The sequence below is a fragment of the Nicotiana tomentosiformis genome, chromosome 6, assembly GCF_000390325.3.
Source record: "Nicotiana tomentosiformis chromosome 6, ASM39032v3, whole genome shotgun sequence".
NCBI classification, from domain to species: Eukaryota; Viridiplantae; Streptophyta; class Magnoliopsida; order Solanales; family Solanaceae; genus Nicotiana; species Nicotiana tomentosiformis.
Window position 1 is genome coordinate 128,442,523 of NC_090817.1, and position 144,179 is coordinate 128,586,701.

General features: G+C 38.9%; 6 protein-coding genes and 1 long non-coding RNA gene across 8 annotated transcripts; 2 read left to right on the forward strand and 5 right to left on the reverse strand.

The window, feature by feature from the left end:
* The first annotated feature begins 16,818 nt into the window (after positions 1-16,818).
* Positions 16,819-56,511, forward strand: LOC104114898 (beta-galactosidase 17). 2 transcript variants are annotated; one of them, XM_070177801.1, is made up of 19 exons: positions 16,819-17,035; positions 17,296-17,400; positions 18,010-18,205; positions 22,252-22,340; positions 27,790-27,870; positions 29,648-29,742; positions 30,058-30,128; positions 50,198-50,288; positions 50,367-50,484; positions 50,560-50,655; positions 50,730-50,778; positions 51,998-52,185; positions 52,286-52,357; positions 52,803-52,952; positions 54,347-54,397; positions 55,203-55,368; positions 55,478-55,611; positions 55,721-55,786; positions 56,247-56,511. In XM_070177801.1, the coding sequence occupies exons 1-19, from the start codon at positions 16,850-16,852 to the stop codon at positions 56,334-56,336; spliced, it is 2,094 nt and encodes a 697-aa protein (XP_070033902.1). In that variant the 5' UTR covers positions 16,819-16,849; the 3' UTR covers positions 56,337-56,511. The 2 variants fall into 2 exon arrangements, with proteins under 2 accessions (XP_070033902.1, XP_070033901.1); XM_070177800.1 differs by having other exon boundaries at positions 16,820-17,035; positions 56,058-56,511.
* Positions 44,984-46,346, reverse strand: LOC138893410 (uncharacterized). Its single transcript, XM_070177802.1, has 3 exons — positions 45,814-46,346; positions 45,607-45,726; positions 44,984-45,521 (listed from the first exon to the last, which is right to left on the reverse strand). Exons 1-2 carry the CDS (start codon positions 46,196-46,198, stop codon positions 45,611-45,613), a joined length of 501 nt encoding a protein of 166 aa, XP_070033903.1. The 5' UTR covers positions 46,199-46,346; the 3' UTR covers positions 44,984-45,521; positions 45,607-45,610.
* Positions 46,364-48,528, reverse strand: LOC138893454 (uncharacterized). Its single transcript, XM_070178062.1, has 3 exons — positions 48,212-48,528; positions 46,599-47,639; positions 46,364-46,518 (listed from the first exon to the last, which is right to left on the reverse strand). Exons 2-3 carry the CDS (start codon positions 47,038-47,040, stop codon positions 46,364-46,366), a joined length of 597 nt encoding a protein of 198 aa, XP_070034163.1. The 5' UTR covers positions 47,041-47,639; positions 48,212-48,528.
* Positions 56,512-56,656: 145 nt separating the features above from the next.
* Positions 56,657-57,631, reverse strand: LOC138893411 (uncharacterized). Its single transcript, XR_011408852.1, has 2 exons — positions 57,454-57,631; positions 56,657-57,072 (listed from the first exon to the last, which is right to left on the reverse strand). It is a non-coding gene; the product is annotated as an uncharacterized lncRNA (long non-coding RNA).
* A 1,627-nt stretch (positions 57,632-59,258) lies between these two features.
* Positions 59,259-63,916, forward strand: LOC104114894 (LOB domain-containing protein 22). The gene is made up of 2 exons (XM_009625440.4): positions 59,259-60,193; positions 60,731-63,916. Exons 1-2 carry the CDS (start codon positions 59,259-59,261, stop codon positions 60,771-60,773), a joined length of 978 nt encoding a protein of 325 aa, XP_009623735.1. The 3' UTR covers positions 60,774-63,916.
* Positions 60,687-64,457, reverse strand: LOC104114895 (putative pentatricopeptide repeat-containing protein At1g17630). Its single transcript, XM_033660956.2, has 2 exons — positions 61,907-64,457; positions 60,687-61,642 (listed from the first exon to the last, which is right to left on the reverse strand). Exon 1 carries the CDS (start codon positions 64,256-64,258, stop codon positions 62,078-62,080), a length of 2,181 nt encoding a protein of 726 aa, XP_033516847.1. The 5' UTR covers positions 64,259-64,457; the 3' UTR covers positions 60,687-61,642; positions 61,907-62,077.
* A 9,684-nt stretch (positions 64,458-74,141) lies between these two features.
* LOC104114893 (protein HOTHEAD-like) lies at positions 74,142-80,201 on the reverse strand. The gene is made up of 6 exons (XM_033660955.2): positions 79,978-80,201; positions 78,755-79,142; positions 76,109-76,419; positions 75,620-76,005; positions 74,729-75,297; positions 74,142-74,639 (listed from the first exon to the last, which is right to left on the reverse strand). Exons 1-6 carry the CDS (start codon positions 80,063-80,065, stop codon positions 74,585-74,587), a joined length of 1,797 nt encoding a protein of 598 aa, XP_033516846.1. The 5' UTR covers positions 80,066-80,201; the 3' UTR covers positions 74,142-74,584.
* Between the last annotated feature and the right edge of the window lie 63,978 nt (positions 80,202-144,179).

The following is a 144,179-nucleotide window of genomic DNA, read 5'->3' on the forward strand; positions in this document are numbered from 1 at the left end:
GGACAAAACCCACGATTTTGGAAATTATATTCTGCTGCCCAAGTAACATGAATCGCGATCGCGAAGATTTGTATGCGATCGCGAAGAAGAAAAATAAAAGCTGCCAAGAATGCACTACGCGATCGCGGATAAGTGGATGCGAATACGGTTCAAGACTGCCTCAGCGTATGCGATCACGAGCAAAGATCTGCGAACGCGAAGAACAAAGTGGGGCTCCCCAGCAAGGCCAACTCTACGCGAACGCGGAAGATCAAATGCGAACGCGATGCAGAAGAATTTACATGTTCGCAATGGCGAACTATACACTGTGAACGCGAATAAGGAAAATAGGTCACTCACCAAACAGCATATACGATCGCGTTTGTATCTTCGCGATCGCGTAGAAGGACATCATACACCAGAACTTCAGCATTCCAAAACATAAGAAAATGGCCCGTAGCCCATCCGAAACACACCCGAGGCCCCGGGACCCCGTTGAAACATGCCAACAAATTCCATACCATAACGCGAACCTGCTCGACGCATCAAATTCGAATCCTGAATTTTTAACTGGTGATACTCAGACCTCAAATCAATTTTAGAGAATACCCTCACTCCCTGAAGTTGGTCAAATAAATCATCAATATGCGGCAAAGGATATTTATTCTTGATTGTAACTTTGTTCAGCTGCCTGTAGTCGATGCACATCCGCATAGTACCATCTTTAATTTTCACAAACAGAACCGGTGCACCCCAAGGTGACACACTAGGCCTAATAAACCCCTTATCAAGAAATTCCTAAAGTTGCTCTTTTAATTCTTTCAACTCAGCTGACTCCATACGATACAGAGGAATAGAAATGGGCTGAGTGCCCGGCACCAAGTCAATACCGAAATCAATATCCCTGTCGGGTGGCATATCCGGTATGTCTGTAGGGAATACATCCGGAAAATCTTGCACTACCGGTACTGAATCAATAGTAGGAGTATCTGCCTTAACATCTCTCACAAAGGCCAAATATGACAAACACGCCTTGCCAACCATACGTTGAGCCTTCAAGTAAGAAATTACCCTGCTGAGAACATAATCTGGAGAACCTCTCCACTTGACATTCGGCAATCCTGGTGTCGCCAACGTCACCGTTTTTGCGTGACAGTCCAGAATAGCATGACATGGAGACAACCAATCCATACCCAATATAACATCGAAATCGACCATACTAAGCAATAAAAGATCAACTCTGGTCTCCAGTCCCCCAATAATTACTACACATGACCGATACACACGGTCCACAATCATAGTATCTCCTACCAGCGTAGATACATGAACATGTGAAACTAAGGACTCACAGGGCATATCTATATAATAAATAAAATATGATGAAACGTACGAATATATGGAACCAGGGTCAAATAATATAGAAGATTCCATGTGGCACACTAAGACAATACATTTGATCACTGCATCTGAAGCAACAACATCTGGCATGGCAGGAAAAGCATAAATTTGGGCCTGACCGCCACCTGATCGCCCCTCCCCCCCCCTTGGGCGACCCCTAAATGATTGAGCCCCATCCCCAGCTAGCTGGGCGGGTGGTGGAGCAACTGGTACAGGAGTCATAGCCTGACTCCTTTGCTCAACTGGACCTCGCGTAAGGCGGGGACAATATTTCCTCACATGACCCATCTCTCCACACTCATAGCAATCCCTTTCGAAAAATAGTGGCGAGTTCTGAGGCGGACCTCAAGAACCAGAATAACTACCAGAAGAACCTGGTTCAGATGAACCTTGAACTGATGGTGCACGAGATGAACTCTGAGCTGGAAGTGCACCAAGAGAAGACTGACTCTATCGAGCACTATATGAACTATGGCTAGCTGATGTGCCACGATGAGCTGAACGAGCCATCTAAGCGAGCCTATAAGGACGGCCCCTGCTGTGATAGGGCTGTCCCCCCAGAAGGAACACCGTTGGAATTACCGAACCACGATACCTCTTGGTCTCCCTCTCCTCACGCTCCTGAGTACGGACCATCTCTAGCCGTCGAGCACTAGCAACCACCTCATCGAATCTAGCACCTGCTACATTCCCTATAGTCATAACAAAACGAAACTACTGGTTGAGGCCACTAATAAACCTCCTGATCCTCTCTCTCTCTCTTAGTCAGAACCAACCAAACTGCATGACGGTCCAACTCTGAAAACCGCATCTCATACTGAGTCACGGACATGTCCTTCTGATGTAAATACTCGAACTGTCTGCGCAGTTCCTCTCTACGGGTCTGTGGCATAAACTTCTCCATAAATAATATGGAGAACTCATGCCATAAAAGTGGGGCTGCTCCAACTGGTCTGCTCCTCTCATAAGTCTCCCACCATCGGAAGGCAGGCCCAGAAAACTAAAAAGTAGTGAACGAGATCCAACTGGTCTCCAGAATACCCGCTGTTTGAAGCATCCGCTAGCATTTATCCAGAAAACCCTGAGCATCCTCTAACTCAGCATCGCTAAATGATAGAGGTCATAACCTCCCAAATTTCTCAAGTCTCCTATGCACATCATCGGCCATAACGGGGATCACCTGGGCCTGAGCAACTACAATCGGTTGGACTGGTAGTGCCCCCGGTATCTGAAGTCCCTGCACTACCTGCTCTGGAGTACGGGCAACAGAGGTATGAGTACCTCCCCCGGCCTAAGAAGTGGTAGGTGCGGCCTGAGCCGAAACCACTTGAGCAAGGCCAGTGCAAACTGTCAATATCTGGGCCAAAGTCTCCTGAAGGCCAGGAATCACAATTCACAATGGGCACAGCTGGTGTGTGAGTTGGTCCTGTCGGCTCAGCTATGTCTGGAATCTTCTCCTGGGATGGAGCAACTAGTGGTGCTGCTCCGACTGCTGTACGAGCTATACCTCGACTTCTACCTCGGCCTCGGCCTCGGCCTCTCGCGGCCCTAACTGGTGGCTGACCGTCTGATCCAGTAGTACGTGTCCTCACCATCTGTGAGAGAATAGAATAACAAAAATTTAGTTTCCGGAATCAACAATTTCGCACGATAGAATACAAGAAAGTGAGATTGTTTTTTCCTAAGGGTTCGACAGCCTCTCGAAGATAAGTACAGACGTCTCCGTACTGATCCGCAAGATTCTACTAAACTTGCTCATGATTCGTGAGACCTATGTAACCTAGGCTTTGATACCAACTTATCACGACTCAAAATCTCACCTGCCGTGATGGCTCCTATATCAGTACTAGGTAAGCCGACAACCTCAATGAACCACAATTTCTCTTAAGTTTGAAAACATAATATTTAAATCCAGTGAAAAATAAATCTCACAAATACATATATAAATACACTCCCAAAATCTGGTGTCACTGAGTACATAAGCATCTAAATGAATACAAAGTCCGACTGATAAAAATATTGTCCGAAAATATAGAACAGTACAATAACTGAAAGGAAGAGAGACAAGGTCAGCCGACGCCAAGCAGCTACCTTGATAGTCTCCAACTGGCAACACACTAAGGTCTAACAGTCGCCGTGTCCAGAAGCACCTAGATCTGCACACGAGGTGCAGAGTGTAGTATGAGTACAACCAACTCAATAAGTAACAAGACTAACCTTTGGGCTGAAAGTAGTGACAGGTTCAACAAGTACAGTCCGGTATAGAAATAACAGTACAGAAATGTAGACATGCTTTCAAGTTCAACAGTTAAACTCAGTATTGTATATAGCCAATCTAGCCCAATAAAGTTCCATCCTGTATATATATACATCAACTGAGAGTCAATCACTCAGTACCTTATAAGACCAATCCAGCCCTGGGTAATTTATCCCCAAATGTAAATGATTCGGACAAGATCCATGTCCAGGGAAATTCATCACAAATATAAATAAGTAAGGCAAGTCCATGCCCTGGAAGTCCATCCCGAATATAAATCATCTACGCTCAGTGTGGGGAGGGAGGGTGCAAACTCCGGAGGGGCTCCTTCAGCCCAAGTATGATATAGCCGATATGGCCTGCTGCAGGCGGGCATCCCCGATCCATATAATAATAAAGCCTATAAGGCCTAATGCAGGCGGGAAACCCCATTCAATATAATAATAATAATATATATAAAGTCGATATAGACTGCTGCATGCGGGCAGCCCCGATCCTATAAATATCCTCACATTTATGAACATGACTGAGTATGAAATATATATTTTTAAAACAATTAAATTTAACAGCGGCACGACCCTGTGGGTCCCAAAATATCAGGATGTAGCCTAATCATGATCTTTTATACGAGTCTCGGCTCAATTTCCTAACACGTGGAGAATATGCGAATAATAACATGATTCTTAAATTTTACAACTTTACATGATTTATTCAAGTTACAATTTCTCTGGTGCATGTCCACACACTCGTCACCTATCGTGTGCGTCACCTCCAAACAATTTATATAACACCAAATTCGGGAATTCATACCCTCATAACCAAGTTTAGAAGTGTTACTTATCTCAAACTGTCTAATTTTTTATTCCACTATACCCTTACCTCGCGAATCGGCCTTCGAACGCCTCGAATCTAGTCACAATTAATTTGATTTAGTCAATACAAATTATTGGAATTAATTCCATATGAAAATACTATTTTTTCAATAAAATCTGAAATTTAACTCAAAAATCGCCCATGGGACATACGTCTCGGAACCCGACAAAAGTTATAAAATATAAATGCTCATTCAACCACGAGTCCAACCATATAAATTTTACCAAATTTCGACATCAACTCGACCCTCAAATCTTCAAATTAAACCAAGAGGGTTTTCTAAATTTTCCAACTTAATTCACCAATTAAATGTTAAAAATAACCATGGATTCGGGTAATTTAACCAATATTGAGTTAAGAACACTTATTCCGTTGTTTTCCTTGAAAATCTCTCGAAAATCACCTCTTTCCGAGCTCCAATTTGTCAAAAATGGAAAATGGGAAGTCCCATTTTCAGAACTTAAAGTTTCTGTCCAGGCGTTTCTTCTTCGCGAACGTGAAAGCTCCCTCACGTTCGCGAAGAACATTTTTGTGCTGCCCAAATTTCCTCCTTCGCGAACGCGAGCCCGGTCTCGTGAATGCGAAGACCAAATTTCCCCCAAGCTGGCTTTCCCTTTCGCGAACGCGAGGCCTCGATCCCGAATGCATAGCCTTGCCCCTCGACCCTTCGCTAACGCGTTCCCCCGGTCGCGAACGCGAAGCACAAAATGGCCAGTCCAAATTTCTTCTTCGCGAACGCGAGACTCCCCTCGCGAACGCGATGAAGAAAACTAGATACAGGCATCAAAAAATTCCAACATTTGTTTAAGTCCAAATTTCGATCCGTTAACCATCCGAAACTCACCCGAGGCCCCCGGGACCTCAACCAAATATACCATCAAGTCCTAAAACATCATACGAACTTAGTCAAAATCTCAAATCACATCAAACAAAGCTAAAAATCATAAATCACACCACAATTCAAGCTTAACGAAATTAACGAATTCCAACTTCTACATTCGATGCCGAAACCTATCAATTCAATTCCGATTGACCTTAAATTTTGCACACAAGTCATAAATGACATAACGGAGTTATGAAAAGTTTTAGAACTGGATTCCAACTCCGATATCAAAAAGTCAACCCCCCGGTCAAACTTCTAAACTTAAATTTCTATTTTAGCCATTTCAAGCCTAATTTAGCTACGGACTTCCAAAAAATAATTTCGGACATGCTCCTAAGTCCAAAATCACCATACGGAGCTATTGAAATCATTAAAATTTTATTTCGGGGTCGTTTACACATAGGTCAACATCCAGATAACCTTTTTAACTTAAGTTTTCATATTGGAGGCTAAGTGTCTCAATTCATTTCAAAACCTCACCGGACCCGAACCAATTACTCCGGCAAATCACATAACCACTGTAAAATATAAATTGAGCAGTAAATGGGAAAACAGAGCTATAATACTCAAAACAACCGACCGGCTCGTTACAAGAAGTCATCACATAATTCAATAAAAAATAAGTTATCAATAAGCAATCAAAGAGTAATTATCTGCAAAACTTCAAGAAAGACACCATGTCAATCAAATAATCATTTAAGGTACAAATAGTAGATATATATATATATATATATATATATATATATATATATATATATATATATACACACACACACTAATCTAGCTATGATACCTCTGATTATAAAAAAAAATTGATCTCATAAATATATTGTGTAGTGAAACATTAATAACTAAAAATAAATTAGAATAATTAAAAGAAAGATAATAGACTTTTATAAATAAATTTAAAATAAATTTACTTTAATAATTTTGCATTAATTGAATTCAATAAAAAGTATTAGCCCTGATAGTACCTAAATAAAGTAATATATGTGGTAATTTTTATATATAATATTATGTATTTTCATCTAAATGAATTCTCATTTGAACAGAAAAATACACATTTGAAAGAAAAAAAAGAATGCAAAGAAGCTGGCACAAAGAAAGAAATTACAAAGCAATTAAAGGCATCTCGTTGTAACAGGACTTAAGTTGCAAGTGGAGCGAGAAAAGAAAATTAAGTTGCAAGTAGCCCGTTGCAACGTGAACTCTTTGGACAATTTGCAGATCTATAAATTAAAGATAATGTGCACAATTCAAGGACATCAGAAGAGGAAGCAAAAAGTTGTCAATATTACTCTCTTTCGCCATCTGTGTAACTTATGTATGAGTATTTTTATAAAGAAAGGGGTACCACTTGTCCTCTTCTTCAGTATGTGTAGCCATCTCATTGTGTTGTTGTGTGGTGAGAAGAGTGAAATAAGAATTGATTTGTTATAAGAAATATCAAATTATGGTGGATGTCTATTTTTCCTCCATAATCTTCATCTCAAATGCTTAATGACATATTCAATGACATATTTTCTATGTTTAATGACATATTCAATGACATATTTTTTATGTTTAATGACATAATAAAGGCGTTGTAATAGATAGAAAAATACACACAATTGAAGAAGAAATAAGAATCTCTTTTCTCTTTCTCCATATATTTCTTAGCTTATTTTTCCTTGTTCCATATTGTTACTTTGAGTTATATTTTATAATACGTTATCAGCACGAGACTCTACCGTCTCAAGAAGCTCTTTGAGAAGACTAAGGTATAACTTTTCTCCTCTTTTAATTATGACTGATATTATGAAAATAAAGTTCGTTGCCCTTAAAATTTCGGGCAAGAACTATATGATATGGGTGTTGGATGCTGAAATTCATTTAGATGCAATGGGTCTTGGAGACGCCATTAAAGACAAAAATAAAGCATCTACCCAAGAATGTGCTAAGGCCTTGATTTTCTTGTGCCATCACCTTGATGAAGGGTTGAAGATAGAATATCTCACAGTCAAAGATCCACTTGTTTTGTGAAATGGCTTAAAGGAAAGATATGACAACTTAAAGTTGATCACTCTTCCACAAGCACGATATGATTGGGCTCATCTGAGGCTCCAAGACTTTAAGTCTGTTTCTAAATATAATTCTGCGATGTTCAGAATTACTTCTAAATTAAAACTCTATGGAGATACTATCACTAACTATGATATGCTTGAAAAAACGTTCACAACGTTTCATGCCTCCAATATGGTCTTGCAACAGCAGTACCGAAAGAAAGATTTCAAGAAGTATTCTGAGTTGATTTCTCTTCTCATTGTGGCTGATTGAAACAATGACTTGCTCATGAGAAATTACGAAAATTGACCCACTGGATCTACACCATTGCCTGAAGTAAATGAGGTATATTCTCATTATTCTAAGTGTGGAAAAAAAGGTCATGGCCTTGTTCGTGGTCATGATCGTGGCCGTGGCCAAGGAAAAAATTTTACTGGTGTTAATCACTCCCCAAAGAAAAATAACCACCAAAAGTGGAAAGGACCAAGGGCAAATGATTCAGAAACTGAATGTTATCGTTGCGGTGGAAAAGGGCATTAGGCAAATATTTATCGCATACCAAAACATTTGGTTGAGCTTTATCAAGCATCTCTAAAGAATAAAGCCCCTGAAGCTAATTTTGTCTATAAAAATGAATTTGACATCACCACTTGGATGTGGCAGATTTTTTTGAGCACCCTGATGGAAAAATAAACCACTCGATCAGTGATGGATCTGTGGTTAAAGATGATTGAGCAGTTTGATTTTTATGTTTCCTATTTGTAGTATCTAATGAATAAACATCTTGTAATTTATATTGCACTTAATAATACTTCTTATGTAGTTTTTAAAAATATATGTATTTCTGAAATTTCATAAATATCACAAACAAGGAGTAATATCTAAGTAATTAGTGTCCTAGTCTCACTGATCTTTTAACGCTTTTTGATTTTCCTTTACGTTACTTTAATTCTCTTTAAGAAGGGGTTTAGAAGCACCCTGGAATAACTTTTGTTACTTCACCCTTAATTTTTTTCATGTATATGGATGAAATATTATTAATAAAGAAAAGAGAAGCATCTAAGTATGTTCTTTTCTTACACTGATCAATTGTTTTTCACAAAATGTGTAAGAAAATACAAATAACTTATACATGTAAATAAATTTGTTGTAGTTGTATTAGTCATATGTGTAATGTACTTATAATTGTATTATTTTTGCTGCGTAATTATTTGTATAATAATTAGAATTTGCCAGAAAATGCATTAAAAGGTCACTATTGAATTATTGGTTTAACTTTATTTCTTTTTCTTTTTTTCTAAAAATACTAATATTTATCCATATACATCTTTTGTATGTCAAATCATGGGAAGCAAATATGGATATCTCTCAAAGCAAACTTGGATCAAATTTCAATTGTAAAAATATTTGCTTAATTGATTCATGTACGACACATACAATATGCAAAGAGAATAAATATTTCTCTCATTTTGGTATGTGTAAGGCAGATGTTACTATAATTTCTGGTAGTAGTAATCTAATTGAAGGCTCTGGAAGAGCCACTATAACTCTGCCTAATGGAACAATACTTATCATAGAGAATGTAATGTTCTCCTCCAAGTCCAAGAGGAACTTGTTGAGTTTTAAAGATATCCGTCGAAGTGGATTTCATATTGAGATAATAGATGAGAATAATATCGAATATCTCATCGTTACCAAGAATGTCTCTGGCCAGAAAAGGGTTATTGAGAAGTTTCCATCTTTATCTTGTGGCCTGTATTGGACAAGAATTAGTGCAATTGAGGCACATTCTATCGTAAACCAAAAGGTTACTGATTCCAATACTTTTGTAATTTGACATAATCGATTGGGACATCTTGGATCAATTATGATAAGACGAATTATAGAAAACTCAAATGGGCATCCATTAAAGAATTTAAAGATTCTTTTAAATAATGAATTTTCTTGCACTTCTTGTTATAAAGACAAGTTAATTATTAGACCATCACCAACAAAAGTTGGGATTGAGTCCCATGCATTTTTGGAACGTATACAAAGGGATATTTGTGGACCTATTCACCCACCTAGTGGGTCGTTTAGGTATTTTAGGGTCTTAATAGACGCATCTTCTAGATGGTCTCATGTGTGCCTATTATCATCTCGCAACCTGGCGTTTGTAAAATTAATGGCACAAATAATTCGATTACGGGCACAGTTTTTCGATAATCCAATTAAGTCTATTCGACTTGATAATGCTGCTGAGTTTTCATCCCAAGTATTTAATGATTATTGCTTATCAATTGGGGTAAAAGTGGAACATCATGTAGCTCATGTTCATACTCAAAATGGCCTTGCAGAGTCTTTGATTAAACGTCTGCAATTGATAGCAAGACCGTTACTCATAAAAATGAAATTATCCACCTCTGTTTGGGGTCATGCCAATTTGCATGCAGCAATTCTAATTCGTCTCAGACCGACAAATTATCATAAATATTTTCCGTTGTAATTAGTTTTGGGTCATGAACCTAATATATCCCATCTAAAAAATTTTGGATGCGCTGTATATGTGCCTGTAGCACCACCATATCGCAATAAGATGGGTCCCCAAAGAAGGTTAGGAATATATGTTGGGTTTGAATCGCTCTCCATTATTTGCTACCTTGAAACATTAACGGGAGATTTGTTCACTGCTTGATTTGCAGATTGTCGATTCAATGAGGTATTTTTTCCAAAATTAGGGGGAGAAATTGGTGAAACCAAACGTGAAATTTTGTGAAAAAATACATCATTGTCTCATCTTGATCCACCTGCCTCTATTTGTGGAAAAAAAGGTATAAAAGATTATCCATTTGCTAAAAATAGCAAATCAAATGCCAGATGCATTTACGGATCTGAAAAGAATAACGAAATCACATATCCCTACAGAGAATGTTTCAATCCGTATTGATGTCCCTGTTGGACAATTTTCTAGTGTCATAACTAATGAGTCAAAAGCACGGCTAAAGCATGGCGGACCGTTAGGTTCTAAGGATCGAAATCCTAGAAAAAGGAAAATAAATGATCAAGATGACACTACGAATGAGTCTTATAAAGAAACCCATGATTTAACCAATCCTGAAATTCATGAGGAAATCAATGAGCCTGAGACTAAAGAAAATAAGGAACTATCAATAAACCCCAATCGATATTGAGACAGATTTGAATCGATTGAATATAGTTGTAGATTATGTATTTTCATATAATGTTGCATCTAGCATTATGCAAGATAATGAGGATCTTGAACCTCAATCCGTTGGAGAATGTCGACAAAGACGTGATTGACCAAAATGGCAAGAAGCAATCCAACCTGAGTTGGATTCACTTGCGAAACGTGAAGTTTTTGGGTCTGTAGTCCAAACACCTAATGGTGTTAAACCTGTTGGCTATAAATGGGTCTTTGTACGTAAAAGGAATGAGAAAAATGAGGTACAAAGATATAAGGCACGCCTTATTGCACAAGGATTTTCATAAAGGCCTGGTGTCGATTATGAAGAGACGTATTCTCCTGTTATGGATGCTATAACGTTCCGTTATCTCATTAGTCTTGTTGTCCATGAAAAGCTTGATATGCATTTAATGGATGTGGTTACAGCCTACCTTTACGGCTCATTTGATAATGAGATATACATGAAAATTCCAGATGGATTTAAAATGCCTGACGCACATAATTTAAAGTCCAGGGAAATATTTTCAATCAAATTGCAAAGATATTTGTATGGTCTAAAGCAATCAGGAAGAATGTGGTATAACCGCCTTAGTGAATATTTATTAAAGGAAGGTTATATAAATGATGTCATTTGTCCATGTGTTTTTATAAAGAAAACAACATCGGAGTTTGTTGTACTTGTCGTATATGTTGATGACATAAACCTTATTGGAACTCCTACATAACTCCAAAAGGCAATTGATTATTTAAAGAAGGAATTCGAGATGAAAGATCTCGAAAAGACAAAATTATGTCTCGATTTGCAAATTAAACATTTGACAAACGGGATTTTTGTTCATCAATATGCCTACATGGAAAAGGTATTGAAACGGTTTTACATGGATGGAGCACAACCATTAAGTACTCCGATGGTTGTTCGATAACTTGATATGAATAAGGACCCGTTCCGACCTTAAGAAAAGAATGAAGAGCTTCTTGGTCCTAAAGTACCATATCTTAGTGCAATTGGTACACTAATGTATATTGCTAACACTACAAGGCCTGGCATAACTTTTTTAGTTAATGTCTTAGCAAGATATAGTTCTGCTCTTACAACGAGACATTGGAATGGAATCAAACACATATTGCGGTATCTAAAAGGGACTACCGATATGGGCTTATTTTATAGCAATTATTGCAGTCCTGATCTTGTTGGTTATGCCGATGCTGGGTATTTATCTGACCTACATAAGACTCGATCTCAAACAGGCTATGTGTTTACATATGGAGGCACTGCAATATCTTGGTAATCGACTAAGAAATCAATCGTGGCTACTTCATCTAATCATGCTGAGATAATTGCTATTCATGAAGCAAGCCGAGAATGTGTATGGTTGAGGTCTGTAATACACCTTATTCGAGACAAATGTGGTTTGAAGTGTGACAAACTACCCACAATTTTGTATGAAGACAATGCAGCATGCATAGCTCAATTGAAGGGAGGATTCATAAAAAGGAGATATAACAAAGCACATTTCACCAAAGTTATTTTTCACACATGATCTTCAAAAGAATGGTGATATCAGTGTGCAACAGATCCGTTCAAGTGATAATATGGCTGATTTATTCACCAAATCTCTACCGACGTCAACCTTCAAGAAACTAGTATACAAGATTGGAATGCAAAGGCTTAAGGATGTAAATTGATGCTCTCATCAGGGGGAGTTAATATGCGGTGTACTCTTTTTCCCTTACAAGGTTTTGTCCCACTGGATTTTCCTTGCAAGGTTTTTAATGAGGCAACCAAAAAGCGTATTCCTAAACATGTGCTCTTTTTCCTTCACTAGGATTTTTTTTTCCTAATAAGGTTTTAACGAGACACATTATCTATGGACATCCAAAGGGGAGTGTTATAAGAAATATCAAATTATGGTGGATGTCTACTCTTCCTCCATGATCTTCATCTCAAATGCTTAATGACATATTTTCTATGTTTAATGACATATTCAATGACATATTTTCGTCACTTTTCATGCCTATATAAAAGCCTTGTAATATATAGGAAAATACACACAATTGAAGAAGAAATAAGAATCTCTTCTCTTTTTCTTCATATATCTCTTAGCTTGTTTTTCCTTATTTCATATTGTAACTTTGAGTTATATTTTATAAAATGATTGAAATTTTAAGAATTGTGATGTATGTGTACCGTGACTTCATATGGGAACAATATGAATGATTCTTTAATGGTAAATTCCCATTTCAAGTGCTTCTAATTGAACTATTGGTAAGTCTTGCAACATATGCACGTGGGTAGTACAAGACTTTTTCTGAAAAGTTATGTTGTAAGACTTATTTTTCTAAGATATTAGAAGAGTAGTGCATTTGGAGGCATTTTATTAATGGAGTTATCCATTATAATTACTTGCCTTATCTTTTAAATATTTATTGGGATAATTATGCTTAATGCTTGACTATTTTCTTACCCTCTGTTTAACTATTACAAGATGAACTAACTTTTTTTCTATGGTTGGAATTAGAACGGATCTTGTCACTTCCTTTGGGATTTAAACAGATACTTGCTCGTAATTCAATTTATTCATCTATGCTGGTTTATTATATTAATTTTTAGAAGAAAATTGATATAATATGTTATAGTAGAAAATTTGATATCTGAAAAGAGTCATATTTAATATAACAATCATAACAGTATATTATCCCCAATCATATTATGATTTATAAATTATTTATCCGAAGGGAATATAGTTTGTAAATTTATTAAAGAATTGACTGTATTCGAAAAAAGCAACTTAAATCAAATGAGCTTTATAAAAGGAGTTTTATATCAAGGAAGGAACAAGCGAAGTTACTATTTCCAATGTATAGTGATCAAGGTAATCACACTCTAAAAAAATTTCAATGTATATGGATCGACATCTTACTATACTATTATTTAACAAACCACAAGTTAAAATTTGCCTACACCATACACTTGTCAAACCCCTAATCAAGAAATATCAAAAAATCCTTTTTTATTTTGCCTTTGCTTTTGATTATTTACTCGTTGGTCTCCACAACTCCTCCAAGCCAATTGCCTTTGAAGTCAAAGTAGATTTAAATGCGCAATTACCTACTCTAAAATTTAAAGCTCCAAGGCCTCAGTTTTGTGCTTTGACAGAAAATCTAAAACCTAAGCTTGATATCAAAGGTGTTAAATGAAATAACCTAGACCTTAACATTTAAGCTCAACACTAATATAGATGAAATAAAGATAACTCAAGCACTGTTGGGTGTTGGAGGCATTATAAGGAATGATAGAGGTCATATGATATATTATGGTTTATGCTAAGGCTGTCCAACCGGACGGGACAAGACGGGACGGGACGATATTTAGTCGGGACGGTGGCGGGATGGAATAAACGGGACAAAACGGTAGGCCCATCCCATCCTGCTAACAAACAGGATGGGACGGGACGGGACGGTTTCGCAGGCCTTAAGTGGCCCATTTTTTTTTTTTAAATTAATTATTTAAGCATTAAGTTTGGCAACGACTAATTTTTTGATAATGACTAAGTTTTTAAAGTTTGCAACGGCTAGTTTTTTGACTTATTTAATAAACTTAAAACTTAATAAATTATAAGAAATTAGGAAACAAAGTAAAGAATTATAAAATATTAAAATAAAAGATTTGTAATGAAATATTTTAGTAATTATTATAGAGTTGTAATTTATTTAATATAATTTCAAGCCATTAAGTAACTAAGTAAGAGTGTAAGACAATTCATAAGAAAATTCAAGGCTTAGAGAATTTTATTTTATTAATAGAACTTTCAAATTTCACATACAAATATAATTCTTGTGAAGAACACCTAATTTATGCAGCCACCTTCTAGGAAGGGTTCTGTTTGAACTAGGCCTCTTAGTTGCCAATTACAAATTATCATACTAATATTTGTAAGCTCCTATATAGCTTCGTTATAACTTATCTATAATTTCTCTCGGCCATTGTTTTGGAATTGGCAGTGTTGATTGATGTTCCATGAGTTCCATGCCGTCATCGCTCCCAGTGCTAAGTATCTCATTGTATTCTTCTTCTTCCCTGTGGTTAATTTTTCAAAACCAAGATTTCTTCTTTCTGAATTAATTCAATCTTTAAATAAAATAGAAATCTCAAGGCTGTCCTCCACTAATGAATGTCTATGATCTCCGATTTGGAATCTTGCCGCGCTAAAAGCACTCTCCGATGCTACTGATGATGCTTGAATAGCCAGGATATATCGGGCCATTATTGAAAGTGTTGGAAAAGCCTTGCCACGCTCCCTCCACCATGCCAAAAGTTTTTTCTTGCCTTCTTCGTCTTTAATACTTTTCAATCCTTGATTAAGATAAGAATCAAGTTCATCATCAATAGAGGAATTAAAACCTGTGATATCATCCATACATTCCCATAGAACTTCTACTCTAGCCTTAGAAGTAGAAGGAGCAGTTTCACCGCATGTTGTTTTCATATATTTATATTTATCAAATATTGATCTAGCATAAGAATAGATGTTAGCTTGGCAGTCTTCAAGAGATGGAGGTATTTATAGTTAAAAATAGGACCAATGATTGATTTTTGTGGAAAAAAATGAAGAAGAATGGTGTATTTATAGTTAAAAAAGGGGCCAAAGTATAATTTAATAAACTTAGGGGTTATATTAAAAGATTGGGAGGGGTAGGGGGTGTTTTGGGGGGGAGGGGGCCAAATTTAGCCGTTTATAACCGTTGGGAATGACTAAATTTGCAATGGACGCCGTTGCCCAACGGCTATATTTCAAAAAAAAAAAAATTAAAAAACACGCGGAATAGACGGAACATGCGGGACAGGATAAACGGGACAAAATGGGCATCCCGTCCTATCCCGTATACCGTTTAACATGGCCCCATCCCGTTTAGATTTAAGTGGGCCGGGATACGGAATGGGCCGGGTCGGGATACGGGACGGGACGGCCCATCCCGTTGGACATCCTTAGTTTATGCTGCTTATTTTGATAACTGCAACAATAATGAAGCAGAAGCCAATGCTATCCTACAGAGATTAGAATGGTGCCAAAGAATTAACCTGTAAAGGAGGAGTTCTTCCAAGTTCCTGCATTACCCAATATTTTTGCTAATATGGTAGAGGATCACTTTTGTACAAAGATGAACTATTCATCCTTCATGTAACTCAACTAATAAATTGGACATACATCCAATTTATTATACAACTTTTTGAGATGAAACAGACGGGTCAGCCCCCACAAATTTTTTTGGTGATTTGTAATTAAAACAAATACATATTACATAAAGTTATAAATAAATTTATACAAATAAATACAACTACCCCATATGCAAGAATTAAAACTCTTTTTCACGGGTATACCAAAGGCAAGTTGAGGAAATGGTCTACTATATTTACTTACAATACATTGCAAAAATCACCTATATTCTTTTTACTTTTACAATTTTTACTTATCTCATGTGTAAACGATCATATAACTAAAATAACATATAATAAACTACAAAATCAATCATTCAAAGTTGGCAACAAAAATATCTTTGCCATTACGCTTTTATATTATAAGTATTTATTTTTTCCACTCCAATTCAGGAATCTCCATTAATTTTTACTATGGTCGATGTAAACTAACATATGAATGCTACTTGAATTCTTTAGTCATGATATCGAACACGTGAAAATAGAAAAACAAAAAATAAATATAAGAGCCACATCAACGAATAGGTGTGAAATTTTCCGATGACTCATTCTATTCTTGGCCGATATATAATGTTAGTGGAGGAACTTATTTATTTTGACTACTACCTCCGTCTTAAATCATATTTTATATTTCTTTTTTATACGCTTCTTAAGAAAATATTAAATATAAGAAGTTTTTGACTGTTTTATCAATATTTATGTCTTAAAATATAATATTTTTTATTTATATTTATTCATAATTGAGGTATTTGTAATCTTTAAGAATAATTAATATTAAAGGTAATTTTTTAAAAAATAATTAATTTAATCTTAAACTACTAAAATAATAAATAATTTAAAATAATTATTTTTGGAAACTAGACACATAATTTGAGACGAGTGAATAGTTAACAGTGCCGTTGATTGGGAGAAAAAAAAAAGGAGGACCGTGCCATTGACAGCAAAATTAAATGGAGAAAATTACAGTGGCATTCTTATTACCTAACAAAGGAACGAGTGAATTGACTCTTACTTTCAATGACTACAACAGTGAAGAAAAGCGGCATTTCCGGTCTCAGAGCAATGGCGAAAAAGCGACGCTTGGGAACGACGATCTTCATGCTCCTCTTAGCTCTCTTAGCTTTCGGATCTTTCGCACCTGCCTTTGCTCCTCTTCATTCTTTCTCTTCTTCTCATTCCGACCTCGCAACACTTAACTCTGTGGTACGAATTTGAAATTTTATGTTTTTTAATACCTAATTCAAGCTTTTTAAGAAAAAGTTGCACTTTATTTGAGTATTCAGTGTAACGGCAGGTTAAGGATCAGCATAAAAATAGTCTCATTATGATGAATTTCATAGAGTTGAATAAAATATAAGGTTTATACGGACTAGTTTGTGATTAGAGGTGTAGCTGATTGATCGATTGCACTTAATTCGTTCATATGTTTTCATTCAGAAGTTGTTTGATTCTTAAATTGGCAGGGAAATGAGAGAAAATTTGAGATTGCGGATGACATGTTCTGGAAAGATGGAAAGCCTTTTCAGATTATAGGCGGCGACGTCCACTACTTTCGGGTTCTTCCAGAGGTACTTTAGTCCCTGGGTTTCCTATGGATAGCTGAATACTTTTGATCATAGTATGTAATCTTGTTCAAACACACACAGTAAGGGTGCTCCTTTAAAGTGAAGCAAACTTGTTTGATAGTTAACTTCATATGCTCTTTGATGAACTCCGTGTTAGGAAAATGATGATTAAAAGGTAAAAGTAATGCTGAAGTAATCAGTCTAGCATAAAAACTTACATTTGGTGCAGATTCTGCATATATCATATGGATGTCACCCATACAGAATTTCTCCTACGTGAAATTTAAAAGGAGTTTTGTTTTTCCTTTAACTGTTCTTTGAATTCCGTTATAGTGTTGTACAAGTTACCTGTAAAATCATCATAAATGAATTTTTGAGTTGTTTTTGTTGTTGCTGTCAAACACGTCAAAATAAGTTAGTGATAGTTCACTTGCACACATTTAGTTGAATGTCAAACTTTCACTTTTAAGTCCTTCAAGGAGTGGTGAAGGCAGACATTTCTTTTTTGTTTTTGATTTGTTTCCTTTTACTGTAAATGGAGTTATTTTCTTCTTATGTTGTTTGGTAATACCAATTTGAATTGAGGTATTGATATATAAATACTCGCTTTAGTATTGGGAAGATAGACTGCTGAGAGCGAAGGCATTGGGCTTGAATACCATTCAAACATATGTCGCATGGAATTTGCATGAACCAAGAGAAGGCCAATTGGTTTTTGAAGGAATAGCAGATATTTTTTCTTTTCTTAATCTTTGTCAGAAATTGGATCTCCTGGTGATGCTTCGAGTTGGGCCTTATATTTGTGCAGGTCAGACATGAGCTTTCTCTTGTACAACTTCGCAGATTTCTAGTCATTCATGAAGTATAATTTTCCTCAAGTTCAATCCTCCTTCAATTGATTTAATAAAATCCCAATTGTGACTAATTGAATTGCCCGTGTGAAATGTTGGAGGAAGGACCAAGATCCATGAAGTTCATCGGGAAAAAATGAACTTCTCCTTTGACTAAGAGTGAATATATAAGTAAATCTAATAAATTCATAGAATGTCTCATTATTTTTAGTACTTACTTCCAAATTTGCTTATGCATCGAGGAAGTGTAAAATCTTCTCTATTTACTGCTGCAGTAGGTCTAGGGAGTTCTATCTACCATTTTCTATCTAATTGCGCAGGAAAAATGTAAAAATTATGGTGCAGCAAGTCCAACATATATTGCAATTATAGCTATGTGTGGCTCAAAGTTTGTGAGTATTCTGACCAAGTAGCAATATTGTTTAGTACGTCTATCTTTACAGCTTGAAAAATACCAAAACCTGGATGGACAAGAAAACGAAAGGATGAACTCTAGATCACCCGAAAGGATTCTCTAATCTGCCAAAGGGCCTCCAATTTCTTCAATTCATATAGACCTTAAAAGGCATTAAGTTTAGACTCCTTGTAGAAGGCTAAGGAGTAGGAGTGTCTGTTGTTACATTCCATATTGTAAATATGGGGACTTCACAGCTTTTGTGCAGTCTATATTTTACTCCCTCCGGTCCACAATAAATGACCAATTTGCCTTGGGCACACCCGTTAAGGAAATACTAAATTCTAGACAAAAATAGTTAGTGTGACTAAACTACCCTTAACTAAATGTTGCAGCATAATTTAATGTGAGGAGTAAAAGACTTTTTAGGGATACGTACATAAAGGGTAATTTTGGAAAAACAAATTGAATTTTTTCTTTATTATTAAATTGACACTTATTTTGAACCAAAATAAAAAGACAAATTGGTCACTTATTGTGGACCGGAGGGAGTAATATATAAATATGTTACCTTCTAAAAAAAAAGGCATTAAGATAGTCCTCCTTTGTATCGGTGTCCTACCTGCTTCACAAGGGCTAGAACAACAACAACATCGACTCAGTAGAATCCCACAAGTGGGGTTTGGGGAGGGTAGTGTGTACGCAGACCTTACCCCTACCCCGAAGGAGTAGAGAGGCTGTTTCTGAAAAACCCTCGGCTCAAGAAGACGGAAAAGACGAGAAGAGAAGGGAAGGGACAATATATTAGTACCATCAAACAGAAACCAAAGAAATAATAACAGCATCATAAGAACTAGAAAATAGTTTAAATGCAATAACAAAACCAGAAAATAAGCCCGATGCTATGAAAACGTAAGGATAGGGAGAACACAACATAAACCCCTAGCAGTCTAAGACCACCCTTATCGAACTAGCCTCACCCCTGGACTCGATTACGTCCTAACCTACAACCCTAATGCTCGACCTCCACACCCTCCTATCAAGGTCATGTCCTCGAAAATCAGCAGCAATGCCATGTCCTGTCTAATCACCTCTCCCCAAGCCCTCTACCTCTTCTCGTCCCCGCCAGGGCCAAACTCTCGCACCTCCTCACCGGAGCATCAGGACTCCTCCTCCGCACGTGCCCGAACCGTCCAAGCCTCGCTTCATACATCTTGTCATCCATAGGAGCCACGCCCACCTCCTGAATAACTTCATTCCTAATCTTATCCATCCTAGTATGCCCGCACATCCACCTCAACATCCTCATCTCTGCCACTTTCATCTTCTGGATATGAGAGTGCTTAGCCGGCCAACACTCTGCCCCATACAACATGACCGGTCTAACCACAACTCTATAAAACTTACCTTTGATTAACGGTGGCACTCTCTTGTCACACAGGACTCTGATGCCAACCTCCATTTTATCCACCCCACCCCTATACGGAGTGTGACGTCTTCATCAATCTCTCCGCCCCCTTGGGGATGATCTGTGCTCCAAGCCTCACGTCCACGCCCACTTCCCCGACTCGGCGCTGAACTTGCATTCCAGATATTCTGTCTTAGTCCTGCTCAACTTGAAACCCTTAGACTCAAGGGTGTGCCTCCAAACCTCCCGCCTGTCGTTAACACCGCCTTGCGTCTCATCAATCAGAACTATGTCATCAGCGAATAACCTACACCATGGCACCTCCCCTTGAATGTGGTGTGTCAGTGCGTCCATCACCAGGGCAAATGAGAACGGGCTGAGCGCAGATCCTTGATGTAACCCCATAACAACCAGGAAATGCTCCGAGTCGCCTCCCACTGTCCTAACCCGAGTCTTAGCTCCATCATACATGCCCTTGATCGCCCTAATGTAAGCTACCGGTACACCTTTTGCGTCCAGGCATCTCTAGAGAACCACTCTAGGAACCTTGTCATATGTTTTCTCCAGGTCAATAAACACCATGTACAGATCCTTCTCCCTGTCCCTGTAATGTTCCACCAACCTCCTAATAAGGTGGATAGCTTCCGTAGATGATCGACCCGGCATGAACCCGAACTGGTTGTCAGATATAGACACAGTCCTCCTCACCCTTACTTCCACCACCCTCTCCCAAACTTTCATGGTATGACTAAGTAACTTCTATAGTTATTACAACACTGAATATCACCTTTGTTCTTGTACAACGGTACCACCGTACTCCACCTTCCCTCATCCGGCATCCTATTCGTCCTGAAAATAACATTGAACAGCCCAGTCAGCCACTACAGACCTGCTCCACCCACACACCTCCAAAATTCGACCGGAATTTCGTCTGGCCTGGTTGCTCTACCCCTGCTCATCTTACGCATAACCCCCACGACCTCCTCGACCCTAATGCGTCTACAATACCCAAAGTCTCGGAGACTCTCTGAATGCCCCAAATCACCTAGCACAATATCCCAGTCCCCTTCTTCATTCAGAAGTCCATGAAAATAAGTCTGCCATCTCTACTTAATCTGAGCCTCCCCCATCAACACTCTACCGTCCTCGTCTTTGATGCACCTCACTTGGTCCAGGTCCCGAGCCTTCCTCTCTCTCGCCTTAGCCAGCCGAAATAACTTCTTATCCCCGCCTTTTTCCCCCAGTTCCTCGTACAGACGACCAAACGCTGCAGTCTTAGCCTATGTAACCACCAACTTCGCCTCCTTCCTCGCTACCTTATACCTCTCTCCGTTCGCTCTCCTCTCCTCCTCGCTTGTGCTCCCTACTAACTTCAGGTACGCTGCCTTCTTCGCTTCCACTCTGCCTTGGACCTCTCCATTTCACCACCACCCGAGAAACCCTTCGAGACCCCTAGCACCTCTCTCGCTCGCCGCCTCCCTTACAAGGGCCAGAACAACAAAATTAGTAAATGAAACCTCCTTTTATTGTAGAAACAAGAACAGCTAATCTGAGCATCATTGAAGCTGAATTTCCATATGCGTCAATCCAAAAGGAAATACGAGTTCCATTACCATCTCGATGCTGATGAACTTTGAAAAGATGAATATTCAAGATCGATTCTGGAGTTTTGTTCTGTAAAGAACCCTTTTATAGCCTCCACTACTTCTATCTTCCACAAATTCCATGGGACCTGTCGCATCAATCTGATTTACTGGAGGGACACAGGCAGCCAACACTTTTGAAACTATAGCCATCCACTATTACATCTAGTGTTCAAAGGGGTAAGTATATTGGTTAAGGGTGTCCCATCAGTTTCCAGACGAATGTTTTCAGGAAATGCTCTCTCAAGATCTGTTCATACTGAAACCCTTTCAATGCTAGGGCAACCATGGTTTACTCCAGCAGGACCTAATTCACTCTACAGGTGGATTGACCAAGCATCTTTCCTTTTATTAGTTATCACTAGCATCTCTTCTATACTTTCAAAGTCAAAATTTTGCATTTTTTCATGTATAAATTTCAGCTCCATTTGTACTTATATGAATATGCTAGGGAATGATTGAATCTTACTGTTTTATTTTGTCCATCTTTTGCTGTATAAGCTTATCAGCAAATGTTCTGGAAATGTTTATTGACGTTTTCTTTACTTCTTGCTGCAGAGTGGGATTTTGGGGGTTTCCCTGCTTGGTTACTTGCCATTGAACCTGCTGTAAGGCTTAGATCGTCAGATCGTGCTTTCATTGACTTGGTATGTATTCCAATTGTTCTAGTTACTTATGGTTTTCTTTGTGGTCGTAAATGCTGCACAAGACCTAGAACATCCCACGTCCACAAGTCAGTTGCTGACCAGATTAAGCTTGCATAGTAGTTCACAATCTTTTTGGGATGAACTAGGCATGGTCCAAGGGAATCCAAGTGTACAAATGGGTTACCAAGCAACTTTAAACTAGTCTGCGTGCTTGCATCTTACCTTTCTTAGAGAAAGAGAAGTAAAGAAAAAAGAGTAAACTAGGCCGTAACATGTTGTTCCTAGAGACCACGGGGTACCTGCTAGTCTGACTTGTTGACATTAGGAAGGTAGTCTATTTCTTTAGTTGTCAATATTAATGTGAGAAGGCACGGGAGAAAATATGTTATTGATATTGGATGATAAATACAAATACAAGAGGTCCCTATTTATAGCTATACACTACAAGGAGATATTACTCCTCTTCCAATGTGGGACAAGACTACCCTATACATATCTATAAACTAGCACTCCCCCTCAAGCTGGCGCATACACATCATATGTACCGAGCTTGTTACACATGTAACTAATACGAGAACCAGTAAGAGACTTAGTGAAAATATCTGCTAGTTGATCATTCGACTTTACAAACTTTGTAACGATATCTCCTGAAAGTATTTTTTCTCTGACAAAGTGACAGTCGATCTCAATGTGTTAGTCCTCTCATGGAACACCGGAATATGAAGAGCAGCTTGGTTATCACACACTAGTTCCATCTTGCTGATTTCTCCGAACTTTAACTCCTTGAGCAACTGCTTGACCCAAACTAACTCACACGTCGCCATAGTCATGGCCCGATATTCGGTTTCGGCGCTAGATCGAGCAACTACATTCTGTTTCTTGCTCTTCCACGAGACCAAATTACCTCCTACTAGAACACAATATCCAGGCGTAGAATGTCTATCAAAAGGTGATCCTGTCCAATCAGCATTTGTGTACCCAACAATCTGCTCGTGGCCTCGATCCTCGAATAGTAATCCTTTGCCTGGAGCTGACTTTATATACCGAAGAATGCGAACAACTGCATCCCAGTGACTATCACAGAGAGAATCCATAAACTGACTTACTATACTCACCGGAAAAGAAATGTCAGGTCTAGTCACTGTGAGGTAATTCAATTTGCCAACCTAACCTCCTATATCTCGTAGGGTCTCTAAGAGGCTCCCCCTGTCCAGGCAGAAGCTTAGCATCCGGATCCATAGGAGAGTCAATAGGTCTGCAACCCATCATTCCAGTCTCCTCAAGAATGTCTAAGGCATACTTCCGCTGTGAAATAACAATACCTGAGCTAGACTGAGCGACCTCAATACCTAGAAAATACTTTAATCTGCCCAGATCCTTAGTCTGGAAGTGCTGAAAGAGATGTTGCTTCAGATTAGTAATACCATCCTGATCATTACCAGTAATAACAATATCATCAACATAAACCACTAGATAAATACACAGATTAGGAGCAGAATGCCGATAAAACACAGAGTGATCAGCCTCACTACGAGTCATGCCGAACTCCTGAATAATTGTGCTGAACTTACCAAACCAAGCTCGAGGGGACTGTTTCAAACCATATAGTGACTTGCGCAATCTGCACACACAACCATTAAACTCCCCCTGAGCAACAAAACTAGGTGGTTGCTCCATATAAACTTCTTCCTCAAGATCACCGTGGAGAAAAGCATTCTTAATGTCTAACTGATAAAGAGGCCAATGACGTACAACAACCATGGACAAAAAGAGACGAACAGATGCTACTTTAGCCACGGGAGAGAAAGTATCACTATAATCAAGCCCAAAAATCTGAGTATATCCTTTTACAACAAGACGAGCCTTAAGCCGATCAACCTGGCCATCCGGGCTGACTTTGACTGCATAAACCCAACGACAACCAACAGTAGACTTACCTGCAGGAAGAGGAACAAGCTCCCAAGTATCACTCGCATGTAAAGCAGACATCTCGTCAATCATAGCATGTCGCCATCCTGGATGAGATAGTGCCTCACCTGTAGACTTAGTGATAAAAACAATGGACAAAGAAGATATAAAAGCATAATGTGGTGACGACAGACGATGATAACTTAAACCGACATAGTGAGAATTAGGATTAAGTGTGGATCGTACACCTTTGCGGAGTGCAATTGGTTGACTAAGAGGAGACAAGTCCGCAGTAGGTGCAGAATCTGATGCGGGGCATGAATCACCTAGGCTTGATGCTGGATGTGGACGACGATGATAAGTCAAGAGTGGTGGAGCTGCAGAAGGTTGAACTGGATTATGTGGAGGAACTGGAGCTATAAGTGGTGGAGCTACAACCGGAGCTGTAGGTGGTGGAACTGGAGCTATAGGTGGTAGAGTTACAACTGGAGCTATAGGTGGTGGAGCTACAATTGGAGCTGGAGTGACTGAATCTCCAAAAGATGAAACTGGTAGTACCTCAGAAATATCTAAGTGATGACCCGAACCTGCGAAGTATGATTGGGTTTCAAAGAAGGTAACATCAATGAACATAAGGTACCGCTGGAGGTCAGGAGAGTAGCATCGATACCCCTTTTGTGTTCTCGAGAAACCCAAAAATACGCACTTAAGAGCACGAGGAGCTAACTTATCTGTTCCTGGAGTAAGGTTATGGACAAAACAAGTGCTTCCAAAGATACGGGGTGGAAGAGAGAACAAAGGTAAATGGGGAAACATGACAGAGAATGGAACTTGGTTCTGGATAGCTGAAGATGGCATACGATTAATAAGATAGCAAGATGTAAGAACGGCATCCCCCCAAAAACGCAACGGAGCATGAGATTGTATGAGTAGGGTACGAGCAGTTTCAATAAGATGTCTATTCTTTCTTTCAGCTACCCCATTTTGTTGAGATGTGTACGGACAAGATGTTTGATGAATAATCCCATGAGATTTCATAAACTGCTGAAATGGGGAAGACAAATACTCTCGGGCATTATCAGTACGAAATGTGCGAATAGAAACTCCAAATTGATTTTGAATTTCAGCGTGGAAGGTCTGGAAAATAGAAAACAGCTCAGATCGATTTTTTATCAAAAATATCCAAGTGCACCTGGAATAATCATCAATGAAACTGACAAAGTAGCGGAATCCTAAGTTGGAACTGACCCGACTAGGACCCCAAACATCTGAATGGACTAAAGTAAAAGATGACTCTGCTCGATTATCAAGAAGCCGAGGGAAATGGGAGCGGGTATGCTTACCGAGCTGACATGACTCACACTCTAGAGCTGACAAGTGAGATAAACCAGATACCATTTTCTGAAGTTTTGACAAACTAGGATGTCCCAACCGTTTATGTAATAAATCTGGTGAATCAGTAACAGGACAAGTTGTAGAAGGAAGACAAGATGTGAGTCCATATGATTTAGCAAGGATAAGGTAATAAAGTCCGTTTGATTCACGCCCGGTACCAATGATCCGCCTCGTACTGCGTTCCTGTATAAAAACATGGTCATCAAGAAATAAAACAGCGCATTTAAGTGATTTGGCTAAGCGACTAACAGCTATGAGATTAAAAGGACTATTGGGAACATAAAGGACCGAATCTAAAGGTAAGGAAGGAAGTGGGCTTGCTTGACCTATTGCAGTTGCCATGGTTTGAGACCCATTGGCCATTGTGACTTTTGGAAGAGATTGAGAATACGAAATAGTAGTGAAAAGAGATTTGTTACCAGAAATATGATCTGATGCACCTGAATCAATGACCCAAGACTCAGAGGATGAAGATTGGGAGAAACAAGTCACGCTATTACCTGTTTGAACAACAGAAGCTATCTCAGAAGATGTCTGCTTACATGCTTTATACTGAAGGAACTCAATATACTCTGCTAAAGAAACCATCCGACTATTCAAAGCATCGGTTCCCATGTCGCTACAATTTGTAGTAGTAGGGTTAACTTGAAATAGTGGAAATAAGTAACTCCTGTGAGAAAACTGAAGAAATAGCTTGAAAACACTGTTTACAGCGGGAAAACAGAACACTGTTCTGTGCCGGAAACACTGTAGCTCGCCGGAAAATTCCAAACTTGTCGGAATTTATTGTAACCAGGATGGATAGACTCGGAATTCCTTTGCGAGCAAGCTGTCCTGAAGAAATATTTTCAAATAATGGCCAGAAAGGTCACTGTTCACACCGGAAAAATATAAAAGTGACCGAAATTTGATTTGAATTAGATGGGTAGGCCCGGAATTTTGAGGAGAGCACAATGTCCTGAAGAAGCTTCGCGAAAAAATGGTCGGAAAGTGGCCGGAACCCTCGCCGGAAAAGTTGTTGCCGGCGCGTGGCGGCTTTTCTGCCGGATAAAATTTCAGGAGTTGGTAGTCGGAGGGTGATTTACCTCGTGGTGGTGTTGGTTTTAGCACAACACCGACAGAAAGTGACCGGAAAAATTACACGATGACTAAGTTCTTTCTTCCCGGTTAACGCTGGAATGACGCACAACGATCTTTTCTCACTAATGCTCTGATACCGTGTGAGAAGGCACGGGAGAAAATATGTTATTGATATTGGATGATAAATACAATACAAGAGGTCCCTATTTATAGCTATACACTACAAGGAGATATTACTCCTCTTCCAATGTGGGACAAGACTACACTATACATATCTATAAACTAACAATTAAATATAGTGATTTCTCAATTGCTGGTAGAGATAATATGATTAATCTCCACCATAAGAAAAGGAAAGGAAAAAGAACATCAAACAAGATTGATATTCATTTTCAAGTAAACAATCACTCAACTAGATCCAGGACTGCACTGCAATCGTTTTATATAGGTTATCTTACACAAGCAACATGATGTGAATGACAAGAAGTTAGAAATAAATGTGAAGCCTACCTAGTAAAATTGCGGACTTAATTTCCTAAGTTAAGTAGGCCTAACTAAAGATGCATTCCACATGGATGTATTCTATATCGCTTCATTAAGAACTCCTCATATCCTGTCGATCACCATTGCAGATAATTGGGAATCTAATGTGCTCTTCTTGACTCTTTATGGGTTATAGTTATAACTTTTCAAGAGAAAGTGATGCCGAATGCCTGTCTTCTGGATTTCTGGTAGTCATCACATCAATTCTTTTTTTGCTGCGATGAGTAGAAAGTAGTGCCTCTCCTATGTGCAGGAGAGATAGGATTAAAATAGCAGTTTTAACAACGTATTTTCTTTCTATGAGTTTGTGACTGAAACTTTAAGAAATTGTCGATCGCACAACTGATCTCTGTTTTTCTGTTTCATCCTTTGTTTTTTTCTTTAGAGAAAAAGTTAATGGTAGTCTTGCGAGCCTAATCCACTCAACATCGATGGAGCAACTTTTTTTTTTTTTTTTTTTAGCATTTTTAGCATCATTTGCTTGATTTAGTGGTATTGTATGTAATCTTAAAAATGATTACAGGTTGAGAGATGGTGGGGAATTTTGCTGCCGAAGATAGTCTCTTATGCATACAAAAATGGCGGCCCTATAATGATGGTCCAGGTGAATTGAACTTACCAAAGCTGGCTTCATTAAAATAACATAGCTATTAATCCAGATAAATACAACTCCACATCTAGAATAATAGGTTATAGCAAAATGCAGCAGCAAAGCTAGGTGCTGTAAGTTCTGAACAAATATGATGTGTCACCTGCAAATTCTATGATCTGCGCAGGAAATACTTCACTAAAACTTTGATGAAGGATCATCAGAGCGTGGATATGTTAATACTCAAACCTTAACGGATATGGAATATCTATTGGAAGTGTGCTTCTTAGTTTCCTATAATGAAACTTTTGGTGTGCAGAGCTAAAGTATGAGTATGAGATGTCTTCTGGCAACTATCTGAAATCCTGTTGCTTGTCTTAGTAATGTGGTAGATTGATAACCCTTCGTAACATTGTACCTAAATTGTGAGTAACAGGATGAGTAATTGATAAGCTTAAGTTATATTTTATCCATCCCACAAAGGAGATATGAAGGGTATGTCTTTAATGTTCGCTGATACTTGATTCCAGTGTTTGGTTACAGAGATGCGATATTAGATGCAATTAAAGTCATGACATCTCTCATTGTTTTTTTTTTCTGAAACAAAAACAAATGGCAACATATCAAAAAATGGTACAAATTTAGGGTGACCTCCTATTTTACATATGTGAACGCTATATTTAATCAAGATAGTAATTCTTTTAGCTGTTATTGTGGTAAGTTTATATAAAATGCCTTCTTAAGGTTTATATGAAGTTCCATTTAATGCGCTAGAATAATCAGATAAACTTAAATGCCCTTTGCTTAAACTGCGAGCTCCTACTTATTACTCAAATGCTCGTGAAAACTTAGTAAGAATAGGAGTGTGCATTTACCCCTATTTACTTGATATCTTTTTCTCTGTCCCAAACCCTTTCTAATAAATTGCACTACATACTTTCTCCAAGATTTTAAGATTACTGCCTCATCTAAAAGCTTAATCTTTCAGATAAGATACATTCTTATTTACTTAATTGTGTTCCCAACTCGTCCGCCCTTCACATGGGGTTTGATTCTTTTCCTGCATGTGGAAATACTAGATAACTTTGAGACTTGAACTCAAGACTTTACCTGATCCGATCTTTTCAACTCAAACCTTAAGGTTATGTTTGGAGTGACCCGAGATCTTATAAACTCCTTTGGAAGACGATAGGCAACTGGCATCCTGTGTGGCAAGATAACATAACTCAACATCCTCTCTCACGTGTAACCCTTTGCAATTCCTACATGAACTTCAATGCAAACTTATGGGGTGCTAAAACGGGCTTGCCAAAGGTTGCCAAGATAACATAACTCAACATCCCCCCTCACGTGTAACCCTTTGCAATTCATACATGAACTTCAATGCAAACTTATGGGTGCTAAAACGGGCTTGTTAAAGGCTGGCTTTGATATCATGTTGAATTCTGTAACTACCTCGTCTGAAAGTTTAAGATTTTAGAGAGGCTATATTTTTATTTCCTTAATTATGTCTTCAACAGTAACATATATAGAACTTTACCTAATGTTATTTTTGGCTTTGAGATGACATCTTTTAAAAGACTTACTGCTGTTCCATTAAAATTAGAATTATCATCATAAATATCCACTCCATGGACTTTTTCATCTACCTGGAAGTCAAATACGATTATGACGGAAGTTCTATTTTATACATGATGAAATACTTGGCATTCCATGATTTTCTTTTTACCGTGTTTCAGCTTTTGTATAAGCCAATAGATGTAGATTACACTGAATGGTGAAAATGGGACAGATAGAAAATGAATTTGGTTCATATGGAGATGACAAGGCCTACCTGCATCATTTAGCAAGGATAGCCCGCAAACACCTTGGAGATGATGTTATTCTGTAAGTTGCTGTTATGATCTTGTTTGATCCTCTCGCTTGACTTAAACCTTCTCAAAAGTGTAATACGGTTGCTTGATTGCAGCCTTTCGATATTTTCTTCCGCGTGCGCGTGTCTGTGTGGCTGTATTTTCCCTGAATTAAATATCAAATATCTTTTAAGGTTGTCCAGCACAAGATGATTTTTTGAATATACTGGATACTTTACCTTCTCAAAAAAAATATCTTTTAAGGTTGGGTTTCAGTCTATTATGCTTTGCTCTGTTTTTCGTTTTGGAGTTTACTGTTATGTATCATTGACTACCTGATGGTTAACAGATATACTACAGATGGAGGTTCAAGAGAAAATCTTAACAAAGGGACTATTCCTGGGGATGCTGTCTTTTCAGGTTGTGAGAATTAATAACTCCAAAAATTATATTATTGATGTATTTACAATAATACAATGAGTCCTATATATATAATACATGTTCTACTCCAACTACATATGGGATTAGGGTTATTTACATATAACTATTTAACTAACAAACATGATCACTCTGTGTTTTATCGGCATTCTCCTTCAAGTCTCTGTATTTATCTGGTGGTCTATGTTGACAACAACAACAACCCAGTATAATCCCACTAGTGGGGTCTGGGGAGGGTAGTGTGTACGCAAACCTTACCCCTACCCTGGGGTAGAGAGGCTGTTTCCGATAGACCCTCGGCTCCCTCCCTCACTCCAACAACTCCCCTCCTTGCTCTTGGTGGTCTATGTTGACGATATTGTTATTACCGACAATGATCTGGATGGTATTACTCAATTGAAGCAACATCTCATTCAACACTTTCAGACTAAGGATTTAGGTAGACTAAAGTATTTTCTGGGTATTTAGGTCGCTCAGTCTAGCTCAGGTATTATGATCTCACAGCGGAAGTATGCCTTAGACATTCGTGAGTAGACAGGAATGACAGGCTGTAGACTTGTTGACACTCCGATAGGTCCGGATTCTAAACTTCTGCTAGGACAGGGGGAGCCGCTTAGCGATCCTACAAGATATAGGCGGCTGGTTGGTAAAATAAATTATCTCACAGTGACTAGACCTGCCATTTCCTTTCTTGTGAGTGTTGTAAGTTAGTTTATGAATTCTCCCTTTGATAGTCATTGGGATGCAGTTGTCCGCATTTTTCGGTATATAAAGTCGGCTCCAGGCAAAGGGTTATTGTTTGAGGATAGAGGTCATGAGCAGATCGTTGGACGCTCAAATACTGATTGGGCAGGATCACCTTATGATAGACGTTCTACGTCTGGATATTGTGTTTTATAGGAGGCAATTTGGTGTCTTGGAAGAGCAAGAAACAGAATGTAGTTGCTCGGTCTAGTGCAGAAGCAGAATATCGAGCAATGACTATGGCAACATGTGATCTAATTTGGATCAAACAATTGCTCAAGGAGTTGAAATTTGGTGAAATCAGTCAGATGGAACTTGTGTGCGATAACCAAGCTGCCCTTCATATTGCATCAAATCCGGTGTTCCACGAGAGGACTAAACACATTGAGATTGACTGTCACTTCGTCAGAGAAAAGAAACTCTCAGGATATATTGCTACAAAATTTGTGAAGTCGAATGATCAGCTTGCTGATATTTTCACCAAGTCCCTCACTGGTACTCGTATTAGTTATATATGTAACAAGCTCGGTACATATGATTTATATGTACCGGCTTGAGGGAGAGTGTTAGTATCACGACCCAAACTAACCTCTGTCGTGATGGCGCCTATCGTGGAACTAGGCAAGCCGACTCATTTCCAAAACAACCGATATTTTCATTTCAAAGATAATTTCAAGGTTATTTAACATAAAACCTCCATTTTAAGAGTTCAAATCAAAGAAAAACAGAAGTGAGGAAAAGAAAAGCCCGACATCGGGGTGTCACTAGTCATGAGCATCTTCTACAATCTGTCTAACAATATCAAGGCTAACTCAGCTTGGAAAATAGCTAAATACAACTAGAGGAAGATAAGAGGGAGAAGGGTAGGGGCTGCGATCGCCAAACAGCTACCTTGCTATCTCCAAGAAAAATCTGCAACCAGAACACTCAATAATCGCTACCGTATCCAGCTACACCTGAATCTGCACACAAGGTGCAGGGAGTAACGTGAGTACGCCAACTCAGTAAGTAACAACAATAAATAAAGACTGAGCAGTAGTGACGAGCAATAAAGCATATAACGTTCATATCAGGAAATCTCAGTAAAATACCACATGCTTTTAAAATCAGGATTTGAATCAAACATCTCGTTTAAACCCCGTTCCAGTAAAAAAAAATCATTTAAAGATATTTTTCCAACAAAGGCTCAATGCAAAGGTGAGCAAAAATGGTGAAATCATAAACAGCCCCTCGGGCAAAACATCAATCATATACAGCCCCTCGGGCAAACCTCACAGTCACTCGTGCCACTCAGGCATACCTCACAATCCCTCATGCCTCCCAGTCACTCAGCACTCGGCACCCGCACTCAGTAGGTACCTGCGCTCATTGGGGGGTGTGTACAGACTCCGGAGGGGCTCCTTCAGCCCAAGCGCTATAATCTGCACGGACAACTCACGTGCGATAATAATTAAGTATGCTGCAGGCGGGCAGCCCCGATCCACACTCATCCTCACCAATCAGGCCCCCGGCCTCACTCAGAGTATGCTGCAGGCGGGCAGCCCCGATCCACACTCATCCTCACAAATCAGGCCCTCGGCCTCTTTCAGTCATAAGTAACTCAAGCCTCGGGCATTTCAGTAAAACAGGGCATTCGGCCCAAAACATTTATATGCATCAAAATAGAGTCATAAAACTGAGTTATGCGGTAAACAAGTATAAACATGATTGAGTATAGATTTTCAATCGAAAACAATGAGAGGATGGTAAGAAACAGCCCCTAAGGGTCCAAACAACATTGGTGCAAGGCCCAAACATGGCATTCAGCCCAATTTACAGAAATGCTTTCTAAAACATATAAGTATCAAATGGTTTCAACAAAGTATGCAACTTTACAGTTGCTACGGGACGGACCAAGTCACAAATCCCCAACAGTGCACGCCCACACGCCCGTCACTTAGCATGTGCGTCACTAAAAATAGTAGAATGATACAAAATCCGGGGTTTCATACCCTCAGGACTAGATTTACAATCGTTACTTACCTTAAACCGGTCAAATCTCTAACCCGCAATGATCTTGCCTCTGGACTCGGCCTCCAAATGCTCCAAATCTATTCACAATCAGTATAATACCATCAATATACGTTAATGGAATGAATTCCACAAGAAAAGCTTCAAAATTAAACCCAACCCGAGATTGGCTCAAAAATTGCCTGTGGGGCCCACGTCTCGGAGCCCGACAAAAGTTACAAAATCCGAAAGCCCATTCAACCACGAGTCTACCCATACCAATTTTACCAAAATCCGACCTCAACTCGACCCTCAAATCTACAAATCTTATTTCCAAATTTCTAAGTTTCAATCTCCGATTTACACCTCAAAATCATGTAATCTAGTCGGATTATTCGATGATAATTCAATATTATGGAGTAGAAATGATCACAAGGGACTTATCTCAAGTTTTCCTTGAAAATATAACAAAAATCGCCTCTCCTCAAGCTCCAATTTGTCAAAAATGGCAAATGAGACGAAGTCCCTGTTCTTATAATTCTGCCCAGACATCCTCGGTTCTGCCTCGATCTTGGCCTTCGATCGAGGTCCTCGATCCTGGTCTTCGGTCCTGCCCCTCGATCCTGGTTCTCGATCCTGGTCGTCGATTATGTCTTCGACCCGGCCTACGACCGTGACCCTCGACCCTGGGCTCGATCATGCCTTCGATCGTGGCCCTCGACTCTGGGCTCGATCATGCCTTCGATCGTGGCCCTCGACCCTGAGCTCGATCTGGGCTTCGATCGTGGCCCTCGACCCTGAGCTCGATCTGGGCTCGATTTTTGGGCAGAAGCAATTTCCAACGGAAGGAAATTGTAGCAGCTGTTCTAGTTCAATTTTTGATCCGTTAACCATCCGAAACTCACCCGAGGCCTCGGGACCTCAACCAAATATACCAACAAGTCCTAAAATATCATACGAACTTAGTCGAATCCTCAAATCACCTCAAACAACGCTAAAACCATGAATTACACCCCAATTCAAGCCTAATGAACTTTGAAATTTCTTATTTCTACAAACAACTTCGGAACCTATCAAATCACGTCCGATTGACCTCAAATTTTGCACACAAGTCCTAAATGACATAACAGAGGTATTCCAATTTTTAGAATCGTATTCCGACCCCGATATCAAAAAGTCAACCCCCCCGTCAAACTTCTCAAAAATAAAACTTTCAGCATTTCAAGCCTAATTCCTCTACGGACTTCCAAATAATATTCCGGACACGCTTCTAAGCCCAAAATCACCATACGGAGCTATTGGAATCATCAAAATTCAAATCCGAGGTCGTTTACACATAGGTCCATATCCGGTCCACTTTTCTAACTTAAAATTTTTAATTATGAGACTAAGTGTCTCATTTCACTCCGAGTTCCTTCCGGACTCGAACCAACTAACCCGATATAACATAATATAGCTGAATAACACAAAAAGAAGTAGGAATGGGGAAAACGGGGTTATAACTCTCGAAACGTCCGGCCGGGTCGTTACATCCTCCCCCTCTTAAACATCCGTTCGTCCTCGAACGAGTCTAGAAACATACCTGGAGTCTCGAATAGGCGTGGATATCTGCTCCGCATCTCCCGCTCGGTCTCCCAGGTGGCCTCCTCCACAGGCTGACCTCTCCATTGCACCTTCACTGAAGCTATTTGACCTCAACCTTCGAACCTGTCGATCCAAAATAACCACCGGCTCCACATCATAAGTCATATCACCCTCCAACTGAACCGCGCTGAAATCCAGAACATGGGACGGATCTCCAATATACTTCCGGAGCATGGAAACATGAAACACTGGATGCACACTCGACAAGCTACGTGGCAAGGCAAGCTTATAAGCCACCTCTCCTATCCTCTGAAGCACCTCAAAAGGCCCAATGAACCGGGGGTTCAACTTGCCCCTCTTCCCAAACCTCATAACACCCTTCATGGGTGATACCTTCAGCAAAACCTTCTTCCCAACCATAAAAGACACATCACGGACCTTCCTATCCGCGTAGCTCTTCTGCTTGGACTGCGCCGTGCGAAGCCGCTCCTGAATCAATTTCACCTTATCTAATGTGTCCTGGACCAAGTCTGTACCTAAGAGCCTAGCCTCACCCGGCTCAAACCATCCAACCGGAGATCTACACCTCCTCCCATACAAAGCCTCGTACAGAGCCATCTGAATACTCGACTGATAACTGTTGTTATATGCAAACTCCGCGAGTGGCAGAAACTGGTCCCATGAACCCCCAAAGTAAATGACACAAGCACGCAACATGTCCTCCAATATCTGAATACTGCGCTCGGGCTGCCCGTCCGTCTGAGGGTGAAAAGCTGTGCTTAACTCAACCTGAGTACCCAACTCTCGCTGCACGACCCTCCAAAACTGTGATGTGAACTGAGTACCCCTATCTGAAATGACGGAAACTGGGACACCATGCAGGCGAACGATCTCTCGGATGTAAATTTCAGCCAACCGCTCTGAAGAGTAAGTAGTACCAACTGGAATGAAGTGCGCGGACTTGGTCAGCCGATCCACAATAACCCAAATAGCGTCGAACTTCCTCGAAGTCCGTGGAAGCCCAACTACAAAGTCCATAGTGATCCGCTCCCACTTCCACTCTGGGATCTCTAATCTCTGAAGCAAGCCACCCGGTCTCTGATGCTCATACTTAACCTGCTGATAGTTTAGACACCGAGCCACAAACCTAACTATATCCTTCTTCATCCGCCTCCACCAATAGTGCTGCCTCAAATCCTAGTACATCTTCGTGGCACCCGGATGGATGGAATACCGCGAGCTGTGAGCCTCCTCAAGAATCAGCTCTCGAAGCCCATCTACATTAGGCACACATATCCGGCCCTGCATTCTCAGCACGCCGTCATCACCAATAGTCACATCCCTAGCATCACCTTTTCGAACCCTGTCCTGAAGAACGAGCAAGCGAGGGTCATCATACTGACGCTCCCTGATACGGTCATAAAGAGAAGACCTGGAGACCACACAAGCCAATACCCGACTAGGCTCCGAAATATCCAATCTGACAAGCTGGCCTGCTAAGATCTGAACATCTAATGCCAAAGGTCTCTCTGCTGCTGGAAGATATGCTAAACTCCCCAAACTCTCTGCCCGGCGACTCAAAGCATCGGCCACCACATTGTCCTTCCCCGGATGGTACAAAATAGTGATATCATAGTCCTTAAGAAGCTCCAACCATCTCCGCTGATGCAAATTAAGATCCTTCTGCTTTACCAAATACTGCAGGCTCCGGTGATCAGTATAGATCTCACAATGAACCCCATACAAATAATGACGCCAAATCTTCAAGGCGTGAACAATGGCTGCTAGCTCAAGATCATGGACAGGATAGTTATTCTCGTGGGTCTTCAACTGGCGCGAGGCATAGGCAATCACCCTACCCTCCTGCATCAAAACACAACCAATGCCTATCCTCGAAGCATCACAATACACGGTGTAAGAACCTGAAGCTGATGGCAGAACTAACACTGGAGCTGTGGTCAAAGCAGTCTTGAGCTTCTAAAAGCTCTCCTCACATTCATCCGACCACCTGAATGGAGCACCTTTTTGGGTCAATTTGGTCAAGGGCGATGCAATAGATGAAAATCCCTCCACAAAGCGACGGTAGTAACCCGCTAAACCAAGAAAGCTCCTAATCTCCGTGGCTGAGGACGGTCTGGGCCAACTCTGCACCGCCTCTATCTTCTTCGGATCCACCTGAATACCCTCACTGGACACCACGTGCCCCAAGAATGCTACTGAACTGAGCCAAAACTCACATTTAGAGAACTTTGCATAAAGCTTCTCCTCCCTCAATCTCTGCAATACAACCCTCAAATGCTGGGCGTGTTCTTCCTGGCTACGAGAGTACACCAGGATGTCGTCAATGAATACAACGACGAATGAGTCCAAATAGGGCTGGAATACACTGTTCATCAGATGCATGAACGCTGCTGGGGCATTGGTCAGCCCAAAAGACATCACCAAGAACTCATAATGGCCATATCGGGTCCTAAAAGCTGTTTTGAGAATATCTGAATCCCGAATCTCCAGCTGGTGATAACCGGACCTCAAATCAATCTTGGAGAACACCCTCGCTCCCTAAAGCTGGTCGAATAAATCATCAATACGAGGCAAAGGATACTTGTTCTTGACTGTGACCTTGTTCAACTGCCTGTAATCAATACACATTCTCAATGGAACCATCCTTCTTTTTCACAAATAGAACCGGTGCACCCCAAGGTGACACACTAGGCCGAATAAACCCCTTATCAAGGAGTTCCTGAAGCTGTTCTTTCAATTCCTTCAACTCCACCGGTGCCATACGATACAGTGGAATAGAAATGGGCCGAGTGCCCGGCACCAAATCAATACCAAAGTCAGTATCCTTGTCAGGCGGCATGCCCGGCAGGTCTGCAGGAAACACATCCGGAAAATCACGTACCACCAGAACAGAATCAATGACAGGAGTCTCTGCACTAACATTCCTCACAAAAGCCAAATAAGATAGGCAACCCTTCTCAACCATGCGCTGCCTTCAAATATGAAATCACCCTACTTGGTACATAATCTACAGAACCGCTCCACTCAACCCTCGGAATTCCTGGCATAGCCAACGTCACTGTCTTAACGTGACAATCTAGAACAGCATGACATGGAGATAACCAATCCATACCCAATATCACATCAAAGTCAACCATATTGAGCAACAATAGATCTACTCGGGTCTCCAGACCCCCGATAGTCACCACATGACCGATATACGCGGTCCACAATAATAGTATCGCCCACAGGAGTAGATATATGTACAGATGAAACTAAGGACTCACGAGGCATATCCAGAAAATGGGCGAAATACGAGGAAACATATGAATACGTGGAACCAGGGTCAAATAATACTGAGGCATCTCTGTGGCAAACTGAGACAATACCTGTAATCACAGCATCTGAAGCAATAACATCTGGTCTTGCAGGGAGAGCATAGAAACGGGCCTGACCACCCCCTGATCTGCCTCCCCTCTAGGGCGACCCCTAGCTGACTGACCTCCACCCCGAGCTGACTGGGTGGGTGGTGAGGTAGCTGGTGCTGTAGTCGGAGGCTGACTCATCTGCTGAGATAGACCTCCATGACGACGAGGACACTGCTTCCACATATGCCCAAGCTCCGCACACTCAAAACAACTCCCTGGTGCTGGCGGCAGAAACTGAAGGGAACCCCTAGCACCGGGATGACTGGTAGAAGAACCTGGCATGGAAGAGCTCTGAACAGGTGGAGCACGGGACGAACTCTGAACTGGAAGGGCACTAAGTGATGAGTGGCCCTGATGAGAACTGTGAGAACTATGGCCAGATGATGCACCCCGATGAAATGGCCGAGCTGACTGAGTTTGTCTGAAATGACGACCTCTACCGTGCTGGATCTGACCCCCAAAAGGAGCACCGCTGAATCCACCCTGACCACGAGGCCTCTTGGCCTCCCGCTCAACCCTTTCCTGATCGCGAGCCATCTCAATCTGCCGAGCAATGTCGATAACCTCATCAAAGGTAGCACCCGAAACCCGCTCCCTGGTCATGGGCAACTGTAGCTGATAAGTGAGGCCATCAATAAACCTCATGATCCTTTCTCTGTCCGTGGGAACCAACCAGATAGCATGGCGGGCCAACTCGGAGAACCGCATCTAATACTGCGTCACGGACATATCACCCTGGCGGAGCCGCTCAAACTGTCTACGCAGCTCCTCTCTGCGAGATCGAGGCACGAACTTCTCCAAAAAGACCAAGGAGAACTGCTGCCAAGTAAGGGGTGTTGCGCCAACAGGTGTACGCCTCTCGTAAGTCTCCCACCATCTGAGTGCAGCCCCAAAAAACTGAAAGGTAGTGAATGAGACCTCACAAGTCTCCAAGATACCAGCAATACGGAGTATCCTCTAACACCTGCCCAAAAAGTCCTTAGCATCCTCTCTCTCTGTGCCACTGAAAGGTGGTGGCTGAAGTCTCCCAAACCTCTCCAACCTACGCTGATCATCCTCAGGCATAGCAGGAATCACATAATCCTAAGCAACAGCAACCGGCTGGGCTGGTGGTAGCTCTGGTGTCTGAAGTCCCTGAATAACCTGCTCGGGTGTGCGAGCGACGTGAGTCTGAGTGCCTCCCCTGGCCTAAGAAGTGGTTGCGGCCGTCGATATAGAGACCGCCTGAGCAAGGCCAGTACACGCTGTCAGAATCTGAGATAGGGCCTCCTGAAGGCCTGGAATCACAATAGGCATATGTGGTGCCTGAGCTGGCGCATCAACAACTGGAACTTGGTCCTGATCTGGGACAACTGGTGGATTTGTAGGTACTGCCCCAACTGCTGTACGGGCTGCACCTCTGCCCCTACCACGGCCTTGGCCTCTCGCTGCCCTGGCCGGTGGTACTGGTAGCTGGCCCTCCTGACCTGTAGTACGAGTCCTCACCATCTGTGAGAGAATGAAACAACAGATGTTTAATTACTAGAATCAACAAATTCGCACGACGAGAATCCAAGAATGTGAAGTTTCCTAAAGGTTCTGCAACCTCCTGAAGATAAGTACAAACATCTCCGTACCGATCCGCAAGACTCTACTAAACCCGCTCATGACTCGTGAGACTCATGTAACCTAGGCTCTAATACCAATCTATCACGACCCAAACTAGCCTCTGTCGTGATGGCGCCTATCGTGGAACTAGGCAAGCCGACTCATTTCCAAAACAACCGATATTTTCATTTCAAAGATAATTTCAAGGTTATTTAACATAAAACCTCCATTTTAAGAGTTCAAATCAAAGAAAAACAGAAGTGCGGAAAAGAAAAGCCCGACATCGGGGTGTCACTAGTCATGAGCATCTTCTACAATCTGTCTAATAATATCAAGGCTAACTCAGCCTGGAAAATAGATAAATACAACTAGAGGAAGATAAGAGGGAGAAGGGTAGGGGCTGCGATCGCCAAACAGCTACCTTGCTATCTCCAAGAAAAATCTGCAACCAGAACACTCAATAACCGCTACCCTATCCAGCTACACCTGAATCTGCATACAAGGTGCAGGGAGTAATGTGAGTACGCCAACTCAGTAAGTAACAACAATAAATAAAGACTGAGCAGTAGTGACGAGCAATAAAGCATATAACGTTCATATCAGGAAATCTCAGTAAAATACCACATGCTTTTAAAATCAGGATTTGAATCAAACATCTCGTTTAAACCCCGTTCCAGTAAAAAAAAATCATTTAAAGATATTTTTCCAACAAAGGCTCAATGCAAAGGTGAGCAAAAATGGTGAAATCATAAACAGCCCCTCGGACAAAACATCAATCATATACAGCCCCTCGGGCAAACCTCACAGTCACTCGTGCCACTCAGGCATACCTCACAATCACTCATGCCTCCCAGTCACTCAGCACTCGGCACTCGCACTCAGTAGGTACCTGCGCTCACTGGGGTGTGTACAGACTCCGGAGGGACTCCTTCAGCCCAAGCGCTATAATCTGCACGGACAACTCACGTGCGATAATAATAAAGTATGCTGCAGGCGGGCAGCCCCGATCCACACTCATCCTCACCAATCAGGCCCCCGGCCTCACTCAGTCATAAGTATGCTGCAGGCGGGCAGCCCCGATCCACACTCATCCTCAAAAATCAGGCCCTCGGCCTCACTCAGTCATAAGTAACTCAAGCCTCTCGGGCATTTCAATAAAACAGGGCATTCGGCCCAAAACATTTATATGCATCAAAATAGAGTCATAAAACTAAGTTATGCGGTAAACAAGTATAAACATGATTGAGTATAGATTTTCAATCGAAAACAATGAGAGGATGGTAAGAAACAGCCCCTAAGGGTCCAAACAACATTGGTGCAAGGCCCAAACATGGCATTCAGCCCAATTTACAGAAATGCTTTCTAAAACATATAAGTATCAAATGGTTTCAACAAAGTATGCAACTTTACAGTTGCTACGGGACGGACCAAGTCACAAATCCCCAACAGTGCACGCCCACACGCCCGTCACTTAGCATGTGCGTCACTAAAAATAGTAGAATGATACAAAATCCGGGGTTTCATACCCTCAGGACTAGATTTACAATCGTTACTTACCTTAAACCGGTCAAATCTCTAACCCGCAATGATCTTGCCTCTGGACTCGGCCTCCAAATGCTCCAAATCTATTCACAATCAGTATAATACCATCAATATACGTTAATGGAATGAATTCCACAAGAAAAGCTTCAAAATTAAACCCAACCCGAGATTGGCTCAAAAATTGCCTGTGGGGCCCACGTCTCGGAACCCGACAAAAGTTACAAAATCCGAAAGCCCATTCAACCACGAGTCTACCCATACCAATTTTACCAAAATCCGACCTCAACTCGACCCTCAAATCTACAAATCTTATTTCCAAATTTCTAAGTTCCAATCTCCGATTTACACCTCAAAATCATGTAATCTAGTCGGATTATTCGATGATAATTCAATATTATGGAGTAGAAATGATCACAAGGGACTTACCTCAAGTTTTCCTTGAAAATATAACAAAAATCGCCTCTCCTCAAGCTCCAATTTGTCAAAAATAGCAAATGGGACGAAGTCCCTGTTCTTATAATTCTGCCCAGACATCCTCGGTTCTGCCTCGATCTTGGCCTTCGATCGAGGTCCTCGATCCTGGTCCTTGGTCCTGCCCCTCGATCCTGGTTCTCGATCCTGGCCGTCGATTATGTCTTCGACCCGGCCTATGACCGTGACCCTCGACCCTGGGCTCGATCATGCCTTCGATCGTGGCCCTCGACTCTGGGCTCGATCATGCCTTCGATCGTGGCCCTCGACCCTGAGCTCGATCTGGGCTTCGATCGTGGCCCTCGACCCTGAGCTCGATCTGGGCTCGATTTCTGGGCAGAAGCAATTTCCAACAGAAGGAAATTGTAGCAGCTGTTCTAGTTCAATTTTTGATCCGTTAACCATCCGAAACTCACCCGAGGCCCTCGGGACCTCAACCAAATATACCAACAACTCCTAAAACATCATACGAACTTAGTCGAATCCTCAAATCACCTCAAACAACGCTAAAACCATGAATTACACCCCAATTCAAGCCTAATGAACTTTAAAATTTCTAATTTCTACAAACAACTCCGGAACCTATCAAATCACGTCCGATTGACCTCAAATTTTGCACACAAGTCCTAAATGACATAACAGAGATATTCCAATTTTTAGAATCGTATTCCGACTCCGATATCAAAAAGTCAACCCCCGGTCAAACTTCTCAAAAATAAAACTTTCGGCATTTCAAGTCTAATTCCTCTACGGACTTCCAAATAATATTTCGGACACGCTCCTAAGCCCAAAATCACCATACGGAGCTATTGGAATCATCAAAATTCAAATCCGAGGTCATTTACACATATGTTCATATCCGGTCCATTTTTCTAATTTAAAATTTTTAATTATGAGACTAAGTGTCTGATTTCACTCCGAGTTCCTTCCGGACTCCATCCAACTAACCCAATATAACATAATATAGCTGAATAACACAAAAAAAAGTAGGAATGGGGAAAACGGGGTTATAACTCTCGAAACGACCGGTCGGGTCGTTATAGTTAGTTTGTTAGTTAAATAATTATATGTGAATAACCCTAATCCCATATGTAGTAGGAGTAGAACATGCCAAACTTCATCTTCAAGGTCAACGTGTAGAAAAGCATTCTTACTGTCTAGCTGATAGAGAGGCCAATGGCGAACATCCATGGATAGAAAACGGCGGACTGATGCTATCTTAGCCACGGGAGAGAAGGTATCACTGTAATCGAGCCCAAATATCTGAGTATTTCCTTGGTAACAAGACAGGCCTTAAGTCGATCAACCTTGGCATCCGGACCAACCTTGACTGCATAAACTCAACGACAACCAATAGTAGATTTACCTAATGAAAGAGGAACAAGCTCCCAAGTACCACTCGTATTTAAAGTAGATATCTTGTCAATCATAGCTTGTTGCCATCCTGGATGAGACAATGCTTCACTTGTAGAGTTAGGGATGGAAACAAAGGACAAAGAAGATATAAAAGTATAATGGGGTGATGACAGACGATGATAACTTAAACTGACATAATGGGGATTAGGATTAAATGTGGTCCATATACCTTTCCGAAGGGCAATCAGTGTACTAGGAAGATACAAGTCCGCAGTAGGAGCAGGGTCAGGTGCAGGATGTGAATCAGCTGAGCCTGATGCTGGGCGCGGACGACGATAATAAGTCAAGAGTGGTGTTCCTGTGGCTGGGGATCTAGGAGGAGCAACACTAGACTCCTCAACGGTTGGAATGGGAAAGACTTTTGTGGCGGAAGGTGAAGAAGGAGCTATAGTAAACTCCTCAAAGGTCGGTATAGGTAAGACCTCAGATATATCAAGGTTGTCAGAAGAGGTAAAGAAAGGTTTAGACTCAAAAAATGTGACATCAGCTGACATAAGTACCTACGAAGATCAGGTGAGTAACAACGATATCCCTTATGAACACGAGAATAACCAAGGAAGACACACTTGTACGAAACATGTGCTCCCCAAAACACGAGGGGAAAGAGAGTATAAGGGTGACTGAGGAAACAATATTGAATACACAATCTGATTCTGGATGGGAGATGGAGACATCCAATTAATCAAATAACAAGTTGTGAGAAATGCATCGCCACAAAAACGCAACGGAATCTGATTCAATGAGAAGTGTGCGAGCAGTCTCAATGAGGTGCCTATTCTTTCTCGCTGCAACTCCATTTTGTTGAGGGGTATAAGGACAAGAGGTCTAATGAATAATTCCTTGAGAAGTCATAAACTGCTGAAACTGAGAGGATAAATATTCTAAGGCATTATCACTGTGAAAAGTGCGAATAGAAACACCAAACTGATTTTTGATTTCAGCAGAAAAATTCTGGAATATAGAAAACAATTCATAATGATCTTTTATTAAGAAAAGCCAAGTACATCTTGAATAATCATCAATGAAACTAACAAAATAACGAAATCCCAAGGTTGAACTGACTCTACTAGGATCCCATATATCAGAATGTACTAAAGAAAAAACAGACTCTGCATGACTCTCAACACTACGAGGAAAAGAGGATCGGGTATGTTTCCTAAGCTGACACGACTCACAATTTAATATAGATAAACTAGACAAACCAGGCACCATCTTCTGAAGCTTGGATAAACTCGGATGTCCTAAACGTCTGTGAATTAGCTCTGGAGGATCCGTAACTAGACATGCCTTGAGGGGTTTGAGTGAGTTAAGGTAGTAAAGGCTTCTGATTCACGCCCTGTGCCAATCGTCTGTCCTGTACTGCGGTCCTGCATAATAAAAGAATCATCAATAAAGTATATACCACAATGGAGAGCACGAGTCAAAGGACTAACAGATGCAAGACTAAAGGGACAGCCAGGTACATAAAGAACGGAATCCAGAGTGACAGAAGATAGGGGATTAGCTTGTCCAACTGCTTTTGCTTTAGTTTGAATCCCATTGGCTAAAGTAACAGTGAGAAGAGACTGTGAATATACAATATTTGACAAAAGTGATTTATTACCAGAGATATGATCAGAAGTGACTGAGTCCATGACCTATGGTCCAAGAGTACTAGACTGGGAAACACAAGCAAAAGAATTACCAGCAACAGAATTATCAGTCTGAGCAACAAAGGCTACTTGTGGAGATGTCTGCTTACTTTCTTGGTACTGAAGGAACTCATTATATTCTCTTTCAGATAAAGAAAATCCCTGGTTACCTGTAGTCTCGGTCTGAGCAACATAAGCATTTTTTGGTGATCGACCATGTAAAGAATAGCACACTTCACGAGTGTGTCCAAGTTTATGACAATAAGAACACTTAGGTCTAGATCTTCCAAAACGACCTCCTCCTCATCTACAGTGTTTTGGATAGCGTGTGGCGACAAATAGCGATGAGGGCCCGCTTCACTGAGGCGAGAGGCGCGCAGCGAAGCGCTCGCCTTTTTGATGTGAAGCGACAATTTATACAAAAACATAAAATATTATATACATATAACTAAAAACTCAATAACAATAATATATTAATAAATATATCATTCAAAAATTAAAGACTCAATAGATAGTCATAGACTCATAGTAGATTCATAAACTAAAGTCTAATAGTCTAAAACAAGCAACGTCTATTCTTCTTCAAGATTTTCAAATTCTACAACTTCATGAATGTTAGCATTATATTGGCTATCATCTTCTTCATCCTCGGAGTTTTCATCAATTAGGGACCGGCTTGAACTTGCTACTCCCTTTCCCTTGTAACTTGAAGAACTCCCTCTAAGACCATAGATATTCTCCTCAACTCCAACCGCCATAGAAACAGTACCCCAATCAAGATCATCTCCTTCATACACTTGTTCATCTTCATGATTTTGGGGGGCTCCAGTTAACCATTCATTTGCCTCGTCAATGTTGTCCAACAAAATTGGATCAATGGTATCGCGAGCTTCATAACGTCGCCTCAATGTTCTATTGTATTTAATATACACTAGATCATTGAGACGCGATAGCTCAAGCCTATTCCTTTTCTTGGAGTGAATCTGCGCATAAGTTGTTTAGATTAATTAATCGATACTAATAATAATACAATATAAAATATATTAATATAATAAATCTACTTCTTACATGCTCAAATACGCTTCCAATTTCTCTCGCATCCAGATGCACTACAAGTTAGGCTTAGTACTTTGATGGCAAACTTTTGCAAGTTTGGAGTTTGATGTCCAAATTGCTTCCACCATTCAACTATAGAAAAATATTTTAAAAGTTAATAAATATAAATCAAATAAATTAATTTAAAGTTATAAGGATATCTATATTAAAGTTAGTTACCTGGCGACCTTATGTCTCTGGCTCTAATGGCCGCTTGTAAACCAAATAGGCCCTCTGCTTGTGAGTACCTACCAAACTCCTCCCCTATTTGATCTATCGTCGCTGAATTAGGGACCAACTTCTCAAGACATGCATGGTATCCAATCCACACCTCTGAAGCCAAAGTTTCATCTCTAGTGTTCTTGTAAAATAATCCCGGGTTCAGAAGATGGCCTGCTGCATGCAAAGGTCGATGGAGTTGATTCTCCCACCTGATATCAATTATCTCAAAAACTTTCTCATATTTTCTAACATCTCCCTCAAATGACGCTGCAATAGTCTCTTTGGCTCTATCCATAGCCTCATAAAGATAGCCCATTGGTGGTTTTCTCTCCCCATCCACCATACGAAGTACCTTAATCAAAGGACCACCAACTTTAAGAGCCCGAACGACGTCATTCCAGAATGATGGAGAAATAAGAACTTTGGCAGTTTCTTTTCCCGCAACTTCCTTTGCATATCTATTATCTTTCCATTCATTTGAAAGAACTAGCTTTCTCAATTTTTTCTTTTACAAGTAAAAACTATGCAAAGTTAAGAAAGCCGTTGCAAATCTAGTCTTGGCCGGTCTCACCAAATTTCTTTCATTTGTGAATTTCCTCATCAAATTCAACAACAACGGCCTCTGACTGATGTAAGAATATACCCTGACGGCCTTAGTGAAAACTGTAAAAGTAACAATAACAATTTTATAGTTAATACTTAATAGGATAGGACATAAGTATCAATAACTATATTAAAGTTACCTGAAGCATATGGGTTTTCCTTGAATATGTCACCAAACATCAAGTTGATACAATGGGCAGCACATGGAGTCCAATAAATGTGTGGATACATAGCTTCCATCATCCTACCCGCACTAACATTCTCACTAGCATTATCTGTAACAATTTGTACAACATTTTCCTTTCCAATTTTATCAATAGTCTTTCTAAACAAGCTGTACATTTTGCTTCCATCCGTAGAAGAGTTGCTAGCATCGTGAGATTCAAGAAAAACACTCCCTCTTGGAGAGTTCACCAACACATTTATGATCATTTTTCCATTCCGTGCTGTCCATTTATCCATCATAATGGAACATCCAAACTTGTTCCATTCCACTTTATGCTCCTCAATAATTTGGTCTATCTTCTTCACCTCTTTTTTAAGATGAGTTACTCTAACTTCATGATAGCTAGGAGGCTTCATTCCTGGGCCATATTGTCCTACAGCTTCAATGAATTTATCAAAAGTTTTGTAGTTAACACAGTTGAAAGGAAGCCCTGCATCATAAATCCATGCTGCAAAGGCACTTACGGCGCGGTCTCTCAAAATCTTCTTGGCTTCTAAACCTAGACCTTCTTCACCTTTTCCCTTTTCTTGTTGTTTTGCCGAGAAATAAAGATTGAGAGGACCTTTTGTCACTGTACGTGCCGTCGTGGATGACCCACTAGAACTATTTGAAGATATCTTATGAGTTTTTTTGGGGGGGAGGTCTCATTTCACCATCTTCATCCATTTCATCATCTTCATCAATTAGATTCACCGATGCTTCAAAATTCATTTGAGTTCTTGTCACATTTTTCTTATCAACAAACGCTTTTACTTCCTCCCTAACCTCGGGCGGACAAAGGGGACATTGTACTACATTTTTAAATCCACCTATCAAATGTTGCTTGTGACGAGTTATCCCACCATTATATGTTTTTTCACAAAATACACATTTAATTGCGGATCTTGATGAGCCTTGTATAGCATAATTCCAAGCTATATCATTTCGTTTATTACTATCGGATGACATTTCAACGCTGTTTTATTGAAAAAAAAATTATCAAATCAATATGCAATTAATTCTACTCTATAAGAGACTATAAGTCAATAATTGAAAAAAAAAAAAAAAAGGGGGCCTGAAAGAAACAGAAAGTTTGTTAAGAGAAGAAGCAATCTCTGTTATTTTGCAAAAACAGGGCTTCGAAACAACCTCTGTAATTTTGCAAAAACAGAGCTTCAAAACCTCTGTTATTTTGCCAAAACAGAACCAAAAAAAATAGAGCACAAAAACAGACCTCTCTTTCTGTTAAGAGAAGAAGAAACCTCTGTATTTTGCTCGAAAAATAGAGCAGAAAACAGACCTCTGTTTCTGTTCTTTTCGACAAAAAACAGAGGAAAAAAAATAGAAAGAAGAAGAAGAAGAAGAAGGAGAAAGGAGAAAGAAGAAAGAAGAAAGAAAAAAGAAGAAAGAAGAAGAAGTAACCTCTGTATTTTGCTCGAAAAATAGAGCAGAAAACAGACCTCTGTTTCTGTTCTTTTCGACAAAAAACAGAGGAAAAAAATAGAAAGAAGAAGAAGAAGAAGAAAGAAGAAAGGAGAAGAAGCATACCTGGACTTTCAATGGCTGGAACCTCAAGCTTCTGAAAGAAGAAGACGATGGCTCGCGAGTTCAGAACGTCAAAGTCTCAAAGAAGCTCTGTTGTTTTGTTCAAGTTGAAGAAGATATGTTGTCAAGCCCTAATCACGACCCTTTTTGTTGAGTCTTTGCTTTTTTTCTTCTTTTTTTTTAAAAAAAACAAAAGGCGACGCTATGGTCGCTTCTCGCGACACTGTCGCCTCTCGCCACGCAGGCAGAGGCGAGCGCTATTTCGAAACGCAACGCAACAGAGGCTCTGTGGCGATACTGTCTCGCCTCGCCTCGCCTCACGCTATTAGCGCTGAGGCGAGCGCTATTTATAACACTGCTCGTCTATTTTCCATAGTTTGAGATGCCCGATTTTTCACTTTGGGATGCGAAAATAGAGGAGTCAAGGGTATGTGATGAGATCACAGTCAAGGGTCTGTGATGAGATCACAGTCAAGGGTCTGTGATGAGATCACTGGGTGACTTGGTGCTGCAGCAAGGCGAAGTAATTGAGAGAATAATTCATCAACTATAGGGACAGTCGGACTAGCCAAAATCTGGTCACCTACTGAATCAAGGTCATTAGGAAATCCACTGAGTGTAACAACTAGAAACATCTTCTGTCGTTGCTCTTGTTGCTTTTCAATACTAGCAGAAACTGTCATCGGCTTCTCAAATTCTTCCATGACTGCATGTACTTGTCCCAAGTAAGTAGACATATTTGATTCCTGTTTCTTCAAGCTTGTCATTCGCAATATCACATCATAGAAACGAGATATGTCATTAGTGTATAAAGTACGAACCTTTCCCAAACTAAATAACATGCATGGAATGGGTGAAACAAAGGCATCAATTTGGAATCAATAGATCGCCACAGGATACTACATAACTGAGCATCGATCTTTTTCCACTGTGCTTTGGCCTTTTCATCTCCCTCACTAGCCTTTTTGGTTAAGTGGTCTTGAACACCTTGACCCTTGCACCACAACTCAACAAAGGAAGCCCAAGCTAAGTAGTTTGAACTTCCCATTAAGGGTTCCAAAGTAATCATGAAGCTTGAATTTGCAGAACCTCTGAACCAGTGCTTTTAGAAACAAAATACATCAATTCCCAAAGATATAGTTGGATTGGAGAGAAGTCTAGAAACATGTAATAAAAATAATCAACTGTATCTTGTTGAAACAGGACTTTTCTGCCGGAAAAAATTGAAAGTGATCGGAATAAAAATAAAATATAATGGATAGGCTCGGAATTGACAGTCGAACACACTGTCCAAAAGAACTTTCGTCAAAAACTGACTGGAACACAATCCACGCGCCGGCGCTTGTGACAGACGCGCCGCCGGCGTCAGATATTCAACGCGCGCGTGACGACGCGTGCTAGGGTTTCTGCCGGGGTGGTTTCTTGGGGTTTGGTCGCCGGAGCCTTTTGAGTATGTTGGTGGTGTTGGTTTTAGCACAACACTCACCAATAGGGAGGTGACGCAATCGGATCTGGAAAAAGTCGCCGGAAATTGATGTACAACGACTGTCCGACCTTTCCGGAGTTTCTCACCGATACTCTGATACCATGTGAGAATTAATAAGTCCGACAATTATATTATTAATGTATTGACAATGATACAATGAGTCCTATATATAATACATGTTCTACTCCTACTACATATGGGATTAGGGTTATATACATATAACTATTTAACGAACAAATTAACACAGGTAGCAGTTAATACCAACCCATAAACCTTACCAACTCGAAACAAGTAAAAATGTTGTTGTCTCTGTCAATGCGGCTAGTTCAGATGATAATCTCTACTTGATAATCAAATTGAATAATAAAATAGGACGTTATGTAGCCTCCTCAAAAAGTTATTTTTTAAATATATAGTAGAGAATTTGGCTGCCTTATATTCTGTTATATTTGTCTTTGGAAGTTCTTGTCAGCTTGGTTCTAATCATGGATTCTCTACTTTAGCTGTCGATTTTACAACTGGAGATGATCCATGGCCCAATTTTAAGTTGCAAAAAGAGTTCAATGCACCAGGGAAATCACCACCTCTTTCTACGTTAGTGTCTTTTTGTTTGCTCCTTTCTTATCAAGCCATCAGCTGCTATAGGTGATGTTGATAGGTTTTGGTATTTAGGGAGTTCTACACTGGATGGCTCACGCACTGGGGAGAGTTTGTTGCAAATACTGATGCAACTGTTACAGCAACTTACTTAGAACGGATCTTGTCAAGAAATGGATCAGCTGTGCTCTACGTGAGTTCCAATTCTGCTGTTTATGGTGACATATCATTACTTGATACCAAGCTGATATATACTCTTTTCTCCTAGATGGCGCATGGTGGAACAAATTTTGGGTTTTATAGTGGTGCAAATACTGGTGCAGACGAGTCTGATTACAAACCTGATCTTACATCCTATGATTATGTGAGGAAATTTCTGATATTTTTCATTAAAGTTTCTTGCTCTATCATAGTAATGAAACTAAAGACCTTGTCCAGGATGCACCTATCAAAGAATCTGGCGACATTGACAATCCAAAATACCAAGGTGTACTAATCTGAATATATACCTGTTCTCTTGTTGTAATTTTATCATGGCAAAGTTTTTCCTTTGCCATCTGTTATCTTATTATGGAACCTTTTCTTTGAAGTTTTTGTTTATCTTTTGTTTGTCCCTTTCCATGGAACTTCCTACTGGTGGAAGGTCAGAAATTTTCAAGATTAGAGGATTGAGGGGGTGTAAGACCTTTTTCTTTTCAGTCTGGACTCTTATTCCTGTTTTTCTTTTCTTCTTTACTTTTTTCCTTGGTAGGGGGGAGGGTGTATTGTTTGTTAAATAGAAGGAAGAAACACTTTTAATTCCATGGACAAAGAAAAAGTCCTGGAAAGTGAATGATGACTATTTTTGCTCTCTCAAATGATCAAATTGTTTTATATCTCATCAAGTGTTTCCTCTTAGTAGTGTAACCAAAGCTCAGAAGACTTGACAGAAGTATTTCTTTGCATTCCATTCCCTTGTTCAGTGCACTCCCGGTAAATTGTGTGACATATCCTACGTATGTGAGAGATTAAGAATCAGTCCATCATGTAATGCTACACTATGAACTTGCAAGAGAAATATGGCATATGTGCCTAACTTTATTGGCTTGACTAGAGTATGTCACTTATGAGAGGACTCAAAAGGTCCAAATCAGAACTTCCTTAGAACATTGTTTGGAGCAAAGATGGAAAAAATAGTAGATGTCTCTTTAGAATATTTGGGCTCATTGACACCCACCTATGTGGCCTAGCCGTCAATGAAGTGGGATGAGAACCATCGGAGCTGCGGTTCAAATCCCAGCAAGGCAACAATTGTTAGGTGATTTATTCCCATCTGCTTAAGTCTTGGCGGGCAGAGTTACCAGGCACGCGCTGGTGGGAGTTAATAGGTAACTGGTGGAATAGTCTAAATGCACATAAATTGGTCAGGACACCATTGTTATACAACAACATACCCAGTATATTCCCACATGTGGGCAGGACATAAAATAAAAATAAAAAATTTTTTTGGGCTCGTTGCAGCTTCAACTTTTGTCCATAAATCTGAAGTAAGAACCAGTTTTCTGTCTTACTTAAGTGATCAAAACCATATCACTTTAATGAAAAGCAAATTTCAGTTATAAGCTTTAATCATTTTCTAACCTTATGATAATATTTTCCATCTCCAACTAATTGGTTAAAGATACTTTTGTTAGCTACTTCATTATCTTTCATTAATCAACTTTCAGCTCTTCGGAGGGTGATTGCTAAATATACTGCAGCGCCTCTTGCCTCAGTTCCTCCCAATAATGAAAAGAAAGCATATGGCCTTATTAAGTTGCAGAAGACTAAATCTCTGTTCAACATAATTGATACTAAATACTTTGATGGTGTCACTGAATCTGAAGACCCACTTGCAATGGAGTCTTTGGGTCAGGTATAACATACTCTTATCATGGATGCATGTTTCATAGTTCTGAGTTATTAAAGTGCCTGATTGATATGATCCACCTATTTTAATGTTTTTTCTTGTTCAGATGTTTGGCTTCATGTTTTATGTTTCTGATTACAAAGCAAAAGCTAATGGAAATTTGTTGTTCATACCAAAGGTAAGTGGTTTTGTCATATAACTGGAAAGTTTCCGTTATGTCTGTCTGTTTCCTTATTTCATTTAATTAGTACTGGTAAAAGGTTTTCAGTTAAACAACTGTAGTTCTTTTCTACTTCCACTTTGGAAATTCACTGATGTGATTAGAGCTATCCCTTTGTGTGTCATTGGTGCAGGTATTAACTGAATTTCATCTCCTTACTAAGAAGCTATATCTCTGTGCAATTGAATAATATCTTCAATATAATTTGGCCATCGTGTAATATGCCTGCTAGCTCAGCCTAGCCGATTGCTGGGGCTTACCGTGTGTTAACCTCTTTGGGCTTTGGTCTGAGCTTGTCAATTTTTTCTTTCGAAAGGAAATGACATTTGATTTACGGCTATGTTTGTTTTTGCGCTTATGTCACTGTTATTGTACAAAGGAGTGTCTTAATATAATTTTGCAGGTGCATGACAGGGGGCAAGTATTCATTTCATGCCCTTCAGACAACAATGAAGAAATTCCAAAATATGTAGGCACTATAGCTAGATGGTCTAATACTCCAATCAGGCTTCCTCATACTCCATGTTCTTCTGGTAGCAAAATTTATATACTGGTACGTAGTACTCGCTGTTCGTCATGTCTAGCAATGCTTTTGAGTTATGCTGTGATCCTTTCTGGAGATGCACCTTACTATGAATTCCGAAGATGGAAGTTTTCATTGATTTTGATAAAATTTTAAGCAACTTCTTTCTGAAAATTAAGGGCATGGATCACAATTACTGCTTCTACTTCTCTTTTTTACAGGGTTGTAATGAAAATAGGGTGTTCCTATTTAGAAATGGTATACATTAAAGAAGAAGTTACAAAGAGCACTTCATATATGTAGTTTTTGTTCAATCACTAAATGCATATTCTTGTGTGCTCCTAATATAAAACAGAACAACAACACGGTCCACAGGACTCGTAAGAATGCCTTTTACGTACATATTCGGTATTTCCTTTTTATTGCCAACTTGTGCTCTTCTGCTTTGATATACCCATATTATGAAGATGTATGAGGAATAAAAATAGGGTGAAATACTTTATTACTTCCCGACATTCCTCATCCTAGCACCTTTCTCGTTAAACGTTTTCTTGAATCAATTTACCCCTAAACTCTTAAAAACCAGCTTTTGCACAGCTCTCCTTAAGTTTTCAGTGAAGTGGTTGACAGAAGAAAGTCCTTTTCATTTCTATCTCTTCTCCTTTTTGGAGTCCTCAGCGTGTTCCCTAATGAATTCTACTAATATTATCAGAACAACAAAAAGGAAAAGGATCTATTTTCAAAAAATTCTATTGTCTTTGTTGAAACTTGTAAGATAAATTAATATGAGGGATCCTACTTCCAGTATTTTTTTTTGTAGTATTTTCTTTCATTCCCAAATTTCCCTATTTATTGCTTTCCTGCTTTCTACGCATTTGTTCCTTATGTTTAGTGGTTATGAAGCAAAAAGAAAGGAAGAAACTAATTGTTTGTGGAAGGAGATTCCAGCCGGGGGGTCGGGGACGGGGTTCGTGAATATGGTGGAAAAAGAAGAAAATAAAGGAAAACAGAGCTTGGAGACCTAAAGAGGGGGGGGGGGGGGCACTGTATTGGGGAAAGGAGGAAGAGGGGAAGGGGAGATGAAGCAATGAAAAGAACAAGAAGAAACAAGAGAGGGTAGAGGCTGGGTGTAGGAGTTGGGGAATGAGAAAAAAGAAAAGAGGAAATGTTTGGTCCATAACATGGAATGATAATGTTTACTGTTCAACTATACAGGAAGAGAACTCAAACGAAAAGGAGCAACTGCATAGTCTCTGTGACGGGCATTTCTCCTAAAAGGAAAAAGGAAAAAAGAAAATGCACTAACCGTATCATTCTTAATAGGAATTGCCATATCCAGTAGTTTGTACACTTTTCAGTTTGCTACTCATGAATGATGAAAGTAAATCTCATCTTTCTAACTTGTGATTATTTTTGTTTTACAGGTAGAAAATATGGGGCGTATAAACTATGGGCAATATATTTTTGACAAGAAGGTAAGTTAAGAGTTGATCTGCATTAACTTCTGTTGTCCTCTGAGGTATTGCGGGCACATTTTACACATGAATTCTGGGAAGCAGTTCTAAACTTGTGTACGTCTGCATAAATGAAAGTCTTTAGACTGAATAGTCATCATAAAAGTCTTGTGAGATGTTACCTCAGGTAGAGAAAAGATGGATAAAAGTCTGGTAGATACTTCTTCAAAGGTAAGATTAGTTAGACTAGCAAGAATTTGATCTCGAACTAATAGAATCTTGGAAAAATTGACCTTGGATTTAACTTGACTCAATAATCTAACTCATGAGGTGAGAATTGTCCAAGACCATATAACGAGATTATAACCATACCTCAACAAATGTTGGACTCTTAACACCCCCTGTACGTCCAGGTTGGACATCTAGAGTGTGGATGACATAACATAGGAGCTCAACATTGAGTAACCCATTGTTAGGAATGGATCCTGGCTTCGGTACCATGTTAAGAAAATGGACCTGGGTCGAAGTATAACTCAACCCCTAAGGGGTAGCTCGTGAGGCGAGAATTGTCCAAGATCATATAAGGATATTGCAGTTCATACTCTCAAGTCTCAACTAATGTGAGACTATATAAAACCATATACTTTACAAGAATAATGTAGTGTTTTTGCCATTCCTCTATAGGTTCACTTGATCTACCTCAGCACATTTTCCTGTCATTTATTAGTTTTAAATTGTTTTTTCCCTTCTCCTTTTTTGGTTTCCTCTCCTCTTTTCTGTCTTCTTCCTCAATCACAATGGTGTAAACTGTGTACTTGCTTTGCAGGGTATACTGTCTCCTGTTTATTTAGATGGCGAGCCGCTGCATAAGTGGAAAATGTTGCCTATTCCTTTTCACAACCTGAATGAGGATCAACAGATTAATTCTGTTATTTCAGATGCATACACCAACCTTGGAAGTTCTGTGCGGAAGAATCTGAAAAATAGAATAAGTAAGTTTGGATTCAGTAATAAAACTGTGTGTGCAAGTGGTCCTACAGTTGGTTGATTCATCAGAGTGCAAGAGTATAGGGGATAATGACACTATTCATTCTTTCGCAGTTTATCATCCAGAGCCAGCTTTCTACGCTGGTCATCTTACAGTTGATGAAGTGAAAGACACTTTTTTGTCATTTCGTGGCTGGAGTAAAGGGGTTGCATTTATCAATGGATATAATATAGGACGATTTTGGCCGGTAAAATTTGCTTTTTTTATTTCTGTAGGTATTTCTTTTTAGTGGTCAGATAATAAAATCCTGAAATTCTTTCATTTCTCAATGGAATTTTCTATTTGGCTCTTTGCAGTCCTTTGGGCCACAGTGTAACCTTTATGTTCCCGCTCCATTCCTGCACAAAGGGAAAAACCTCTTGGTATGTCATTGAGAAGTTATGGTATTTATCATGCGTTTCTTCTTTCTATCTCGTATTAAAGGAAGAATTTGGTGGTAGATAGTAGTTTATTATTGGATTTTTTTCTGCGGGAAGCAAATTGAGTTTCCAGATTGAACCTGCGTTGTTTCCCGACATTATTATTTTAGACTAATTACACTAATTTCTTCAGGGTCCTCTATCTTTTAGATGTTGTTAGATGAATAAACCTTGAATAGTTCTCATGCAAGTACATTTCTTGTCTTACATCTAGGTCATTCTTGAGTTAGAGGTTCCAAATGCTGAGTTGTTTGTGACCTCAGTTGACCATCCAGATTTCACATGTGGTTCCACAAATTCAAAAGTGCATCAAATCTGACATCATCATGTATTTGCCAAACCTGGGATGTTTGATTATCATCTTAGTAGCTAACACTGTGTCCATGCGTCGGTTCCTAAACAGCACGAGGATGTGTACCGGAAACAATGGAAAGGTGGAGCATCTGACTTTGGACCAAGCATCTTTTGGTGGTCGAGTGTATCATGTGTGTGAATAGTTTGTACTCTTAACTTCCAACGCAGTAATATTATTTTACCGTGGAGAAACACAGCTTTCTCGCCCAAAATGTGGGTGGAGATCTTGAATGAGTTGAGTTGATGTTGAATCATTGTGAGCAAAAAATAATGCGTCTGGTTACATATTGATCAGACCATGTTTTAGTTCTTCACCCGTTAGAAATTACTTGTTCTAATTTGTTAGGACCTTGGCTTTCGGTCAAAAATGTTTGATGGTTACTCAGGCAGTGGGTAGAGTTTCAACCTTAAACTTACATCTTCTGGATGCACCATCATAATTTATAGAACCAGATAGTAGCAGTAAAGCCACAAATATTCTTTATTCATAGGCCAGAATACATTCCCTGATTCCCAGTGTACTATAAAACAAAGTGATGACAAAAACTGTATACTATCCAACTAGTAACATCACTATTCTATAACTTATAATTTTTACTGAAATACATTATATTGAAAGAAAAGGATCACTAGCTGAAATGGGAATCACTAGCTCTACACCATTCTTCAGAGAGAGCATCATTTTGATGAGTGCTGAGAAGCAGTTTTTGCTTGTTGCTTGGATCCTGAAATGGCAGCAGTTGCTGCAGCTGCACCTACTTTTATACCTCCAGCAGCTTTAACAGCACCGCCTATTTTTGCAAATGCAGCAATTCCTCCAACAAGGATGGCCCTCACAGGAACTGCTGGTTTTACCTCCATATTTATTTGTCTTCCTATATGAAACAGAGCAGATTATTAAAGCTCAAATCAAAATCAGAAAACAAAACATTGATCTTGTTAAAGTAACAAAGAAAGTTAAAAAGACATTCCTAGAAATATTTGCACGTAATAATATTGTGGTTAGTTTCTGTAAGCTCAGTATTTTTTTTTCTTTCCCTCTACTACATGAATTATCCAATTTCATATATGAAATGACACTTGCCAGATGCCATGGGATGGAATAACAATTTCAACATGAACGTGAATACTTGCAAAAGCTACTCAAGAATAACATTTTCTTGAAAACATATAAGTATATTTTGCTTGATCATAGATCATAAAGATAGGTAATATTGATTTTTATGTAATTAGAGCAGTTGAGAAATGATCCAAACCTAAGCCTTCAATATTGAATAATTTCCAAACTCTTAAAGATTACACCTCCTTTTTTCTTCAGCCAAAATTTTAGTATGTGTAATGATCAATTAATTGTGTATACTTTTTCTTTTGGGGAGTTTGGGAATTGGGGACAACATGAATTGAATGTAAAACCACAAGTGTAAAACGTCTTACGAACACCTCGCTCAGCGCCTCTCTTTCCCTTGTGGCTGTAGACACGCTAGATTTTAACCTTTCTTATATGCAGTGTAGCATTTCTCTTTAATGTAATCAGTATGAAAAAAATATTATATTCAAAAAAAAAAAACATTTCTCTCTAGTTGTCTATTCATGAGTACATATAAATGTCCCACCTGGTCGTAAACTTCCCCAAGTGTCTAATTGAAGTTGGTGTAAGCCCTCATTTATTTGCACTTAAGTGGTGGTCTGAGTACGAATAATTCATGCGTCATACCATTAAGTGTTTTGGATATTTTTTTAAAAAAATTTAACCACGTAACACATACATATTCTTTATTCTATTAACAAATGGTCTCACTAATGTCAATCAATTACCTATCACAAACGAGAAAAATGACTACCTTAGTATAATTGATTGGGTTTACGATCAAATGTTTATATATATATATATATATATATATATATGACACAAAATGCTAGTTGTGGATAGACAATTACCATTTACAATTGTCTATCCACAATTAGCATTTTTTTGTCATATATCAATCCGAAGTAATCCTAGAGTCTCCAGCAATATAAAAGATGAATCCCTTTATAAAAGGAAAGTCAACATGGCAGAACACCAACTCATACAATACGTATCGTCGCTATACATTGTATGTATTTCTTGTTTATATTAAGTTCATTCTTTTTGTTAGTTTTAACTACTTCGACTATCTCTCATGAATATTACTAGTTTAAGCATCAACACAAAAGTTTTACAAACGATAAAGTAGGAACATTTATTGTTTCTTGAGCGTTTAGTATTCAATGAATATTCTTTTGAACTAATCAAGATAGTTCCAGTTTAGATAACAACTATCAAAAGGAAATAAATCCTATCTTACATGTTGAAATGAAGTATAACCAACTCTTTTAATTAGAAAAGACTAACTTCATATGCATATAAAGATTGAATTTTTTTTTTTTTTGGGGGGGGGGGGGGGGGGGGCGCGCATTTTTACATCAATGTAATATGAATTTTTTTTCTTTCCAAGTTGAAGAAGAAATGAGCAGTCATCTAACCTTCAATAAAGCCACACATAACTTCACGGTGTTCTGCTTGTGAATATGTTTACTCCATTAGAATTAGGGTATTATATGTATATCTAATAAAAATAGGGACAAAAAATTATATTACCTCAGGTACCACAAATAAATTGCTCTTGGAAGTCGGAAGAAACATTTATTATATAGATATTCACATTTCCACAAGAAAGCTTCCCTTTTCACTTTGTTTTTTTCTTCGTTTTGTTAATTAAGAAAAAACCACAGCCACTTTAACCTTTCATTATTTATCAAAGCATTTTAACCATTATTATAGGATACTAAATTACAATATCGTGTGTAGGCGTATAGAGAGAAAGAGAGAGATCAAATCACTATACATGTTTGTTTATGTCAATATAAAGAAGCTTTGTGAACCTCTCATTTGGTGTAAGTTGGTTACATTAGCAAGGAGAAAAGAAGGGAGGAACTCAAAAGAAAGCTCTCTATCTAATCCTCTTTCTCCATCCCCGCCGGAGACGCAGCACAAATCTCCTTGCAAAACAAATCAAAAACTTATAATAATAATTACAATATGCAGAATCAAATGACCACCATTAGCACCCCCATTCCTAATCACCCCCACACTATTCATACAACATTCACCACTGCTAATAATCTTAATCATAACTATAGTACTAAGCGCGTTAACAATAACAACAACAACAATAACAAGAACAAGAACGTTCTTCTTCGTGTCAACGGTGCAGGCCAAGCTTGTGCTGCGTGCAAATATCAACGTCGGAAGTGTGCCCCGGACTGCGTTCTTGCCCCTTATTTTCCTCACGATCGCCAACGCCAATTCCTCAACGCACATAAATTGTTTGGGGTCAGCAACATTACCAAGATCATTCGCCACCTTGATCAACCTCTAAAAGACGAAGCCATGCGCACCATCATCTTCCAATCCGACGTTCGTGCCAATGACCCTGTTGGTGGTTGTTATCGTATCATTCGAGACCTGCAACGCCACATTGATTATTGCAAAGCAGAGTTGGATATCGTTCTTCATCAACTCGCCTACTGCAGAGCACAGGCTGTTGCTGCTGCTGCCTCAGAACAACAGATATTAGCAGATCATCATGCAACTGAGGAATCATTCAATGATAATAATTGTGATGGTGTCGTGAATCAGGCAGATCCATTGGTGAATAATAATGCATCTTCGTATGATCAACAGACTGTAGACTACCATCCTCATAGTTATTATAATCATACTAGTTGTCAGAAAGGTGAAGATGATCAGCAATATGATGAAATTCAAGATGGCCAATTAGATTTAGCAGATATTAACTTCCCTTGGAGCTTGCACGAACAAGAATCCACGTCTACATCGGCGCCTAATTCTTTGATGAAGCAGCTTTCTGTTTATGACCAATGTGACAATATTAAGCCTATTCTGGAGGGGATTTCAGGTTTTGGAGGAGAAGGCCTAAGTTTCGAACATGACCAAGCCTTTGATCAACACAGGTTAGTAATTACATGCATTTTGTTTTTTATTCTTTTTCCCCTTCAGATACGTATGTTGATGTTTCTAAGAACATCCGTGCTTTGATTATTTTATCTCGAGTTTAAGCATTTAAATGAGCTCAAGGATCAAATGATGAATTTGGATAACATATAAATCGTTGATTTTCATTTGTCTGTTACCATAGCTTGATCAGTTAAAGGGAAAAAGAGTAGATTATTGTTTTATTGAGTGGATCTTCATGCATTTCTACAGTACTTCTTCGCATTGTAATATACTATAAAATATATAAATGTTATTTAAAATTACAGGATCTACAACGTAAATTCTGAGTCGCTTTTTAGTTTTTTAACCATTTTAAACTCAAAACAACTCAACATATAATCCCCGATTAACCCTAGTGTAGCCATTAAGAAGAAAAGACAATAAAACAAGAGAAGAACAGGATTATGGCATATTAAGAGTTGCTCTCCTTTATCTTTAATTCTTTCAGTATTTGGAACATAGTTTTGACACTTGTTCATTGCACAATGATGAAGCTATTCAACAAGGGAACATAGTCCCATCGAAGGAAGAGAGTGAATCCTTTCCACATGCTCGAAGATCAAGATCTAAAGGTGCTGCTACTCTGTTTACCTTCACAAAACTGTACTTCGCTGAATTTTTGTAGTAGAGAGATCCGCAAGAGGAAATTTCTTAAGAGTCGACTGACTTCACAATTTTGCCCGAACTCCCAATGAGCAGTGTATATTTTGTTCTTCCTTTCTTTTAAGTGCCAAACAATCAATCGGTATGCAAAACTAGCTACCAATTGGTCTGCAGGGGTCTTCACTCATCGTAAAGTTCATGCAGTTCCAATCCATATGGTTTTACTGAAAAGCAAAGGTTCATAAGTTTAGACATGTGACAATAAATTGGCAGTACAAGAAACTAGATTTGCTTATTTACTTCTGACTGCATGAGTCAAATGATAGTGGTGGTGTACATTCACTATTCTGATTCCTTGATACAAAAACTGGAAAAGAAAGGTTGCATGAGTTTAGGCATGTGATGATAAATTCGCAAACCAAGAAATTACTTGCAGATAGGATTGAGGTTTCATGAGTCAAATGCTAGTGGTACTGTATATTCACTATTCTGAAGCAACTGCCTTTGATACAAATTTCACATTCTTCCTTGTCTGTGAAAAATCGAGGTACAAAGAAGGCCAAGCTTCATCATTTTTCACCATTTCCAGCTCATGAAAAACACCATTTCCTTTATATGCAGCTTAAAATAAATGAGACTTCAGTTTCGACGGCATCCAATTACCAGTTTGTATAAGAAACTAAGAAATCAGTTATACTTGCAGCAACCATAAATGACTTTCTGCCAAAGTTTTGCCATTGCTCCTTTTATAATTTCCCAGTTTCTGCAAGCTCATCAGCTCCTTGTGACATGGCATTTCGAGCCTGGGCAAATCAAATATTAAATCATAAATGTATTGGTTCAATCTAATTAATCCTTTTTGTACTAAAGTCAACCGAATCCCATCCAGCATGCAGGCTCATCCGATTTGGACCCAAATTATCATGAGCTCATACAGCAGATTAGTGAACATTTATTACTTTTAAGATATGTATTGAGACTTCACAATAGCAAAAACGAAATTGTACTAAGAAAAGATATATCAAGATGCGGACACCTTTTTCTCTGGGAAGTGAAATCGCACATACCTGAGCAATGAAGTGACTGCACAGCAAACTCGTATATGGTTGGCCCATGAAATATATAGATAGAAAGACTGGAAGGGAGATCAGCTGTTCAAATAAGTTCTGCAAATGGCTTTGAGTGGGTTTAGAGATCAGATCGTAGTTTTCCAGCATTGAATATGGACAGTGAATTCTTCATGATGTCAAATACAGATAAGATTCTTGTTCTTCTGCACATTGTAAAGCAGAGCTCTTTTGGGCCATGAATTCTTCCTTAGCCATATGAAGGCTTAGAATATTAAGCATTATATGAACATCTTCCATCCCCGAGTCCATAGGTTGCCCTGCTAAGAACATATAAACCTTCTTTTTCACCTCAATCCAACTTTGTCCTGGAGCTTTTTTCAAACCCTGTGTCTTTGCTGATATCCTCACATTTGCTGAATCTTTCCACCTTCCATTTCCAGCATATAAATTACAGAGCAACATGTAGCTCCCCGTCATCTCGGACTCAATGTTGAAAATCTGAGCAGCGGTTTCTTCTGCAACTTCTGTGTTTTTATGCATTCTACAAGAGTTAAGTAGTGCTCCCCAGACACAGACATTGGGCCTCATTGGCATGTTTTGCACCATTTCACTAGCCCGCTGCAAAAGCCCAGCACGGCCAAGAAGATCTACCATACAAGCATAATGCTCCATTTGTGGTTCAATTCCAAACACTTTCTTTATCTGATCGAAAACTTTATTCCCCTCGTCAACAAGGCCTGCATGGCCACATGCAGAAAGAACTGCAACAAAAGTAACTTCATCTGGCTTAGTTCCAGCGTTAATCATCTGTTCAAATGTTTCTAGGGCATTAGCACCAAGTCCATGCATTCCAAAGCCAGAAATCATTGTGTTCCATGAAATTAAATCCTTTTTTCCTATTCCCTCAAATATTATGTTCCCTTTCTGCAGACTACCACACTTCATGTACATATTAACCAACCCATTTCCCACCAAAGAATTTTTGTCCATTAGAAACCGTACTGAATTACCATGGACTTCCATACCAAGACGGAAGTTTGAAAGCTCTGCACAGACTGATAAAACACTCGACATTGTAACATCATTGGCCAAAACTCTAGCAACTTGCATACTTCGAAAGATTTCTAAAGACTCCTCATGCCTCTCAACCATAGCAAATGCCCCTATAACAGCACTCCAACTTATGACGTTAGGTTTCATCGTTGGATCATTTAACTCTTGTAACTGCAAAAATAAAGAATATGCCTCATTGCATAAACCTGATTCTGCATAACAAGATACTAATGAATTCCAGGTCACTATGGTCTTTAATTGCAAACCAGAGAACAGACATTCAGCCTGTTTCACAGCACCACTTTTCCCGTACGTACACAATAATGAGTTTGTCACAATAGAATTATTTTCAAAGCCCCCCTTAATAACATATCCATGTACGGTCTCACACTTATCAATCACATCGTCACTAACACAAACTGATATCACTACAGCAAGTGCCTCAGCAGTAACTTCAACTTCTTTCTTTCTCATCAGAACATAAAGTTTCCACGTATCCTCATGACGTCTACACCTAGCAAAACTCGATAACAACGATGTCCAAGTGACAGAATTTGGTTCAAACCCCTCAGACTCCATTCGCAGAAACGTCTTGTATGCAGCATCACAGTCAAAGTTCTGCGCAAAACCCGAAACAATAATGTTCCATGATATTTGAGTTCTCACGGTCATTCTATCAAACACTTTATGTGCAATTTCGATTCGCCCGATCTTCCCATACATGTTCATCAATTCATTTCCAACGTGAAGATGATCTCGAAAACCCATTTGTACAACATGACAATGCACTATGCTGCAGACATTATGGTCACCCAACATACCACATGCCCTAATAATTAACGGAAAACCAAACCCATCAGCCAAATTACCAAACTCACACATTTTAATATAAAGCTTTACAACCTTTTCACATTTTCCATGAGATACGTTAGCCCTCAAGATCGAATTCCATAACAGCAAATTCGAGAAACACTCAGTTGGGCAGGTTTCAAATACTTTTTGGGCTTCATTGAGAATCCCAAATTTAGCGTAAACGGATATGAGTCTGGCAGCTATAAAAGAAGAGTTTGATGAACCAGTAATTATGAACTTTGCATGGATTTGCTTCAGTTGTTTAAGATTATAAAGACTGCATTGTTGAAGTAGGTGGTCCAAGAAGTCAAGGAGATGATTTTGGGTGTTGTGGGAATGATTGGGTGAAGGAAGGGAATGAAAAAGGTTGAAAATTGAAGTTGTGGAAAGTGAAAAAAATGGAGGGAGGGAAGTGAGACGCCTTGACCAACGGCAGTGAAGCATATCCTCCTCGTCGAAAAATTGTTTCTTTATAGAGAATACACACTATTACGTATGTACAGCAGCTTGTGCAATGGCTAAATTGGACGGAAAATTATTCAATGTGATTGACGCGTGTATTCTTTGTTGCGACTTCAGTTTTGGATTAATGAAAGTTCAGTAGTGAAAAAATTGCTTCTAAGGCTGAAATATTCAGAGCAGTGTCTTAATTCTCTTCTATTATACTTTTCTTTGATATTTCTTGTATCTTGATGCAACTTATATCTTTAGTTTATAATAGAAATTAAACTTTGTGTACTCTTATTGCTATATCTACTTATCTAGTGCATGTTCTTTATTGCTTGTGTGTGATTCATTTGACTGCTTTAGAAGGAAAGTAGTGGCAATTTTAACTTGTTTGTTGTTTGATGCCTAACTTAGACATCAAACCTTGATAAAACTCACTAGGGAAGTATATTCCTGAGCCAGGAGTGAACATTACTAATTCTCCATGAGATTCATAGTTGCATTACTTATAGCGTCCTTGTTCGTAGACAAAGCGACTTCGAAATTGTCTTTTATTTCAAGGCATAACTTATATCCATGCGCTTCATATTCGCTCAGAGTTCGCTCCCATAAATATAGCCATAGCTCAGAGGCGGATCCAGAATTTGAGGCTTATCGGTTCTTATCGTAATTTCAAATTAATATGCAATAATATCCGGGTTCACAGTTAGATATTTATAAATATTCAGTGAATTTTTTATTATAAATACAGGGTCTACGCAAAAGTTACTGGGTTCCCGAAAACCCGTAGTCAATGCTCTAGATCCGCCCCTGCATACCTACTCCCTCACATCAATCCCACGAGCCTCTTATCCATTCTAATTGAATGACGACAGGGGAACAAATCCAACTAGAAAAACTTGTTGGATTATATATCGCAGCGGAAGCAATTTCAGTATCTTATTCACGTGTAAATTAAATAATTAGCACATATGGAGATTATACGAGTTACCTCTTGAAGCGTGAACAAAGCATATCAATCTCGGTCTCCAGTTCCAGAGTAGCAAGACTATGACCTCCAGAAAAATATTCCACAGTCTTCTATTGTGTTACCTAAATAATATCCGGAAAGAGAAAATTTCGGGTGGGTGAAATTCCAAGAGAAACGTGTGCTGAAAAACGGCCAACCCTATATGAGATATATATAGCCACGTTTTTTAGGGTAAAACCCTTTTCCAAAACCTGTTGTGTTTTCTTTTACTACAAAGGAAATGTTTTCTTTATTTCCTATTACGTAGGCACAATAGGGACCATAGAATTTAATTAACAAGGCTCCCTATTATGGAATTAATTTCGAATTTTGAAATTAATTTCTACCATAATAAATTACGAATTATTCCACTAAAAATTTGTAATTGCACTCTTTAGTTCAATTTTGAAATTCTTCCATAAAATCTTATTTAACTCCTCATGTTAATATTCAAATACTAATCAATCAAATTAAATTACTGACAATTTAATTTATTGATTACTTCCTTTAGACTTTAGCTTAAGTTATTTCATGTGACGGATACAAAATCCATTGGTCGGGTTTACACATGAAAACTTACAAGCTTTGATAAAGTGGTATCATCAATCTCAAAAGCCGAAACATAAATTCTATCAACTAATTATTATTTCGCCAATGTATATCATTATTGTCCAATTTACCAGGCTTATTGACCCACAAAAGAATCTCGTCTTTTAATAAATCAAAACAATAAATGACACGTACAACTAATAATAATTATATCAAGATTAAGAGTATAAGTACATTGAATGGGCTAGAGAAATTATTTTATTAAGTCAGCATAAAATACTTATCTCTACTTGATCCGTTCAATACATACAAAATGTATTAGCACAAGAAGTCGGAATCAAACCATTCCCATAATCAAGATAAATTATATTTAATCTTGTGCTATAACCATTCCGATGGTTTGTCTAATTTCATCATTAGATTGTGAACATAAACTTTATGACTTATAAGAACTGATAATTTAATCTCCTATGTATAAGCTAAAATCTATACACTAAATCATCTACTATATAAGCAAAGGATACACAGACAAATACATGATCTATTTAAAATAAACTTTATTGAATTGAATAAATAAATAAATAATTGTTCCATAAAGAATACTATAACAATACGCATGGTTTATAGTATATCCTAACATTCTCCCACTTAGACTCATAACCATGTGTCTATAATTCTAACACCCATTTTGTCTACATGCCTATCAAAAGTCTTCTATGGAAAGCTCTTAGTAAACTGGTCCGGCAAGTTGTTCTCTGACGCAATCTTGGTGACTACTACATCCCCTCTTTGCACTATCTCACGAATTAAATGATATTTACGCTCAATGTGCTTAGCTCTTTTATGTCTCCGTGGCTCCTTCAAATTTGCAACCGCACCACTATTATCACAATAAAGTGTTATTGGTGCTTGAATCGAAGGAACCACACCCAACTCTATTAGGAAATTTTCGATCCAAACCGCCTCTTTGGCTGCCTCAAAGGTCGTCCGAGTGGTAGACTAGCATATAATCCCAGGTCCTTTTCAGGTACTTGATTATATGCTTAACTGCAGTCCAATGCTCTCTCCCATGATTAGACTGAAATATGCTAACAATGCCCACGGCAAAGCAGATATCAGGTCTAGTACATAACATGGCATACATCAGACTCCCCACGACAGATAGATAAGGGACCGTCTTCATCTTTTCTATCTCTTCATCAGTTTTAGGAGAATGATCTTTAGATAGAGCAATTCTATGCCTGAAAGGAAGAAATCCTTTCTTGAAATCATGCATGCTAAACCTGGAGAGTATTGTATCAATATAAAGAGCATGAGATAAGCCTAATATCCTTTTCTTGCGATCTCGCAAGAGCTTGATCCTAAGGATATGAGCCGCTTCTCCCAAATCTTTCATATCGAAGTGCATGGACAACCACTGCTTAACTGAACTCAATATGCCCACATTATTTCCTATGAGCAATATGTCATCTACATATAAGATTAAAAATGTCACTTTGTCCCCATCCCACTTCTTGTATATACAAGACTCATTAAGACATTGATCAAAATCAAAAGTTTTAATCGCCTTGTCAAAACAAGTGTTCCATGCCCTAGATGACTGTTTCAATCCATAAATGGACCTTTTAAGCTTACACAACATATATTCCTTGCCACTTTCCATGAAACCGTCTGGTTGCATCATATAGATGCACTCATCAAGACTTCCATTAAGGAAAGCTGTCTTGACATCCATTTGCCAAATCTCATAATCATAATGAGCAGCAATGAATAAGAGAATCCTAATAGACTTAATTATGGCTACCGGCGAGAAAGTTTCCTCATAATCGATCCCTTTTTTTTTAAGTAAATCCTTTCGCTACAAGCCTTGCTTTAAAAGTTTGCACTTTTCTGTCTACACCTCTCTTTTTCTTATAGATCAACTTGCATCCAATGGGTTTAACCCCATCAGGTAGTTCTACAAGATCCCAGACTTAATTAGAGTACATAGACCCCATTTCTGATTTCATAGCAACAACCCACTTATCAGCATCTTTATCATGTAGTGCTTGGTTGTAATTGACAGGTTCAATAATTGGCTCCTCAGGGATCCTATCATATGATTCTCCCAAGAGCGTATAACGAACTGGCTGTCTTATTTCATTATCAGGAACCTGAGTCTCCATGCTATCCACATGGATATCAACGACTTCATCCTATTGTGCAGTTTGCTTAATATAACTCCCACTACTTTGTGGTAGTATGACTTCGGGCACTTGTTCTTGCGAGACATCAAGTCTATTGAAATTTCTCCTACTACTAAAATGCAATTGTATGTCAAAATCAACTTTCGAGGTTTGCATCTGGTCGTTTTGTTTTTCATATACCTGAGTTTCCATTCCTTTGCTAAGTTCTTATAAAACAAGTTTACTTCTAGGAACATGGTTCATCAAATAGTCCTCTTCAAGAAACTTGGCATTTGTGCTAATAATTACCTTCTTTTCTTTAGGACAATAGAATAAACCACCTTTTGTCACTTTTGGATAACCCACAAACACACATATATCCGTTCTCGCCTCCAATTTATCTGTTTTCCCTTTTAACACATGTGTCGGACAACCCCAAACTCGAATATGCCGCAGACTAGGCTTGCGCCCAGTTCACAATTCTATAGGGGTCAAAGGTACTGACTTTGAAGGAACTAAATTTAGAATGTAATTTGTTGTTTCTAAGGCATGTTCTCAAAAAAACGAAGGCAAACTAGAATAACACATCATTGATCTAACCATTTCCATAAGAGTCATATTTCTTCTTTCAGCTACAGTATTTTGTTGTGGTGTTCCAGGTGAAGATAATTGAGAGGTAATTTCACATTCTGATAAGTAACTAATAAATTCCGCAGAAAGGTACTCCCTACCACGATCAGATCGTAGTGTCTTGATATATTTATTATGTCATTTTTCAGTCTCTATCTTAAATTCTTTGAACTTTTCAAAACATTCAGACTTTGGACGCAACAAATAAATATATCCATACTTTGAGTAATCATATGTGAAAGTCACAAAATACTCAAAATCACCTCTTTCTTGGACATTCATCGAACCATACAAATCAGAATGAATTAACTCTAATCTATCACTTGCTCGATTTTCTTTTGAGGGAAAATTTTGTTTTGTCATTTTTCCTTCTAAACAAGATTCACAAGTTGGTAGTGCCTCCACTTTTAATGAACTTAAAGATCCATCCTTAACTAACCTTGAAATTCTGTTCAGATTTATATGACCCAAACATAAGTGCCATAAATATGTTTCACTCAATTCAGAAGAACGTTTTCTCTTATTTGGTAAATCAATATAATTCCGTTCTTTAGGCGGTAACGATTTAGGAATAGAATAAACAATAAAAGACCATTAATCAATATAGCCGAAGAGAGATAACGCTTATTATGACTAATAACACATTTATCAATATCATGAAAATTAATGTCATAACCTTCTCTCTTAGCGCTAGAAACCGAAATTAAATTCCTTCTAACGGAAGGTACATATAATATCTCCTTTAAAGTTAATACTCTATTACTACCAAATGAAATACTAATATTTCCTAATGCTAAAGCTGGGGCTACCGAACTATCTGCTTGATAAACACTGATTTCTCATATACTTAGCCGCCACATTACCTGAAACCTCTGCAAATAAGTGCAGACATGATTAGTGGCTTCCGAATCTACACACCATGACATAGTAGAAACATCCGCTAAAAGAGTTTCAATAACAAGTAGATGTAAATCACCTGATTTATTATTCAGCTTGGCCAGATAAGCCGGACATTGTTTCTTATGATGCCCAGGCTTCTTGCAGTGATAACACTTGCCCTTAGGCTTTTTCACACCAGCAGTTGCGCCTCCAACAGAGGGTTTTTTAGCCTTTTTCTTCTTCTGCCCGCCTCTCGACTTAGAAGAAGAACCTATCTCAAAATCCAGTGCCACGGGAGGAGCTTGTTGCTTGATAATAGTCTCTGCCCACAATAGCTCATTCAGCAATTTCGCAAGTGACAAATCCATTTTATTCATATTATAATTCAGGCGAATTTGTTGAAAACTGTGAGGCAGAGTCTGCATGATCATCTCAACTGTGTATCCTTATCAATGTTAATTTCAAGGACCTACAGTTCATTCAGAAGACTCATCATCTTCAGAACATGGTCCCTAACAGATAAACCTTCAACCATTTTGGTATTCAGAAGAGCTTTCATGGCCGTCTGCTTAGCCGCAGGATTCTAATCTCCAAACATCTCTTTGACATTTTCCAGAATGTCATGAGCAGACTCCATAGATTGATGCTGATGTTGCAGAATATTCGACATAGATGCCAGAATGTGACACCGCGCCATCTCTTCAGCCTTAACCCATTTTTGGTAAGCTTTATGTTCATCATCCGTAGTATCTTCTCCAGGTTTTTATGGACACACCTAATCAAGTACAAATTTGTACTCCTCAACAATTAGGACAATATTCAAGTTTTGTTTCTAATCAACATAATTCGGACCCTCAAGTATGTTTTGAGTAAGAATAGTAGTAAGGTGATTGAAAGCAATCATGGTTGATCTGAGAGACAATTAAACAAATAGATCAAAATAAGTCGTGCTTTATTGAATATTAAAATTCAAAACATACTACGTACATATAATTATGGGTGTTTAACGGGCGGACTGAGATGGGCTGGACACAAAAAAAATCAGCCCGTCCGTTTAACGTTACGGGCTATTAGCGGGCTGTACTTTTTCGGATTTTTTTTTTGTCGGTCCGGGTTCGGGCTTAGCGGGCTGTTAGCGGGCTATTAGTGGGCTGCTAGCGAGCCGTGGAATTTTATTTTTTTTAAAGTAAAATTTATTTTTCTTATTCAATGTTATTGATACTTAAGTGTTTGAAAACTTTTAAGGCTTAGAATTAAACTTTGAAGTTTAAAGTTTTAAATTTGAAATTTGAATTTTATAATTTTAAATTTAAAATTTAAAAGTAAGTGGCTACAAAAAATTATTTAATAAGACCAATTGGCAATATGTAAAGATCAAGCTCTGAAGACTTTTATTTGATATTTTTATTGAATAATATATAATACTTCAAATTAAGTTGCAAGTTCTTTTTTGATTTTGTTATTTTTGAACTTGCAAATTAAAAGTTTACAATAATTATAAAAAAAAAATAGTACATCACATGCTTTGCATCATTTTTGTAAGTTCATCCATGTCAACATGAGGTTCTTGATTTTCGGCATTGGTTGAATCAGCACCATAAACCATTATATCTCAAATTTCTTGGTCCTCCGCTTCATCTACCTCGTCACGCCCTTGATTTCGTCGTTATGATCTTATCCAATCTCTGAAGCACACTAGAATTTCTAAAGCGTTGCTACCCAATGAATGACGGGTATCTCCTAGTTGCTGCCTTGCTTGGCTAAGTGTGCTCTCTGATGTGACTGTTGAAATCGACACATTTAGCACGTCTCGAGCCATGGCCGAAAGAACAGAAAATTTATTTGAGTTGCTCCTCCACCAACCTAGTGGTAGAAATTCCTTTGTGTCGGGCTCTACTAACTTTTGCAAGTAGAATTGAAGTTCATCAATATTCCTGCTACTGGTTTGTTGATTCTCCCCTAGTGTAGACCAAATCAAATAATCTTCAACATCATTATTATCATCCAAAGCACTGGTCCCAGATGTTGAAACTGAACTTGAAGAAATATTTGCATCTACAGCAGAAGAAGCATCAATAATATTAGAATAATAATTATATAATGTTTCTAAATGTTTGTGTAGATCAGAAATACAAGTGTCAATATCAGGAGTTTCAGTTGGTCCATTAATTTTTTTTTTTTTATAAAGAAAATCATTAAAAAACGGGTTGAACTGGGCTGTAGCCCGTTAACAACCCGTTACCGGGTTAACGGGCTGAACCGGGTTGTAGCCCGTTAATGGGTTAACGGGCTTAGCGGGTTCCAGTGCACCGGTATAAAAAAACTGTTCGTTTGAAACCTGCTCCCCGCCCAATCCGTCCCAGCCCGCCCCCCACGCTACAGTACCCGGGCTGACCTGGGCTGACCTGGGCTGTAAACGGGTCAGCACGGCCCGATTAACAGGTATACGTATAATCCATGCACATTGAATAATAAGTTTCGATGGGAAAAGAGCTATTCTTGCAATATACATATGTAATGACTGATTATTCACTCCATGAATTTAAACAAGCCTTACTCAGATGGAGAGTAAATTGTTAATTTAAGTCAAGTGAATATCAACATTCAAGATACTAGTCCCATTGAACCAACATGCATATTCAGATGGAGAGTAAATACAAGTAATCAACAACTAGTATTACCTAGTGATTACCTATAATGAGTTTATCCGATATGGAAGAAGACCTACGTCAACATGTATATTAATTATATCACCAGAATTTAACCCTGGAGTCCATAGGGAATGATCCTTACCACCACTGGATTAAAAACAACTTAAAAACATTTTTGAAAAAATTCGAAAAAATTAGAAAAACGCCCAAAACACCATCTAAACGACCTCGAATGCCCGAAAACGGATTACATCATGAGCAAAGCTCATGAGTATTGACCATTGGGCCATTTCGCACGGACCTACCAAATTTCAGGTCAATCGAAGTTCGTCAACATGTTGACCTCCGATTTTCTGACCAATTCGGCCAAATAGGAGTTTTTGCGTTTTCCTCGGATTTACAAAATTTCCAGATTATTCTAATTAAATATCATCAATAATAAATAGATATTACATGATTTTCAGAATAATCAAAATTCTCAGAACAAATATTAATGCATAAAGCAGTGCAGTTTTACAGAAAAACAATCTTTGCATGTAATTCAAAACTTGCATATTAACATGATGCTCTTTTTTCATGTTCATCCTAATTATCTAATTAGACGTGAGAAGGCGCTGATACCAATTGTTGGATTATATATTGCGCAGCGGAAGCAATTTCAGTATCATATTCACGTGTAAATTAAACAATTAGCACATATGGAGATTATACGAGTTACATCTTGAAGCGTGAACAAAGCAGATCAATCTCGGCCTCCAGTTCCAGAGTAGCAAGATCACGACCTCCAGAAAAATATTCCACAGTCTTCCACTGTGTTACCCAAATAATATCCGAAAAGAGAGACTTTCGGGTGGGCGAAATTCCAAGAGAAACGTGTGCTGAAAAACGGTCTGCCCTATATGAGATATATATAGCCACGTTTTCTAGGGCAAAACCCTTTTTTCAAAACCCGTTGGGTTTTCTTTTTCCAGAAAGGAAACATGTCCTTTATTTCCTATTGTTTTGGCACAGTAGAGACCACAAAATTTAATTAACAAGACTCCATATAATGAAATTAATTTCAGATTTCAAAATTAATTTCTACCATAATAAATTATGAATTATTTCACTAAAAATTTGTAATTGCACCCCTTAGTTCAATTTTAAAATTCTTCCATAAAACCTTATTTAACTCCCCATGTTAAGATTCAGATACTAATCAATCAAATTAAATTACTGACAATTTAATTTATTGATTACTTCCTTTAGACTTTCGCTTAACTTATTTCATGTGTCGGATACAAAATGCACCGGCCGGGTTTACACATGAAAACTTATAAGCTTTCATAAAGGAGTATCATCAATCTTAAAAGCCGAGACATGGATTCTATCAACTAATTATTATTTCGCCAATGTATATCATTATTGTCCAATTTACCAGGCTTATTGACCCACGAAAGAATCTCGCCTTTTAATAAATCAAAATAATAAATGACACACAACTAATAATAATTATATCAAGATTAAGAGTATAATGTACATTGAATGGACTAGAGAAATTATTTTATTAAGTCAGTATAAAATACTTATCTCTACTTGATCCATTCAATACATACAAAATGTACTAGCGCAAGAAGTCGGAATTAAACCATTTTCATAATCAAGATAAATTATATTTAATCTTGTGCTACAACCATTCCGATGGTTTGTCCAATTCCATCATTAGATTGTGAACATAAACTTTGTGACTTATAAGAATTGATGATTTAATCTTTCGTGTATAAGCTAAACTCTATACTCTAAATCATCTATTATATAAGCAAAGGACACACAGACAAATGCATGATCTATTTAAAATAAACTTTATTGAATTGAATAAATAAATAAACAATTGTTCTATAAGAAATACTATAACAATACGCATGATTTATAGTATGTCCTAACAAAACTCACATTGGACTTATGGATATGTTTTACAAATTGAATCAAATTCAAGAAACAAGCTTTACGCCTTTACCTTAAAAGGAAGCAAAAAGAAGAATGATATTCAGAGATGTGAAGTTTAGAATACAGATGCCTATTATATAACAAGCACTTCATATACATTACTTATGGAGGGCACACACAAAAATAAAAAACTTTACTCACATTGGGTGTTTACATAAATGACATTTGTCTTTCATATACACTCAATAATCACGGTTAATTAATGTATATAATCACCTCAATCTATCACTTAACCAGGATAAACTAATGTAGTTACACCGGGTATGAGTAAGTTTTTTCATCCTATGTAGCCTTCTTCTTTATGACAAGCCAAACTATACAAACTCCACATAACTGTTTGCCAAAGAATTAAAATGACAAAACTTGCACTCATGTCAAAAGAACCACTCCAGCCACCTACTACCACTCAATTGTCCCCAGCAAAAAGAAACTAAGAAATGGATTTATATGGTTTTTACAAACCAGCTGCTCTCCCTAATCTTTCTCTTAAAATCTGTACTCCCATGTACCTGCATCAAATGCATCATCAAAGAAATCAATTAGTATAATTGACTAGCCAAACCTCTTCAGGAAACTTGTAATTAAGGTATGATTTTACCTGCCCATCATCATAAGTGTGGCTTGAGGATTGGTGCCTGGTGACTCAGTGAATGTCGAACCATCAATGACACGGAGCTTGTGGACATTAATAACCCTGTAATCAGATGTTACCACCTTGCCGACATGGCAACCCCCGTGATAATGCCATATTGTGATCACAGTGTCTTTGCAGAACTGTTCAAGTGACTCTGTATCATTAGTGTTTTTCGGTATAAGATTAATATTAGCTTGGACACTCATGTTGAGCAACTTGTCCAATGTCTCCTTGTCGCATTGTGTGTAGTTGGTGAAATGTTTTGACTTCACAAGCTTCTCCATAATGCGTATGCCATTTACACATCGCTTTAGATCGCGTGGATGGCTGAAGTAATTGAAGGTGACGGAAGGAATGTCATCAATGTTGGTACTCTTTAGGCTAATCTTCCCTGTTGACAACGGTGTAGCTATCTTTCCTAATATGAAACCTCCCCTGAATGCTTCTTGTGGAACATTTTTCTTGTTTCTTTTGTACACTTCAATCGCTTCCTGAGTTCTTTGCTTTGGACGAACGGTGGACAGTTGCCCTATCTGGTTATTCCAAAACATGCAACGTATGTCAGAAAAAGGATTGAAGGCCCTAGCACCTTCTATTATGAAGTCGCGAGGAGTTTAAGGGTATATGCTATGTCTCATAAGCGATGCTCTGGCTCCGGCCACTAAAACTTGTCAGCTTGTTTTAGTACGTAAACTAATGAGGATGTTTCTGACAAGACAAGAACTGCTACTTAAAAAACTCAACCCTATTTTGCAGGTACTGATCAGGTGTTCCTTAACCAGCCACATATATAAGAGCAAGATAAAAGTGACCTCTAATTTTACTTGAAAAAAGTTGGAAAGTTTTATGACTAACCTCAGCTGAAACGACACCATGATTGCAATGAATGCTGTCTTCGGTTTGTCCATATCCACTACTAGCTTCGATATAGACCCCCATCTTAGTAATTCCAACCGTCTGGATCAACGACTGCTCAACAGGCCTATTTGTGGGAACAAATATGGTGTTTAAGGGGTTGTCTGACATGCCTTTACCTACGAATTTATTGTCAAGTACCACCGGGATGTTCAATTTTTCCAATTCTTTCTTTGGTCCTATTCCACTGAGCATCAGAATTTGAGGGCTTCCAATTGCACCAGATGACACTATAATTTCACTTCCTCTTCTCTTTGAAAGAAATGCCTTGTGGGTGTTCCCATTTTCATCTTTGAAGATGACTCCTACTGCTCTTGGCTTCTTTCCTACACAATTTTATTATCATCATCTCATTGAAGACTGATTTTTACTAGTACTAGTTTACTATATCTTGGACTAAATATATTAGATTAATTTGACATGTAATACCTGATGTGTCAAACTCAATCTTTTGAACTGTTGCATGGACCAAAACATGAAGCTTCTCAGGGTTAGCTGAGGTGAGTAATTCGGCTGCAGATTTACGACGACCAAATCTGTCGAAAATTGTACCTCCAAATTTGGTTCCATATACGTGATCATAAGTGAATCCATTAAAAGGTGAGATACCAACTTCTAAAAGACCGTCCCTTACAGCTCTTTGCCATGGTGCCAAGTTTGGTTTATGAACAATTTGCTTCTCAATCCAGGGGTATGATTCATTCACCAGTTTAGAATCCCACCCTGCTTTCTTGATATAACTACAAGTTCAAAGGATCATAGCATGATTAATACATCAATCTGCCATCAATTTTTCAACACTGATTGTGTGCCTAGTGCACTCACTAGCCACCCCAACCTCCACCAAGAAAAAGAGAAATAAGGAAAATTAAAAAAAAAAAAGTTCTCAAAAGCTGGAATTTTCTAGTCAAACATAGGCCACGGCCACGCCAGCCATATTCCTGTAAAGATTTATCTTATATTATATTAACTGACAGTGTAATTGAAAATATTTACACAATAATAAATAGAACTTAACCTGCAGTAGAATGTTACTGTCAGATTTTTCAGGTTACTACTTCCTCAGATTATCGATAGTTACTCTTAAAATACCTCTAAGGTGATCTAATAGCGTAAAAGAAAAAAGAAAGTTTACGTTGTTAGTGTAAAGAGGTTAAACTCTTAAAATAAAAAATTACAAAGTTTACATGCATGTTAGGAGAAGAAAAGTCATTAGTTGCTTATGTACCTACATTTCTGTTTCATATTTTTATTTCAACAACCATTATGCTAAATAGGACAATGATACTCCCTCTGTACACTTTTACTTGGCACGTTTTGACTTTTTTACTTCCCTTAAAGAAATAATAAATGAAGTGCGTAATTTACCATGATACCCATATTAATTGATGCATATTTTATTGGATTTGAGAAAATGATTTGAAATGAGTAGTAAATATTGTGGGTATAACATGAAAAAAAAATTATTTCTTGCGTAAAATGACTATTTTTAGTATACACGCCAAGTAAAAGTGAACGGGGAGTATAAACTTTAAGCACAATGGCAACTATCCTAAAGAGGAAAATTAAATTGTTGGCCTTAAATAGTAGTAAATACAATAAATGAGGATAGAAGTAGGCAGTGGGCTGGATTTGTGGGTATCTATGGCTTTACAACCAACCACATGTCTGGTTAGTCATTAAATTATATTGTGCATTTCCTACCAAATCTTTATTTCAAGCTAAGCAAAAAGCACTTATGGATACAGATATTGCATGCACAGCTATTTTAAGATAAGAATTCATTTAATTCTCCAGCTTCATGTTCAGGAAACAATGAAATCACAAACATTTTCCAAATACTCCCTTTGATCTAAAATAAGTGTCGTTTAAGGTCTTGACAAATTCAATTTAAAAATTAATAGTATTAAAATACGAGTTATTTGACTAAATTACACTTTATATGTCCAACAACACTCATTTTGGACCAAACTGGTTTGTCAAAAATGAGAAAAACAACATTCATTTACTGAAGATAGTAACATATATCAAGATCAATAATGAGGTGATCTAACCATATGAGCATCCCCACAAAATTGTAGTCCCTCTCGGCAACTAATCAACTCTGAAAATAACAGAATCCTATTGATTTAGAAAGGTGGTGTACGTAGCTAGACTGCCAAATTAAAAGACATAAACAGTCACATTCAATGGCTTCACTAATTGAATTCTAAAGTATTTTGGTGATTGTAATGTCTACTTATAGATACTCTTTTACTTACAGTGATGATGATAATTATGCATTAATTTTGAATCACCTGCCTTTTTCATTTATCGAAAGTTGAATCAACCAATAATAAGAGCGAGAGAAAATACCTCTCCCAACAATATATACAGTATAATCTCATAAGTGGGTCCGAAGAGGGTAGTGCTTAGTACGTACACAGACTTTATTCCTACCTTGCGAAGAAAGAGATGTTATTTTCGATAGAGAATACATCTTCCATTTTAGGAATTTGAAAACCATGTGAGGTCTCCCCAATGATTTAATTGCATAAAGCCAGGTCAATTTACTATGACTTGAAAAAAATCTAACACCATTGAAAGCTATGAGTTGGTTTTACTTTTCTGGTTGGGAGATCATTATTAATTCATTGACCAACCTTCAGTTTGGCTTTTCTTAATTTATTAAAACCTAATAGAATCTTCACCATACAATAATATAACTCAAGGATAAAATTTATATATATTAATAATGTAAAGGACTTTTTACGTAATTGGACTTCTTGTCCCAAAAAATAAAAAGAATAATATATTTCTATATTTCAAAATAATTTACCTTTAAATTTTCTATTTTATCTTTAATGAGATGATTTAAAATCATGTAAATTACTAAGGCTAGTTTTAGGTAAAGTACATGGAAGTTAAATTCAAACTCAAAGCTGAGAGAATAGAACGTTAAAAAAAGGATAGTATGGTATACAAAGATATCCCGTATTCACGTGGGGTTCGGGAAGGACCGCGCAACAGAACGTTAGCAACAAGAAATGCATATATGAAGGGCGCAAGCAGATCAGATGAGGTTAATTTACAAACCTTGAGCTAGCGCGACTGTAGAAACCAGCATTGATGCAACTGCCTCCGCCCAAGATTTTAGCTCTTGCATTAAAGACTCCATCAGTTGAGACGAAAATTTGGGAAGCAGAAGATGGTGAAGTGTCAGCCAAAGAGATATGAAAGTTTTGCATGAATGACACATTTGCATTTGCAAATGGAACTCCTCCTCTTTCCAGTAATAGCACACTGAATTTCTGTGACAAAGTTGCTGCCAAAGGACAACCAGCTGTGCCTCCTCCCACTATTATATAGTCATAATTTGCCTTTTTGCTCCCAACATTTGACGAAGACGAAGACGAAGATGATGAGAATGAGCTTGCAGCTTTTATGAATGGATATTGATCTTTCCATGATTCCCATTTGCTTGCTGTTAGGAATTTTACGCTATCAGTATATTTTAACATGCTATATCAATAACTTGCATATCGTATTTTCTCATGTTACTAATCTCACTTTTTCTATATGATCAGCTATGTAAAATTATCTTTTAGATGACCTTAATTAATCACCTAAAAATTATTTCAGATGATCTGATAGTATAAAAATTACTTTATACAGCAACAACAACAATCCAGTATAATTCCACTAGTGGGGTCTGGGAGGGTAGTTTGTACGCAGACCTTACCCCTACCCTAGGATAGAGAGACTGTTTCCGATAGACCCCCGGCTCCCTCCCTCCAAAAATTCCCCACCTTGCTCTTTGAGTGACTCGAACTCACAACTGGAGGGTGCTCACCAATAGAGCAACCCAATCTTGTCCATAAAAATTACTTTATACTATTAGTTAATTAGCTGTGAAAATCTAATCCAGTTCTAATTATTAGCTACCTACTCTTTCTCTTTTTTCTTTTTTCTTTTTTCTTTTTTTGCCTTCTTCTTATTTTTATTTTTATTTTCTGGATTCTAGCGTCTGACTGCAAGTAGGACTGATCATTCTGATAAAAAGGTGCTTGCAGTAAATGTATATGCTCAAGAAACAAGAAAACGAAGTTATTAAGAGGAAAAGGAAATGTTTAGGAAAAAACACGTACATATTTAGCCCATCAAAAAACAAGGAATAGAAGTTGAGAACAAAATTCTAGCACTTAGTTCCACTTCATTTCTTTCTGTTATCACCTAGCTTCCAAGAAAATGTTTCTTTGAAAGAAATTAAGACAAGTGAAAAGGGAAAGTATATGCAGAAGTAGTGAAAGCAAAAGTACCTTGAGTGAGAGGGAGAGAGTTAAAGTTGAGCCACAGAAGTATTAAAGGGAGAAGGAGCTTCAGAATTACAGGACCAACCACAGCCATTGAGCAATAGAAATAAACTCAAGAGGGAAAAAAAATTAAGAAACTCCCAGCAGGAGAACTGAAGCAGTTCTTCCACCTCAAACTACTACTAGCACTCGTTGATGTGGCTTTCTTTGGTTGGCATTGTTATGTGTGCAACTATAGCATACTATATATATATATATATATACATACTTGCACTTGATTCGCTTAAAGCTTCTAGAATTCCGCAACTACACATTAATAAGTGAAAATACTACGGGCTAGTCAGTTTTCGAATTGTTAATTGAAAAACATTCAGTGTTTGCAAAGTCATTGAAAAATAGTTACTATTTTGCTGCAATACGGAAAATTTCAGTATAATATACTGGAGATTGGTGAGCTTGTGTATGAACTTCCGGCATATTATGCTGGAACTCCAGCACACAAAAAGTTTCAACATAATATACCGGAGATTGAAGCACCTTTGTATGAACTTCCAACATATTATGCTGGAACTCCAGTATATTATGCTGGAAGTTCACATGTAAAGAATTTGAACTCCCGTATATTATGCTGGAATATTTTACGGATTTTGAACAATGTTTTCTTTCTGATTTATTTTTACCTGAAAAGTGGCTAAATATCGATTACTTTTGAAACAGTGGCTATTTTTCAATTACCACTTGTAAATCTAGTTATTTTTAAATTTCAATCCATTAATAAGTGCGAGCACCTAAGTTTTGACTATATTTGAATTTTTATCACCTTTTACTATGTAAATATTTTTAAAATTTTAATATATAGTTTTTAGCTTTGTTACACTTTTTTATATAGATATAGGATAAAAATTTAAAATAATTTAAAAGGTCAACTATTACTATTAATATTATTTTTATTTTTATCTTTATTTTAAAATAAAATAAGTTAAAAAACCGAAAAAAAATATTTTTTTAATTTCGGATGGGAATAAAAAATAGAAAAAGTAGAAGTATGGAATTAAAAAGTAAAAGTAAAAGTAGGTGGAAATTATTTTTTTTAAAAAGTAAAAGAATGTGAAGATTTAAAAAATAAAAAGTAAAAGAAAGCTGGAATTAAAAAATAAAGGTAAAGGTAGGTAATTTTTTTTTTAAAAAGTAAAAGAAAGTAGAAATTAAAAAAAGAAAAGTAAAATAAGTGGAAATTAAAAAAATAAAAGTAAAATAAGTGGAAATTAAAAAAAAAAAAAGTAAAATAAGTGAAAATTAAAAAAAGAAAAGTAAAATAAGTGAAAAATAAAAAAATAAAAGTAAAAAAAGTGGGAAATTAAAAAAATAAAAGTAAAGGAAAGTGGGAATTTTTTTTTTAAAAAAAAGAAGAAAAATGGGAAGTGAGAATTTTTAATTAAAAAAAAAAAATTAAAAAAAAATAAGTCTGAAAAAATTTCGAATTTTGTTTTCTATAAATAGAAGAGAAAATGTTTTAAAAAGGGAGAGAGAGAGGGAGGAGAGAATTGAAAAAAAAAAAATCTTCTTTTGCGCTAAGAGAATTTCTACTCGTTTCATTCTTTATTCCTCTTTCTTTCGAAAAATTTAGCAATTCATCACCGTGTTTAAAATCCAAAAATGCCTCAAATTTAAGCCTAAAATCACCTTGTGAAGCTTCATTGGTACTCATCTCTCTCACGCCAAAAACCAGTAGCCTCACGAGATACAATCGAGTTTCGGTCTGGGCTCGAATATTAGAAGGTTCGTCGCTCGATTTTCTTCTCATTTGCTGATTTGCCGAAAACATTTATCGAATTGTTTTTGCATTAATCAAGTTCGCAAGGAAATTTTTGCTTAAAGGTTCATTACTTATCCTCCCTTTGTTAATTATTTTATTATTTTGTGTGATATTTTTATAGAGGTTCATGTGATAATTCTTTGTGTTGTTTTATTTATACACATTATCATGTTGTATTTTTTTTTTTTTTTTACATGTTTCAAGTTATTTGTCAACAGATTATTTGAATAGGATTTCATCTTAATGAGATTTGCTATTTAGAATTAAGAATGAAGATCTTGCCATATTAATGGGCCATTTGTTGGAGTTCAAGTAAGTGAACAAAAAATGAGTTACGACATTTAATAGGAAAGAAAGAATTATACATGGGTTGGATTGAGTATAAATCTGCCATGCCCAATAATTTTTGTCACTAGATTAATAATTAGTCCATTCTTCCATAATAGATAAATATTTTCTAATTTCAAAGATAGAGTAGTAAGTTGTAAATATTTCTAAATGTGGATAACTTGTCAATACTTTAAATAGCTAAAATATTTTCCGACTTCCAAATAATTTCATATCCATAAACTCTTGGTCTTACAATAATTTCAAATTAGTTTAGGGAAATAATACAAGTGCGCGTTCACGTGACTTGACCAATCAACTTCGAATAATAATAAGAGTGTTATTAATTGTGTACACGTACGCGTGACATGATTCTTGACGCCAAACAAAAATGAGTACACATACACGTGACTTCTTTCAAGATAATTTTCATAAATCTAATCAAGCAATAAATGCGGACATAGGTAAAACATGAGAACAATTAAAATACAGGTTATCCAAAAATAATATAAGCCAAATGCAGTCAATAAAGCTACCGTGCTAGAACCACGGGACTCGAAAAATGCCTTACACCTTCTCCCCGATCAACAAAATTACTTACCCGGACTTCATTTTCGCAGACCAATAATAATAAAGTCAAACCTTCCTTTGACTAGGGATTCAAATAAAAGGCGACTTGGAACACCCAAAAAATTAATTCCAAATGGCGACTCTGTAAAACAAAATAATCCCTACTCAAATTTGTCACTTTAATTGAAAAAATTCTTTAACCCACAACAACCCATAACACACATATATCTTTTGGGAGTACAAAAGGGGTGTGACAGCTCTAGCGACTCTACTGGGGACTTCAAGAATTCGAGCTTGTACATTGACTTTATTTGGCTTTATTAATTTTTGTATATACTATGATTTTATTTGGGGCTAATGTGTTACTTGTCCGCTTTTTACCGCTTTGATATTGTTGAACTGTACATATAAATTATCTTCTCACGCATCTCATATGAGTCTTCTGAATATAACCTCGGGAATCGCAGATACGCGCCCCATTCTTTATTGAGATAAAGCCGGTGGGCCTGGGCTCCCGTTGAAGGATTATTAGTCACCCATGTTTAAGACCGAGGAGGGTCCAGTATTTAAGCCAGAGAAGTATTTCTCCCGGTACGCTACCCCTTCCCAACTCGAGTTGTCCGCTCGTTTTATGGCCAGTCTAGATATACCTCATCTCCTAAGATTTTTAAAACTTAGAAGAACAAGCCACATGCCTGATTTTCCCTAGTAGGATCTTTTGTTGCATCATGTGCATTTGACTTAGCGAAAGTCGACATAGGGGCCGAGTCTGTATAAGACAGGTATCCTTTTTAAGGCCATCATGTTCACTTATATGTTACTTGCTGCATCATTTGGAAGGCTTGCTTGCATTTGTTGACCGATTTTAGAAAATTAGTTGAGCAGAATTGGAAAAAAAAATTATTCCCCTAGTTTTGTACAAATAATTTATTTTTACTAAATAAAAAAAAGGACTAATCCGGCATGAGGTGTCAAAATAATAATAAATAAATAAAAAATGGTCAAGTCTTGGTTCGAACTACGCATGTCCGATTCTCACAATTCCAGTGGGGTACGTAGGCAACTTTCATCGGGTTCAGCCGCCATTTTTGCAAGAGTTTTCGAAATCGGTGTGTCCATAATTTTTTTTTTTTGTCTTTTTCATTATTTGTCTTTGCATCCAGTCATGTTTTTTAATTCAACCTTTAAACCTTCCTCGGAAGTGTTGAAAGGCTATTTTCGTAAAAATAGTCATTTTGTTTTTGTCGTGTTGTCCCTTGTTTTCGGCTATTTTTGCCAAGTCAACCTTATAGTTTTTTTTTTGAAGTACCAAATGGGTGTTTTTCATAAAAAAATAAATTTTTATTTATTTTTACCCGCTTATCCATGTGTCCGGATATTTTTTTCGAGACAACCTTTGTACTTTCTTTCGAGGTACTGAAGAGTCGTTTTCATAAAAATAACTATCTTGTCCCCTCCGTCACCTTTTATTATTCCGTCCTTTGTCCGGCCGTTTTTGTCATGTGTTGTTTTCTCGGCGATATCTGTGAGTAATCCCTCTAGAGTCTAGCCTTCCTCCCATAAGAAGTTTGTTTGTTGTTTTATTCAAAAGTTTGCTTTGTGTCATTTCTTTGAGTTTAGATTAGGACTTGACATCATATTTTTATTTATCAGGTTCGATATGGATTCAGTTAGTGGGATACCTGAGAAGAGGCCGAAAGATTAAGAGCACTCGCCATTTAAGATTATCGACAAAGTGCCTAGTTTATTGAAACGATGGTGGAACAACATGGATGGGTTTGAGTAAGGAAAGATCAAGGATTATTTGAAAAACGTGGTAAACATTATGGAGATTAAGCCCAAACGAGAACTCATAGAGGCTTTGATTTATTTCTGGGACCCGAAGAATAGTGTGTTTCGTCTCAATGGGTTTGAAATGACTCCTACCTTGGAGGAATTCACCGAATATACAGATCTGGGGCATAAGAGTCGAACAAAGAGACTTTTGGCTCCCAGGGATGTCACTGCTACCAAGTTCCTTGAGCAGATATGGATCAGTCACACCGAGATAGCACATGTGGCGCAATGGCAGGTCCGCCTAGATTTCTTGCATAACAGGCATGGACATGAAGGGGGGTTCTCATACTATGGGACGAAGCTAGTTAACAAATAGAACCAACACACATGGCGAGACCATGGACTAAAAGCATTCATTGTAGCTTTCTTGGGGTGCATGGTCAACATTCAGTTATCTGGAATAGTCACAACCATGGTGAAAAGAAATGATTCCTCCATTCTTCCTATGGTGTTAGCAGATATCTTTCGTGCCTTAACCAGGTGCTGGGAAGGAAAAGGTTTCTTTGAAGGTTGCATCCTCCTACTCCAGATGTGGTTCATGGATCATCTTTTCCGTCGTCCTTATCAGGTAGACCACCGTACTTGTTAGGGTAATCATGTTCACCAGTATAATGCTAGATTGAAGAGTGAGTTGGAGATTCGCAATTTTCCAGAAAGTGTCCAAGATTAGAGGGAGTATCTTCACTCCTTAACAGATGATCAGATTACATGGAATTATCCTTGGTTCACCGCAGAATATGTCATCTATAAGTCATCTTGCCATCCGTTTCTCATCTTGATAGGGCTTCGGGGTTATCAACCATATGCTCCCATGAGAGTTTTACGTCAGTTGGGTCACAAACAGATAGTGCCCATGGTAGAGACTATGGAAAACTTTATCTGGGAAGCAACATTAGAGGATCCCATTCGTGAAGCTTATGATCAACGTGTTTGGAATGGCATTAAGATACTCGAGCGTGGCACCATGGTGGCAAATCGAGAATGTGGTGAGATAAATCCTTCTTATCTTGAATGGTTCTATAATCAAGATACTCTCGCAGATAGAGCAGGGACATTTTTGAAGAGCATCGCAGAGTGGGAGGCTGAGATTCGAAATAGAGTTGTGCTGGTTGCGGAAGAGATGAAAAGAGATTATGAATATGCCTTCGGAGCAATGCAAGAAGAGCTCGGCATCGTTAAAGTAGACAGGGATCTGCTATATGATGTTTTTGAGAAAGAGAAAGCTCAGTGGGCACGAGAAAAGCAAGCACTCAAAACCCAAATTCGGAAGAAGAACATAGTCACAACTGCTCAGCAATAGGAAGAGAGAGAAACCCAGTTCAGAATAGTCCGTGATCATGAGCGCATGGGTTATGCTCCACTAATCCAAGGTCTAAGGGATCAGGTAGAGGGAGTTGAATCAGGTAAGGAGCGCCAGATCACCGAGTTTGAAATAGAAAGACACCACTACCAAAAGGTGATCAATCGGTTAGAGGGGGAGTCACTAGAAGTTCGGTGCCAGAGAGATATGGCCTTGGAGCGCGAGATTGATGCACTGGATCTAGCCGAAACCCGTGGTCAGCAAAATCAAGAGTTGCATTTGGCTCAGGAACACATTAAGGGAAAGATCCTCTAGGTAGCCACATATATCTCCCCAGCTTGCAGGAGTTGCCAAGGAATGACGCCCGAGCGGTTTGCAAAAGTATCATTAAACGTCGCTTGTCACATATTTGTAGATTTAGAGAGGATATACCACGACGTTGGGGGTCAGCCGCAGGAATAAGCTCCATCATTAGAGTGATGTTGGTGGATTCTCCTACAGAATTTTGGATCTTCTTTTAGCTGGCAGTCCACTTTGACTGTTCCTTTGTGGTCTTTGAGTTTGTAAGAGTCTTTTGGTGTTTTGAGTCTTGTTGTTTTGCCTTTTACCCTAAAAAGTCTGTTTGAGTCATGTCTGGTCTTGTTTAAATGTTTATCTTTATGTAATTCTTGTTTTTGAGTCTTGTATAAAAAATTAAAATATAAAAAAAATATTAAAAAAATAAAAATTAATGAAAAAGATTTTGTTTTAGAAAAATTCGAAAATGAACCAAATTTGGTTTATAAAAAAATAAAAAACAAATTAATTAAACAAAAACAAAAACAAATGGTCGTATCCTTAAACTACGTAATGATCTGATTCATGCGGCGACATGATACGTAGGCAACCCCCAAAAGGTTCGATCAAAATATTTTTCAACGATTCTAAGATGAGGGATAAAAAGGAGGCGTGAGTGAAAAGAAAACCAAAGGGGGAAAAAAAGAGCGTTAATAAGAAGCCACCTGATAAGCCGGAATGAAACATGAAGCCTCCAAAAGCATGTTAGAAATAGTGATAATGATAGGAGCATGGCATATTACGTGTGATTCATATCTATAAAATGCTTAACCCTAACACGTTTGTTGTCTCTTATAAAGTAAGTTTAAGGTGGTTGGTTTGTGGTGATACTGGCAACACACCATTACTTCACAAGATCTAAGGGAACGATAGTAATGGCTAACGATGATGAGATCGAGCTGGTCAGTGACGACCCCCAGGGTCAGTCAGTTGAGCAAGAGTTGGAGGAAATAAGAAAATTGAGACAACGATTGTCTGATGTATATCAAGCTTGGGTTTCTGGTCAGCCTCCACCCTGGGGTCCCTCAGAGGGAACTTCCACCATACCCCTGGCTACTCAACCACCGCTCCATGCAACGAGCGATCACATTCTACCACCAGGGTATTGATATCGCCCAAACTCACATCACTAATTTAGGTTGTGAGGCGGTCGATGCTATAATAAAAACCCTACACGAGTCGGAGTCGATTTCACAGGGAGCTTGATGTGGGATTAGGTATATACCAAGTGTGAATGTATGACGTGTCTAAGATTACACTTCCACATTTTCAATTGTTGTTTCTACTTCTACTTTTACGCTAATGCTTGTAATTGTAAAGCCAAGAGACAATGTTTTTGGTTTTGGTTGTTTTTCAAGTTATAAAAGATCTAGGGTTGCGACTTCCGCCTAGTTGGTTACCTAACTGATTTAGAGCTTTAGGGCATGTTTGGTTGATCGGGATACATTATAGAAATCACACGCAATTACTCACTCTATACCTCTAGGGCTGCTTATCGGGCGGTTATTTACTCTTAGCGGTTTGGCTTATCGGTTACCGGATTTTAAATGTATTAATCCGCTAGTCACCCGATCAGATATCGAGCAGATTGGTATCGTTTTAGCTATTATTGGGCAGTTATCGGTTTAGTTTCAGTTGATTAAAACTTAACATACTTCAGCACAATCAACATTTCTCATACATTCAACATTTCTCATACATATATATCAACTACATTCAAGTGGATGATTATCGTCTCATACATAAGAATGTGGACTGCTTGGGGTATTAGAAGATGGGGACTGCTTGAGCATAAGAATGCATAGTGATGTTAGCACAACAGCCGTAAGAATTTTACCAACAAAATTGCTCTTCTTCTTTGGATCTGCATCATCCAGGCCTACAATTAACAAAGAAAGTTGATGTTTTAGACCCTAAAAATAAGTATTGCTCACAATACTAAAAGAAAATAAAAGACAGTTGTCCACATTGTCACACCACCAGCACAAACATATCCAAGGACCAAAATTGAACTGTTTTACACTGGCATCAAGCCATCAACTACCAATAAAATACTTCAATGACTTAAACCAAACAGAACTAGTTCAATTGTAAGTATTTACGTCATAATGAGTTCTACCCCAATACCATAAAAAACTGACCAACAAACAAATTGTAAATAACAAGCAAATGTGATATTTGTAGTATATTGTATGAACTTTAGAATATCTTCTCACCAAACTCATAGATAGGATAGTTTTGAATACTTTAGAATCAGATAACATGAGTGTCTGGTGATACTATAAACCTGCACTTGTCATGATAGACAAAGCTATTACATATTCTTCACAAAGTTATAAACCTGCACTTATCATGATATTAGCCATTACATATGTTTCACAGAGCTATAAACCATAGGGAAGGAATATGACTGATGCACATCCATAATTCGAATTCTTACCAGATATACTAACACTACACGTCAATTACGGAAGGGTCTTTTCCATCGCTAGCTAAATCTGAAGAAAGAAAATTAAAATAATGAGTCGTGCGATAAATATAAACATATCCACAATATTTATATACAACAAATATAGTAACAATATTATTACCTTGTTCAAGCTGCTCAATTTTATCAAGATCTTCAGGTTGTTTTAATTTTTTATTTCGAAGCCAATCTTGAAGACACACTAGAGCTTGCACCAATTTAGGAGTTAATGAACTCCTAAATGAATCAGTAAGACGTCCTCCCGTAATAAACGCACATTCGGATGCCACACTTGAAACCGGAACAGCTAATACATCACGAGCCATCTTTGCAAAAATAGAAAATCTAGCTGAGTTCAATTTCCACCAGAGAAGAACATCAAATTCTTTAGTGTCATCCTCAGTTTCTTCACCAAAATATTTATCTAACTCTGTTCTAGTATCCACACCTCCACTCCCATTTTTATATTTTTTTATATCTTGCATGAGTGATTCTAAAAGTCCTGTATTTTAGGTGCTTACTTGACTGCCAGAAAGCCCAAAAGTAGAAGTGTCCAATGAAGAATAATCTGAAGATGAAGCAATCACGGCACATTTTGAGCCGGACTTTACATACTCACTAAATAATGAAGTCATGTATTTCTTCACTTCTGCTTGTATAGTTGTCCCCGGATCTTGACCAAACATCTTTACAAGTGCATAGCCAACTGATTCGAGCTTGTAACGTGGATCCAAAATACATGAGATGAAAATTATCTTGTTCATTTCCCTGGATCACCCCAATACTTATCAAACTTTTCTTTCATCTTCTTTGCAATTTCACTTAAAACTGTATCTTCATTTGCTATCAATTGCTTTAAATAAACAGCAACTGCACAAATTTCAAGAAAATGGATATTCGATGTAACATAACGTGATCCAGATATTTTCAAAGTAAGAAGATAAAAAATTTCAAGAAACTTTGTAATTCTTTTTACATTCTCCCAATCACTACTCAAAAGTTCACCTGTAGGAATTCCAACTTCAATATAAGAATGCTCAAGATAATGTCTCAAGCCAATTTCACTAGAAGCATAATGTGAAAATGCACTTTCAAATTCAACAGCCCTACGCAACATCAAGTAGGTAGAATTCCACCTAGTTGGAATATCCAAGCATAAAGTTTTTTTACAATTTAGTTGTTCATCATCAAAACATCCGTGAAACCTCTTCAACCCTGCAGGAGATTGCCTAACATATCTCATTGCATGCCTAACACGTTCAATAGACACTGAAGATTCTTTTAAACCATCATGGACCACAAGTTTCATGATGTGAGACATACATCTCATGTGAAGGTGATTACCGTTCATCAAATTAGTTTCCATTTTTGTTAATTGCTTAGACAATTCTTTTACTGTCACATCATTTAAGCTTGCATTATCAACAGTGACAGTGAAGATCTTATTTATCCCCCACTCACACACCTACCAATATCATTTGCCATATCTTCGCCTTTATGACTAACAATAGGACGAAAATTAATTATTCTCTTATGCATATTCTACTCATTATCAATCCAATGGGAAGTGATACACATGTAATTGATTCTTTGTATAGAAGTCCAAGTATCAGTGGTAATACATACTCTTTGTTTCATTTCTATAAAAGACCTCTTCAACTTTTGCTTTCTTCATTAAAAAGATCAAAACAATCCCTAGTTACAGTACTACGGGAAGGGATCCGAAAATAAGGTTGCGCCACTTTCATTAAGTCTCTAAAACCTTCTTTCTCAACAAAGTTAAAAGGAAGTTCATCAACTATTACCATACGACATAACGCCTTCCTACACTCTTCTTGATCAAATTTCCAACAACAGCTACTTCACCCCCCGAAACAGATTTAAAGCCTAAATTTGATTATTTTTTATCAACAATAGCAGGGCATTTAGGACACTTAAACATATGAGAAAGAAGTGTCGACGTACCGTCTTTGGTTTTTAAAAGAATACTCAATAAAGCAATAGTCACGTTTTTCTTTTGTAGTCCCTTCAGAAGTAATAATTTCTGTAAAATGATCCCACACGACAGACCTTTTTTTCCTTTTTTGGTTATATTTGACTCCGTTGTTTCAGCTTGACTTATTGCATTTGAATTAGAAGCCCCACTTTCACCCATCACCTTATGACTTTGTATATTTTCAGCCATGCTACAAATTAAGGAACTATCTGCAGAAAGACACAAGATCAAATTAAGACAGAACAATAGTTAGTTTGAGAAAATTCAATTAAAGATTCTGCTAATAAATAATGGAAAAGCTATCCCTATTTATCAACTCATATAGAAAAACTTCATTCTTTAACTGAATATCAACCAAATATTTATCAACTCAAATATTATCCAGGCTTGTGTTATAACATTCTTTAACTGAATATCAACTTGATTTTCAATTGAAGTGAAGAAAAGAATGATTAGAATTGATTATGAATCTTTAACTTGCAAAGCATGGCCATACTTTTTTGACTTCCTCTTTCCTTGTTCCTTGCTCTGCTGGCTATGCATGTGTGTGACTGTGCATGGTTGTTGTTTGAGAATTTCTTGCTAGAGGAAGAGGCGAGAGGGGCCAGAGGGCTAGGTGTCCCACTGACCCACTCAAACTAAAAAGATAAAAAATAAATATAGTATTAATATGGATAATATATATATATATATATATATATATATATATATATATACACACACACACACACTTAACGGGTTAACGGATTATCCGTTAAGAAAATTGAATAATCCGCTCCCAAACCGATAAACCGTTAATAAAAAAATTTCAATCGGTTTCCCGTCCGTTAAATCGTTAACCCGATACCAATAAGCCATTAATCCACTTTTGTGGTTCGGTTTTTGATTTCGTTTTGGTTTTGAACACCCCTATATACATCTCGGTAGTTTGAGTGATTTTGCCCAATTTGTCTTTCTCAAGTCTAAATGGGTATCTCACGAAACAAGTGATAAATGCTCAAGTCGGGTCTTACTATCTCTAGATTCGACCCTTTAATTGGGGCTATCAATTTCTTGAGTTCACCCCAATTTCTTGTTAGCCAAGTTTTCCTAGACTTAGTATCACTTTCTCAAGTATAGACTAATTCAATTAGGCATAAATCAATGTATGCAACCATCAATTCTCAGATTCAAGCGAGAATTAGGCTAAATATCATATACCCAATCATAAATAAGCCATAAATCAATCACCCATTAAGTACCCATACTAGGGTTGGGTCACAACCCTAGCTAAGGGTTTAGCTACTCATGGAAAATGAAAATATTAAAGAAGAAACTAAGATAAAATGCATAATAATTGATTAAGGAAAGAAAATCTAATGTTTAAATGCTAAACTAGTACAAAGTTACCCAATACAGTAAATAAAAACGGCTCTAAGTGTTCAGGTGCACCAAACATAACCTAAAAATGACAAAAAGATCTATTTATACCCAGCTGAAAATATATGACAAAATTGCCCCTGCAAGGTTGTGCGGCCGTATAATTCTGTGTGCGGTCCGCACTTTGAGACTGACTGATCAGGTTGGCTTTCTGCAGTCGCATAAAAGTGAGATGCGGCCGCACTTCCTCTAATTGTGCGGACCGCACATTTTTGAGTGCGGCTACATGATGTCACCCAAACTCACACCACTACTTTAGGTTGCGAGGCGGTCGATGCAATAATAAAAACCCAACACGAGTCGGGGTCGATTCCACAGGGAGCTTGATGTGGGATTAGGTATATAACTAGTATGAATGTATGACGTGCCTAAGATTACACTTCCACATTTTCAATTGTTGTTTCTACTTCTACTTTTACGCTAATGCTTGTAGTTGTAAAGCTAAGAGACAATGTTTTTGGTTTTAGTTGTTTTTCAAGTTATAAAAGACCTAGGGTTGTGACTTCCGCCTAGTTGGTTACCTAACGGATTTATAGCTTTATGTCATGTTTGGTTGATTGGGATACAATATAGCAATCACAGGTAATTACTCACTCTATACCTCTCGGTAGTTTGAGTGATTTTTTCCAATTCGGCTTTCTCAAGTCCAAATGGGTATCTCACGAAACAAGTGATAAATGCTCAAGTCGGGTCTTACTATCTCTAGATTCGACCCTTTAATTGGGGCTATCAATTTCTTGAGTTCATCCCAATTTCTTGTTAGCCAAGTTTTCCTAGACTTAGTATCACTTTCTCAAGTATAGACTAATTCAATTAGGCATGAATCAATGTATGCAACCATCAATTCTCAGATTCAAGCGAGAATTAGGCTAAATATCATATACCCAATCATAAATAAGCCATAAATCAATCACCCATTAAGTACCCATACTAGGGTTGGGTCACAACCCTAGCTAAGGGTTTAGCTACTCATGGAAAATGAAAATATTAAAGAAGAAACTAAGATAAAATGCATAATAATTGATTAAGGAAAGAAAATCTAATGTTTAAATGCTAAACTAGTACAAAGTTACCCAATACAGTAAATAAAAACGGCTCTAAGTGTTCAGGTGCACCAAACTTAACCTAAAAATGACAAAAGGATCTATTTATACCCAGCTGAAAATATATGACAAAATTGCCCCTGCGAAGGTTGTGCGGCCACACAATTCTATGTGCGGTCTGCACTTTGAGACTGACTGGTCAGGTTGGCTTTCTGTGGTCGCATAAAAGTGAGATGCGGCCGCACTCCTGCGCTTGGATTGGATCAGGGCTTCATTCTGCGGACCGCACACTTATGAGTGCGGACGCACAATAATGGTGCAGTCCGCACATCTTCAACCTCCCCAACTACAGGTCTCTGAATCTAGACTTTTGCGGCCGCACAATAATTGTGCGGTCCGCACTCTGTGAAGAAATTCTATCAGTGCATCTTCAGAGTTTGCGGCCGCACACAGTATTGTGCGGTCCGCACTGTAGCCCCTTTTTGCCTTGCTTTGGTTCTTGTCTAATTTTACTTCGTTTGGAGTTGATTTTCACTTCTTTGGCTCATTTCCCAATATTTCTGCAAGAAAGCACATTTCATTAGTTCTCGGGAATACCTTTAAGAAGTTTTGAGCTAAAATGTAAGTAAAAGAGAGAAAATAAGCGGTCAAAATCCCTACTTATCAACTCCCCCAAACTTAAGCTTTTGCTTGTCCTCAAGCAATTAAGGAAATTTCCCACCTCCACTAGAAAAGGGCTATTTCAGCTGGCCTAAGTTGAATCAAACACAAATCAATTGGGACCAACAATTACCCACATGCTCATGAATCATTAACAAGCCTATGATTTGAATGTTAAAGCACAAATGGCTCTAATGTGACGCTTGAGCATCAAGGGTTGACTTTGTTCATCAAGGAAGCTTGCACTTTCATGCAGGTCACTGTGGATCCCAAACTCCTCCTCCTATACTCTCCGTAAGCTCATCTCACTCACGAATGAAGAATTGAATTCAATGACTCGAGAAAGATTCGCTCATCACTTTCAAAAGAATGTCACAAGCTCGACTCTAAGCATCATAAGCTTGCCCCTCATGTAGATCACCACTAATGTAAGCTCGCTCGGCTTGAAATCATGTAGGGCTTTTTTGGCATGTAATGAAGGCTTTTGGACTAAGGAGGGAAATATCAGAATGGAATTGGTTCATCTTCCCTTTAGCACTTCATATTTTCTTTTTGGCTCTTGCTTTGCCGACTTTTTGAGTCATTTTCTTTTCCCTTAGGGGGATTAGAGAGACTTGACATCACTCTTTCTTTGTCATGCTATTCATACTTTCCTTCTTTGTTATATCCATGCTTTGAACTTTTGCTTTCTTTTGCATCTTTTCAACCCTTTCACATTATTCACTTTCTTTTTGTGTTTTTCTTTTGTTCTTCCTTTCTTTTTCTTTGCTTTTCCTCTTCTTCATTTCTTTTCTCTTTTTGCGCCTTGAGACCATCTTTAAACTCCTCGTCTCTCCCCTAAACTTATGTTTTTTTTCCATTTGAATCACATGAGTGCTAAAGAAAGTTCGGATGCCAAGAGAGAGTCACTATAAAACGGGTAAAGGCTTGTAATGTGGTTATCGAATAAAAAGGCTTTAGGCTCAAAAGGGTTTACTAAGGATGATATCATTGGTGGGCCGTGGAAGGTTTCAAAACGGGTCAAGGGAAGCCTACAATCACTTCTCAAGCCAGGCTAACTTAGAATTTCGCCTAGAAACACATTCGGGGCAAATTCTAGATCACTCACACGGGTACTTGGACTTGTAACAAAATACCTCACCTCTCACACAACCGGATTGTCAAAGAGAATAGAGTCAAGGGCCCACAACAACCGCATTCAACATTGAAAATCGCTAATGGTTCAACTAAACCACCCGATGATTGCATAAGTCAACACAAGAGTCACAAGGTCACTAACTAGGACCATTTCTTTACAAAAACTTGTTTTTAACCATAAGCACGTAGTTAATTGTGTTGGTACCAAGTGAAGCATGCTTGACCCTTATTTATTCATTAATACTACTTGTTTCTACCTAATCATCAAAAACTGACTCGATCCCTTAAGAAGGTTGTCACGCCATCCATCGTTGGGAAGAGCCACTCGGTTCACACAAGACCCACATTTGGAAAGAACCGTAGCATTAAGAAAACCAAAGGAGTATTGTTCACTAAAACATAAAAAGAAGCTAAAAAATCAAAAAGAAGCTAATAAAGTAACTAAAAAGCTATACTATTAAGAAAACAAAATGAAGAAGTTATGAAATAAACTACGGAAAGTAAGGCAAATGAATATACAAACCGAGGGGAATAGAATATATACAAGAGGGATGAATATATACATAATGAGGGAGAAAATATAAATAAAAGAAAAAGAGTATTAAAGTTATTACAGGCCCAAAAGTAATCAAATGTCATCACAGTCATCCAAAATGAACCAAAATAGACCACCCCCCAGAATAAGAACAAGCATTGTCCTCAATGCTTAGCAAAATCAAAACAAAAGAGGATAGAGAGTAAATAAAACTCCCTATGTGGTCTCAGGGTGACTGGCAGCATTACCACCCTCAGTCTCCTCCAACTGTATCTCATCATCACTGGGCTGAGAAACAACAGGGTTGGTGAGCATCTGAAGCATCTCCTCAGCAGTGGGGGCAGTGAGATCTGGCTCGTCAGACTGGTCAGCTGGTGCCTCTGCTGATGGTGCTGATGGGTCAGCTGGTACTGATGGATCTGTCTCCATCAGGAGGTCAAAAGGCAAATCACCTCCTCTCTCAAACTCTCCACTGCTTTCTTTGAAGCCTGGGATTTCCTCATCTTCTTCACCTGCTTGGTCAACTCCTCAATAGCACCCCCGTGAGCCACTAGTGTATCCATAACAGTATTCTGGTTGTCCAGAATCTTCTTCAATGTTTCCTCCACTAACGGAGGGACCTGTGGTGCTGCTAGGGTGGAGGACTGTGCTGCAACACTACTGGATATGTTAGACAGATTAGAAACGGCTGTCTGCATCCAGTTGTTGAGGCTCGCCAAAGTTTGGGAGACTCGCAAAGCAGTGAGAGGATAAGTGGATGAAGCTGGCACTGTCACTGCAACTGATGTCCTAGAAGATGAATATGGTGGCACTGCAACTGATGTCCTGTGGAAGGCATGGGAGTTGTAGATGGCTCAGCAGTAGCCTCGGAACCCACTACCGATGGCTCGTCAGACTGACCAACGGTGGTAGTGACCTTACCCTTGAACTTTGGGTTGTTATCACACTGCAGGTGGTACCATGAGAAAGGCTTCTTGGCCTTTACTTTTGTGTCATATGGTCTTGGCTCCACCTTGGCATCATTGAAATACTCTGTGAGGGTGTTTGGATAAGGGTAGGACTTTTCACTTTTTTAGACCGCCAATGTGATGTTGGTTGACATGATAACACCCACATTAATTGGGTACCCCACCATAATAGAATCCACCAGAACTGCCCGGGGATGTGGGAGATTGTTCTCATTCAAACTCGGATCAATCCGGCTACACACAATGGTTTTCCACCCTTTAGCTTCAAAATTTAGGGTGGCTCGGAGGATAGGAACTCCTGCTGTAATCCATGGTGGTGATGGTCCTCGGGCAGCCAAAATCTCATCTAGCCAAGGGCGAGGTACGTCACCCAGAGCCAACTTCTCTAGGTACTGTACTGCCTCCACTTCTTCGAATCCCACATAAGTGTTCAAAGAGCAGGCGTCGAAGCAAACTTTCAAATTTCTCACCTTTGTCATTTTTGTCCCCTTCTTGATGTGAGCCACATTGGCGTAGAACTCCCTGACGAAGTGCTCATTTGCATCGATGACACTGTGGGTGAACCACTTCCACCCCTTGCGCTCGTGAAACTGTCTAAGGACATTTGGATTATGAATATCCAAATCCTTAAATAAGAATTGTCACTCAAGTGTGAGCGACCTTTGAGGCCATAATTCCCGAAACCTGTTGAAGGCTGTCAAGCTCACGAACCGATCCTCCCACATTTCCTTTTTCTTCGACCTCTCAAGGCCACCCACTTAAGTGCCCCCCCCCCACCATCATCCGGGACATTATCATCATCGACATCAATAGTTTCTGGTGCTGGAGGAGTAGGTGTAGAGGAGGGCTCGGAACCCTGGCTTCCCGTATCAGAACCCCTAGAAGAACTAGGTGTAGGTTCGTCGTGAAATTGATAACGCCCAGTAGGTTGGGATGGTTGGGACTGGGACTTAGGTTGGACCTCTATTGAATGTCCCTCAGAGGCTTCCCTGTATGGGGCATAGGAACTGGATGTTTAGGGCTCTGTGGCCCTTCCTCTCCCGGTGGTCGGCTTTTTAGCAATAGGCTTTGATTGCACTCGCAGAGGTCGAGTGCCTTCTCCTCTGCCTCGGGAGGGTTCACCTCTCCCTTTTGATGTATCGCCTCCACCACATGATCTAACCGTTGTCTGCAATACAAGGTATAAGGTATATTGGTCAGTTGAGTTCAAAACAATTCAAACATTTGCAGAACAATTGCAGTACAATAGTCATCAAGGAGATAGTGCGGACCGCACAATTCTGAGTGCGGCCGCAGACTCAAGAAGTTTATTTAAATGATGAAGTGTCTCTCAATCAATCTGCAATTAGTTGAAGCTTTGGAACAAATGCCCTATTATGAAAAGTTCATGAAGGATCCTGTGACAAAGAAGCGGTCAATGAATTTTAAAACTATCAAACTCACTTATCAAGTGGGTGCAATTGTGAATTTAATAGGTCCCAAGATGGAGGATCCCAAAGCTTTCACGATTCCTTGTACAATTGAAAGTGTCGAGTTTGCTAAAGCTCTTTATGATCTTGGGGCAAGTATCAATTTGATGCTCTATTCGGTTTTCAAGACATTGAGAATTGGAAAACCAAGGCCTCCTCTATGAGACTGCAAATGACCGATCTTACTATGAAGATACTTTTGGGAGTGATTGAAGATGTCTTTGTTCATGTGGATAAATTCATTCTTCCGGCGGATTTTGTCATTCTCGATTGTGAAGTTGATTATGAGGTGTCGATTATTTTTGGAAGAACTTTCCTTCTATGGGGAAGGCTCTTTGTGATGTGGAAGCAGGAGAACTTACCTTCCGAGTTGGAGATGAAAAGGTGGATTTCCATGTGTGTAAGTCCATGCGGCAACCCAATAGCAATGAGATGTGCTCTTTTGTGGACTTTGTGACCGATATTATTGTTGATGATACAAGTGCTACGATCAATGTTGGTGATATGTTAGAGGTCGTCTTGCTCAACTTTGATGATGATGAGATGGATGGCTTCATGGAATGTGTAAACTCTTTGCAAGGAATGGGGTCGTACAATTATGCACCCCAAAAATTATCATTGGATCTTAAAAATAGGACAACTCCTCCTACAAAGCCTTCCATTGAAAAGCCTCCTACTTTAGAGTTGAAGCCATTGCCTCCACATCTTTGGTATGAATTCCTTGGTCCTTCTTCTACTTAATCAGTTGTTCTTTCCTCTTGTTTGACTAACGTGCAGGTAGACTCTACATTGGCGGTGCTACAAAAGAGGAAAAAGGATATTGGGTGGACATTGGCAGATATTCGGTGAATAAGACTCGCATTTTGCATGTATAAGATCAACTTGGAGAAAGGTGCCAAACCATCTATTGAACATCAAAGGAGACTTAATGAGGACATTCAAAAAGTTGTCAAAAAGGAGATTATCAAGTGGTTGGATGCCGGCATTGTCTACCCTATCTCCAATAGTTCGTGGACTTCTCCGGTTCAATGTGTCCCGAAGAAGGAAGGCATGATGGTAGTCACCAATGACAAGAATGAGTTGATTCCTACAAGAACGGTGACCGGTTGGAGAGTGTGTATGGACTATTGTAAGCTCAACAAAGTCACAAGTAAGGATCATTTTCCACTTCCCTTCCCTGATTAAATGCTTGATAGATTGGTCGGACATTCTTTCTATTGCTTTCTTGACGGGTATTCGGGCTACAACCAAATTCTTATTGCTCCGGAAGATCAAGAGAAAACAACCTTTACATGTCCCTATGGTACTTTTGATTTCAAGCGGATGCCATTTGGTTTGTTCAATGCACCGATAACTTTTCAAAGGTGTATGATGGCTATTTTCACGGACATGGTGGAGAACTACCTTGAAGTTTTCATGGATGACTTCTCGGTAGTCGGAGATTCTTTTGATGATTGTCTTGCAAATTTGGATAAAGTGTTGGCAAGATGTGAAGAAATAAATTTTGTGCTCAATTGGGAGAAATATCATTTCATGGTCGAGGAAGGCATTGTCCCTAGCCACAAGATCTCAAAGAATGGAATTGAAGTTGACAAGGCAAAGATTGAGGTGATTTCTAAACTTTCACCTCCAACTTCGGTAAAAGACGTGAGGAGTTTCTTAGGCCACGCGGGGTTTTACTAGCACTTCATCAAAGATTTCTCTAAGGTGGTGAATTCATTGTGCAAGCTTCTTGAGAAGGATGCTAAGTTTAACTTCAACGATAATTGCATGAGAGCTTTTGAATTGTTAAAGTTCAAGTTGACAACTACTCCCATCATCACCGCTCCAAATTGGAGTGTCGCTTTTGAACTCATGTGTGATGCAAGTGACGTAGCAGTGGGGGCTGTTTTGGAAAAATGCATCAACAAGATTTTTCATCCAGTCTACTATGCTAGTAAGACCATGAATGGTGCCTAAGTCAGCTATACGATTACGGAGAAAGAGCTCCTTGCCATTGTGTTTGCAATTGAGAAGTTCCGCCCGTACTTGATGGGTGCAAAAGTTATTGTCCATACGGATCATGCGGTGCTTCATTATCTTATGAGCAAGAAAGATTTCAAAGCTTGGTTGATGAGATGGCTGCTTTTTTTTGCGTAAGTTTGATATTGACATCGAAGATAGAAAAGGGAGTGAAAACCAAGTGGCAGACCACTTGTCTCGTTTGGAGGAGGAGAGGAGGCTGCATGATGGCCTTGAAATCAATGACTCCTTCCTAGATGAGCAACTCTTGGCTTTTTCAATCAAAGAGGTGCCATGGTTCGAGGATCTAGCAAATTTTCTTGTGTGTGGTATCATCCCGGATGAGTTCTCTTCGAACCAAAGGAAGAAGCTCAAACGGGATTGTCAAGATTATTATTCGAATGAACCATACCTTTTTCGGATTTGTACGGATGGGGTGATTAGAAGATGTGTACCGAAAGAAGAGCAAGGTGAAATCCTTTGTGCTTGACATTCTTCGCCATATGGTGGTCATCATGGTGGAGCGAGAATGGCAACCAAAGTGCTTAGTTATAGTTTCTATTGGCCCACTCTTTACAAGGATGCAGGTGATTTATTGAAAATATGCGATGAATGTCAAAGGGGTGATGGAATCTCAAAGAAAAATGAAATTCCCCTCACTACCATTTTGGAGATTTATATTTTCGATGTGTGGGGTATTGATTTCATGGGTCCTTTTGTGAGTTCTTGTGGAAACACCTACATCTTGATCACGGTGGATTATGTGTCCAAATGGGTTTGAAGAAGAATATTTTCACAAGGTTCGGTACTCCGCAGGCTATTATAAGCGATGGGGGGGTCATATTTTTGCAACAAGGCTTTCTATACTTTACTTAGCAAGTATGGTGTTACTTATAAAGTCACGACCCCTATCATCCTCAAGCTAGCGGTCAAGTGGAAGTCTCCAACCGGGAGATAAAGAGTATTTTGTCCAAAATAGTGAATGCTAACCGGACGGATTAGTCCAAGAAGTTTGATGATGCATTATAGGCTTACCAGACGTCTTACAAAACACCTATCGGGATGTCTCCATATCCGTTGGTATTCAGAAAAGCTTGTCATACTTCGGGTGGAAGTTGAGCACAAAGCCATGTGGGCTTTAAAGAAGTTGAATCTTGATTGGGATGTAGCCGCTAACCTGAGGGTTCCACATTTGAATGAATTGGATGAATATCGGTACCATGCCTAGACAAGTTCGTCCTTATACAAATAAACGATGAAATATTTTCATGACAAATACATTTGGAACAAAGAGTTGAAAGTGGGAGATCTCGTACTTTTGTTCAACTCAAGGTTGAGGATGTTTCTCGGGAAGCTAAAGTTTAAATGGAGTGGTCCCTTTGAAATTGTGGGTGTGATATCTTTTTGTGTATTGGACTTGAAGAACAAAAACAGTGAAGTATTCCGATTCAATGGCCACCGGGTGAAGCACTATTTGGCAAAAGTTGGTGATAGCCACATCGTGGTGGTCATTCATTTCAATTGACGGTATTATGCATCGTGCCGCGAAGTTAAATCAGGTGCTTCTTAGCAACCTATGTTTCTTTTTTCTCTTTTGTAGTTAGGTGTTATTTTTGTGCTAACTTGATTTGAAGTGTGCTATAGGGATGAGTGTGCCTTACAGAAATCGTGGACAAAAATCTGGGTAAGTGTTGCAAGTATTGCGGACTGCAGTTGAATTGTACAGACTGCACAATTATAGTTATTGCAGCAAAAGTGCTCTGCGGCCGCATAATTAACTTGCGAACCGCACAAATGGATGATATAAAATGCCAACTCTCTGAAGTTGGTCTGTTAGAAAAATGGTCAATCTACGGTCGCAACATGAAATCTACGACCGTAACAAGGAATCTGCAGCCGTGCAAAAATTTATGCGGACCGCAGATAAAATACTGACTTAAGCTCACCATGTAATAAAGTGCGGACCGCAACTGAAATTGTGCGGCCGCACTCACTCATCCTTCCTTTAGAAATTCAATAGTATAAATAGAGGGCTAGGGCAACTGTTACACTTTTCCCTAGTGCGGACCGCACAATTTTGAAGTGCGTCCCACACCTTGAAGTGCGGATCACATAATTTTGAGTGCGGCCGCACATCCTGAAGTGCGGACCGCATAATTTTGAGTGCGGCCGCACATCCTAAAGTGCAGACCGCACAATTTTAAGTGCGGCTGCACAAGTCCAATCCTGAGATACTGATTCTCTGAAGTTCAAAAGTGCGGTCGCACACATTTTTATACGGCCACACAATTCTTTTTACGGACCGCACAATTTTGAGTGCGGTCCACACTTTTCAAGTACAATATTTGCCCTAATCAAGTGGTCTACGGACCGCACAAATTTGTGTGCGGCCGCACAATTTTAACAATTATGATAGTAAAGTTATGGTTCATGCAATTTTTCACAATTTATACATGGCATGCAAAAATTAACATGATTAATAGTCTACCCAGTCCCAATTGAACATATATGAAACTACCCACATGACTAACAATTAACATTTTAGGTCTAACAAAAGCTCTACCACAAAAGTACAAAAACTAAAAGAAATTGCAAAATCTAAAGATGTAATGAACATACCAGTTATGAAAGATGCATGTAAGAATCTACACCAATGAAATGAAGGTAGATTGTGAACTAATTGATCGTGCACTGTGTTTGCTTAGGGTTCAAGAACTCAGAGTGGTAAAATTGTGAATAGTGCCTTGAGGTTCTATTTATTGGTTGACCAAGTCACTCCAAACCTAAGGCCAGTGTGGCCGCACAATTTTGAGTGCGGACCGCACTCTTTACCTGGACCTTGAAGCAACTCTGCGGTCCGCATAAAGTGAGTGCGACCGCAGAATTTGTGCGGACCGCCCAATTTTATGTGCGGTCGCATATTGGCTATGAATTTTGACAGGCCAACTTCATAGAACTTGCAAATTTGGTCTTCCAGTTGTGCGACCGCACACAGAACTGTGCGGCCGCAGAGTGCTTTCTACTGCTACCTTTAGAATTGTGCGGTCCGCACAATTAATGTGTTGTCCACACTCTTTTAACACTTAGCCAATTGTTTTATGACACAGTTCCTGCAATGCACATCCATTCCTGCTATACTTAAAAACTAGTTAGCACAAAACAAAGCCTATCTAATGAAAAAGAAAAAGAAAAAGATACATGGGTTGTCTTCCAAGAAGCGCCTGATTTAACGTCTTGGCACGACACAGGTTACCATCAATCACTTAAAATGAATCAACGCCACAACGTGGCCATCATCAACCTTGCCAAGATAATGTTTCACCCGGTGACCATTGACTCTAAACACTTCATCATTCTTGTTCTTCAAGTCTAATGCACCAAAGGGTATCACATGCACAACCTCAAATGGACCACTACACTTGGATTTCAACTTTCCCGGAAACGTCCGCAACCGAGAATTCAACAATAGCACAAGATCGCCTTCTTTGAACTCCTTGTTCCGGATGTACTTGTCATGGAGGTACTTTATCTTGTCCTTGTATAAGGACGAACTTGAATATGCATGGAACCGGAATTCATCAAGCTCATTCAATTGTGCCACCCTTAAGTTGGCGGTGACATCCCATTCAAGATTAAGCTTCTTCAATGCTCACATAGCCTTGTGCTCAAGTTCCACCGGTAGGTGACAAGCTTTCCCGAACACTAACCGATACAAAGACATACCAATTGGTGTTTTGTAAGCCATCCTATAAGCCCAAAGAGCATCATCAAGTTTCGTTTACCAATCCATCTGGTTGGCATTCACAGTCTTTGACAAAATACTCTTGATCTCCCGGTTGGAAACTTCAACTTGCCCGCTTGCTTGAGGATGATAGGGGGTCCACACTTTATGAGTAACACCAAACTTTGTAAGTAAGGTATCAAAAGCTTTGTTGCAAAAGTACGATCCCCTATCACTAATAATGGCCCTGGGAGTACCAAACCTTGTTAAAATGTTCTTTTTCAAAAATACCACCACACTCCAGGCTTCATTGTTAGGCAAAGCCACGGCTTCAACCCACTTTGACACATAATCCACAGCTACCAATATGTAAGTGTTCCCACATGAGCTCATGAATGAACTCATGAAATCAATACCCCACACATCAAAAATGTCAATCTCCAAGATGGTGGTGAGGGGCATATCATTTTTCTAAGAAATTCCACCGGCCCTTTGACAATCATCACAACGCTTGACGAGATCACTAGCATCCTTGTAAAGAGTAAGCCAATAGAATCCACAACTCAACACTTTTGTTCCCGTTCTAGCTCCACCATGGTGACCACCATATAGCGAAGAGTGGCAAGCCTCAAGAATTTCTATTTGTTCCTACTTCGATACACATCGTCAAATCACACCATATGTACAAATCCGGAAGATATAAGGTTCATCCCAATAATAGTCAAGGCAATCCCGTTTGATCTTCTTCCTTTGGTTTGAAGAGAACTCATTCGGTATAATGCCACTCATAAGATAATTGGCAAAGTCGGCGAACCATGGCATCCCGGTCATAGAAATGGCTAGGAGTTGCTCGTCGAGAAATGAATCATTTATCTCAAGGCCATCATGTGGCCTCCCTTCCTCTTCCAAACGAAACAAGTGGTCCGCCAATTGGATTTCACTACCTTCGCGGTCTTGAATCTCTAAATCAAACTCTTGCAAAAGAAGCACCCACCAAATTAGTCTTGCTTTAGAATCTTTCTTGCTCATCAAATATCGAAGTGTCGCGTGGTCGGTGTGAACAATCACCTTTGTACCCATCAAGTACGGGCGTAACTTTTCCATAGCAAAACCAATAGCAAGGAGATCTTTTTCGGTCACTTTGTAGTTGACTTGGGCATCATTCATGGTCTTACTAGCATAATAGATCGGATGGAAGATTTTATTGATACGCTGCCCCAAATCTGCTCCGACCGCCACATCACTTGCGTCACACATGAGCTCAAAAGGCAATCTCCAATCCGGTGCGGTGATAATAGGAGTAGTAGTCAACTTGAACTTGAACAATTTGAATGCCTTCATACGATCCTCGTTGAAATGGAACTTGTCATCCTTCTTCAAAAGTTTACACAAGGGGTTCACCACCTTGGAAAAGTCCTTGATGAATCGGCGATAGAACCCCGCATGACCCAAGAAGCTCCTCACTCCCTTCACGGATATAGGGGGAGGGAGTTTAGAGATCACATCAATTTTGTCCTTGTCGACCTCAATACCATGCTTTGAAATTTTGTGGCCGGGGACTATGCCTTCTTCGACCATAAAGTGACATTTCTCCAAATTCAAAACCAAGTTTGTCTTCTCACATCTTGCCAAGACCTTATCCAAGTTATTTAAGCAATCATTGAAGGAATTCCCCACCACAGAGAAATCATCCATAAAGACCTCAAGAAAATCCTCCACCATGTCGGTGAAGATGGCCATCATAAATCGTTGAAAAGTCATCGGTGCATTGCATAACCCAAATGGCATCCCCGAGAATGCGAAAGTACCATAGGGACAAGTGAAAGTAGTCCTCGCTTGGTCCTCAGGAGCAATGGGAATTTAATTATAGCAGGAATATCCATCTAGGAAACAATAAAAAACTCGTCCGGCCAAACTATTAAGCATTTGATCAAGAAATGGAAGCAAAAAATGATCTTTCCGAGTGACTTTGTTGAGCTTGCACACTCTCCATTCGGTCACCGTTCTTGTAGGAATCAATTTGTTCTTGTTATTGGTGACCACAGTCATGCCCCCTTTCTTTGGGACACATTGCACCGGAGAGGTCCACGAGCTATCGGAAATGGGGTAAACTACCCCGGCATCCAACCACTTTATGATTTCCTTCTTCACCACCTCTTGCATTGCTTTATTTGATCTTCTTTGATGTTCAATGGAGGTTTTGACATCCTCTTCCAAAATAATCATGTGCATGCAAAAGGCGGGGCTTATACCTCGAATATCCGCCAGTGTCCATCCTATAGCTTTCTTCCTCTTTTGAAGCACCGCCAAAGTAGAATATACCTGCACGTTAGTCAAGCAAGAGGAAAGAATAATAGGAAAAGTAGAACATGGGCCAAGAAACTCATACATGAGATGTGAAGGTAATGGCTTTAACTCCAAAGTGGGAGGCTCCTTGTAATGCATTTACACATTCCACATAGCCATACTTCTCATCATCATCATGATTAAGCAATATGTCCTCCAAAGTATCATCAACATTCATCGTGACATTATCATCATCAACAATCACCTCAGTCACTAAACCCATAAACGAATAAACTTCGTTGCTATTCGGTTGCCTTAGAGATTTGCACACATGGACCACCTTTTCATTGCCCACTCGAAAGGTGAGCTCATCGGCTTCCACATCAACAAGAGCCTTCCTCGTATCAAGGAAAGGTCTACCCAAGATAATAGGTACCTCATAGTTCACTTCGCAATAAAGAATCACAAAGTCCGCCTGGAGGATGAACTTATCAACACGAACCAGCACATCATCAATAATACCCAATGGTCTCTTCATAGTATGATCCGCCATTTATAACCTCATAGATGTGGGTCTTGGTTGCCCAATTCCCAAAGTTTTGAACACCGAGTAGGGCATCCAGTTGATACTTGCCCCTAGATAACATAGAGCTTTGGCAAAGTCAGCACTTCCAATAGTGTAAGGGATTGTGAAAGCATCGGGATCTTACAATTTCGGAACCATTTAGTGAACAATAACACTCACTTGATGTGTCATCTTGATAACTTCACAATTTATAGATCTTTTCTTTGTCACCAAATCTTTCATGAACTTTGCATAACCGGGCATTTGTTCCAATGCCTCAACCAATGGCACATTAATGGATAAGCTCTTCATCATGTCAATAAACTTCTTGAATTGGTTCTCACTATTTTGCTTGGCGAGCTTTTGAGGGTATGGAGGAGGAGGCCTTGGCATTGGTGCCTTGTCCTTTGGCACTACCGGTTCCGGTATGTCAATCATGTGTTCCCTAGACGGGTTCACTTCTTCTTGGGTCTCCTCCACACTCACATCAATGTCAATTTTCACTTCTTCATTAGCTTGAACCACATTGCTTGGAATCTCAACTTCTTGAACCACTACATCATCATCCGCAATTCTTTTTTGATTTGAGGTGGTTGCATATCCACCTCTTCTACTCCTTGTTGTTATGGCCATGGCATGTCCTGTATTGTTCCCACCATTCGGGTTCACCACCGTATCACTAGGTAGTACCCCCTTAGGAAGAGTGTTTAAGGCTTGCGAGATTTGCCCCAATTGAACTTCCAAATTGCGGATTGAAGTGTTGTGAGAGGCTAATTGAGCATCGGAGTCAGCATTTTTCTCCATCATTTGTTTGAACATATTTTCAATATGTCCCATCTCATTGTTGGAAGAACTAGAACCTTGAGACGGATAAGGAGGCGAGCTGTTTGGTTGTTGATACATCGGGGGCCTTTGAGAGCCCGGCCCCAGATTCCCTTAGTTACCATTCCAACCCCCTTGGTTGTTGCCTCCCCAATATCCTTGATTACTGCCACCCTAATGGCCTTGGTTTCCTTGGTTATTGTTATTGTTCCAATTACCTTGATTGTTGGTACCATCACTCTAATTGCCTGATTTTGATTGTTCTAATTTCCTTGATTTCCTTGAGATTGCCATTGTTGATTCAGGCCTTGAGATTTGTTCCATTGCCCTTGGTAGTTATTCAAATATTTCACTTCTTCCTCTTGCTCATTATATGATTCGTCTTGGTTGAACCCACTATCATCTTGCACAAATTGTTCTACATAATTTTGCACTTGTTGACCCTTTTACCTTCGCTTGTTCACCATCATATTGACACCTTCCATTGCATTTACTTGCTTAGGACCTTGAACCTGTTGAAGTTGATCTTTGGCTAATTGATTCATTGTAGTGGTCAACTCAAAAATTGCTTGCCCATGATTGTGCAATTCTTTGTGTAGGTGAATCACATTTGGATCACCTTGAGGAACATTTTCTCTACTATGCCATGCCGATGAAGTATCCGCCATTTCATGTAAGATTTCGTAAGCTTCGGCATATGGTGTTGTCATGAAATTTCCACTAGCAAGTTGGTTGACCACGCATTGATTGGTAGTATTGATCCCCCTGTAGAAGGTTTGTTAAATCATAGCCTCGGTCATGTCATTATTGGGGCACTCTTTCACCATAGTGCGGTACCTCTCCCATATCTCATGCAAAGGCTCACTGGATTCTTTTTTGAATGCTAGAATCTTGTCTCTAAGAGTAGCCATATGTCCGGGAGAAAAGAACTTGGCAATGAATATTTCTGCCAATTCATCCCGTGTATGGATAGAATGGTTTGGCAATCTTTCTAACCAGTCCAAGGCTTTTCCCCATAGAGAAAAGGGAAATAGTCTCAACCTTAAAGCATCCTAGGAAATGTTGGTCTGTTTACTACCCCAGAAGGTGTCCACAAATCCATTCAAGTGCTTGTACGCATTTTGATTTGGAACCCCGGTAAAGAATACCCGTTGCTCAAGCAATGTAAGCATAACATTAGTGATTTGAAAGTTGCCCGCCCTAATGCGGGGCGGAACTATGGCACTTGCGTACCCTTTATTCGGCAACACCCTGTGTGGAGCCGCTCTCGGTGGATTTTGGGGAGGAACGGGAATGTTTTCTTGAGGCGGTCGGCCTCGTCTATTTGATTGAGGTTCAAGAGGAACCTTTTCAACTGGGTCATATTCCACGTCCATATCCCCCAAAGGCATGTTTCCGAGAGGATCATTGTTGAGAGCTATTTATTTGTATCTACAGTCAATTCATAAAAAAGGTTAGTAACCCATAATGAAAAGAAGACAAGTTACGCACAAAACCAAATATATAGCCAAATCTGTTTTTAGCTCCTCGGCAATGGCGCCAAAAATTGATGTCGCCCAAAGTCACATCATTAATTTAGATTGTGAGGTGGTCGATGCAATAATAAAAACCCAACGCGAGTCGGGGTCGATTCCACAGGGAGCATGATATGGGATTAGGTATATACCTAGTGTGAATGTATGACGTGCCTAAGATTACACTTCCACAATTTCAATTGTTGTTTCTACTTCTACTTTTTTGCTAATGCTTGTAGTTGTAAAGCTAAGAGACAATGTTTTTGGTTTTGGTTGTTTTTCAAGTTATAAAAGATCTAGGGTTGTGACTTCCGCCTAGTTGGTTACCTAACGGATTTATAGCTTTAGGGCATGTTTGGTTGATCGGGATACAATATAGCAATCACACGTAATTACTCACTCTATACCTCTCGGTAGTTTGAGTGATTTTGCCCAATTTGTCTTTCTCAAGTCCAAATGGGTATCTCACGAAGCATGTGATAAATGCTCAAGTCGGGTCTTACTATCTCTAGATTTGACCCTTTAATTGGGGCTATCAATTTCTTGAGTTCCCCCAATTTCTTGTTAGCCAAGTTTTTCTAGACTTAGTCTCACTTTCTCAAGTATAGACTAAGTCAATTAGGCATGAATCAATGTTTACAACCATCAATTCTCAAATTCAAGCAGGAACTAGGCTAAAATTCATATATCCAATCACAAATAAGCCCTAAATCAATCACCCATTAAGTACCCATACTAGGGTTGGGTCACAACCCTAGCTAAGGGTTTAGCTACTCATGTAAAATGAAGAAAATAAAGAAGAAACTAAGATAAAATGCATAATAATTGATTAAGGAAAAAAAATCTAATGTTTAAATGCTAAACTAGTACAAAGTTACCCAATACAGTCAATAAAAATGGCTCTAAGTGTTCAGGTGCACCCAACGTAACCTAAAAATGACAAAAAGATCTATTTATGCCCGCTAAAAATATCTGACAAAATTGCCCCTGCGAAGGTTGTGTGGCCGCACAATACTGTGTGTAGTTCGCACTTTGAGACTGACTGGTGGATATGGCTTTCTGCGGTTGCATAAAAGTGAGATGTGGTCGCACCTCCTCTAATTATGCGGACCGCACAATTCTGAGTGCGGTCGCACTCTTGCGCTTGGACTGGATCAGGGCTTCATTCTGCGGACCGCACATTTATGAGTGCGGCCGTATTTTGGCATCCTGCGGCCGCACAATAATGGTGTGGTCCGCACATCTTCAAGCTCCCCAAACTACAGGTCTGTGAATCTAGTCTTCTGCGACCGCACAATAATTGTGCGGTCCGCACTTTGTGAAGAAATTCTATCAGTGCATCTTCAGAGTTTGCGGCCGCACACAGTATTGTGTGGTCCTCACCGTAGCCCGTTTTGCCTTGTTTTGGTTCTTGTCCAATTTTACTTCTTTTTGAGTTGATTTTCACTTATTTGGCTCGTTTTCCAATATTCCTGCAAGAAAGCACATTTAATTAGTTCTCGGGAATACCTTTATGCATTTTTGAGCTAAAAGGTAAGTAAAAGAGGGAAAATAAGCTGTCAAAATCCCTACTTATCTACTCCCCCAAACTTAAGCTTTTGCTTGTTCTTAAGCAATTAAGGCAATTTCCCACCTTCACTAGAAAAGGGCTATTTCAGCCGGCATAAGTTGAATCAAACACAAATCAATTGGGACCAACAATTACCCACACGCTCATGAATCATTAACAAGCCTATAATTTGAATGTTAAAGCACAAATGGCTCTAATGTGACGCTTGAGCATCAAGGGTTGACTTTGTTCATCAAGGAAGCTTGCACTTTCATGCAGGTCACTGTGGATCCCAAACTCCTCCTCCTATACTCTTCGGAAGCTCATCTCACTCACGAATGAAGAACTCAATCCAATTACTCGAGAAAGATTCGCTCATCACTCTCAAAAGAATGTCACATGCTCGGATCTAAGTTCCATATGATTGCCCCTCATGTAGATCACCACTAATGTAAGCCTGCTCGGCTTGAAATCACGTAGGGCTTTTTCGACATGTAATGAAGTCTTTTGGACTAAGGAGTGAAATATCGGAATGGAATTGGTTCATCTTTCTTTTAGCACTTCATCTTTTCTTTTTGGTTGTTACTTTGCCGACTTTTTGAGTCATTTTCTTTTCTCTTAGGGGGATTAGAGAGACTTGACATAACTCTTTCTTTGTCATGCTATTCATATTTTCCTTCTTTGTTTTCTCCATGCTTTGAACTTTTGCTTTCTTTTTGTGTTTGTCTTTTTTTCTTCCTTTCTTTTTCTTTGCCTTTACTCTTTTTCGTTTCTTTTCTCTCCTTTTTTTTGTACCTTGAAACTATCTTTAAAGTCCTCGTCTCTCCCCCAAACTTATGTTTTTGCCATTTGAATCACATGAGTGCTAAAGAAAGTTCGGGTGCCAAGAGAGAGTCACTATAAAACGGGTAAAGGCTTGTAATGTGGTTACCGAATAAAAAGGTTTTAGGCTCAAAAGGGTTTACTAAGGATGATATCATTGGTGGGCCATGGAAGGCTTCAAAACAGGTCAAGGAAAGCCTACAATCACTTCTCAAGCCAGGCTAACTTAGAATTTCGCCTAGAAACACATTCAAGGCAAGTTCTAGACTACTCTCATGGGTACCAGCACTTGTAAGAAAATACCTCACCTCTCACACAACCGGATTGTCAAAGAGAATAGAGTTGAGGTCCCACAACAACCGCATTTAATATTGAAAATCGCTAATGGTTCAACTAAGCCACCCGATAATTGCCTAAGTCAACACAAGAGTCATAAGGTCACTAACTAGGGCTATTTCTTTACAAAAATTTATTTTTAACCATAAGCGCGTAGTTAAGTGTGGTGGTACCAAGTGAAGCATGCTTGACCCTTATTTATTCCTTAATACTACTTGTTTCTACCTAATCATCAAAACTGACTTGATCCCTTAAGAAGGTTGTCACACCATCCATCGTTGGGAAGAGCCACCCGGTTTACACAAGACCCACCTTTGGAAAGAACCGTAGCATTAAGAAAATCAAAGGCTTATCTTTCACTAAAACATAAAAAGAAGCTAACAAATCAAAAAGAAGCTAATAAAGTAACTAAGAAGCTATAATATTAAGAAAACAAAATGAAGAAGCTATGAAATAAATTACTGAAAGTAAGACAAATGAATATACAAACCGAGGGGAATAAAATATATACAAGAGGGATGAATATTTACATAATGAGGTAAAAAACAAAATAAAAGAAAAAGAGTATTAAAGTTATTACATGCCCAAAAGTATTCAAATGTCATCACAGTCATCCAAAACGAACCAAAATAGACCACCCCCCAGAATAAGAACAAGCATTGTCCTTAATGCTTAGCAAAATCAAAACAAAAGAGGGTAGAGAGTAAAGAAAAATCCCTATATGGTCTCAGGGTGACTGGCAGCATCACCACCCTCAGTCTCCTCCAACCGTATCTCATCATCACCGAGTTGAAGGATAACAAGGTTGGTGAGCATCTGAAGCATCTCCTCAGCAGTGGGGGCAGTGAGATCTGGCTCGTCAGATTGGCTAGTCGGTGCCTCTGTTGATGGTGTTGCTGGGTCAGCTAGTACCGATGGATCTGTATCCATCAGTAAGTCAAAAAGCAAATTACCTGCTGCTGCTATCTTCGTCACCTCCTTTCTCAAACTCTCCATTGCTTTCTTTAAAGCCTGGGATTTCCTCATCTTCTTCACCTGCTTGGTCAACTCCTCAGTAGCACCCTCGTGAGCCACCAGTGTATCCGTAACAGTCTTCTGGTTGTGCAGAATCTTCTTCAATGTTTCCTCCACTTATGGAGGGACCTGTGGTGCTTCTAGGGTAGAGGACTGTGCTACAATAGTACTACATATGTCAGACAGCTTAGAAGTGGCTGTCTGTATCCAGTTGTTGAAGCTCGCTAAAGTCTGGGAGACTCACATCGCAGTGAGAGGATAAGTGGATGATGCTGGCACTGGTACTGCAACTGATGGCGTAGAAGGTAAAGGTGGTGGCATAGCGTATGTCCCGGTGAAAGGCCCGGCTGTTATGGAAGGCATGGGAGTTGTAGATGGCTCAGTAGCAGCCTCAGAACCCACCACTGATGGCTCGTCAGACTGACCAACGGTGGTAGTGACCTTACCCTTTAACTTTGGGTTGTCAGCACCCTGCAGGTGGTACCATTACAAAGGCTTCTTGGCCTTTACTTTTGTGTCATATGGCCTCGGCTCCACCTTGGCATCATTGAAATACTCTGTGAGGGTGTTTGGATAAGGGTAGGACTTTTCACTTTTTTGGACCGCCAATGTGATGTTGGTTGACATGATGGAACCCATATTGATCGGGTACCCAACTATAATAAAGCCACCAGAACTGCCCGAGGAAGTGGGAGGTTGTTCTCCTTCTAACTCGGATCAATCCGGCTACACACAAAGGTTTGCCACCCTTTAGCTTCAAAATTAAGGGTGGCCCGGAGGATAGGAACTCTTGCTGTAATCCATGGTGGTGGTGGTCCTCGGGCGGCCAAAATCCTAGCTAGCCAAGGGCGAGCTTCATCACCCAGAGCCAACTTCTTTAGGTACCGGACTGCCTCCATTTCTTCGAATCCCACATAAGTGTTCAAAGAGCAGGCGTCGAAGCGGACTTTCAAATTTCTCACCTTTGTCACTTTTGTCCCCTTCTTTATGTGAGCCACATTGGCGTAGAACTCCCTGACCAAGTGCTCATTTGCATCGACGACATTGTGGGTGAACCACTTCCACCCCTTGCACTCCCAAAACTGTCTAAGGACATTTGGATTATGAATATCCAAATCCTTCATTAAGAACTATCTTTCAAGTGTGAGCGACCTCTAAGGCCACAATTCTCGGAACCTGTTGAAGGTTGTTAAGCTCATGAACTGATCCTCCTATATTTCCTTTTTGTTTGACCTCTCAAGGCCGCCCACTTGAGTGTCCCCCCTCCCCCTCTCCCCCTACCATCATCCGGGACATCATCATTATCGACATCAATAGTTACTGGTGCCGGAGGAGTAGATGTACAGGAGGGTTCGGAACCCTGGCTTCGCTATTGATAACGCCCAGTGGGTTGGGATAGTTGGGACTGGGCCTCAGGTTGGACCTCCATTGAATGACCCTGGGAGGCATCCCTGGATGGGGCATAGTAACTGGATTGTGAGGGCTTTGTGGCCCTTACTCTCCCAGTGATCGGCTTTTAGCAATAGGCTTCGATTGCACTCCCCGAGGGTGAGTGCCTTTTCCTCTGCCTCGGGAGGATTTACCTCTCCCTTTTGATGTATTGCCTCCACCGCATGATCTAACTATTGTCTACAATACAAGGTACATAGGTCAGTTAAGTTCAAAACAATTCAAACATTTGCAAAACAATTGCAGCACAACAGTCATCAAAGGAGACATTGCGGATCGCAAAATTCTGAGTGCGGCCACAAACTGTCTAATGCGGCCCGCACAATTTTGAAGTACGGTTGCACACCCTGAAGTGAGGTCGCACACCCTGAAGTGAGGACCGCATAATTATGAGTGCGGACCGGGCAAATTTTGAGTACGACCGCACAAGTCCAATCCTGAGATACAGATTTCTCTGAAGTTCAAAAGTGCTATCGCACACATTTTTCTGCGGACCGCATAATATTGAGTGCGGTTCTCACTATTCAAGCACAATATTTGCTCTAATAAAGTGGTCTGCGATCCGAACAAAATTGTGTGCGTACGCACAATTTGAACATTTACGACAGTAAGGTTAGGGTTCATGCAATTTTCACAAATTTAGACATGGCATGCACAAATTAACATGATTAATGGTCTACCCAATCCCTAATGAACATATATGAAACTACCCACTTGAGTTTTAAGCACATTTGACATTTTTAGGCCGAAAAATAACTAAACTAATCAAATAAAATAAAAACAAAAATTAAGAAAAATAGACAAAAATCTAACATGGATTGAACATACCAGTAATGAATGATGCAGGTGAGAAACTAACTTGATGGACTGAGTGTGATTTGTGAACTATTTTGCGATGCACAGCATTTTCTTAGGGCTTGGGAATTCAAAGAGCATAAAGGGTGAATAGTGTTCAAAAGCCCTATTTATAGTTTGACCAAATCGGTCAAAAAGTTAGCTGAGTGCGGCCGCACAATTTTGAGTGTGGTCCGCACTCTTTACCTTCTCTTTGAACTGAACTTCTGCGGTCCGCGCAAAAGTGAGTGCGGACGCATAAATTTGTGCGGTCCGCATAATTTTGTGTGTGGCCGTATTTTGGCCAATTTTCATCAAATCCAAACTTTAGAGAGTACATGTTTTTGGGTCTCCAGCTGTGCGGTTGTAGAGCCTTCTCTGCGGTTGCAATCATTTTTGTGTGGTCCGCACAATTTTGGTGTGGCCTGTATAATTTCAACACTTGGCCAATTTTTTCAATTATAGTCCCTGCAATGCACACTCATTCCTGCAATTCACTTCAAAACCAGTTAGCTCAATACAAAACCTATCTAAAAAGGAAGAAAATGAAAAAAATGAAAAGAAACATGGGTTGCCTCCCAAGAAGCGCCTGATTTAACGTCGCGGCACAACACAAGTTACCATCAATCACTTGAAATGAATCAACGCCACAACTGGCCATCATCAACCTTACCAAGATAATGTTTCACCGAGTGATCATTGACTCTAAACACTTCATCATTCTTGTTCTTCAAGTCTAATGCACCAAAGGGTGTCACATGAACAACCTCAAATGGACCACTACACTTGGACTTCAACTTTCCTGGAAACATCCGCAACCGAGAATTGAACAATAGCACAAGATCACCTTCTTTGAACTCCTTATTTCGGATGTACTTGTCATGGAGGTACTTCATCTTGTCCTTGTACAAGGACGAACTGGAATTCATCAAGCTCATTCAATTGTGCCACCCTTAAGTTGGTGGTGACATCCCATTCAAGATGAAGCTTCTTCAATGCTCACATAGCTTTGTGCTCAAGTTCCACCAGTAGGTGACAAGATATTCCGAACACTAACCGATACGGAGACATACCAATCGGTGTTTTGTAAGCCGTCCTATAAGCCCAAAGAGCATCATCAAGTTTCGTTTACCAATCCATCTGGTTGGCATTCACGGTCTTTGACAAAATACTCTTGATCTCCCGGTTGGATACTTCAATTTGCCCGCTTGCTTGAGGATTATAGGGGGTCGACACTTTGTGAGTAACACCATACTTTGTAAGTAAGGTATCAAAAGCTTTGTCGCAAAAATGCGATCCCCTATCACTAATAATGGCCCTTGGAGTACCAAACCTTGTGAAGATGTTCTTTTTCAAAAATGCCACCACACTCTGAGCTTCATTGTTGGGCAAAGCCATGGCTTTAACCCACTTTGAAACATAATCCACAGCTACCAATATGTAAGTGTTCCCACAAGAGCGCACGAACGGACCCATGAAATAAATGCCCCACACATCAAAAATGTCAATCTCCAAGATGGTGGTGAGGGGCATATCATTTTTCTTAGAAATCCCACTGGCCCTTTGACATTCATCACAACGCTTAACGAGATCACTAGCGTCCTTGTAAAGAGTAGGTCAATAGAATCCACAACTCAACACTTTTGTTGTCGTTCTAGCTCCACCATGGTCACCACCATATGGCAAAGAATGGAAAGCCTCAAGAATTTCCATTTGTTCCTCCTCCGGTACACATCGTCAAATCATACCATCAGTATAAATCTGGAAGAGATAAGGCTTATCCCAATAATAGTCAAGGCAATCTCGTTTGAGCTTCTTCCTTTGGTTTGAAGAGAACTCATTCGGTACAATGCCACTCACAAGATAATTGGCTAAGTCGGCGAACCATGAAATCCCGGTCATAGAAATAGCTAGGAGTTTCTCTTCGGGAAATGAATCATTTATCTCAAGGCCATCATGTGGCCTCCCCTCCTCCTCCAAACGAGACAAGTGGTCTGCCACTTGATTTTCACTACCTTTGCGGTCTTGAATCTCTAGATCAAATTCTTGCAAAAGAAGCACCCACCGCATTAGTCTTTCTTTAGAATTTTTCTTACTCATCAAATATCGAAGCACCGCATGGTCGGTGTGTACAATCACCTTTGTACCCATCAAGTATGAGCGGAACTTCTCCATAGCAAAGAAAATAGCAAGGAGCTCTTTTTCGGTCACTGTATAGTTGACTTGGGCATCATTCATGGTCTTACTAGCATAATAGACCGGATGGAAGATTTTGTTGATATGTTGCCCCAAAACTGCTCCGACCACCACAGCACTTGCGTCACACATGAGCTCAAAAGGCAAGCTCCAATTCGGTGCGGTGATAATAGGAGTAGTAGTCAACTTGAACTTGAGTAATTTGAATGCCTTCATACAATCCTCGTTGAAATGGAACTTGGCATCCTTCTCCAAAAGTTTACACAAGGGGTTTACCTCCTTAGAAAAGTCCTTGATGAAGTCGAGATAGAACCCTGCATGACCCAAGAAGCTCCTCACTCCCTTCACGGATGAAGGGGGAGGGAGTTTGGAGATCACATCAATTTTGGCCTTGTCGACCTCAATACCATGCTTTGAAATTTTATGTCCGAGGACTATGCCTTCTTCGACCATGAAGTGACATTTCTCCCAATTCAAAACCAAGTTTGTCTCCTCACATCTTGACAAGACTTTATCCAAGTTGTTCAAGAAATCATTAAAGGAATTCCCAACCACAGAGAAATCATCCATAAAGACCTCAAGAAAATCCTCCACCATGTCGGTGAAGATGGCCATCATACACATTTGAAAAGTCGTCGGTGCATTGCATAACCCAAATGGCATCCGCGAGAATGCGAAAGTACCATAGGGATAAGTGAAAGTAGTCTTATCTTGGTCCTCAGGAGCAAAGAGAATTTGATTGTAGCCGGAATATCCATCAAGGAAATAATAAAAAGCTCGTCCGGCCAACCTATCAAGCATTTTATCAAGAAATGGAAGCAGAAAATGATCTTTCCGAGTGACTTTGTTGAGCTTCCGATAGTCCGTGCACACTCTCTACCTGGTCACCATTTTTTTAGGAATCAATTCATTCTTGTCATTGTGACCACAGTCATGCCCCTTTCTTTGGGACACATTGCACCAGAGAGGTCCACGAGCTATCGGAAATGAGGTAAACTACCCCGGCATCCAACCACTTTAGGATATCCTTCTTCACCACCTCTTACATTTCTTCATTTAATCTTCTTTGATGTTCAATGGAGGGTTTGGCGTCCTCCTCCAAAATAATCTTGTGCATGCAAAAGGCGGGGCTTATACCCCGATTATCCACCAATGTCCATCATATATCTTTTTTTCTCTTTTGGAGCACCGCCAAAGTAGAATCTACATGCACGTTAGTCAAGCAAGAGGAAAGAATAACAGGTAAAGTAGAACATAGGCTAAGAAACTCATACGTCAGATGTGAAGGCAAAGGCTTTAACTCCAAAGTGGGAGGCTCCTCGATTGAGGGCTTTGTTGGAGGAGTCTTCCGGTTCTCAAGATCTAAGGACAATATTTGGGGTTCATAAGTATACGAACCCATTCCTTGTAATGCATTTACACATTCCACATAACCATCATTCTCATCATCATCATGATTAAGAAATACGGCCTCCAAAGTATCATCAACATTCATCATGGCACTAGCATCAACAACAATCACCTCGGTCACTAAGTCCACAAATGAACAAACTTCGTTGCTATTCGGTTGCCTCATAGATTTACACGCATAAAAAACCACCTTTTCATCGCCCACCCGAAAGGTGAACTCACCGGCTTTCACATCAACAAGAGCCTTCCCCATAGCAAGGAAAGATCTACCCAAGATAATAGGCACCTCATAGTCCACTTCGCAATCAAGAATCACAAAGTCAGTCGGGAGGATGAACTTATCAACATGAACCAATATCAATTCTCACTTCTTCATTAGCTTGAACCGCATTGCTTGGAATATCATCTTCTTGAACCACTACATCATCATCCACAATTCTTCTTTGATTTGAGGTGGTTGCATCTCCACCTCTTCCACTCCTTGTTGTTACAGCCATGGCATGTCCTGTGTTGTTCCCACCCTTTGGGTTCACCACCGTATCACTAGGTAGTGTCCCCTTAGGACGAGTGTTTAAAGCCTGCGAGATTTGCCCCAATTAAACTTCCAAAGTGCGGATTGAAGTGTTGTGAGAGGCTAATTGAGCATCGGAGTCAGCAGTTTTCTCCATCATTTGTTTGAACATATTTTTAATATGTCTCATCTCATTGTTGGAAGAACTAGAACCTTGATACGGATAAGGAGGCGGGTTGTTTGGTTGTTGATACATCGGGGGCCTTTGAGAGCCCGGCCCCCGATTCCCTTGGTTATTATTATTCTAACCCCCTTGGTTGTTGCCACCCCAATTGCCTTGATTAATGCCTCCCCAATTGCCTTGGTTACCTTGATTATTCCAATTGCCTTGATTAATGTTATTCCCCCAATTACCTTGATTGTTGTTACCACCACTCCAATTGCCTTGGTGGCCTTGATTGTTCTAATTTCCTTGATTTCCTTGTGATCGTCATTGTTGTTGATGTTGGCCTTGAGCATTATTTCTTTGGCCTTGATAATTGTTGACATATTGCACTTATTCTTCTTGCTTATTGTACAAATCACCTTGGTTATACCCATTATCATCTTGCACAAATTGTTCCAGATGGTTTTGCAATTGCTAACCTTTTTGCCGTCTCTTGTTCATCATCATATTCACACCTTCCATCGCATTCACTTACTTCGGCCCTTGAACTTGTTAAAGCTGAGCTTTGGCCAATTGATTGCCACCCCGATGATATATCCGCCATTTCATCCAAGATTTCACACGCTTCGGCATATGGCGTCATCATGAAGTTCCCACCAGCGAGTTGATTTACCACACATTAATTTGTAGTATTGATCCCCCTGTAGAAGGTTTGTTGAATCATAGCCTCGGTCATGTCATTATTCGGGTACTCTTTCACCATAGTGCAGTACCTTTCCCATATCTCGTGCAAAGGCTCATTGGATTCTTGTTTGAATGCTAGAATATCATCTCTAAGAGTAGCCATATGCCTGGGAGAAAAGAACTTGGCAATGAATTTTTCCGCCAATTCATCCCATGTATGGATAGAATGGTTCGGCAATCTTTCTAACCAGTCCAAGGCTTTCCCCCATAGAGAAAAGGGAAATAGTCTCAACCTTAAAGCATCCTCGGAAACGTTGGTCTGTTTACTCCCCCAGCAGGTGTCCACAAATCTTTTCAAGTGCTTGTACGCATTTTGATTAGGAGCCCCGGTGAAGAATCCTCGTTGCTCAAGCAATATAAGCATGATATTTGTGATTTGAAAGTTATCCGCCCTAATGCGGGGAAGGACTATGGCACTTGCATACCCCTCGTTCGGCAACACCCGATGTGGAGCTGCTCTTGTTGGATTTGGGAGAGGAACGGGAATGTTGTCTTGAGGCGGTTGGCCTCATCTATTTGCTTGAGGCTCAATAGGAACCTCTTCAACTGGGTCATCTTCCACGTCCACATCCCCCAAAGGCATGTTTTCGAGAGAATCATTGTTGAGAGCCATTTTTGGACCTACAATCGATTCACAAAAAAGGTTAGTAACCCGGAAGGAAAAGAAGAAAAGTCACACACAAAACCAAATATATAGTTAAATCTGTTTTTAGCTCCCCGACAAAGGCGCCAAAAATTGATATAGCCCAAACTCACACCACTAATTTAGGTTGCGAGGCGGTCGATGCAATAATAAAAACCCAACTCGAGTCGGGGTCGATTCCACAAGGAGATTAATATGGGATTAGGTATATACCTAGTGTGAATGTATGATGTGCCTAAGATTACACTTTCACAATTTCAATTATTGTTTCTACTTCTACATTTACGCTAATGCTTGTAATTGTAAAGCCAAGAGACAATGTTTTTGGTTTTGGTTGTTTTCTAAGTTATAAAAGATCTAGGGTTGCGACTTCCACCTAGTTGGTTACCTAACGGATTTAGAGCTTTAGGGCATGTTTGGTTGATCGGGATACAATATAGCAATCACATGCAATTACTCACTCTATACCTCTCAGTAGTTTGAGTGATTTTGCCCAATTTGGCTTTCTTAAGTCCAAATAGGTATCTCACGAAATAAGTGATAAATGCTCAAGTCGGGTCTTACTATATCTAGATTCAACCCTTTAATTGGGGATATCAATTTCTTGAGTTCACCTCAATTTCTTGTTAGCCAAGTTTTTCTAGACTTAGTCTCACTTTCTCAAGTATAGACTAAGTCAATTAGGCATGAATCAATGTTTGCAACCATCAATTGTCAGATTCAAGCAAGAACTATGCTAAATATCATATACCCAATCATAAATAAGCCCTAAATCAATCACCCATTAAGTACTCATACTAGGGTTGGGTCATAACCCTAGCTAAGGGTTTAGCTACTCATGGAAAATGAAGAAATTAAAGAAGAAACTAAGATAAAATGCATAATAATTGATTAAGGAAAGAAAATCTAATGTTTAAATGCTAAACTAGTACAAAGTTACCCAATACAAGAAATAAAAACGGCTCTAAGTGTTCAGGTACACCAAACTTAACCCAAAAATGACAAAAAGATCTATTTATACCCAGCTGAAAATATCTGACAAAATTGCCCCTGCGAAGGTTGTGAGGCCGCACAATTCTGTATGCGGTCCGCACTTTGAGACTGACTGGTCAGATTGGCTTTCTGCGGTCGCATAAAAGTGAGATGCGGTCGCACTTCCTCTAATTGTGTGGACCGCACATTTCTGAGTACAGCTGCACTCTTACTCTTAGACTGGACCTGGGCTTCATTCTGCGGACTGCACATGTATGAGTGCGGCCGCACAATAATAGTGCGGTCCACACATCTTCAAGCTCCCAAACTACAAGTCTCTGAATCTACTCTTCTGCGGCCACACAATAATTGTGCGGTCCGCACTCTGTGAAGAAATTCTATCAGTGCATCTTCAGAGTTTGCGGCCACACACAGTATTGTGCGGTCCACACTGTAGCCCTTTTGCCTTGTTTTGGTTCTTGTCCAATTTTACTACTTTTTGAGTTGATTTTCACTTCTTTGGCTCGTTTCCCAATATTTCTGTAAGAAAGCACATTTCATTAGTTCTCGGGAATACCTTTAGGAATTTTTGAGCTAAAACGTAAGTAAAAGAGAGCAAATAAGCGGTCAAAATCCCTACTTATCATGTATGTGCCAAACTACAGCCTTCATGCTGCTCTTGGTACCTATAATGTGCGGCCTTCATTCGCACCGATCAGGAACACTCCTTTTGTCGTGTCTGGCGCACTAGTATATACAATCCCGCCACCACTTCCTGTGACGAGGCCAAACAACGAGCCACCATCTCATGCTTATGATGGTCAATACTACTCTCCAAATGTGGCTTTTAGGGTCTCAGCTCCATATAATCAAACTCCTCAGTACGAGTCACCAGTGGAAAATGAAAAGCTTGCCAAGACAGTTGAACCGGATGAGATGGCCAGGAAAATAAAAAGTCTTGAACAGAACATAAAGTACATACAGGGACTAGGTGGTCATAAAAGTATTTCATTCAGTGATCTATGCATGTTCCCTCATATCCATTTGCCACTATGGTTCAAGACCCCAAAATGTGAGAAATATGATGTACACGGTGACCGTATCGCCCACTTGAAAAGGCACTACAACCAGCCGAGGGGTGTAGGTGGAAAAGAAGAATTACTGATGGCTTATTTTGGGGAAAGTCTTGTGGGGGTAGCCTCTGAATAGTTCATTGACCAATATATCTCTCACTGCATATCTGGGATAACATGGCCTAGGCATTTGTCAAACAATTTCAATACAACATTGATATTGCGCCGGATCGCAATTCCCTATCCAATATGAATAAAAAGTTGATCGAAAGCTTTAGGGAGTATGCAATCAAGTGGAGGGAGCAAGCGGCTAGAGTTAAGCCACCCATGAATAACCACGAATTGATCACTATTTTTCTGGAGGCTCAAGAGCCTGATTACTTTCAGAACATGATGTCCGCGATGGGTAGACCTTTTGTGGAAGCGATCAAAATAGGAGATGGTCGAAAACGGCCTCAAGACTGGTAGAATTGTAAGTCAATATGCTCTCAAAGCCACCACCCAAGCTATCCAAAATGGGTCGAGAAGTTTGGCAAATAGAAAGAAGAGAGATGAAGGGTCCATGATGACTTCGGGATACAGGGAAGTTCAAAGAGAGGCATCGCACCCTTATGTGCAAGTTCAGCAGGGGCAATCTAGCTACCCTCAACATTATTATCCCCCCGCCAATTCCTCAATACTCTGTGGGCCTACCACAGTATACAGTGTTTAATGCTCAATTCTATGCTCGGCCTCCCAATCAACAGGTACAGGCACCAGCTCCAAGGATCCCCCGACCTCAGCAGCAAAATTTCTGAGCACCCTACAATACTCATCTCAGGCAGGATTATGGTCGAGAACAGAGGCCGATGGAAAAGTTCACTCTATTGGCTGAATCATACTCTAGTCTGTTCCAGAAATTGAAGCAGAAGGGCGTGATTGGACCCATCGCTCCCCACCATATGCATCTCGATTCACATGGATTTCAAGCAAATGCTAGATGTGAATATCATTCAGTTGCCCCGGGGTATAGCACTGATGACTGTTGGACTCTGAAAAAAGCCATAAAAAGACTCATTGCTGAAAAATTGATTGTAGTGACGAATGGTGAGGACCCTCCTAATGTGACCAATAACCCATTGCCAGTACACAATGATGTTCATTTTGTGGGAATGATTGACCGAGATCAGGAATACAAGCCGGTTGGTCAAGCAGAAATGATAGTGGGAACGATTCAAGAGAGAGCCAAACTGGAAGTAAGTCCAAGCCGAGATGTGCCGTTGATTGTGAAAGGCGCCCCGAGCTCAGAAAAGGTAACTTTATTTGTTCCCAATGTCTCAAGGCTGGAAGTTCGCTCCAATGTTCCAAGCCCAAGGTTGTATGTCCTTGGAGGTCACCCCATCACAAGGCAGAATCAAGGCGGTACAAAGGGTATAACAGAGCTGGTCATAATCAAGCCTGCCATACAAACCCGTGTGAAAAACATGAAAACCATTCCTTGGAACTACAACAAAACTGTAGTAACCTACAAAGGCAAGGAAATCACAGAAGAAGTGGGGGAAATTGGAGGTTTGACTCGATTGGGGAGGTGTTACTCTCCAGAAGAGTTGAGGAAGGCCAAGCAAATCAGAGAAGACCAATTGCCAATAAAGAAACCAGTCACTGAAGAAGAGGCGGAGGAGTTTTTGAAAAAGATTAAAGTTCAGGATTACTCAATCATTGACCAGTTGAGAAAGACTTCTGCCCAAATCTCTCTGTTATCTCTGCTCATACACTCAGAAGAGCATGCTTGTGTACTAATCAAATTCCTGAACAAGGCACATGTCTTAGAGAAGACCACCGTGAATCAGTTAGAGAAGATGGCCAACAGATCTTTTGAGGTGAACAGAATCTCCTTAACTGATGATGAACTTCCCGATGAGGGAGCCGGGCATAATAGGGCTTTGCACCTGATTGTTAAATGTGAAGGGCATTATGTAAAACGAGTCATGGTTGATAGAAGCTCGAGTGTACATGTATTCCCTCTATATACCTTGCAAAGCATGAAGATCAATATAGACAGAATTTGACCCAACAATGTTCGCATCTGGGCTTTTGATGGCTCAGTGAGAGATACCATTGAGGAGATCAACCTCACCATGACGATTGGGCATGTTGATTTTGAAATTGTCTTCCAAGTAGTGGACATGGAAACTTCTTATAGCTTTTTCTTGGAAGGCCATGGATCCATACGGCCCGAGATGTGCCATCAACCTTGCATCAGATGCTCAAATTTGAACACGACAGGCAAGAAATTATTGTTTACGGAAAAGACGAGTCATCCATTTACAAAGACCTATTAATCCCGTGTATTAAGGCCAAGGAAGGGTGCGAGTCCATTGTCTATCATGCTTTCGAAGTGGTTGTTATGGACCATGTTTAGGAAGAAAAGCCCATTTTTCATCCCCGTCTCTTCGCCATATCTATAATGGTGGTTGCACGTATGATAAGACAAGGTTATGAGCCAGGAAAAGGCCTGGGGCATCATTGCAAGGAATTTCGGAACACATTTCTCCATTCAGTAACAAGGGTACTTTTGGTTTAGGCTTCAGGCCAACACAAGCAGACGAAGACAAAGCCAAGTACTGCAAAAAGCATAGGTGGGTCTTGCAGCAACCTATCCCTCACATTTTCTACAATTTTGTCAAGCCACGACTCAAAGAGGGTCAAAATTCCTCGGTGTAGGCAAACATTGATGAAATTTTCCATGGCCTCAACCAGATGTTTTCTGAAGTGAATATGATCCAGGCTGGTGAAGGCACTAGTCATGCCGATATGCAACTAATTGGCCCAGACACCATCCTCAACAACTGGGAAGCAACTCATCTCCCCACAAGGAAAGAGTCTTGGTAGTTTGCTTTTGCGGCTTCTTTTTTGTATTTTTGGGTTACTTTCAAGGTTATAATCCAAACATCTCAGTATGATTATTTTGTTTTGATTTTAACCCTTCTATCCTTTCAAATTCAATGAACTGCAGTTTAATTTCGTATTAAGTATGGTATCTTTTCCTTTTTCTAATTCTTGTCATTTTGTTTCCATTTCAGTTTTGTTAATGCCAGCTTTAATAACATGACATGCATGCGGAATTCACGTATAGATCTTAAAAAGATGTCTAATTTTGAAATAATGCATCAAGAGGTCGAATATAATGAAAATGAGGTTGTTGAGGAAATAAAAAGAGAGTTGGAACAATTTAAAAACAAACCTAGACCCAACCTCAATGAAACTGAGCCAATTAATATCGAAGGTCATGAAAAAGTCAGAGAAACAAAGATAAGCATTCACGCTGAACAAGAAACTAGAGATGCCTTGATTCAAATTTTATTTGAGTACAGAGATGTGTTTTCTTGGTCTTATGATGATATGTCGGGTTTAAGTGTCGATTTAGTGGTTCATAAGCTTCCCACGTATCCTGATTTTCCACCAGTCCAACAGAAGCAACGAAAATTTAAAACGGACATGAGTGATAAAATCAAAGAGGAAATAATGAAGCAACTGAGCGCCAATGTAGTTAGCGTCATACGATACACCACCTAGGTGGCAAATGTTGTGCCTGTGCCAAAGAAGGACGAAAAAATCAGAGTCTGTGTTGACTACAGGGACCTGAACAAAGCAAGTCCAAAGGATAATTTTCCTTTACCAAACATCCACATACTTGTAGATAATTACGCTAAGCATAAGATACAATATTTTGTGGGCTGTTATGCCGGAAACCACCAGATTCTAATGGATGAGGATGATGCAGAAAAGAACGCCTTCACCACTCCATGGGGTACCTATTGTTATAGGGTCATGCCATTCGGTTTAAAGAATGCGGGGGCAACTTACATGAGGGACATGACCACCATTTTTCATGACATGATGCACAAAGAGATTGAAGTATATGTTGATGATGTCATCATAAAATCAAAGACACAAGCTGATCACGTGCACGATTTGAAAAAGTTCTTCGAACAGCTTCGAAGGTATGACCTTAAGCTCAATCCAGCCAAGTGTGCATTTGGGGTGCCATCTGGGAAACTCCTCGGTTTTATAGTCAGCCGGAGAGGCATCGAATTGGATCCATCTAAGATAAAGTCCATTCGAGATCTGCCACCCCCGAAGAACAAAACTGAATTCATGAGTTTGCTCGGGAGATTGAACTACATCAGTAGGTTCATTGCTCAGCTCACAAACACATGCGATCCCATCTTTAAGTTGCTGAAAAAAGATGTTGCTATCAAGTGGACGGACGATTGCTAAAAAGCTTTTGACAGGATCAAAGATTATCTATCAAAAACCCCTGTACTGGTCCCACTAGAACCTGGTAGGCCTTTGTTTTTATATCTATTGGTGATGGATAATTCATTTGGATGCGTTCTGGGGCAACATGATGCGACAGGCAAAAAGGAGCAGGCAATCTACTATTTGAGCAAGAAGTTTACCAATTATGAGGTTAAGTATACCCTTTTAGAAAGAACATGTTGTGCCTTGACTTGGGTCGCTCAGAAGTTGAGGCATTATCTCTTGGCCTACATTACTTACCTCATATCAAGAATGGATCCTCTGAAGTACATATTTCAAAAGCCAATGCCCACTGGAGGGCTCGTAAAATGGCAGATTCTGCTCACAGAGTTCGACGTCGTCTATGTCACTCGCACCGCAATGAAAGCACAGGCTTTGGCAGATCATTTGGTAGAGAATCCAGTTGATGATGATTACAAGCCATTGAGCACATACTTCCCAGACGAAGAGATCAACTCAATAGAGGAAGTAGTTTCGGATGACATCCGTGTATAGAAAATGTATTTTGATGGGTCTGTCAATATCAAAGGAGTTGGGATCGGGGCAATCCTTATCTCACCTATTGGACAACATTACCCTACAATGGCCTGACTTTGTTTCTTCTGTACTAATATCACGGTGGAATACGAGGCTTATATAATGGGTCTAAAAATGGCCCTCGATCTGGATGTGCATGAACTCTTGGTTATGGGAGATTCCGACTTGCTTATCCGGCAAGCCCAAGGTAAATGGGAGACTCAAGACATCAAGCTTATTCCATACAGACAATGTGTACAAGACCTGAGCAAGAGATTCAAATCCATCGAATTCAGGTACATTCCCAGGTTTCACAATGAGCTAGTCGACGCCTTGGCTACCTTAGCCTCGATGCTCCCTTATCCAGGCAATACACATATTGATCCATTGCAAATCTAAATTTAGAATCAATACGGCTACTGCAATACTATTGAGACAGATCCAGATGGTGAACCTTGGTATCATAACATAAAACGATTCCTGAAAATAAGGGAATACCTAGAGGATGCCAAGGGAGATCAAAAAAGAACTATAAGGCGGCTTGCCGGTGGTTTCTTCCTGAATGGGTACATTTTGTACAAAAGTACCCCATATTTGAACTTATTTAGATGCATAGATGCCACAGAAGCTGAGCGAATCATGAGTGAAGTGCATTCAGGGGTATGCAGACCTCATAATATTTTGGCAAAGAAGATTCTGCGGGCAGGGTATTATTGGCTTACTATGGAGCGAGATTGCTTTAGTTTTGTTCGCAAGTGTCACCAATGCTAGATTCATGGTGACCTGATTCACTCGCCTCCTTCGGAGTTGCATCCCATGTCCTCTCCTTGGACTTTTGTTGCTTAGGGAATGGATGTTATTGGGCTAATCGAGCCAAAGGCTTCAAATGGGCATAGAATCATTCTGGTCACCATTGATTACTTCACCAAGTGGGTGGAGGCAATTACTTTCAAGGCAGTCACCAAGAAATCAGTGGTAGACTTTGTTCATTCCAACATCATATGTCGCTTTGGTATTCTAAAGACCATTATCACTAAAAATGCAGCCAATCTAAATAGTCATCTAATGAAGGATGTATGCGAGCAATTTAAAATTATGCATCGCCATTCTACCCCCTACCGGCCTAAAGCCAATGTAGCTGTTGAAGCGGCTAACAAGAACATCAAGAAGAAATATGATTTAAGGGTCCAGGCAATGGCATGAAAAGTTGCCTTTTGCTCTTTTGGGATACCGCACGTCTGCTCGCACATCTGTGGGTGCAACTCCTTATCTGTTAGTTTATGGAATTGAAGCTGTAATACCAGCTGAAGTTGAAATTCCCTCTCTCTGAATCATTTTGGAATCATAGATTGAAGACACCGAGTGGGTCAAGACCAAATTAGAACGGCTAGAAGCAGTGTGTTTTGGCCAGTTATACCAGCAAAGAATAGCACGCACTTATAATAAGAAAGTGCGCCCGAGGCACTTTGAGGTAGGCCAGCTCGTTTTAAAAAACATCCTTCTGCACCAGGTAGAAGCTAAAGGAAAGTTCGCCCCGAGCTGGCAAGGACCCTACATCATCAAGAAAGTGTTACCAAAAGGGGCTTTGCACTTGGTAGATGAAGAAGGACTGATACCAGACATGACTATTAATGCAGATGCAGTTAAAATATATTATGTTTGATACATACCCACTGCAGAACTTCCACGCATCGATTTTCTCATATAAATATAAAGAAGGCTATCTTTGCTCACTACCTCAAAAAAGTGTCACCCTTTTGTTAACCCTTTTGAGCCATATTTGTCTTCTTGGTTTTCCCTCCTTTTGGAACCCGTGTACTTGTAAAAAAACAAAAAAAAATCTTCTGAGTCATTGAACTACGTTTGACTTGATTCTGAAAAGATACGTAGGCAGCCTCTCTCTGGGGTTCATTCACACCAAAACAAAAAATCTACATTCCCTAAAAAGTTGAAACTGGGGTAGATGCTATAATGGTTCGGCGATGGTTTCGCCTGAAAGGTCCCAAAGTTGTAATTCAATCCAAATTCTTTTTACCCAAATCCTTTTCAAGTCCTTTCGATCAATCAACGAGAATGTTCAAGAATTGGAGGATACAGTCATTTGGATCTGATGCAACCAAAATGAAAGAAATAAAATGAGAGAGTCTTATTGGTGAAAACCCTCACAGGCACCATAGGGCGATGACGAGCAGAGAAAATGAAAATGAGAGAGTCTTGTAGTGAAAAATCGCAAAGAGCACTATAAGGCGATGGTGAGAAAAGAAATGAGAGAGGTCAGTTAACGAAAACCCGCAAAGGGCGCTACTAGCCGAATGAGGGTCTTTGATACTCCAGTATGAGCACAACCAAGACAGTTTCAAGATGAACATTTGCGATGGATTTTGAGAATTAGACAGCTCAGACGGATCAAGCGTCCAGTCCAAAATGCATGCCATGATTCATTAAAGTCGGCATATACCTCCAGATAAGTCTCCCTATTCCTCTCCCCCGAAAGGGGCACCTTTTGTTTAGATACAATTACTTTTTTCACTTTCAATTGCTTTTCTATTTTAACCCATAATTTTTCTTTGAGTCCTTTTTCAATCTAATCTTGCATCAAAAGCAAAGAAAAGAAATGGTTGCAAAACTGACAACAGTTTTCCTGTAATACCAAGCATAATTTAGGGCATATACGGCATTGATGAAGGCACGAATCCATATGTGATCTCTTTTGATAAGACGAACAAAGCGTCTCAAAGAAACTGAAAAGTTTACCTAAGCAAGACTTGCTTCGTGGGAAAAGTTGACAAGCACTACAGACACAAACTGGTACTAGGTGCAAGACAACTAATTCGATTTTAAAGTAAATTTTCCTTGCCTTAGGGAAAAGGGTTAGCGGTACCATGGACATCCGGACATGAAATAGTCGGGGACAACATCCGAGAGCTAAGGTCTCCAGGAAGCTATACAAAGTATCCAAGCATCTCAGTACCATACTGGCGGAATCAGTTCTTCTACAGCAGTGGTCGTGCCTTCAAGCTACTTAAGGCATCAGGCCGCAAACCAATCACCACTTTGAAAACTCATAATTCTTTTTTGTTTGAAGCAGGAACAAAGCAGTGCGTAATGGCAATTCTCAAAGGATGAATGTCACCAAACGTAAGCTCCTTAAAAATCTTTTTTTTCTTTTTTTTCAGCATGCATCACTACTATTCATACCTCCCATTTACGTAGCTTAACTCAGGTAGAACCATTTCTCATAAGGGGATCTAGCTCATAGTTCCAGGTAGAAGTACTCTTCGCCCAGGTTGTTTTACGTAACTCAGCTTAGGTAGAACCTTTTCGCTTAGGGGGATCCAGCTCATAGTTCTGGATAGAAGTACTCTTCGTTTAGGATGTTTTACGTAGCTTAACCCAGGTAGAACATTTTTCGCATAGGGAGATCCAGCTCATATTTCCGAGTAGAAGTACTATTCGCTCAGGTTGTTTTATAATAGCTTAACTCAGGTAGAACCATTTTGCCTAGGGAGATCCAGCTCATAGTTCTGGTTAGAAGTACTCTTCGATCAGGTTGTTATACATAGCTTAACTCAGATAGAACTTTTTCGCCTAGAGGGATCCATCTCATAGTTCCGAGTAGAAGTATTCTTCACCCAGGCCTATTTTATGTAGCTTAACCCGGGTAGAACCTTTTTTGCCTAGGGGGATCCAACTCATAGTTCCGGGTAGAAATACTCTTCGCTCAGGTTGTTTTACAGTAGCTTAACTCAGGTAGAACCATTTCTCCTAGGGGATCCAGCTCATAGTTCTGGGTAGAAGTACTCTTCGTTCATGTTATTATACATAGCTTAACCTAGGTAGAACCTTTTCTCCTAGGGGGATCCAGCTCATAGTTCCGGGTAGAAGTACTATTCGCTTAGGATATTTTACGTAGCTTAACCCAGGTAGAACCTTTTTCGCCTAGGGGGATCCAGCTCATATTTCCGGGTAGAAGTACTCTACGCTCAAGTTGTTTTACAGTAGCTTAACTCAGGTAGAACCATTTCTCCTAGGGGGATCCAGCTCATAGTTCCGGGTAGAAGTACTCTTCGCTCAGGTTGTTTTACATAGCTTAACCCAGGTAGAACCTTTTCGCCTAGGGGCATCCAGCTCATAGTTCCGAGTAGAAGTACTCTTCGCCCAGGTTGATTTACAGTAGCTTAACTCAAGTAGAACCATTTCGCCTGGGGGGATCTAGCTCATAGTTCTGGGTAGAAGTACTCTTCGCTTAGGTTGTTATACATAGGTTAACTCAGATAGAACCTTTTCGCCTTGGGGGATCCAGCTTATAGTTCCGGGTAGAAGTACTCTTCACCCAGGCCTATTTTATGTAGCTTAACCCGGGTAGAACCTTTTTCGCCTAGGGGATCTAGCTCATATTTTCGGGTAGAAGTACTCTTCGCCCATGCTTGTTTTACGTAGCTTAACCCGGGTAGAACCTTTTTCGTCTAGGGGGTCTAGCTCATATTTCCGGGTAGAAGTACTCTTCGCCCATGCTTGTTTTTCATAGCTTAACTCAGGTAGAACCTTTTCACCTAGGGGGATCTAGCTCATATTTCCAGGTAGAAGTAATCTTCGCTCAGGCTGTTTTTCGTAGCTTAACCCGGGTAGAACATTTTTGCCTAGGGGGATCCAGCTCATATTTTCGGGTAGAAGTACTCTTCGCTCAGGCTGTTTTTCGTAGCTTAACCTAGGTAGAACATTTTCGCCTAGAGGAATCCGGCTCATATTTCCTGATAGAAGTACTCTTCGCCCAAGTTGTTTTACGTAGCTTAACCCAGGTAGAACATTTTCGCCTAGGGGCACCAAACCATGGTTACATTTCCTTTTCAGTAGCACAGGGCACCAACCTCTGATTACATCCTTTTTCAGTAATACAGTGCGACAACCCCTGGTTACATTTCGTTTTTTAGTAATACAGGGCACCAACCCCTAGTTACATCTCTTTTAGTAATACAGGATGCCAACCCCTGGTTGCATCCCTTTTCATTAACACAGGGCACCAACCCCTGGTTACATTTTCTTTTTTTAGTAATACAAGGTACCAACCCCTGGTTACATCCCTTTTCAGTAATACAGGGCGCCAACACCTAGTTATATTCATTACCAGTAGTACAGGATGCCAACCCCTAATTACATTTCCTTATCAGTATAGGGTACACCAATCCCTAACTGTGTTTTCCAACATATGGTACACCACTCCCTAGTAGAGTCGAGCTGAAATGTAGGGTAGACCACTCCCTAATATCCTTTGCGGTATAAGATACACTAATCCTCGATATCTTTGTTAATACGAGGTACACTATTCCCTAGCCATTTTCTCTAACATAAGGTACACCGATCCTTAGTTGAGACACCATTTAGACAATTAGGGTATTCCATTCCCAAAGAATCATATTTTCCCAGGGTACACAAATCCCGACCTTTTATTATTTTTAATAATGAATTTGTATAGAGTTTTTGTTATAATAACTCACGAAATTTTTCTAGTGAAAACTGGGGCAGAAAAATTTTGTTTGTTTGTTTGTTTTGGTGTCTGAACAGGTTTTACCTCAAGGCACAGGGTTCGAGATGACCAAAAGAAGAATTCGCAATCCAGAATAAACAAAAGAAAACAAAAAGAAGTGAATCCAAAATGTAGAAGCGAATGAAAAGATGTGGATTACTCAAGACAACTGAAGTTACGAGCTTTACATTTCCCGTTTTGATCAGAAGAAGGCGTAGAAGAATGAACTAGCACCTGCGGCTAGCAAGCATCAAGGTTCAGATCAGAGTCTGCGTGAAAAACCAGTCAAGACTCAAGATCAAGTTTTAGAAGACTTATAAATAGTAATCTTGTAACTCATAGCTGATAGGTTTATTTAGTTTCTTTTGATTTTGATGTAATAACAGGATCACAGACTGGAGCCTCGATGGAACCTCACTCCACTCTCCAACTCATCATTCCATCACTCTTCTTGAACTACACGCGGTCTGATTCCTCTATAACCCGGGATATATAGGTTTTTCAAAATCAGGACTCGGTTGCATCCTATATTTTATTTCTTTTCTTTCTGAATAACGGTTTGGTCAAAAATTAGTCACATGACTCACCTAATCTTTGCCTGAAAACTCTTCATGTTTTCAAGCAAAGAGGGGCAGCTGTGAGCACCTAATTTTTTACTATATTTGAATTTTTATCACCTTTTACTATGTAAATATTTTTAGAAATTTAATATATATATTTTTTAGCTTTGTTACACTTTTTTTTATATATATATGGTAAAAATTAAAAATAATTTAAAATGTCAATTAGTACTATAAATATTATTATTTTTCACTTTATTTTAAAATAAAATAAATTAAAAACCCAAAAAAAATTAAATATTTTTTAAATTTCGGATGGGAATAAAAAATAGAAAAATTAGAAGTATGAAATTAAAAAGTAAAAGTAAAAGTAGGTGGAAATTAGTTTTTTTAAAAGTAAAAGAAAGTGGAAAGTTAAAAAAAAATAAAAGTAAAAGAATGTGGAAATTTAAAAAATGAAAAGCAAAAGAAAGTTGGAATTAAAAAATAAAATCAAAGGTGGGTGAAAATTTTTAAAAAAAATTAAAATAAGTGAAAATTAAAAAAAAAGAAAAATAAAATAAGTGAAAATTTTTAAAAAAAGTAAAATAAGTGGAAATTAAAAAAAAGTAAAATAAAATAAGTGGAAAATAAAAAAAGAAAAGTAAAAAAGTGAGAAATTAAAAAAATAAAAGTAAAGGAAAGTGGGAAATTTATTTTATTTTTTTTAAAAAAAAAAGAAGAAGAAAAATGGGAAGTGAAAATTTTTAATTAAACAAATAATAAAATAATTTTTAAAAATTAAAAATCTGAAAAAATTCCAAATTTTTTTTTTCTATAAATAGAAGAGAAAATGTGAAGAAAAAAAGAGAGAGGGAGAGGGAGGAGAGAATTGAAAAACAAATCTTCTTTTGCGCTAAGGGAATTTCTACTCGTTTCATTCTTTATTCCTCTTTCTTTCGAAAAATCCAGCAATTTATCACCCTGTTTAAGACCCAAAAATGCCTCAAATTTAAGCCTAAAAATAAGTTGTGAAGCTTCATTGGTAATCACCTCACTCACGCCAAAAACCAGCAGCCTCATGAGATACAATCGAGTTTCGGTCCAGGCTCGAATTTTAGAAGGTTCGTCGCTAGATTTTCTACTCATTTGCTGATTTTTCCTTGGTTTGGTGTACTTATTTGACTCAGAATTGTTTTTGCATTAATCAAGTTCTAAAGAAAATTTTTGCTTAAAAGTTCATTACTTATCCTTCCTTTGTTAATTATTTCATTATTTTGTATGATGTTCTTATAGAGGTTCATATGATAATTTTTTGTGTTGTTTTATTTATACACATTGTCATGTTATAGTTCTTTTTTTTTTTTTACATATTTCAAGTTATTTGTCAACAGATTATTTGAATAGGATTTTATCTTAATGAGATTTGCTATTTAGAATTAAGAATGAAGATCTTGCCATATTAATGGGTCATTTGTTGGAGTTCAAGTAAGTGAACAAAAAATGAGTTACGACATTTAATAGGAAAGAAAGAATTAGACATGGATTGGATTGGGTATAAATCTGCCAGACCCAATAATTTTTGTCACTAGATTAATAATTAGTCAATTCTTCTATAATAGATAAATGTCTCCTAATTTCAAAGATAGAGTAGTAAGTTGTAAATATTTCTAAATGTGGATAACTTGTCAATACTTTAAATAGCTAAAATATGCCCCGACTTCCAAATAATTCCATATCCATAAACTCTTGGTCTTACAATAATTTTAAATTAGTTTAGAAAAATAATACAAGTGCGCGTTCACGTGACTTGACCAATTAACTTCGAATAATAATAAGTGTGTTATTGATTGTGTACATGTACGCGTGACATGATTCTTGATGCCAAACAAAAACGAGTACACGTACGCGTGACTTCTTTCAAGATAATTTTCATAAATCTAATCAAGCAATAAAAGCGGACATAGGTAAAACATGAGAACCAATAAAACACAGGTTATCCAAAAATAATATAAGCCAAATATAGTCAATAAAGCGACCGTGCTAGAACCACGGGACTCGAAAAATGGCTTACACCTTCTCCCCGGTCAACAGAATTTCTTACCCAGATTTTTTTTTTCGCAGACCAATAAAAATAGAGTCAAACCTTCCTTTGACTAGGGATTCAAATAAAATGTGACTTGGAACACCTAAAAAATCAATTCCAAGTGGCGACTCTGTAAATAAAATAATTCATACTCAAATTTGTCACTTTAATTGGAAAAACTCTTTAACCCACAACAATCCATAACACACATATATCTTTTGGGGGGTATAAAAGGGGTGTGACAATAAGTACTTCCTCTGATCCATAACAAGTGACTTTTTGGCCTTTTTTATTTTAGTTCAAAATAAGATTCATTTTTACATAATCAAAAGTGAATTAACTTTAGTTTTTTAAATTTACCCTTATTTACATATCCCAATGTGTCAAGTTAACACTATACAAATTTTAATTAAAGATAATTTAGTCAAGATACTTATTTTTTTAGGAGTTAGTATTTTCTTAAAGGGTGTGTCAAAGGCCAAAAAGCCATTTATTGTGGACATGTATATGGACTACAATAACAATACAGTATAATCTCACTAGTGGGGTCTGAGAAGGATAGTGTGTACGCAGACTTTACACCTACCCTGGGGTAGAGAGGTTATTTCCGATAGAAACTCGGCTCCCTCCCTCCAGGAACTCCCCACCTTGCTCTTGGGGTGACTCGAACTCACAACCTTTTGGTCGGAAGTGGAGGGTGCTCACCACTAGAGCAGCCCACTCTTGTGGTGACATACATATGGACTATGGAGTATAAAATCTTTAGTATACGAATTTGAGTTATATACACTGTCAGCTTAACAAATTAATTTTGTACCATCTATAGTTTAACTAGTCATGTACATCATATGTAAAGAATTTAGCAGTGTATATATGTTAATCTATACTATATTAAAAGGATGAAGACCCTCAACGAAATTTCGTTCGCTTTTATTTTACTTCTCGCCTTGATCAACGATATCAATATTCATCATTTCAAGAAACTATATATGTTTTAGATTTTTATTTCATAGCTTAAATATGTTATTTAATAATATTTCTATATTTTTAAATAATTATATAGTTGTTGATATAGGTATACACACAAAACGTGTACCTTAAGTACGAAGGTCATTAGCGAAATGCCGTTCATCTTTTTTATTCTTTAAAATTATAGTTCATACTGGACAAAGTAGTCACTATTTATTTTTCAAATATTTGAAAATAATAATTTAATTATTTTTTTAATATTTAGGATTAGTGTTTTAATTATTTTTCTACTTTTTAGGACTTTGATTTCTGAATTGCTTTTAGTGAAGTCTGTATATTTAACTCCAATTAAATTGAGTAGTATTAAATTTCAAGCACTTTCAGTTTCGACCACTTTATACTGTTGTTAGATTTAAGATTCTATTGATATTTTTTGTCACTTTCATCTCATTTAATTTAATTTTAGACTTAGGATGCAAAAGGTAATGATATTAAAATAATGAAGACCTCATGTCAACAAAGGGTTAAAACTCAAGGTATATAATTAGTTTGGTTTTGGTTTTCTATTCAAATAATTCTTTCTAAGAAAATTTGAGAAAAACTTTTTGTGGAAACTTATATATTTGATTATTTGGGTATACAATAGTATGTCCATTACTATTTAATTAAATATTCCTTCTATGAAAATTATGTTAAAATGTAAATACACATTCAAAAAAGACTATAATTAGATATAAATTATCCCAATATTCATGATAATTTTTATATTCATTAACTCACATCAAATTCTAGAAATATTTTTGAAATAACACGTACAATTGCATGTCAACTTTACATAAATTAATATTATTTATATAATTTTTAAAATTTTATATTTATTGATATGGGATACACGCGCAAAACGGGTATACTAAGATTAGTACCTTTAAATAATGGTGCTATTTAGTTAGCTATAATGTAATGATGCGATAAGCGTAGGTGAACGAATACGATAAGCGTAGGTGAACGAATACTCAAGGGATAGGAGAAGAGAAGATGCCTCTTTCATATAAACAGTATTTCCTCCGTTTCAATGATGTGAAACAGTTTGATTGGACGTAGAATTTAAGAAATAAAAAAATTAAAATTTATGGTCTAAACAAATTATAGAACTAAAAATTATAAAAAAATTTAAAATTAAATTATTACTAAATATAAAAAGATATTATTTTTTTTGAACGGACTAAAAAATATAGTTTCACATAAATTACTACGGAGGGAATAATAAATTAAAGGTAAAGGTACCTCTAACTAGGAGAGTCATTTAATGGAGAAATGAATGCCTACAGTTGGGCTCCTATCATCAATGCATGGCCATCCGATTACTTTCAAGTTTATCAATCTCTAAGTTTCTCATCCTCATCTTTGTCTAGCCTCTAACTTACTTTAATTTGGACAGCTCACTGATAAAGACAAAGCCAGCATATACATATATATATATATATATATATATATATATATATATATATATATGCACCACCAACAATAGCTACTAGCGGATGAATTTAACCCCCAAAATTGTTAGTAACTAATAAATTTGTTATTCATACAAAAATCGTGTAATTAGGACCTCGATATAGTTTTATATCACTACCAGAAAATCACCGTTTTTCAACAACAGAAACGGTCAGAATGTAGTCGAAAAATTGAATTTTCTGATTACATTCCGACAGACTTGGAGTAGTCGAAAACGTCAACGTCGGAAAATATTTTCTGACTACGGTAGTCTAAAATTTCCGACTATAATGATCGGACAATTTAAATGGCCAAACGACCAAAAAAAAAAAGTCGAATTTTCTGACTACTATATTCTCTTTCGCATTGGAGGTTATTGTTAGTCCCGCCAATATTGTTGTAATTGTAAATAGTAATTCTGAAAAATATAAGTTATCGTAATGAAACAGTAATAAATTCGAGCCCACTGAATTCACAGTGTTTCCTTAAGGAATTTAATCCCCTCCTAGTACCCAAGGTTATGGATTATTTTCTCCCAGGATAGAACGAATAACACACTGGTGTAGTGGTACTTCAAACCCCAGTGTTTCAGCGAACACAAAGTTCGGTAGCAAATCACACTTACAGTTGCTTTGTTTGAAGTTAAAACAATACAGAACGAAGGAGTAGAAACTCAGAAAATCGTATGGAAATGCTGAGAGGAAGGAGTGCAATGTATAGCCAAATCTGTTGAGCGATTTCAGTTTTGTGTCTTGTGTATTGTGTATGTCTTTCTTCAACAACTGCTGCATATATATATAGCAGCCAGAGTTGAAGAAGAACAATCGTCCACCCTCCATGGTGGAGCAAGCATTAGCTTGTTTGTGGAGCATGTGGAGCAAGCACATTCATGGTGGGAAGAGCATTAGGCGGCTGCCTGGTGGTCAATACATGGATTGGAAAATATCCGTTACAAATGTGGATAATCTTACGTTAATATTTACTATTAACAAATAAATTTGGTCCAAAAAATTAATCAATCAATCGATCATTTGACCGAATCCGAAGCCGAAGCCGAAGCCGAGCCGAGACGAGCGACGACGACGACGGCGGCGCGAGGCTTGCTTTTTTCTTAACTCTTTAAGAGCTACAAGAAGAGCAATTATATATATACCCACCAAAAATCTTTTCCTCTTCCAATATGGGACAATGTCTCATTGTCAAGAGGGGAAAACTTAAAATTTTACTCAAAAATTTTATTTTCCCTCCATTTCCCATTCACCCTCATTTTAAGACTATTTCATCTTAAAAAACAAAAAAAACTCAACAATCCCCCACATGAATGGGGAATGGCTATATCACAGAAGTATGCATGGAAAAACTGTGTGATTTACAAGCAAGGATTAATCGCATCTGGATAAGTAAGTTTTCCTTTGAACTTTCCGTAGTGAACTTATGTCGGATATACTCGGTCAATCAGTAGATTTGATATCTTTGAACCGTCGATCTTTGGTATATACCTAGACAACCATAAGTCACACAATCAACCCTTAACCGTCTTTGGTTCTCATTGTTGTGTTCGTTTCAGCCATGAACACCGCCTGGTTTCATAAGTGCGTAGAGAACTGGCCTTACAAAGTTCTCCTTGAAGCGGCTAACACTTCACACTTACATAGGTGATTCCTAAACGTGTCATCCTGTAGATACACTATTTGATATACCCCGTATCAAATTTAGAAATCATTAAAAAGCCTTAATGCTTTATCCTTGGTACTGAACATTGTCTCATCACGAGAACGGACTAAAATTTTATTTGACAATGTTGAACCGTCATTAATGACTTTGTTTGATCTCCTTGAACCTAGATCTTGGGATCTCCAGTCTTCTAGGTAGAGTTACCGCCACAATGACTTGTTCTCGGCCATAGCCCCATTCCCCTTGATGATTTCTCAACTACCTCTCTAGTTAGGCCTTTTGTAAATGGATCCGACACATTATCACTTGACTTTACATAGTCAATCGTGATAATTCCTCTAGAGAGTAATTGCCTAACGGTTTTATGTCTTCGTCGTATATGACGAGATTTACCGTTATACATAACGCTCACAGCCCTTCCAATTACCGCTTGACTATCACAATGTATGCATATTGGTGCCAACGGTTTGGGCCAAAATGGAATGTCTTCTAAGAAATGCTGGAGCCATTCAGCTTCTTCACCGGCTTTATCTAAGGCTATGAATTCAGCCTCCATTGTAGAGCGGTCAATACATGTTTGTTTGGACGACTTTCAAGATACCGCTCCTCTACCAATAGTGAATACATATCCACTTGTGGACTTAGAATCAGTTGAACTGGTGATCCAATTTGCATCACAGTATCCCTCAATCACCGCAGGGAATTTACTGTAGTGCAAGTCAAAGTTCTGGGTATGTTCTAAATATCCCAAAACTCGTTTCATTGCCATCCAATGAGATTGGCCTGGATTGCTCGTATATCGACTCGGTTTACTTATAGCACAAGCTATATCTGGTCGTGTACAATTCATGATATACATTAAGCATCCCAACACACGAGCATAATCTAATTGTGATATGCTTTGGCCTTTATTCTTTGCTAATGCAAGATTCACGTCAATTGGAGTCTTTGCAACTTTAAAGCCCAAGTGCTTGAATTTTTCAAGTACTGTCTTAATATAATGAGATTGTGACAATGCCAGACCTTGAGAAGTCTTATGGATCTTAATTCCCAGAATTAAATCAGCAACTCCCAAGTCTTTCATATCAAACTTGCTATTGAGCATACGCTTAGTAGCATTTATGTTGGCAATGTCATTACTTATTATCAGCATATCATCCACATATAGGCAAACAATGACTATGTGATTTGGAACATTTTTAATGTACACACATTTATCACATTCATTTATCTTAAAATCATTTGACAACATTGTTTGGTCAAATTTCGCATGCCATTATTTGGGTACTTGTTTTAGTCCGTAAAGAGACTTAACAAGTCTACATACTTTCTTTTCTTTACCTGGAACCACAAACCCTTCAGGTTGTTCCATGTAAATTTCTTCCTCCAACTCTCCATTTAAGAAAGCCGTCTTAACATCCATTTGATGAATTTCAAGACCATACACTGCAGCTAATGCTACTAACATCCGTATGGACGTAATTCTTGTAACTGGAGAGTATGTATCAAAGTAGTCTAGACCTTCTCGTTGTCTATACCCTTTGACTACGAGTCTTGCCTTGAATTTATCAATAGTGCCATCATCTTTGATTTTTCTCTTAAAAATCCATTTAGAACCCAAAGGTTTATTTCCAGGAGGAAGATCAACCAATTCCCATGTATGGTTATTCAATATGGATTTTATTTCACTATTGACTGCCTCTTTCCAAAATAATAATTCCGAAGAAGTCATAGCTTCTTTAAATGTTTGAGGCTCATTCTCCAATAAGAAAGTCACAAAATCTGGTCCAAATGAAGTAGACGTTCTTTGACGTTTACTACGTCTTGGATCCTCCTGATTACATGTACTTTCTTTTGTTTCTTCCCGAGGTCATTTAGATCCTTCACCAAACGACTCACATTCCTTTTTATACGGATATATATTTTCAAAGAACTCAGCATTATCTGATTCTATAACCATATTATTATGAATGTCGGGATTTTCTGATTTATGAACCAGAAATCGATATACTTTACTATTTGTCGCATATCCTATGAAAACACAAGCAACGGTTTTCGGTCTTATCTTTACCCTTTTGGGTTTAGGAACTTGTACTTTTGCCAAATACCCCCACACTTTAAAATAATTCAAGTTGGGCTTCCTTCATTTTTATTTTTCATATGGAATGGATTGTGTTTTTCTATGGGGTACTCGATTTAATATTCGATTAGCCGTAAGAATGGCTTCCCCCCACAAGTTCTATGGCAAACCAGAACTTATCAACAACGCATTCATCATCTCCTTTAATGTGCGATTCTTTCTTTCCGCAATCCCATTAGATTGGGGCGTGTAAGGGGCTGTTGTTTGATGAATAATTCCATATTCTAAACATATTTCTTCAAAAGGAGATTCATATTCACCACCCCTATCACTTCTTATCATTTTTACTTTCTTGTTAAGTTGCGTTTCAACTTCATTTTTGTATTGCCTGAATGCGTCTATTGCTTCATCTTTACTATTCAGTAAGTAAACATAGCAATATCGAGTACCATCGTCAATAAAAGTTATGAAATACTTCTTTCCACCGCGAGATGGTATTGACTTCATGTCACAAATATCTGTGTGAATTAAGTCTAAAGGATTTGAATTCCTTTCAACTGACTTATAAGGATGTTTAACATACTTAGATTCCACACATGTTTGACATTTTGATTTTTCGCATTCAAACTTAGGCAGTACTTCCAAGTTAATCATTTTTCGCAAGGTTTTATAATTGACATGACCCAAACGTACATGCCATAAATCATTTGACTCAAGTAAGTAAGAAGAAGCTGAAATATTATTATTGTTTTCCACAACCATTACATTTAGATTGAAAAGGCCCTCGGTGAGGTAACCTTTTCCTACAAATATTTCATTCTTACTTATGACAACCTTGTTGGACACAAAAATGCATTTAAAACCGTGCTTAACAAGAAGTCCAGTAGAGACTAAATTCTTTCTCCTTTCGGGAACATGAAGGACATTGTTCAAAGTCATGACCTTGCCAGAAGTCATTTTCAGAAATATCTTCCTATATCCTTCAACTTTTGCTGTTGAAGCATTTCCCATATAAACTGTCTCTCCGGGTCCAGCAGGAGCATAAGTAGCAAAAGCTTCTCTAACTGCACAAACATGGCGAGTGGCTCCTGAATCAAACCACCACAATTTAGGATTTCCCACCAAGTTACATTCAGAAAGCATGGCACACAAGTTATCAACATCATCATGATTTACTACCATGTTTGCTTGACCCCTTTTCTTGTCTTTCTTCGGAGCACAACACTCCGTAGATTTGTGTCCGTTTTTCTCACAGTTGTAGCAGTTTTCACTGAACCGCTTCTTGCTTGGGTTGTATTTCGGACCAGAAGCCTTCTTCCTCTTTTTGTTTTCTTCAACAATATTTGCTCCCATTATTGTTAAATTTCCACGGCCTCTCCTTTCAGCAGCTTTATTGTCCTCTTCGATTCTCAACCAAACAATGAGATCTTCAAGGGACATTTTCTTTCGTTTGTGTTTCAAATAATTTTTGAAGTCCTTCCACAACGGAGGCAACTTCTCAATCATTGCTACTACTTGGAATGCTTCATTGATGACAAGACCTTCAGCAAGTAGATCATGAATAATCACTTGCAATTCCTGAACTTGGGTAATAACAGACTTGCTATCTACCATTTTGTAGTCCAAAAATTTTGCGGCAACGAATTTCTTCATCCCGGCATCTTCAGTTTTATATTTCTTTTCAAGCGCATTCCACAATTCTTTTGACGTCTCCACGCTACTGTATATATTATACAGATTATCATCCAGTCCGCTAAGAATATAATTCTTGCATAAAAAATCAGAATGCTTTCACGCTTCAATCACGATAAAGCGTTCATTCTCTGGAGTTTTATCTGGCAAATCAGGAACATCTTCCTTGATGAACTTCTGTAGACATAACGTAGTTAAGTAGAAGAACATCTTCTGCTGCCAGCGCTTGAAATCAATCCCAGAAAATTTTTCGGGTTTTTCTGTCGGTGCCAACGCCGGTATTCGGCTTGTCGATGCGTTGGCAGTCACCATCGGAACAGCTTGGTTTTCGCTTTCAGTCGTCATTTTTTCTGTAAAAGAATGACACAAACAAATGTTTAATAAACGTTTTCAAACTGGAGTAAAAATCACGTAGATTTTAATCTCCAACAAACGCCACGAAGGCTTTACTCTCCAAAACGGAAGTACACAAAACCACAAAGGTTTTAGTTTGCAGAATAATAAGAATAACACAAATACAGAAATAAATATTAAATTTCTTAAGATTGTTAGTCCCGCCAATATTGTTGTATTTGTAAATAATAATTCTGGAAAATATAAGTTATCGTAATGAAACAGTAATAAATTCGAGCCCACTGAATTCACAGTGTTTCCTTAAGGAATTTAATCCCCTCCTAGTACCCAAGGTTATGGATTATTTCCTCCCAGGATAGAACGAATAACACACTGGTGTAGTGGTACTTCAAACCCCAGTGTTTCAGCGAATACAAAGTTCGGTAGCAAATCACACTTACAGTTGCTTTGTTTGAAGTTAAAACAATGCAG

Excerpts from the sequence above, each read along its gene's own strand:
- LOC104114898 (XM_070177800.1), top strand. The coding sequence starts at position 16,850 with ATGACTACAACAGTGAAGAAAAGCGGCATTTCCGGTCTCAGAGCAATG. Across the intron at positions 52,358-52,802 it reads ATTTGTTGTTCATACCAAAG|GTGCATGACAGGGGGCAAGT; the intron begins GTAAGTGGTTTT and ends ATAATTTTGCAG. Across the intron at positions 55,369-55,477 it reads GAATCTGAAAAATAGAATAA|TTTATCATCCAGAGCCAGCT; the intron begins GTAAGTTTGGAT and ends ATTCTTTCGCAG.
- LOC138893410 (XM_070177802.1), bottom strand. The coding sequence starts at position 46,198 with ATGGTGGATGGGGAGAGAAAACCACCAATGGGCTATCTTTATGAGGCT. Across the intron at positions 45,727-45,813 it reads CAGAGACATAAGGTCGCCAG|TTGAATGGTGGAAGCAATTT; the intron begins GTAACTAACTTT and ends ATTTTTCTATAG.
- LOC138893454 (XM_070178062.1), bottom strand. The coding sequence starts at position 47,040 with ATGAAGCCTCCTAGCTATCATGAAGTTAGAGTAACTCATCTTAAAAAA. Across the intron at positions 46,519-46,598 it reads GGAAAACCCATATGCTTCAG|TTTTCACTAAGGCCGTCAGG; the intron begins GTAACTTTAATA and ends TTACTTTTACAG.
- LOC104114894 (XM_009625440.4), top strand. The coding sequence starts at position 59,259 with ATGCAGAATCAAATGACCACCATTAGCACCCCCATTCCTAATCACCCC. Across the intron at positions 60,194-60,730 it reads CAAGCCTTTGATCAACACAG|CTATTCAACAAGGGAACATA; the intron begins GTTAGTAATTAC and ends ACAATGATGAAG.
- LOC104114895 (XM_033660956.2), bottom strand. The coding sequence starts at position 64,258 with ATGCTTCACTGCCGTTGGTCAAGGCGTCTCACTTCCCTCCCTCCATTT.
- LOC104114893 (XM_033660955.2), bottom strand. The coding sequence starts at position 80,065 with ATGGCTGTGGTTGGTCCTGTAATTCTGAAGCTCCTTCTCCCTTTAATA. Across the intron at positions 79,143-79,977 it reads CTCTCTCCCTCTCACTCAAG|CAAGCAAATGGGAATCATGG; the intron begins GTACTTTTGCTT and ends AATTCCTAACAG. Across the intron at positions 74,640-74,728 it reads ACACTTATGATGATGGGCAG|GTACATGGGAGTACAGATTT; the intron begins GTAAAATCATAC and ends CATTTGATGCAG.